We start from the raw sequence: 144,179 nt of genomic DNA, 5'->3' as shown, positions 1-144,179 counted from the left end.
GCATGAAAAGCTGGGCAGTGGAGGAAGGCACCTGCCCAACCTCCTCTTGGGCAGGGAGAGGATCTGCTGAGGACAGGAGCAGCTCCGGACAAACACAGTTTTCCCAGACAGATCAGAGCGACTGGGGAAGTGCCAGCAGACACAAAGGAGCAACAATGTGCAGACAGCATGGCACTGCTCTCCCCTGGTGAAAGGATGACTTTGGTAATCAGGAGATTGCTTGGCTTTATTTGCACCTTCAGTCAGGGCATGGGAGAAAAGCTGGGAGCTGGTGTGCAGTAGGAGAAGAGGCAATGGCTCCTCACTCCTGCACAGGGACTGGAATAGCCACAGTCACACAAGGAGGTAAAAGAAACCACCCACGCCAAGATCCTTTCTTTGTTCCCCTCTGAAGGAACATGAAATCCTGGAACACTAGTGCTTGAGAAGTCACCTAATACATCCCCAGCCCCTAAATCAGCATAAAATCTATTCCTAGCAGATGTTTCTCCATCTCAGCTTTTAGAAGTTCTGAGGGTGGAAGCATTTATAATCCTTCTTGGTTAGACTATACATAAAAGTTGTGAGATTTTAGGTAACAGCATGCAAGCTGCTACAGCAAGTTTTGCAAGCCTGTGCACAGGGCTATGATCATATTCCAGTAATATTGGCCTTCACTTTTGCTGTGTGTTGCTGAACTAATATGAAATTCTGATTGAATATTTGCTGCCAGTGGAAAAGCTGGAAATCAGTATATGTGCTAGGAGCAGGCTGTCTATGCAAGACCAGGCAAAGGATTGCCACAGGGAAAGAGAGAAAAGCTTGAAGAAAAGCATGAGAGTGAACAAGCTCTGCTGAGCCCTCTGGAACAGTCTGCCCTTCCTCACAGGGATCCCTGCAGTGGTTTAAATCCAGTGGGTAACATAGCATCTAATGGCTATTGCAATGAAAGCAGAAAGAAGAAAGGCAGAGAGAAAGAGATTATTTTGGAAGCTTTGCTCTCACCAACGAGTTTTCTTCATGGAAAATATTACATCATCCTGGGTTCCTTAGACAACTGGAGCTTTCTGCACAACCTCTGAGATTGTAGTTTGGGTTTATACCCATGCAGTTTCACTGACACCTCCTTGAGAGCTGTCATTCTGCAGCAGCCTGGTTTTGGGAATTGGTTTGGCTGAAGTTTGCCATCTGCAAAGCGTTGCTCAATTTCCTTCCACAAGCCTCCCTCAGACTGCGTGCTGGTTACCAAACACATGCAAGTTTTACAGTCCTCGCGGGGTTACCTTGTCCCCCCCCAAGGCTTTTCTCTTGCAATGAAACTCTCCTGAGAATGTTTTCCATGGTCAGAGTTGCAAAAGCACCGCTTCCAATGGGAAAAATGAGAGCTCACGGGCATGGAGCACACAGGCTCACTGTGCCAAGGGATCCAGCACTAGCCACGAGACAGCAGCACTGGCCCTGCTCTCATCCAGGGCAGTACCCCCCGACCTGTGTCCAGTTTACCCTGACAAGGAGCGCCTTTCAAAGCAGTGCTGCAGACAGGAGCTGTGCATCTCCTCCCAGTCCTTCACCAGTGCCTTCACATGGGTGTTTCACCCAAGCACAGCCGCATCCCTTAGGACTGGCTGATAAAAAACTCTAGTTTTTCTGAACCAGTGCAATAACAATCAGACAGAAGTAGCAGGGTGGAGAACAGCCCTGTACTTGTCTCACTGCAGCCACAGCACAGCAGGGCAGAATTCCATCCTTTAAAGACAATACAACCGTAATGTGGGCAGGAGTTCAGGATATACTGGAAAATAACCACACGGAGAAAACACGGTTCAAGGGCTACGTTTATAAACATTTGCTGGCATCTAGAACCCAGTCAAACCTCATCACAATTCATGCAGTCACGCCAGAAGCTAATCATCACCCTTACTATTATTTTTAGTGGTTCCCAAGTGATGACTGTGCATGAGCAACATAGAAATAAAGTTCTGAATTATTTATGGTGCTCAAAACACCTCAACCAGAATGCTGGCCCTTCCTGTGTTCATGCTGACTCCTGGATTAGGAGCAGAGAGTGGAAAGAATCAGGACAGAGGTTACGATCCAATTTTCTTTTTCAGCCACCTCCTTGATTTTGAATTATGTTTTACTTTTCACGTATCAAGATTCACACACCAGGCTTCAGGAGATCTGCACTCAGTTTCCAGTTCTTCTACAAATCTAATACAGCTGTGACCAGAACATTCTATTTCTCTATGACTCAGTTTGCCACATATGAAAAAGCAGCTGATTTTCAAAATATATCACTAAGAATAAATGAATAACATTTTAATTGCCAGGATATTATTGTGCTGGTCTATGTGAGCAGAAAAATAGCTCAAGACAATGTTCATGTAGAAAAGGTTGTACAACAAACCAGCTTTCTAGATCAAAACAGGGAAATCCAATTTCAAATCAGAAATGGTTTTTTATTTATTTAATTATCTTGCCATCAATGCTTTAACTACGTTTTTTTTTTGTTTTTTTTTTTCCCCAGAGGGAGGATGTTCAGTTTTCTGGAGTGATTCTGCAGATGCCTCTTTTAAGCCTTAATTTCTCTGAATGAACCAGCCAATTTCAGGACTAAATAATATGGTTACAATTGCCATTCATTCAGAAAAGCAATTTAATTTTGATCAGGACCTACCCCTCAGCTTTGAATTCAAATTAAGATAGGCCACAGATTCTGAATGTAGTTATTGTTAAAATGGAAGAGATCTTGCTGGACACAAGAGACATGTGGACTCTTACCATGCCAAAAATTTGTGTCAGATAGATAGCACTTGAAACAAAATCCTCATTAAAATGGATTGTAGCATTCATGTTCTGGAAACACGAAGAATAGAGACTAATGGATTAATCCATGGAGAGTGCCACAATGCTCCTTACCTTGTCCTTGGCAGAGCAGCCTTCCCACAGTCCTCCTTTCTTCATTCAACTTCTAACAAACAAGATGCTCTAGCTGAAAAGAATTCACTGAAATCCAAGCATCCAAAAGTCCTAAACATGTTTCCATCCAGCAGTATGATGTGGCACAGGTAATGATGCTTTTCACTTCGCTCCAGTAAATCCAAAATTGCCTTATCTTTTAATACCTCCCTGTAAGAAAATATGCATCTGAAAAATATGTTTCCAATATCTATATTAGGCATATTTTAATAAAAGTACACCATAAAAAAACCAAAAAGCCTGCACAAATGAAAAGACTCGGTTGCATAATATTAAACATCTGTGATTAGGTGGTATAAAATTTCATTCATTCCAACTGTAGTGGATTTTTAAAAAAATAATTTCAAGTGATAGCATTTATCATCATGTACCTTTCTGAAAGGAGAATACACTGACAGGTTGGCTGTATTTTAAATCTCCTGTGATAAAGACAGGAATTAGACATCTGCATGTGCAAAGTTCTGCAGAGGAATGCTCTTACTTATGCCAGTAATTCTGTGATTGTCAGCCCAGTGACCTCTGAATAGGTACTATGCACATCTCTACTACCTCAAAAATCATCTGTCTTAAATATATCCATCATAGACACTAACTTTATTTAGAGATCAACTCTATAAAGACCACAAAAGGGATTAAACAGCCCAGTGTTTCAATGGCAGGTGACTTGACACATTGATGTAAGGGATCACTTTTGGCCCAGTGCTCCATATTTCATTGCCCCTGACCTTGGAGGTAAAAATCAATATCTGAGCTGCTCTAAAACTGGTATTTCATCCACGTTTCTGCTTCACTGCTAGAACACAGTTATAGGACCATAAGGAACGTGGAGAGGTCACAGGGGTCGTGCAGATACAGCATCAATCACAGATGTCATCTGCAGTCTCATGTTAACTATTTCCAACAGAGAGAGCCTCCACAACTTCACTCAGCACTTCTCCTGGCAAACCTTCCATGCAGGGGATGCTTTTCCCCTGCCTAACTTGAACTTGCTCTAATCGCTTGTAATAGCTCCACATTTACACATTCCTTCCTCCTTAACAAAAAACTCTATGCAATTGGAGGTCTACTGGACCTGTATTGAAACAAAAACTTCAATTGCAGTTTTCAAACAAATATTCTGCTTTCTTTTTGCCCAGAAAATAGCGAGCTACAGCAGCTCATTTTCAAAATACTAAGGGCAGTGGAGAACTGTTCAAAGATTGCAGCACTACAAAGGAATGGGGCCTCCCAGTGCCTTGCCTGGCAGGAGGAATACAGAATTTATCTGAGCAAATGCAGCTTCAAAAGAAGAAATAAGCCCACAAAGTCCTGTTGATTTTTCTATAGAGGTGGAATTAATTAATTGCATCAAAAGGACTTGGGAGTTTTTACCCCTCTGTCCTTGCCAGTAGAGACTTTTAAGAGGCCAGGCAGGAGCAGTCAGCAGGGTGTAACCCTCCACAAACCCTTCCACCCTCTGCATCACTGAACCAGTGCTCTCTTGGGTAATGATACAGCCCTTGGATGTGAGGCTGTAGTTGTGGGAGAGGAGGGCTCTGCTCCACCATAGCATAAAGTCAAAAGGAATCTCAGTTCCTGAAGACTGAAGGTCCATCCAAATGGCCCAAGATTTTGCCAGGAGATTTTTTTATTACACTGCTCACACCTGCCCATACAGATGACAAGTAAGATTTTACTGTGTGAGGTACCTAGCATTACACCGTTGCTCAAAGGCAGGCCAGTTTTAAAAGATATATTCTAGCCCATCCTCTTATATTTATTTTTGAGAGAGTGAATTTTAGTTGAAGAAACGTCTGTGCGCAGCACAAGACAAGAAATCACAGCCACAAATACGAATTGCATAATTTAGAACTGTTCCACATGGCTGCCCATTCAATACACATAATTCTTAATCAAATCTCAACCCTGCTTGCTCACTGTCTTGTTCCTTGTATGGGTTGGATTTAATGTGAAATGGTTTTTAAATGTTCACTAACAACATTTAAATACGAACCTATAAAAGTTTGTTCATGCCAAGTTCAATTAATTGTCCACATGTCTGTGGAATCTGAAGACCTAATTCCATCCCAACACCTGTTTTGTATTTAACAGCAGGTCGCAGCTACAAAAGTTGATGTAATACCAGCATAAAACAGAATACTGTGTGGATATTCTCCCTCCATTGAACTACAAGCAGATGAGCTATTAATCCCATGATGAAATTAACGGGACATTTCTCTGATTTTACAAAAAACACCAAACAAACAAACAAAAAACCAACAAAACCAAATGGCCTTTTCTTTATGTTCATGGTTTGCTTTCTTCTACATTTCCTTTACATGCAGAATTATGATGTGCCTTGACTTGCTTTGATACTACTCAACCCCCAAACAACCTTTTTAACATCTGGACCATTTATTCCCTTAATAGTGAATTTTCTTGAATAGTTTCCACTAGAGTTTTATAGATCTCACAGAAATTGCTGCATAAACTTGGAGAGCCAAAGCCAGAGCAAGCTAAAGAACGGGTAAAATTAATTTGCTTTCTGGTTCCTTTCATCACTCGCTAACTCAAGGACAGGAGAATGGTTGAGCCTTGACTAACCCTCCCCAGGGAGGGTTGCTGGTGTGTGATGCAATGACTCTGCAGAGTTTTCTGTCCTGACAGGTTCTGGAGCCCAAAGGATCAGCCTAACCTTGAGATTTGGCACACCTTGCAGCCCTCACTGTTCTGATACTCTGAGGAATGCTGAACACGAGTGGTTGGAAATAATCACCCCCTCAGTGAAATTATAAATTCACAGAGAAAATGATGCCTTGTGTTTAGAAATTATCACTGTATTTGCCTGTATACACACAAATGAAATTATAATCCACCATGCCAGAGGAAGAGTATCTGAAACAAAAACCTGATGGCATTCCCCCAGCTTCTGTCCCTGTTAGTTACTGCTGCTTACACTGGAGCTGACGCTCTGAATGTTTGTCCACATTTACACATATACCAGCACTGTTATCTTAAAAAGAAAATGCAAAAAGTGGATTAAATTTAACCTCAACAAAGCACCTAATCAAAATAATTTCAATGTGAATTTCAATGTAAATTAAAATAGCTAATCCAGCTAAAACACACAAGAGGATTGAAGTATCCTGCAAGCACAATACCTGTAAAGGCTGGAGATATATAGACACACACACACAAACACACACACACACATATATATATATATATTATGGCAAAATCATAAAGAACAAAGCCAAGGTTCTTCTGAAATTAAAAATTGAGAGAACTGGTGTAAGTCTGAGGCAAGTTCTTGCCAATTTCTGTCCATCTGTGGAATTCACTGGGGACAAAAATGCCTGAGATATTTTATGTGTGATTGTGTGATGGGATGAGGAAAGTATTCTCGACCGGCAGCTCCTTAATGTGCTTGCATCACTGAAAAATAACGTGAAGGCAGTTTAGATTCAAGGGATCTTGCTTATTTTTGGGTATACCAGGAAACACAGAACACCTGGCAAAAGCCCCATATATTTCCACCTCTTGAAATAAAGTTCCAGCATCACACTTCCAAAATATCTGAAGAGCAGAGCAGGAAGTAGTGCTGTCTTCAGAGATGTAAAACATCAGAGTAACAGGAACTCAGGCTGACAATTAGCTGGATTGGTCAGTGTTCAGAACATTGTCGTGGAAACAAAGAGAATTAAGAGCCTGGAATTGCCTTTGATTGTTATTTTCCAAACAGAGCATGAAAAAATAGCACAATAGAGAAAACTCCTTTGGGAAAGATGCAACATTATCAGTTTTGAATCAAAGATGTTATATGGCTAAAACTAAATATATTATTTCAAACATGGACAATGAAAAGAGCTCAAACGCCCTTTTTGTTGTAGGTGCTCTTCTCAGTTTTTGGTTCAGTAAAATTGTACTGGTTCAGTGAGGATTTTCCAATAACCTCATTGAGAGGTTTTGCAAAAGTTACATCAAAGGGCTAACCTGACATCTAAATCAAAAAGATTTCGGATTATGGAAAAACAAAAGCTTTAACAGCTAGTGTTCTGACAGAAAAAAAGAAGTCAAATATCACATATCACACATGCCCTGCAGTCTGAAGTTTAAGTTTTAAGCTTCAGCCTTCAAGTGCCTTGCCTTCACAGCCAGGTGTGTACAAGCAGCTCAGCCTGAAGTTTTGGGGTTTAGTGTGGGCACAGCCTGTCCTGGCTCATCCCAGCACATGATCATAGCAGTCAGAACTGGAGTCTTTATAGCAAGTTTTGAATGGTTCAGTTTAATTCTATTTTTAATTATTTTAAACAATTCTTTCCACTGCAGATGGGAAGCAATTTGCACTTTTTGTCAGACATCCTGGATTACCAGCTGCTTTGGTGCTCATCCCACACCCCAGCCTCTCCTGTCCAGCCACACACTTGATCCCAGCACTCACTGGGGCAGCTGTGGGAAATTCACATGTTCAACCTTCTTTTCTCCACTAGAAACCTTATTTTCTGCTGCAGTGACACCAAAATGAATCTAGATTGGAGAAAAATACTTGGGAATACATTGGGAAAGTGGGTGCTGTAGGGCTGTTTAGACATTGCTCCTGCCTTCTTTCACTTTTCAAGTGGAAGCACTTCCTTTGCAGGGGTACTCAGCCCACTGCATAATTGTCTAAATCCCAAAGTCCCTGTACCATTCACAGCCAGGTAGCTCAGATGGGAATGCACAGTGCCCACAGTTCTCCTCAAGATCAAGAGAAAACCCCTCCTTTCCATCTCAAAAAATACCCCAAAACCAACCAACAAAAATAACAAAAAAAATCACTAAGAAAACGATACAGAGTCTCACACAGGAGTACGGGAGATAAACTTCTACTTACAGCCTGAGCTGGCAAAGAGAAATCACAGCTCTGGAGCAGAATGGGAGAAGTAGACAGCAGAGTAACTATCTCAACTACACAAGGTAATAAAAGGCAACTGGCCTTTCCATTCCCTCATAAAGAATATCAACAAATATTTAGTCTTCTTAAAAACTCAGTTGGTACCCAGCAGGAAAGCAAAAGGCAGCAGCAGCACACAGGTTAAAGTGCAGCTGATACAGCTGTGCCACATCAGTATCTACTGCAGCCCAGGTCATGAAAACTTCTCAGGCCACACTGGCCATCATCACACATGGATGGGAAGGTAAACTCTTTATTCCACTCAGCTAATTTAGATTTCAGACACCAAAAATGCAAGGCAAGGAAAGCATTGCCAAAGCAAAGGAAGGCATCAAGCATTTGAACTGAAGAACCATTGAGAAAGTTTAGGTTTTTTTAAGTGATAGAACAATATGACAACAGCAGAGCCGATCTGAATCTTTGCAGATCTGTAAGTAGGTAGCTATAAATTGCAATATATTCTGACATTCTTTACCAAATACAACATTAAGGTGACAAATTATACTAATACAGTATGATTTCAAGGTGTATCCACATTTGCAGCATGTGTAAATTTCTCAAATAGAATCCGATGTTTGCTAATATGGTACAATCTAAGTTAATAAGATCAAATTATGTCTGATCATACTACATTAGTAAATGTCACATCAAATTAGTCATTTTCAGAATTATAATGAAGCGCAGAAAGCAACCAAAAATAACTTTTCCAACACAAGTAAGCAGTGCTGAAATTGAAAACTGAGCTAAATACCAAGCCCTCAGAGAATGCTTTTTGAATGCAAGATTTGCCAGTTTTTCTTCTCAGTCTTATTCTAGAGAGCTCTCATACAACATGCAAATCATGCTCATAGTAGAGTCTTGTCCTAAGGTCACTAACAGGAACTGGAGGTCAGGTCATGAATTAAGAAAAGATGGCATTGCCACTGGAAGGCTTTCAGTTCAGGGGTAGTCAAATTTCAGTGATAGCAAGTAGGAAAATCCATGAAAATCCACTGAACAGATATCTTGAAAGAGAAAGCACCTTGAGCAGGAAGCTGCTTGAACAGTTATTAAACTTTCCTCTTTTGAAGTGTATCATCGGAACCACCGTAATTAGCCAGACCTTGTAAGATTTTATTTTTCTTCTCTCTTACTAAACCCCGTCAGGTGCACCTGTGGTACAACCCCATTTGTTTGCAAGTACACAGAGTTTGGTTTCTTTGAACACAGCCAGAAAAACAAACAAGTTCTTGGCTCAGGAATCCCAGAGCCTGCCCTCAGCACGTTCCTCAGCCCATGTTCCCTGGCCATATGTTGGATTTCAGAACCACAGCTATTTTTTATTTTTTTTTCATGTTCTTCCACTAACTTGGAAAGCTTCCTACAGATTTCCACCTTGTCCCTTCACCTAAAGGTAGGGGATATTTCTTGAAATGCCCACATTAAAGCTGAGATCTTGTGACAAAGGTTACCCAAGTAGAGTGCCCAGAGTCACAAAACCTACCCTAAAATTAGAAGTCTGAAGTCAGTCCTGTTGAGTCTCAGGGATGTCTCACACACAGCTTTTCCCAGAACTTCTAATAGGGATAAAAACCTGGCAAGTGGCAGAAGCAGAAAGAGCAGACATTTTAAGGAAAATCCAACAGTCCCATATTCACTGGGAACATGCAGAACATAATTTAAATGTGAGAGTACAAGGAAAAGATGGAGAAGAAAAAGAAAAAGAAAAGGAAAAGGAAAAGGAAAAAAGAAAAAAGAAAAAGAGAAAGAGAAAGAGAAAAAGAAAAAGAAAAAGAAAAAGAAAAAGAAAAAGAAAAAGAAAAAGAAAAAGAAAAAGAAAAAGAAAAAGAAAAAGAAAAAGAAAAAGAAAAAGAAAAAACCCACCCCAACTACAAAAACCCCAAACAAACAACCCCTCTAAAACCAAACAAAAAAACAAAACTATAAAGAAAGAGTTTTCTTCCTATGGCAACTGTTAAAGCAGAGTCTGAGATTTCCCCAAGTCATTGTGTCAACTCCAAGACACATTTTAATCCCTTTTGATGAATTAAAAGACACTGGAAGGGAAGAAATTATTGAAAAAAATTAATTTCTATCCTTACTGCATTAAAATATAACCCATGTAAACACAGCTATCCAAATCTTCTGAGTAAGCCACCTTTATGCCCAGCTGAATAAATCAGTGCCAGCTGCAAGCTCCAAGCCAGAACCATTATTCTGTACAGTGTTATGAAAAGTGAAGGCCAAAGCAGGGCTGAACACCTAAGTTATCAGTTCAGGGCTGGGTTTTTAAGACTAAAAATCACACTAAACCAGATGTCCACTGTTGGAAGGAGGATTTCTAGCTGCTTTCTCAGAAGGTGGAACATATGCTCAATATTGTGACCTGTAGTGTTTAATATTAATTTTCTTGATTTAGCATACACTGGCATGTGCTTCAAAGAGCACTTTTTCCCACAATGACTTTACCAGCCCCTGTTGCTCATGACTTTTGTTTATTTGCTTGATATTTTTTTCTTTTTAATCCAAGCTGTCTTCATGAATTTTAACAGAATTATGGGTGTTTACATAAGGCAGTCTGTTCAGGGACAAAGTTGCTGATCCCTAGAGAAAGCATTGTTCCTATCCTGTCTGTATTTCAGCAGATTAGGTTTAAACCAGACCTATCATCAAAATACACTCCCCAGCACACTTGCTTAACATGTGTTTTAGTTTGAATGGAATAGTCATAATAGAGCAGCCTTTTGTTATTAATAATTATGAATACTTCTGTTGGATTCTGGTATGCCAGTGGACTAGGAACCCTTTGTGTTTAAAGTAATGTCTACATTATTCTGCATTTTCTTCTAATCCTTTCTCTATCCTAAAGGATTTTAGCAACGTTTTACTGTCATTCTGTTATGAAACTTGTTTTCCCTTGAGCATGTGGCAATTTCATTAGGTACCTGAGGATTGTGTAAAAATCAAACAGCAACATAAGCTAAGCCAAAGTAAAAAAAAAAAAATCAAAAAACAAAAAACAAAACAGAACAAAAAAAAATTTGCACTTAGCTCAAGACAAAAATAAAAGCACATGGGAGGAGGAGGGGAAAGAAGGAGAAAATAAAGGAAGCATTATTTTTTTGTGTTTAACTCCTTGCTGGCTATTGTGTGGATCTCAGAGGGTGATGTGCAGTAGCAGCAGCCAGGCAGCTCAGTCCTGTGGTGGTTCCTGAGCCCTTCTGCAGCCCTGCAGCAGCCCCTGGCCATGACTCTGCTCTAGAACTGGCAAAAGGGAACATAACTTTCAGGGGGAAGCTGGTCTTTTCCTATGGAGACACAAACTGTATCCTGGAGTGATATCTTGAACCCAACCTGCTCTACCCTTCTTACCCCATCCCCCCCAAAATCTTCCTTTGGGCTCAACTGGGCTTTAAAGAAGAGTATTGCAGAAAGTCAAATGAAATTGCCCTGGACTGGAGCTCATGGCCCAGAAGACCCTCCAGATCTTCTCCCAGGGTCATCACCTCAGCTAATCCCAGTAGAAAACACATCAGAGTTGCATGTGACACACTGTCCAATAAACTTCTCTCCCTGACCAAACCAGGCCACCAGGACAGCATAGCCATTTTGATGGGACAGACTTTTTATCATTTTAGCAGGAAAAAAAACTCGCCCACTCATTATATCAAATCAAACAAGGGGTTCCTTCTCCTAGGACCTGTTAGCTACTAATGCTCAAGCATTTTATGAAAAATTATTTGGTCATTCATGGATGTGACTGCTGGGTGCTGTCCCACTGACCACTGAGCCACTCCTGTCACAAAGTGGTTTCCCTTCATTTGTCACTCAGACACCTGAGAGCTTGGGCATGCAGAGTTTGCATTTCCCAGAGAAGTGATCTGAATCCAGCTACCATCATCTAAAAAGGGTATAAATTCAGGAGCAGGTTTGAGCTGTTCTGTGCAGCACCACCGTGCAATCAGTTTGTAGGAGCTCAGCTAATTAAGCACAGCTCAGTGACACCAGCACAGTGAGCAGCACTGCAAAGCTGGCAGCAAGAAGGGCTTGGAAGAGGAGCCATGTGTGCTAACGCTGCACAAACAGCATTTTAATCAAAGCCAGGTTTCCACAAGTCACAAGCTCTGGTCTCTTGGCTTTGGCTGAACTCCTGGGTCATTTTCTCGTTACACCCAAACCCATCTCTTAGGATATAATGCTGCTCTGATTTTAAATACAAACACACACACACACCCTGGAGAAAAATAACATCAGTAAACAGCAACTTCAATAAAACAAGTTTCTCATGCATTAATTTATGCCTGTAATGCACAGATAGTACCACTCTGGCCTTTGCTGGGCACAGAAAGATGGGACATAAACTGGTCATGGAGTGTGTCAGTACAACAGCTGTGACTGATCAAAAAGGAGAATTTGAAGATGAAAATGGCTTAAATAAAATTGGCTTAGAATAAATTATTGCCAAATTAAACGTAATATTTTCTATTTTTTTAATAGGGTGAAAAGGTAGCAGTAACATTTTTCCTTTGTGTTTAAGGAATCAGATTTTCAAAGCAAAAGGGATTTAATTGGTCAATGCTCGTTATCCCTAACTGAGTACTGGGCAAGTCCTTGAATTGCCTTTGTTAATTGCATTTTAAAACTTGGGAGTAGAAATAAGTTTTCTCCTCTTGTTTGTAAAAATGAGTCATGTTCATGAGCAAGAAAATTAAAGCAGGTCTTTGTTCATGGCAGGAGGGTTCAGATATATTTGAAGGGGGAAACATGCCAAACCTTTTCTTTTAATTCCTCCAGGGTTATCCATCCCGAGTGCTTGCCCTGCCTAACCTTTCTGAAAAAAAAAACAAAAAACAAAAACCATCCCCTCTAAAGTTTTTTACACTCCTTGGACACGAGAGGTGTCTGCATGCAGGCAGGCACCTAGGAACAGAGCAGCACTCAGAGAGCAGCTGCACTCACTGAGGCTCCCAGGGAATTTACAGAGTTTTCTTCCCTGTGAGCACGGTTAAAGCTCTGCACTGGTCTGTACATCCTGGCCAGCCTGGGCAGACACTATGAAATCTCAGCTTTATTATCTTCAGCACTACTGAACAATCGATTCCAGTCTCATCTCCTGCCCATGAATTAAGGGATGTAACAGCACTTTCATCCTTGCTGCCTAACGAGCAGCCCTCAGTGACCTTCATGAACCGAGGCTGGCCGAGTGCATTATTCTTTGTCTGAGCACATTACCCAGCCCAAGAGGACAGAGCAGATCGGTTCCACTGCTGCCCTGACACCCCCAGGATCCCCAGCAGCACCCTAGGGCTTGCCTGATGGTAGGCTGCTGATTTTAAAACTCTGCAGCCACTAAAGTATCTTTCCATTTTAGCATTGGATGAAACACAAGGCAAGGGTGGTCTTGGAATTATAAGGCCATCCAAAGACCAATTATCCTCCTATTTCTTTGGCAAGGCTCATCCACAGCTGGCCTGTGCCTACCACACACCAGACAGAGAGACACGAGGCTCAGCTCATTCCTTGGGCATCTGCCCCAGGGTGTGATTAAACAGACACATCCAGCATCTGCTTCTCTCTGCAGAGCTGTTCTGCACAGGGCAAGGAATGTCCCTGTTTCCCTCTTACACGTGTGCATCAATAATTAATGAGCCCTACACAGTCAGTTGCTCCTTCCAAGAGTCAGAAAACCCAAGACCACTCAGTCTTCATTCACACTCTGCAGTGTTTTCAAGGCAGGAACTGTATCTGGCCAGAGGAGTTAAAATAAAGCCCTTCTCCCAGAAGTTCTGGGGATTTATCCATACCTCATAAAGCTCTGTGATTGCAGGATACTGTTGAAAATGTGCTCTCTGCTTGCAGAACCCAACAGCCGGGTGACATCAGCCTCCTTCCCTGCAGGGCAGATAAAGCACAGGAGGGTAGCAGTGACTCCCCACCACCAGAACTGAGTCTGCTCTTGGGAAAGCACCTCTGTGCTTAAAGGTTTAGATGCCAACAAGGACTTACTCAAATACAGAAATCTGGGGACATTTTTGTATAAATCTTTCTATTAAATATCTTAACTCATCTGAGATATATTTTGCTGTTTCATCAGTTTCTTTCCCTCCTATTCCCTTCTTTGGTTTAATCTCCTGAGATGTCTTATCCCCATTTAATATTTTTCTTTCATGGAAAAGGCACAGAGAGGGTAAGAGAACAGCTTCACAGAATCATCGTCCAATTAGTACCCCCTTAAAAGAAAAATTCCCATGTTTGAAGCACTGCAGAAAAGCCAACTTCTTGAAAAACTGCTATTTAACCAAACAACTCTCATATGAGAAAAAACAAATAGGAGAGGAAGAAAACACAGTTTCCACCCTACCCTAAACCTGCTCAGACTCCAACCTCCACACAGACTGGGTTCAGTCAAGCAGCGTTGCTGGAGCAAATGAATTAAATATGTGAGGGAATCCCTTCACCCAGGACAGCTGTCCCTGCCTGGCACCCCATGTACTCAGGGCACGCAGCTGAGGCCTCTTCTGCTGAAGAGCAGCGCTTGAACCCCTTCTCTGCCAGCCCCTAATGAGAGCTACAGGGCACACACAAGGGGACGAGACTGATGGCTCTTGGTGAAACCCTGTGCAGGCGATAACTGTCGACTTTACAGCTGAAACAAATCCATTTTCCAAACAGAAACCGTCTCCAGACTTTGCTCCTCCCCTGCACAGTGACCACACCGCATGCCATTCTGGTTTCTCCTTTTGATTTCTAATTTCTTCTTTTCTGGGATTTCATCACCTGGCAATGAAACCGTCTCCAGAGGTTCCCGAAGCCTCTGAGCTCAGTGGATCTGCACCACACAGAACAGAGACAGCAGATGGTGATTCTGCATTAGTGTGATAGTTCAAATTACAGAGACACTTCCAGGGCAATGTTCCAAAGGTTCCCAGATTTGGTTCACCCCACGGGGAGGGGCGTGTGAATTGTATTGCTTGGGTAACTTTAGAAGTATTACTCCATGTGCCAGAGGAAAATACCAACCTGGCAGCAAGAGTATTCACAAAACCCAGGAGGCAGAGGAAGAGGGAATAGGTGTGGATGTGGGATGGACCGTGCTCTTTGCTCAGATTAGCAGACAGGCTGGGAGATTTGAGAAAGGAGATTTGTCCATGAATGTGTGTTTTCCATCTTCTGTGAAAGCATTTTGGTCCCTCAGCCTCAATATTTCCCACAGACATGTTCACTTCTAAGCCTCCTGGCCTGAATCTCCTTTAAGAGCCATGTCTCATTCTGCACCACACCCCTGGACATGGGAGGAATTCTCTGGTTTACAGTGGTTTTACTGAAAGGACAAAGAGGCCCATGTGGAATTACAGAAAAAGGGTACTGTAAAAAAACCATTCTTGCAATAACTTGGGGCCCAGCTTTGGTGAATCAGGGGCAACTTAGCAAACTGGCAAAGTTCAATGGACAGTCAGAGCAGAGAAAAAATCAGACATTTTAGCCTCAAAACCCAGCATGAGCTAATGTACTTATCCACAGGCAGTAAGGAGGGGGTCTGGTGCCCCACCAGTGCCACCAGTGCCACTCACTCACTTCACGTGGCCTCAAGACACCTTCACCCTCCCACCACGACAGAGCTGCTCCTGCCATCAGCACATCCCAGATCTGAGTTTGGACTCCAGTTTGCCTTGCAAGCTCCTGCATGCCATTTGACAGGGGTTTATGCCATTATGTAAAATGAATCCTTAGCCTCCTTCCTTTGGACTGGGAAGAACATGCTACAACTCTGCTCAGCACACACCCTGCCCAGGCTGCAGCTTTTATCCTCCATCTGGATCTGCTCACTAAGGAAGCTGAGTGCTGTAAATATATTTTAAAAACACCAAGACTTGTAAACACTGCAAGAAATTATTACTGTCTCTCAGTAGGAAGAAATATGTCCTTTCATAAATGTGAACCATCTGACCCCCCAAAAAAAGAAGAAAAAAAAAAGAAAGAAAAAGAAGAAACGAAGGCAAGAAACCACTATTGCTTAGAGTTGGTTTGTTCCTGACTGTGCTACAGAGACCTGGCCCATCAGGGGGTCACAGCCTGCTGACCTCACTTAGAGATGTAAGATGTGGATGATCCCTTCAAATTTTCAACAGCTGGAATTGCCTGGGCTTGAATACAGTAGCCAGGTAGGTGACAATCCTAGAGACTCCCTGGTATGTGACTACATGAGAATGATTACTTTAATTAATTTCTGGGTCACTGTAGGGATCAATTCCAGTGTTGTGGCCCATTAAGCAATTTGGTTTGTCCCAATGCACTTGGTCATTATTAGCTCAGAACCAATAAGCCACATCACACAACCATAATCAATAGATGAAAAAGAATTTTGAAGGAAAAGAAAGAAAAAGCATGGATTTTGATCCTGCTTAAATCAATAATCTCCCAGAAATTGGTGGAATTCCCTGATGTAAAATCAATGTGAGCAAGTTCAAAATTGAGTTGTTTTGCTTTGTCAAGAAGATAAAATGGAGAGCTTGAGCTGTGCCTTTAAAGAGAGACATTTATAGATTAGATTTTATTTGCAATATCTTCCTCTCCAGAGATTTTCTCCCCATTTATAACCTTGAAATATCTGTGTTTGGAGCAGGGGGAGGGGGGCAGAGAATAGAGGGATTTTGCACATCTGCCTGAAAAGAACTCCAGGCCACTCATCATTCACAAACGTATTTACCCTCTGTCCTCACCTAAGACAGGGAAACTGATGGTCCATTTAAAACCAGTGTTTTCACTGGGAGACACCACTGAATGTGTCTGACCTTTATTCCCCATGGTTTTAGCATTAACCTCATGTGCAGCCTGGCCCAAAGGTCACCTCTGGGGATGTGAATATATCCAAGTGGGCAGCCCCATTGTCCCACTGCCCCTTTGGCCCATGCATTTTGTGCAATTGTCAGTGCAGGGGCACTTCTGAGTGCCATTAGCATCACACTATCCCTCTCTGGGATATTCTCTCCCTCGACAGAAAAGCTGTTTAAGGATATCTAGATGGATCAAATCCATAAAGCAGGCATTCCAAATCAGAGACTAACATATGTACATAGATAAAACAAGCTTTTGTGCTAGTGATCCTCTGAAAAAATTCCAAGATGATTTTCGATTACTTAGTGCCGAATATGGAAGCACACTTACCCCAGGACTTCAAAATGTAAAAATACACACAGCAGGTAAATGCATGATCTGCTCAGGCTGTGCACAAGCAGAAGAGGATTCCCTTACACCTGCAAGCTGGTGAGTTACAGAAACCTCTTCTTTCAAGTCCAAGCACAACAGGGGACTGGAGAAATCGGGTTTCACCCCCAGAGTTTGAACTTGCTTGTCCACTCATCCAAGGAAGGCATGAGTGAGTTATTTGGTCTCACACTCCTGAATGGACTAAAAGCCCTGAATGCTACAAAGTGGTGATGCACATGCTGATGTCACCATCTGCCTCTGCTTAAGATTTCAGAGGAAGATTTTGGTGAAAGAATAACTTGTGCTGACTGCAGGCTCTGGGAGCTCGGTGTACTGCTGAGCCCTGTGTCTGTGTCTGTGCAGCTGTCAGAGCCTGGGATCTTCAAAGGGTTTGGGCAGGGGTTACTGAGGGATTACCCTCAGCATGAACCTTTGGGCACTCCATTATTTGACAGTAATTGCCTGTTTCTAGCTGCTACAGCATTTCCTGCATACAAGAATCCTCACTTCTTAACTGAGGCTTTGCTCATTTGCTGGGGAACTGGGAAGGAGCAGCTCTTAGGGGTACTCAAAGAGCTGCAACTTCAACGCTTTGTTCCCCCTGCAGCAACTTGTTAAACTCCTCCTTGTTCTGTGAGGAAGTTACAGCTCCAACAGAATCTGTCATCACTGATAACTGGTAATGGTGCTCCTTCTAATCTCTCTGAAAACCCCAGCCAAAAAATGCCATCTCCTTTGGCTATCAACTGCTCGATGCATGTACAAAGTAAGCCCAGAGGATGGAAACACTAAAAAAAGGGGTCTGGGGGGGATTTCTTTGTTGTAAAATATTACGTCTGTCCCTGCAGCAGTTCACTTTGGAAGCCCTCAGAAGCCCCAAGAGTTCACTAACAGCACAAACCAAATGCTCAGCAAGGGAATTGACAGCGTGACTCTGAACCCACCTCTTCAGCTAAATCTTGGCTTAGAGGGGAAAAATGTGAAAAAATATGCGGATAGCATAGAAAAGATGCAGATAGCAACTTCACACCCACCCTGCCCACCTAACTGAATATGTGCCCCTGTCCCTGTTTCAACTCTTCTCCAGTTAATGGTTGCTTTTTAATGAATGCTGACTGTTAGGATGGGAAGCACTGTCAGCATGGAATAAAGGGCATGATTAAGAGCACAGATTTTTTTCCAAATTATCTATAAAAAACACTGGAGCATCATTGCAAACCTCCAAGGGCTTTGGGCAATTCAATCTCCAACATCATTTACAGGCTGTTTTGCTACAGCTACCCAAAGGATGACAGTGACAGCAGGATGTGATGGCAAATTCTGCTCTGTGGACACTCAGGGTTGGGTTCTTTGCCTCCACCTTCCCCCATCTGAGATGAGGAATATTGCTGCTGTGCATTTCATGCAGCCAAGGGTGCAACAGACAGGTGGAACATGTCTTGCTTTGAAGGAGGAGACAAAGTTTAGGTGTGGGCACACTGAGGACTTTTCATCAGATATTTCAAAGGGCCAAGCAGTGCATGAGCCCAAAGTCTGCCATGAAGCAGAGCAGCAGTTCTGTGGCCTTGCAGAGACCTCTGTGGCTGATGTAACACATACCTGTACTTCCCAATAGACCTGTGAATTGGCACTGTGTACGTTTAGATGTTTTGCTTGGTGTCCTTCTCTCCAAGAGAATAATTATGTCCTTACCTTCTCTCATTCATTGAATCAAACCTCGTTCTCCACAATGGAGAGCATTCCCCACTGGATACACTCCTGTGCTGAGACCTTGTCAGCTCAGTTACAGCCTAAAGCAAAATTTTCTGGCTGACTTTATGAGTTCTTCTATAAAAAGAGATTATAATAGAAATTGCAATTTTTCCACTACTCTGAGAACCTGCCTACCCTGTGATGGGACTCTCCGTACCCACCAGCTTCTCACACATGCCCTGGGGCAGTGTGAAGTGACCAGTTCCATGTCTGACAGCCAAACCTCATGACTCAGTACAACTGTGAGCTGTGTTGCTCCACTGATTTGTCTTTATAGAAGAATAATTAATTCACAGTGACTGACATTGTTTTATTTCCAGCCCATCCCTGACACCTTGCCTGAGTTACATCATATCCCTCAAATTGCCTATCTTTTTTGGCTTCTAGTTCTCTTTATTCCCTCTTCTTTAGTATGATACTCATTATAATCGACTCTCTTACACTAAGGCCAAGACTCCTGCTGTGTTTCCAGGTAATGTATTCTTTTACTGAGTGATTCATTGGGGAGGAGAGAGGAAAGAGAGAAGGAAAAGCCTTGAGATGAAGAATATCCAAGTTTCATGATTTCTGACTCTCTGAAACAGTTCCAGAATTCCTTGGTGTTCTGGAGGCCTTTCCCTGCATGATGAAACACTGAGCTTTCGTATTGTTTGCTTTATTTTTCAGTATTTTATGATTCTCGTATATTCTGAATTGTGTTGATTTGTGACTAGCTTTTCATCATTACCCCAGGAGGAAATTTGTCTGGAAACACAAGCAAGAAACAACGCCCTGAAGTGAGACACTGCAAATGAGCAGCTGCCATCAGACGATGGATTCCGTTATTTACCCCGTTCTTGCAGAATACTGCAGCATCTGATCACCTCCAAAAATGATGAAAGGAAAACAAAAACATCCTTCTCCCCCTCCTTCCCCTTCCCATTTACCTCCTGCAGGCTATTACACAGTGAGGAAGAGCCACACTCTTCTCCAGCCAGGGAAGTAGGTTCTGTGATTGAAGAGGTAACCATGAATGCAGAAGATGTCAGCTCAATTCCATCCTTCAACACGTATTTTCTGGAAAGAAACCTGCCTAGTACAGAGCATCTAATGTCCCTTGATTAGTAGTAGAAATCAATAGAAATTATACATTTAAATCTTGTTGGGGAACTGGTCTCCAGTCTCTCTCTGTCTCAGATGCAGTCTGTGCAATGAGGATATTAGCATTTCCCCAGCTCACAGGCAGTAATTGATCCACAGAGATATAGAAACACTCAGATTCTGAGGCCATGGGAGCTGCAGAAATATCTAAGAATGATGACTCCATCTCCTTGCTCTCCAGTTATTCTTGATTTACAGAAATATAAATGAGACCAATTTCTCACCATTCATATTTGAGAGCACCTTCACAAAAACAGTGATTTCGTTGAGCACTAGAATTCAGGGACCTAATTTCCTGTGGATTTGCATCTGTATGCTGGGAGTCCCTCTGGATCCTCTAATAAGTGCTGAATTCATGACACAGCCATTCTCTTAACTGGGCACTAATAGGATTTCTCTTCTTTGCCCAAATGCCTGCACTCACAAAATGTGTTGAGCTTATTCTCCCTACCTGTCTGTCTAAGCAGCCACCAAGACTCATTTCCACTAAGAAACTGCCTTCACTAATTTAAAACATCCCTATCCTCAACTGCTCTAGCAGAAAGGGTATAAAGCCTAATACAATTAGTTTCAAGCCAGCTTTACTTACATTGGGAAAAAAAAAATTACACTGCTTTTATTTCTGATCTCCCAAAGGGCTTTCTTTCATCATTTCAAATTCTGTTTGTATATCCCAGGAACTACACTGACATCAAGTCAGCATAAGTTAAGTGAGAATCAGTTAATGGAAATTTAATCTATAAAATTTAAATTTTGTTTATCAAAATCTTGGCTTCACTCCAGCATAAGGGGAAGATGCTGAGTGTTGTCCCTAAAGCTGGTAGAATTACTCCCCATGTGCTCCTGAGACTACAAGCAAATATGCAAATGCACCCATATCTAGGGAAAGTGGGCAAACGCCTGGTGTTAACACTTTGTTTGAATGCATAGGTAAAAATTTCCACCTTGACTTTTCTCTGGATCAAGAAATAATAATTCCACCAGCTCAGAGGGCTCTTTTCATGACCCACATTGTTCCACAAAGGAAAATTAAACTGGCAAGAGCTAATTTTCATGGAATTGCCTTGACTGGGCTTATAGAGGCTTTTCATAAAGAAGCACCAATTTCCAAACCCAGGTACAAGCCCACTCATGAGCAACAGGAGTCTGGTGCACTCTTCATTTTTTACCTGTTCTTTTGCTTCAAAAGCAAATGGTCCTTTTCTGGAGTATATACAGAGTAATGTCTTTTGGACAGCTTTCACATAAGGTGTCATTTTATGAAGCTGAGTTTCTTATTCTTGGCTACTCACACTGAAGCTGCAGTTCTTATGAGCACATTTTAAAGCTGCAATTTATATTCAGAACAAAGAACTTATGGTTATCCCATCATCAGAAATCCTTATGAGCTTGATTCTTTGCTGTTTCCATCGTGTGGCATTATGGCTTCCATAGAAAAATAAAACAAAGATTTCCTTTCTTCTATTTTCTTTGTATTTTTTTTTCTTATCTTTCCTCACACAATTTATTTCACAATAGCAAATCTTTATGTTTTGGGGTGTGGTTTTTTGTTGTTTTTTTTTTTTTAATAGACCAACAAGCATTAGTTGTGCATTATAAGTTGGAATGGAACGTGCCTTTTCCCACAAATGTGTTGACCTGCTGGCCACATGTGTACTTTGGCACACTGAGTGCTGGTTCTCTCATGTAAATACCCACAGAACAGACACTTTGGAGGTGGTAGCTGTTATCTAGTGGGGCAAGAATCTTGCAGTATCTAAAGGTACCAGATAAGGGTTCCTTACCACTACATTTTTTTTCAAATCATTGAGAAAACCCTTTAAACTCTAAATTATTTATGTGAAAGCATTGAAGTGCCTATTAAAGATGCTCAAGTAGGGAAATTTTCTCTATTGTGAGGTAGCTAAAGAAGAAGAATCTGATTCTTCTCTCCAATACTCAGAGATCTGCTACTTACTCACAAGGAAATGACACATCAGTGTTGTTCCATTTGCCAGAATATATTTGTGTTTATCAAGGCAACACCAGCCTGTAATTCCCAAGGCAATTTTATTTTCCCAATTAAAACTGCAAAAAGGCACCATCTCCCCTGCCTTCAGAAATTGTATTTTCTTAAGAAAAAGCATCTTGATGGAAAATTCCAACTCAGCTCTCCTTAGCTTATAGGAGCAGAAAGATCAGTGTGAATTCTGTCATGGTGGGTGATAACATCCCTCGAGGGCAGAACCTCTCCCTGCAGCATCTCTTGCACAGAGCCACTCCAACCCCTGGGGACTGCACACCAGCACACAGCTCCACGTGTGTCATCTCTTTGCAGAATCCAGGCCTCACCTGCTATTTCTGAGTATTCATTTGCATAAGCATCTGTGAAAGAACATGATCTAAATATTTTGATCCATTTAGGCCCATAACCTCTATGGAGGAAAGAGGAGCAGAGAGAATTTATGCCAAGACAGAAAGGAGGTGGTTTTACAACTGTCTCTGTCCATCAACTTCAATTGGTTTGTCTTTTTGTTGCCTTCTATACTATAATTCCTTTGCACAGAAAACTCCTTGGGCAATACTTTCAGATTTTAAGTATTTGGGTGTAGTGAGTACTCTGAATTTTTACAGGGTGTTCCACCTCTTTCCCGGGTCCTTGCCATGGCTTTGCAAGTTTAGAGATGAGAATAGACCTGGGATTCAATCCACATGCATATTTGACATCAGGTAATTCTGGAGAGATTTCACCCTGAGCCTCTACTCGTCACTGATTCTGCTCAGGAAAGAGAGTGTTTGCTGTATGTATGGGGAGAAAATGCATGTACACAAAGCTGCAGGGCAGAGAAAGATTCCTGAACCCCACTCATAACCCATTTTAAGAGAAATAGCACTCCAGCTCTTTAAAAAACAAAACAAAACAACAAAAAACAACAACAACAACAACAACAAAAAAAAAACTACTTAAAGGTATCAAAGATCCTCAGGTCTACTTTCCAAAGTTTGCTTTGGCTGCTTTGAAATCCCAGGGCTTGCTTTCCTTGCAGTGTCTCACTGTTAATCCTTTAGTCACTTAAACTGAGTCAGAGTTTGCAAGAAGCTTCTTGAATGATGCCACCTAGAAAAACCCACGTGCTGTCTTGAAGCAGTTCATTGGGAATTTATCCATCTCTGACAGCAGAAATAGACCCTCACAGCATTCAATCCAAGCATGTGACATTGCAGGAGAGAGCAATGGGCATTGAGTATTTATATTTATGAGGAAGTGAAAATGAGAAAAGCTGATCTTTTGGCTTCTGTCCACTACTTTCCTTCACTTTTAATGTCTGCCCAGGCTTTGCTGTACCTCTGCACGTTGTATTAGCCTGGACTTAACAGAGCTCTGTTTTCAGTATTAACCTACAGAGGAATTATTGGAAGGCCCTGGTGTGCTGTGTATCACATAAACCTTCACAGGGCTGCCATGGCAATAGGCTGGACACCAGAACTCTTTTTTAAATGCTCTGGGGAATGGACTGGTACTTTCAGGCAGACTAAATAAGTTGTCCCAAACAAAGTTACTTAGAGCTCAATATAATTACATTTTTCCCTGCAGAGGTGGCAGCAAGAGACTAACCTGTATTCTGAGCTTCATGATCAGTAGCATCTACTTTTCTGCAAAAAATAAAGTGAGCTTCATTGTTTATCCTCATTTGGGATTACAAAATACGTTCAGGGTCCCATGCAAGATGATTAATATCTTCAGCTGGCAGCGAGGCAAACGGGAGTTAGAGATGCTCAGGTTCTCACTTTAGTTAAATGGATTTTGCCTGGACACGTCCTCTGGGCTGTAATATCCATTCCTGTGGGGCACCAGGGGCTGAGGCTGCTGTGCAATTAAGGAAAAGCTCCTGAAAAGAGCCAGACTGCACCAGAACAGCTCAGGAGTAGCTGTTTCCAGCAAGGCTCATCAAAAGATGCTCAGTAAAAAAGCTAAAAATGAGCGACCCACTTACCCACCCTTCTCAGATACACATTTACTGCCATCCAGAGCTCGATTTCTGCTTCATGAAGGTGATGCTGTTCCCTCCAATTTCCAGCTGTGGGACAATGGCATCTCCCTGCAGACAAAGGAGAACACTGACCTTTGTTAGAGCTGTCTCTCTAACCTGCACTGCCATTTGGATCTGGTCCCACAAACTCTGGAACCTGTCCCTAGCACCAGCAGCACAGACAAACAGCATTTCCAGCCTTCCAAGGGAAAGGGAATGCAGGACAAAAATGTCCCTTAGTTTTTCTTTTGCATGCTGGGCCTTACTGCAGATTTATTAATGTCTGGGCGCAATCATTAGCATTCTTTAAAAAGTCTAACTCTCCAGCCAGAACTAAAATTAATTTGATAAATTCTCCTTGACTCTCAGTTATTAGGTGCAGAAAATGTTCATAAACATGAAAGACCTTGACATTGCATTCTGAAAATTGCCCTCATAATAAATTAAAGATTACTAATATAATTTCTCATTGCACATTTTGCCCTGCTCCTTCTACCAAAGAAGGTTCTTGTATATATTTCAAGCTCCCTTACTTTGTCACAGTTGCAAGAGCTTTTATATGACTGAGCTGTGTATTTTGAAATCTTATCTTTGCCAAATAGTTCTAACAGTAAATGTAAAATAACAACATGAGCAGTACTGCTCAGCATCACTTCAAGACTTCACAGTGTGCTACAGTTTGGTTCAGATGCTCACAAAGATATTCTAATTAAAAATCCCAGTGGATTTGCTTTCTAAGGAAACTACCATTTACATGATAATGTTTTATGTCTCAGCAAGAAACTGCAAATAGGTACTGAAAAGAGAAAGAAAAAATGCCAGTGGTGCAAGGACATTTATATATGAAAACTGGGTCAGAAATAATTTACAAATATTACAACTATTATAAACACTGTGTTTTCAGCTGGAAAATTTGGTTTATCAAACTGTTTTTTAATTCTGATGTTCTGATTGGAAATCTGACATTGTGACCTGAGATCGACATCCTTTAGTCCTTCCATTTCCATGCAAATGAGAAGAGAATTTAGCACCATGAGAGTGATGTGAGTTTGTCTTAATGCAAAATGGAAGTTGTTGTCCAACGTGAGACAAATCTGAGGGGGGAAAAGCAGTATCTTGCTGGGCACAGGTATGAGATGTTGTCACTAATGTCATCCTAGGAGATATTTTCCTGAATTTAACACTGCAGAGCTAAACTGCACAGTTTAGCCACATGCATTTTACTAGATTATGCCAAAATCCCTATAAGTGGCATTCTTTTTTTTGTTCATTTCTCTCTATATATATTATCCTTGGTGATAGCATCCATATGTCTCAATCGTAAGGTAATTTTACATACATTACCTCGTCTTTTTATAAATATTTACATTCTCCCATTGTGCTGTTTCTTTTGTATAAGTGACACAGTCTCTGTCTCACACTGTTGACCAGACTTTCACTGCTTGTAAATCTGCACAACATTTTCACACATCAGGTGAAAGTGATAAAATGCCTCTTCTGCTGGTGTAGAGCACATTAAGTCAAGATATTTTTTTTTTTTCAGATTTTAACGGCTAATAGATATCCATTTTTCTTTAGAGAAACTAAACATTTTGCTTCCTCTGACAATGCTGAGGCTCAATGCCACCCTTAATTACCACAAACCATCTGGGATCTACTGACTTAGGTGGAGGTACACCACTCTAACAACAGAAGACCTCTCCAATATGCTGTAAAAATCAAGATTTCCTAGAAATGCAGAGCAATGAACTTCAAAGGTAAACAGGGAAAATGTGATCTGTCACTGACTTTTTTACTGCACAAGCCATGCATAAGGACCCCAAATACTCATGGTGACCCACATTCTTCATGTGGCTGTCTTAGCAGCTGACAAAGACACTCCAGGAAAAAGGCTTAAACTTTCTACTTGGACACCTATGATATAGTTTCATTACACTTTCAACATTTTTTCCACAGGGAGGGCTCATATTACGATGCTTTTGTCTCAGGCTATTTTAGCACAACCACTCTAGAACAAAATTGAAAAATATTTATCAATAGAAGTTCAACATGTATACATATACTTTTATTTATTTTTTTTATGAAAAAAATATTTTTTTCCCCCAGGCTCTGCAGTCTTCAAAGGGCCTGAATTAGTTTAATTCAAGTAGCCAGGAATACTTTTTCAGGCTCACAGAGAGCCTGTTTAACAGTAGGTGAAGTTTTGAGTGATGGCAGCAGGGGATTGGGATAAAAGTTACTAAACAACCTCTGTGCTGATGCTCCCACAGGGATTTCCCAGCCAGCTGTATTGGAATGAGATCCCAAACCCCACATCTCCCTTGCTCCAGCAGTTCTTTGAAATCTGCAGAACTTAGAAAACAAATAGAAAAAAACTAGACTGGTGACATATTGTATGATTAATTGTTCTTTAATCATGGTTACAGGGCTTTCATCTCAGGTAACAGCGATTAGGAATTTCATTCTTCTGCACTAATTTGTGATACTGCAGTAAACTTACTGCAATAGCACTGGAGAGGCCACATGCAAAACCCCTCTCTATAATCACCAACCAGGACTTCAAATCTATAATCAAATACACAGTTTATTGCAATAAAGCACTGCCTCAGATTATGCAGTGCCTAAAGCCCAGGGGAGCTGCAGAGGAGCCCTAACAAGACTGGGATGGCTCTTTGCCTGCACATCCGCAGGTCTGGAGAGCACAGGGAGTTAAACTGGTTATCCCAGTCATGTGTAGCAGGCTATTAATGCAGGAAAACAAGAAAGGAGGAGGGTGAAGGAAAGCATGGGAAAGCACAGGGGATAAAATAAAAAATAAACCAGACTATAACTGCTTAGTAAACATATTTTTTTCTCATCCTGGGAAAACCATGTTTTCCTGAATGTATTCTAGATCGTAATGGCACATGGAACAAATTAACTTGCAGTCATGACCTACATTAGGATCAGAAAAAGATTGTTCTAAAACGAAGTTGTGAGTTGATGTTGTCAAAATACTGAGCTGTTGTTTTCTTACAGCCTTTAGGATGATTCCCTGCAGCTAAAGGCTTCAATGTATTCAACAGTAAAGCATGTCTCCTAATAGCTTTCAACCATTTAAGTCCTCAAATCCCTGGGAAGCATGGCCATCCCTCAGTCATTAGCCTCATTTGATCTAAGGACAAGCACAAACAAGAGCGAAAACCAGGAACTGCAGGAGTGGAAACAACATTTCCCAGAAACATTCAGTAGGTGTGAAATATTTGGAGTCCCCAGCACAACCACATCAAACCAGTGAGATGTATATGTACTTGGCACACCCTGACTAGCTTTGAAATTGCTTCGGCCCTTTTGGATCATATCCAAAGTGGGAGAAAGCAGCAGAGCCTACTCTTCTGCAGAAGAGGCAAAGCAATGTTTGCTTGTTCAAGCAGCCTGTGCTCATAATGAGCAAAGCACTCAGAATTTGCTGGCAGAAGGACCAGATCCTGCCTTTGAAGACATATTTTTGTGACCTAAATAAGGTAGAGATGGGTTTCAACTGGAATGCTGAATTCCAAGCCCACAAGCAACCCCAGAATCTTCCCCTTCCCTCTGGCTGGTTTTAGTCTCTCTGTTTTCAGCAGCCTGGCTCCTGCCTTCGCTCACATTCCTTGCGTCCCAAATTCAGGCTACACCCTGCATGTGGAAACGAGCTTCTTGTGCAAGGCTCTGCAGAGCTCTCCCCTGACAAAGGGCTCCGGTGTGCTCTCCCTGCCCCTCCACTCTCCGAGGCTTTGGAAGCACAGAATGACCCACAAGCAACCTTTGCCAATGAACTTAAATATCAAGTTGCAACTGGGAGGCTGCGGTTGATGACGCACGACACGGGGAAGTATGACAAGACTGACGAGGCTGAAGGAGTGCCACAAAATGTCACCAGGCATTATCAACCCCCGTGGGGAACGGAGCTTTCCTGGGGAAGGCTGCCAAGGAGGCAAGAGAGCACCACGGCTACAGCTCGGTGGCAAGTGGCCTCAGACAGTGTAAGAGACCCGGAGCTGTCATGTATAAATCTCTGAAGGGTGGTGGAAAACAGCTCATGAAAGCAAGGGAAGCAGCAGGGAGAGAACTCTGGAGGCAAATGTTGGAGCATCATTGAACCATATGCAACCCTACGAAGCTAATGGCCCTAAATTACCCCTCACTAGCCTTGGTTCATTAAGAATTTGATAGAGCTCTACTGGTGGCACTGGAAGCCTGCTCAGGGAGCCAAGCAAACTCTGGATCAGGCCCTAGGACTGGAAAATATATTAGGTCATAAAGAACTGTTACATATTTTATAAGGGAACAGCTATCAATGTCTGCTCCACCAGGAGAATATACAAAAACCAGCTGGAAGCACAAACAGCTGTGCATGTCCCAGCCTCTCTTCAGCTGCAGCTTCTTTCAGATGCTCCTAAACTCATGTTAGAAAGACATTTCCACATCTCCCTGTCTCTAAAAGGACTCTTAAAACACTGAGAAAACAACTATGTTTGGAGACATATGTGAGTAAAGATAATTATAGCATAAATAAGATATGTTTGACATTATTGTCGGTTATTTGAGCTAACCTCTGGGTATGCAAAGTGGGGATGATGAGAGATATGTTTGCAGGCAGCTTTAACAAGTGCTTCTGATATCACAACTTTCCAGTCAAGATTTTGGCATTTGTTTACCTGATTTAAAATGATTCTATGAATGCAGCCCAAATCAGAGCATCCATTGCTTGTGCATAAGATTCTTCCCTGAACGACAGGACACAAGGACATGCAGTGATTGGAGGCACTTCTAATGAGATTACTACTTATTCTTGAGGCAGGGATTTTTAAACCTGTTCTAAATTACCAGATTCTTTGGCAAAATTCTTCACTCTTGCTCACAAATTTGGTTTTGATTACACATTCTGTGCTGTGGATCCATTTGCAATGCTTACCACAGTGTCACTGGCACTTCCAAGAAGAAAGAATCTGCAGATGGATGGTTCCATGGTGAATCTGAACAATTTTGCATTCAATTTATTTCTTGGTTGGGCCCAAATGGTTCTTCTGGCATGATTTTCCTTCTCCTTTACCCATATAAACTAGAATATGTGTTTCATTGAACTGTCTTCTTGATTACTGAATCTAAACACCAAACAACGGATGAAAAGATTGGTTTACATTTCTGGCATTATACCTCTGGCTTCCTGAGAGTAACAGATGGGTATTTAATTGTTATAAGGACTTCTATTTATTTTCCTAGAGATAAATGATAAAAAAAGAATGCTGTACTTCACAGAGTGCCCTTAAAATATAATGTCTCTGAGAGGAAAGCTTGCCCAGAGTTTTCCATAACACACCAAATTAAATAGAAGCTCTGTTTGAAAGACTCAGAGTGCCTGAGGCTGTTTTTAGTGCAGCTCACATGGAAACGTCACAGCCCAAGTCTCCACTGCAGCCCACGCAAGGCCAATATTGCTCCCCAGGAACTCAGTCATGGCCTGTGCTGCTGGAGAAATGGATGGGAGTCTGTATGGATCGCTGGGAGATTCCTGGTGGCTGAGCTCTCTGGGGTAATGCTAGCCTCAGTATAGGACAGATTGGAGTGATTCACTGCCTGTGACCATGGCAGAACTGCAGAAATCTACACACGAGGGAAGACTTTTGGAGACTGGTGGCTGCTGAAGCTTGTATATCTCACGTATCAGTCCTGGAGTTTTCGGTGTAATGCTTCTACAGTCTCATTTTATCTACTCAATAAGAACTGAAACAATCACTCAGTAATGCCAGAAAAGCCCAAAAGTGATAACATCTGCCAATTTAACATGAAAGTTGCCATGATGTAGAGGAATTCCTGGGTGACTGTGTTGTGATGACAGTTCCCTCTCCCAACACTTATCAGGAAAGCTGTTGCCTCTGGAGAGGAAGGGCACAGAGAATAGAGTGACATTAAGTGTCTGAGCCACAAAGATGGAGCCTGCTGAAGTTAGTTTTAATAAATGTGCTAACATGGAGGAAATTCCTGAAAAGTGGACGACAGCTCATGTGGTGCCAAGAGTCAAATGGAGCTCAAGTGTGAGCCAGCTGGCCAGCATCAATGCCAGCCGAGGCATAGCTGATAAAAACACTGATTAATAAAGATAATTAATTAAAATAATCCAGTATAGAAATATAATTAACTCCAGCAATCATGGCTTTATGGCAAACAAGCCTCACCATATAAATCTGATGTCAGTCTCTGATGAGATTACAAATTTGCTTGATAAAGACAACCACAGAGATGCAACACACGGCATTTGGTGAGTCACAGGACTCAGCAGAACACAACATGCTGGTTATAAAACCATTATGAAACATCTGCAGAAGAAAGGTTGTTTGCAGCATGACATTGTTGAGAGGCAGCCACAGCCAGGGGTTGTAAAGCCCCAGCAATCTGACATGCAGCATCAACATCGGAAAATAAGGGGTTAATCATGGAGGTCAACTTGCATTATTTATCAGTTTTGGGCTCTGAAAATGAGGTATATTTAATTCAACCAAATCCAAAGTTTCTCAGCTATCAGTGAGGAATGTAGGTCGTCATACAGGCAGCAAGGAGGACTACACGAAGAAGAGTGTTGGGAGAGAATTAAGCAGCTGAATGTGAGCCCTCATTCTAGAAAAGGGAGAGAAAAAAAAAAAGGCAAATAAGCAAATTTGACCTTTGGATATTCTAAAAGAAGAGAATTGGGGGTGGATTCTTACCTCTGCACACAGCACCAGCAAAACTGTCCTGTTTTAGCACTTGTATTTTTTTAAGGCTGCTGAAAACTTGAACAAGGAATGAGTCTAAAGTAATTTAGTAAAATGTCATATACTTTTTATGGAGTTCAATCAATCTGGTTAAGCAGCAAAACAATGGAAAGGTGATTGCAGTGTGTTTATACACAAAAGGAGAAAAAAATGGAGGACCCTTTCATCTAAAACAGCAAAGTATGACAAAAAGCAAGGTCTGAAATGTGAAGACAATTTTAAAGGAGCAATGAAAGCACATTTTAATTGGGAAAGTTATAAATGACTTACAGAAAATATAGAGGAAATGATGGGTTCTGCAGTTCTCAGTGTATAGAAGTCAAAACTAGATGCTATTTGCATTTCTGGAAAAAAAGTTAATCAAATATAAGTTTTCAGGCTAAATATAGGGGTAACTGTCCTTCATTAAACAAAATGCCAGAGTAAATGATCTAAAGGTCCTTTCTGGCCTTAAGCCAAATGAATCTGAAGTAACAGAGCCTGCCTTTTCTTTAAAAAAAATTCACGTGATGACTCCTGGTTTGCAGCCAGTTGAAAACATGCTCTAAATTTTTCAGAGTTTTGACTGTTTTTTCCATTCTGCCTTTAGTATTTCAAGGAGAGCAGCATAAATATTGATAAAACATTTCCCACCAAAAAGGAGATTGTTCAGTCAATAATTTCCATTGGCATTCATATATTCTTATATGTTTATGACTGGCTCTACAAAATGCTGGATTCCTCTCAGCATTTCTTGGTGCAAAACAGAACATTTTGTCATTTAAGCATGCACACAGTTTTGGTTTGTACTATTTTTCTTACCTACTAGCTGTTATTCTTACAACTATTCTCTTTATCTTTCAAGCACTACAGTCACAAAGTAAAAAATAATGAATATTTTGTGAGAAATCAACGAAGTGAATGAACTTGACATATGAGGTTGATGTTTATTCCTATCTTTGCAGCAGAGTTACATCAGTGCCATCTGCTAAAGTTTTTTATTTCTGTAGCACATGATAGGATCATGTTAAAGTAGAGCAGTTTCTCTGCAATCCTGTGTGTGGTGGGGCATTATTTGCACACCTCCATTGCTGCACGATACATTGGATTAAGAGACAACTACATGAATTACTGCAAACTTCAGATCTAAAAATAACAGAAAATATAGAAATTTAATTGACCTAATGGGATGTGACCTCCAGGGCCAGTTTTTCCCAGCATTTCTCATGGTGTGTCCTTGTCTTTCCCAGTGTTTTCCCACCACCCTGGGGAGGTCCTCCTGTGCTACTGGACTTCATGGTGCCAATTCACTTGATCCAAAGGGCTCAGCATATCTCACACCCATGCAGCAAAAGGCTGAAGAAACAACATCCTTTTGTCACACCAGCAAGATCAAGGCTGGTCTGGTAATTTTTTTTTATTTTATTTCTATTTTTATTTTAAGTGATACGACCAAATATGAGTTGGTTTATCTCACTGGGGAATTCCACTTTAAGAAAACAAAAGGTGAAGTGGCATGTTCTAATGAAAAGCATACACTGCTGCAACCTACAGGCCACAGCCAGATTGCATCTGCCAAGAAACACCTTTTGGGTGGGAAGACATTTTTCACTCTGTTTTCCTCTCAGTGTTGTACTGACTGCCGTGGGGTTGTCCCTAAATTGTACAGTAGCAATGAAAGGAGAGTTTGAACTCTGTTCCCAAAAGTGTTCTCTAACACATACCAACGTGTCTTCTACCCATCTCCAGCCCATGCCAGGTGTTTGCAGCTATTCCCTTTATCTTTCCAGCACTATAGTCATGAATTTAAAAAAAAAAAAAAAAGAAATTAAATCCTGCTCCACACATTTGTTTAAGGTATATTTGAAGCAAGTACATGGCAGTCTCAGTCAGAGCAGTGAACTGCACACCAGCCTCCCTCCAAGTGAGATGAAGAACTCAGTTTGGGACTCAGTTTGGAGTAAACTTGGGCACCTTCCCTAAATCTTCCCCATCTACCAACTTCGAGACCACAGTTTGCCAAGCAGCGACATCTAATTCAACTCCTTCACTACAGACATGTGAAGAGGCAGTGAAAACATTTGGAAAGATCTCCTCCTCCACCCATGGGCAGCTCATGGCCCCTTGGTTCTGCTGATGATTGGCAAAACTCCTTCCATAATCCTGACCAAAGCATATTGTAATTATGGGGAACATCAGTCTGGGACCTCCAAGGATCAAGATGAAGGCTTTGCCTGGCTGCTGGTGGTCACACTTGCCATCTGCTCTTCCCTTCACATCATTTTCCTGCTGTAACCATCAAATTAAAAAGTCAAAACCAAGATGGCTGATTATACTCCACAAATGGTGAATAACCAAGTCCCCTAAAAAGCTGTACATATAGGACATTAAAGCTGAGCTTTTCCAGTATTTCAGCGCTTGTTTGTCACTCAGGTAGCACCTCTGTGCTTTAGAACATCTCCCTTTGTACAGGAATATTTCTTGTGTGTGTGCTGTCAATGATTTGCTCAAATTATACACATTTCCAAATAACTACACTGTCCAGAAACTAATGGTAAGCTCAGAAACCAGCAGCAGTTTGTAAATCATTCACAGATCAACCAGGAAATAGAGCCTTGAAAGTACTATTCAAACAGCTATAATGTACCTAATAATATTGCAATAAGATTTTGACACTTGGAAATCAATAGGGTCTGACAGGTTAAGTATAACCCTGTGGTCACAAACAGGAGTTTAACTAACTTCAGAAATATTGTCTAGGCTGGATGAAGATGAGAATTGGCCTTTCCCTTTACTGAGGGAAGAAAACGAGGCTTTTCTGCACTGCGGTCATGTAGAGATTTCAACTCCCTGCTGCCCTGCTGCTCTCCTGATAAGAAGCTGTTTAATCTCCCTGACCCGGGGAGCACCAATTGTGCTGATTCTCCAAAGGAAGTCAAGACATACAACATGCCTTCACCTCATCTCATCTCACCTCATCTCAGACGTGTCTGGGGCCCTGAGTGAGCAGCACGACAGGACATGCACCAGAGCTGCAGCGAGCCATGAGTCAGCCTCCTCCAGCCACAGACCCGAGTCACTGCCAAACTCCCTCCCATTTATTCCAGCTCATCCTCTCCCCTGATTAACTTTGCAACGGCGCAGTTTTAAAAGAACAGTTATTCTCCCTGAAGAAGGTACAGAGTCTCTGGGGAGTCTTGGAGCAGTTTTGCCAACTCACATGATTTTTATCTTGAGTCTTATGATTTCTGAGTGTTCTCCAGCCTTGGCTGCCAGAAGCATGTAATGACATGAGAAACTCTGCGGGTTCCTCTCTTAATTTTTATTAACAGTAATTTTCTTGACTTTATGGGTATACCCTAAAGACCCAGAAATCAGAACACAAAATGAAAAAAGGGACCAATTTAGCCATTTTAACCGTGATTTTTAAGATTACTGTGTAATTCATGAAAACCTGACTCAATATATTTTTCTATTGAAGTTGGCAGCACTGTTTGCTCTTCATCTTTGCTAAACTGCCCTTTAATATTATTCTAATTTGACTGTCTAGATTATTAAAGAAGTTGGGAATACAAACTCTGTATCTGGAGGCAGAACAGCAACCTGAGTAATTTTTTCAGGTAGAAAGGACTTACTGGCACTGGATGAGAAACACCCATGGGGGTCATGGGGAGAAGGGAAGGAGATAGGTCCTGACTGGAAAGGCAGAGAAGAGAAGAGAAAGAGGAGTTTTCTTCCTTTGAGGGAAGAAATGCCCCTCACTGGAGCCTCCCAGAGGAAGAACAACTTTTTTTTGGCTGAGTTGGGCTGGCAAGAAGCAAAGACATCTTTGTCTTTGTCCCCAAGTTCATCTGCTTCTCCTCTGGTTTCCACAGGACTGCAACCAGAGCCAGCTGCGAGGCAAGGAAATGCAGTTCTTGGGGCAAAGAGCAGTCTGTATTTAACCAGCCTTGAACCCAGAGGGGAAAATGATACACACACATGATGCAATTCTTGCAGTTACCCTGCTCCCAAGCCGGGTTTCTCCTTTGCCTGCCCTGGTGCCAGGGGCTGTGCATGCAGTGGGCGCCTCCATCCACGGTGTCACTGCTCTTCAGCACATCCAGGCTTGAAAATGTTCAGAGGGTTCCAATCCCCTCCTTGAGCATTCAGAAGGGATTTGCTGAAGTCTGCTGCGGCCAAGTGATGCTGCTGCCAGTGCCAAAACCTCTCTGTTGCTAAGAGAGCAGGCAAGCTCCCATAAAGGGGTTCTTTGTTGGGGACAACTGTTGTGATGCTGAGGAGGCACATGACCATCGGAGCTGCTGTGTCTCAGGGGGTAGGCAGGAGGTTGTGCACAAGTTGTCTTTGCCTCTCTAAGAAGAGCTGCTTTGACAGCAGTCAGAAAATGGCTCTCATTGCTCCTGGAGGAAGTGCCTCTGCCCAAAACCATCATGGCAGATACTCTGTGGGTGTGTGCTCCCTCGCTGAGCTGCGGAGTGGTCACTCACTGGTGGCCACAACACGACTCCTGTGATGCATGGCATCTTTATGAAAGTGTTACCTACTGGAAGTATTTAATTAACTGATAATTTTAACCATCAAAACAAACAAAACAGAACAGAAGTGTTTTGCTCTAATGACTTTGGAGAAAACCTCAAAAACATAACCTGGGCATTCCCTGTAGGCATCAGAGGCAAGTGGAAAGGTTGCCAGACTTTGTATTTTGCTTTCAGAGACTGTGGTTGTAAAGTCAGCCTCCTACTTTTAGAGAACCTGACATAATTTTTGCATGGGAGGAGGCAGTAACAGCTTCTCTGGGCATTATCTTAGAAAGAAAAATCATTTAGCAGATATTAACTATCTCTGGATAGTAATGGGCCAGTGAAGAAAAATGTGTTTTGCTTAAGTGTTCATTACCACTGCAAGTTTCACTTGCTTTGAAACAACTTGCATATTAAGTAGCAATAATGTAAGCCTCATTAGGGGCTTCCCATATGTCTGGCAATGAAAGGATACATAGCCCTGGTACCCTGATAAAAAATCAAAGCTATTCCCAGCCTCTGGCAATCCCACCCTGCCACACTACTGGGCTGACCTGCAGTCATTCCTCCTCCCCTTTAGGAATAGTTACTCGCACATCTTCCCATCTGTCAAGAACTGCATTACTCTGTGAGTGCAAAATAGGTGACTGGTATGTCCATTACTCGACTGGGCTGCTGGTAAAATAAAGGGATATTCAAGTGAGATGAGTAAATGTATCAAAATGCAGCACTAAGGAAGCATTCATCCCACCACAAATGGAGAATTATGCTCAGCTGCACTGTGCTTGGTCCCAGAGAGAGGAGGGAAGAGACCCAAAGCATTCAGCCTAATAATATATATGTTAATATAAATGGGAGAAGGGTTTTGATAAATTGAATATTTAAAGATGAAAATATGTATTTGTGTATTTGCAAATGTAAATCTGCACACTAAGACGTAGATTTCTAAGTGCATTGAATATTTTGGAAATGTGGGGTTTGGAATCTGAAATAATAAAAAAAAGGAAAATAATCAACATTTGTTGTATTAATAGCCAGACCCAACCAATAATGGAAGAATTTCACCCAAAACTCTAATATATCTTATATTTTTAATGTCTCTAAGCAATGTACTTCGGTATTTCCTGCAATCTGTAATATTAAACAGCTTCAATTTCTTTGAAACATGCATTTTTATGAAGTTAAAGGAAAAAAAATTCTGACCTTGAAACACAATTGTATTTATAGTGCCAAATGACAAAATACATACAATTCAGTTTATCATTAAGCCTTGGTTAGATGAGATTAGCTAATCAGGCAGTTTATTTTCTAAACACCTATATGCTGCCATTGTTTGTTTGTATTTCTGACAGACAAGCATTACAAGGGTGCAAAACATGATTAAGGATTTATTTACACTTCCTCTAACTATCAGCATCATTATATTATAAATGACACTTCTAATCACCAACCCAGTTCTGTGTTTATAATGTCCATAATTTCAGAGCACAGATTTGGTTTTTTTGACAAAACTTTGCTGCTTTTATGTACAGACCTCTGGAGCCTGATCTAACCCTCATTAAAGAATCAATGGCTCTCACAGACATCTGGGTATTCAACCAGGTCCCATCAGTACTGTTTCGATCACTGGCAATAGCACAAGAGCAACAAAAAACTTGCAGCTTCACCTCAAAATATAAAGTCTGTGGTTTTAAAGCCAGTCCTTGGAGAGGCAGAGGTGAATGCACTCACTTTTACAGAAAGCAAATCTCCTCTTGTGGGTGGCTTTTTAGCAGTAGCTCTGATATCCACGTACATTTTATCCCTCCGTTTCAGATAGGCAAACACAGTGTGAAGTTACTTGGTGGACCTGGGCAGATCCACTGGCTGCCATGGCTAAATGTAAGAACTTTGCTCCCTCCTCCCCTCAGCTCCATCTCCAATCTCCTCCCTGCACAGCCTGGCCCTTGTGAGACATGTCACTGAGCCAGTTCCACCCCCTGATAGAGCAGCAAACTGCCCGCATTTCCCACCTAGTTAGCAATTTTACCACAGTTACCTTAAACCCACACTTCTGCATTCCCAAATCCAATTTACTGCCAAGGACTGCCACCATATCACTACAGCATTATGCAAAACTATCAGTGTGAAATGCCTCCAGCCTGATTTTAACCCCACACAAATCAAAAGGAACCACGCTGGAGCACAAAAGAGCCATAAATCAGGGGAGATTCAAGGCTTCAGGATCCTTGGGTACCCCACATTGCTCCTGCCTTTGTGGGCTGCACCCAGGGTGTCCCCTCAGCACCTTGGATGCTGCCTCTGGGAGGGGAGGGAAAAGAATCAAAGGCTCACAACAAAGAAGGTCATTCACCAGCTGATTCAATCCTATATTTTGACCACAGCTGCCAAAAACTAAGAGCTGGAAAGACTGATTAGGTCACCCTAGTCAACACTCTGTAGTATTTTCTGGAAGGCTCTTATCCAGTTCATATTTAAATGATTCAAGTAATGGGGATTCCACAATCGACCAGAGTTTTCTGTTTGGAAAAAGCCACACTGCCAGCCAGCTTACATTTCCTTCTGCTCATTTCTCATGCCATTCCCACTCACTGTGCCTCCTTCTACCAACCAACACAATTTTTGCTGTGCTTGCCCTGTCCCTGCCATGCTACGCTCAGGATGGGATGAAGCAGAGGGAAAGGTTGGGTTGTGTATAATGCAGCTTGAAGCACAAATTTTTCCTCAAGATCTTGGGGATATTTGCTCCTTGTCAGCTGGCATAGAGCACAGCAGTCCTGGGGATATCCTGAGAGATTTAAAGCACAAACTAGTGACCTTAAAAACTAGATATCCTGCCCTGCTGGCTGTGTCCAGTGTCACTATTGATATCTGAATTATACCCCTCCCCTGAGCTTTGATTTCAGCATTCAGGGTTCTTTTGACCATCCTCTATGTAAAGCCCTCCCACACCACTGACATCCTTCCAATCTGTCCAAGGGAGCCTTTGTTCTCCCAACCCACTCCAGAGAAACAAGGCCCTGTACAATTTGCAGACCATCCCTTCAATTATATTTCTATAGTGATGCTGGCACATTAGTTCCACTTATCCTTGGTTAATAGTTCAGCTTATATTCAAAAATCCATTAACATAAAATCAACACAGCAATTTTGTATGAATTCTCATATCATTAATCCATTTAAAATGGATACACAGTTCACACTCCAAATTCACTTAATTATTGACTTAATAACATTTAAGGAGACCATGGTCTTTGGCTCCACTGGAATGCAATATAGTTTTACTCCTCTCTCCCTACTTTTATAGGTTTCCTGCGGAATTTAGTTCTGCAAGGTTTGGGTAATGCTTGGAGGTGTCTCACCTCACCTTACCTCACCTTTCCGAGACAACTCCCCCTGCAACCAGAGACAGCTTCAAACTCATGAGGAAGAGCCTGCTGGCTGGTTTGCTTGGGAAAAGAGGGAAAATGTCCATGATGGGCTGCACAAAATGGGCCCCATTTACCCAAACCCCTCTCAGATGGCAGCCTAGAGCATCCTGGGGAAATTCTCTTCAACCTTCTCCATTGGCATGGACTGCATTAAGCCCTCAGGTTTCCCTCCTCCAGTGGCAGCCACGAGTCCTGCTGAGGAAGGGAAGAGAATTCCTCCCTCCTCAGTATTTGATTTAAGAATCTCTAGCATGGGCAGTGAGTATACCACAATAATTTCTAAGAATACAAATGAAATTAATAGTTTTATCAAAATTGTCTATAAAGAAGCTGGTTTTCCTCCATAATTTAATACTTCTTTTTTTTCTCACTTCTTCCCTATTCCTCTTTTCTCCCCTTGTCATCATCCATGGCAATGATGTTGTTTGCACTTCAGCTGCTGCTACAGGCCAAAAGCAATCAGCGAACGGTAGGTCCTGCATTTCACTTTGAAAAATGTCAGGTTAGGACTTGTTTGAATCCTCACATAATTTGTGTCACTGTTGGAGGTCTTTCCCTGAGACCTGTTTTTCTCCAGTGCCTCCGGTGAGATTTTGGAGCATGAACAAAGGTCTGGGAAGGATCAGAAAAACATCTGAGAGCTGTGGGGAAGACATGCTCATGGCTGACACAGACCATTGTCCCTTCCAGCCTATCCATGTGGAACTTCCCTGGGTGTCTTTGGTGCAGAGGAAGGTCCCAGCACCACAGTGTGCCCCAGCTGAATTTCACTTTGCTGTCACACAAGGCAGGACTATCACGCTCAAGCCACAGGTAAGGTAGTCCATCCTGGACGTGTTGTTTGCAAAAAAGTCTTTGAAAACTACTCTGAGCCATCCCTGTGGGTACAGCAACTCATTTAATTACCTTTAAGCCACTTCTGCGTGCCCTGACCATGTGGGAACAGACCCATCCTGAACACCCTTTGTCCCCTCCAAGTCAGCAGGATGAGCCAGGCATCCTCACTGCTCATACTACATTCACACCACAATATTGGCAGGAAAAGTCCACTGTAATAGACTCAAGTAGAGCCTAATTGCATCAGGTTTTGTGCTGGAAATGGTCATTGGTGCCTACGAGGCCGCTCTGCTTCTCCCTGCCTTTCACAGAGAAGTGAATGCTTGGAAGACCATACCAGTGGAAAGGAGCCAAATTTCACTAATGTACTCTTGCCACAGATATCAGCAAGAGCAGAATCAGATGCACAGTGCCGCAGATCATAAACAAACATTTAAATCTGAATAGTGTAGTAAAAAAAGAGCAGAACCTCCCAGCACAGACAATAACTGTAGTGTGTGGTTTCTCCTTTTTAACTGGGCCGTAGGGTGTTTCCCACGTCTTCACCATACTTAACACTGTTTCCTCTTAATTCAGGCACATGAGGATTCCCAGGTAGCATTTGCTTGGGATTGCCTTTAGAAGCCTGCATTGGTGCTGGATAAATCTAAGTGCAACTTTGCACCCATCGTGCTTGCTTGTTTATGGCTCTGAGAATGGATATTGTTTCCTGTTTGAGATCTAAGACATATCTGCAGCAGAAAAACTGTTCCTTTCTTTGTTTAGTATCTACTGATGCATCTATTTATTTCATAAACTAACACTGTAACCCTGCTTTTACTATAAAATTCAATAAAAACATTGAAAGAAGTCATGAAACTGCCCCTGAAACTCCGTGACATTTCACAAACCCTGGCAGACATCTCCATGATGTCCTTCCTAAATTTGCCACAGATTTTCTGAACGCTGTGTTTAGCAAACACAGCCCTGGAAAACTCCTCTGAACAAGATCCAGAGCCTTGCCCTGGGTGCTGTGCAGATCAGTGCTCTCACTGCAGGCACCAACGTGTTCTTTGGGATCACGGCTGCCATGGGATTGCTGGGGAGATGAAACAACTCAGCCTTTGCCTGTCCCTGCCTGCACACCCAGCAGGGATCACCACTTCTGGCAGTCTGAAAGGTACGACAGGACAGGAAGAATCTACTCACAAACAGCTGGATTCAGGTTGGAATATCCATTATACCAGCCAGGTGGTGCACAGCAGTGTGTGACCGCTCAAGCTCAACTGACCCTGTGGCACATGGGACACCTGGGACAGCCATGAGTTTTAGAACCACGAGAACCCTATTTCCACACAGCCTTTCTAAGAGAAAAACACCCTGACAAACCCAGGGTGTTTGGGTACAGCACATGAATGGTGCAGAGGGCACCCAACCTGTACCTGGCCAACCCCTGTGCTGGCAGAAGGGTCACTGCATCCACTGCTGGCACAGGCAGCCCTGATGGCCTCCCTGTGTGTGCTCTCACTCCAGCACCCAGCCTGGGACGTGTCTGGACTAACAGGGCTGCTGAGCTCTCACTGTGAGCCAGCACAGGCTCAGCAAGGAGTGGGAAAATTCCTCTTTTCCCTGTGCACCCATCCATGCCTCCTGGCTACTGAACCCCTGTTCCACCCCATGTTATCTCAGCCACCTTGGAGGGCTGCCCTGCTCTGGAGATTCACGTCATGCTTCCTGTTGGGCACCTCGCCACCCTCATAAATATGTACGGAAACGATGGTCCTCGTTCCCACAATAGATCACATCGTAACCAAATCTGGAACGATGTGGTTAAACATTATCTCTGGCCTACCAGGTCCAGATACCTGCTGTGGAAAGTCACAACTGGAAGGGACCACTTAAGGTGAAGGAATCACAAATTTACCACACACACACCATGAAGAAACTTCAGAGAAAGGAACTGAGTCACTGCTGGGCTCCTCTGGGGCACGTGCCAGCAATCCTCAGCTGGAGGGATGTACCTGTGGATGTCTCAGTTGGAGCCAACTCCCAGACACAGCTTCCCTCTTCCAAGGAACCATGCTCAAAACCACTGGTTTCAGAAGCAAAGCAAATTTCCAGATGTCTACGTTTCCATTGACTTTGGGAGGATGAAAGCTCAGAGCCCAGCTGTAGGCATGGAAATCCTACACAGCTCTAAAACAGAGAATAAACACCAAGAACAGCCTTTACCTGTGGGAATGATGCAGACACATTCATACACCTGCCAAGAGCATTTGCACATGGCAGGCACTACACAGAAGATTTTACAGCAGGATCTGCTTTGTCTTACTTGCAGAAACAGGACAAAGAAGAGCAGGACTTTGTTTAATTTCCATACTTGTATGAAAACAACATAATCCTGGTTACCGTATGTTCTTGTTGAAGGGTAGGATGCATCTATGCTTACATCTTTACTCAATACAGATGAAAGAATAATAAGAAAACGTGTTCATACCAATCAACAAGGCAGATTAGGATTTTATTCAGTGTATGTTTTAGACAGATGGGCTTTTCTTAATGCCTTGCACTTTCCCTCTCCACAACATTTTCAGCTCAAATGCCCAGAAAACTATTGAACATTTTTCTATCTGTGCTGAGCCATGCCCACTCCACATGAAAAAATCCCACCCAAAATCCCACATCCAGCTGGACTTCCAGAGCAGAGAATTCACCCTACTTTTTGTAGAATTACGTTTCTTTGGTAACTCAGCTCTACCCGAAATCTTTAGATCCTCTCATGATTTTCACCTACAGCTCTATGATCTGGAGAGTCCTGATAATTTCTGCAAAGATAAGAGGGGCAGAAAGACTGAATTATTTAAATATAACAAAGTCTATGATAATGACAGGATTTAAGGCCACATCCACCAAATCCTTGATGATGCTTAGACCACTGGAATTTTATCACTAAGAGCATTTTATTGCAGCCCTTGCTCACAACTGGACATCTTGTTTCATGGAGAATATGTTCAGATGAATTTCTCTTCCACGTTAGAACAGACAAACATTTCAAAATTCCTGGCAAAATAATTTTTTTTAGGAAATAGTTGTTTTGCATTTATCAAAACATTTGGTTTCTGCATGAATTACTTTGTGGGGTTTTTTTGACAGTTTCTATGACAGTAGGAAAAATATAATTTGAAATTCCCCAAGGGGAAATTGAAGTTTCTTGTTTTACTAATGCAGACACGGACCATACCCATGTTGCTGTAATTTCCTTGTCTTCTTTTCTTTTCTTTTCTTTTCTTGTTTCTTTTACAGCAACAGCAACAACAGAATGACTAAACAACATGATTTCACAAACAGTTTTGGTTCTGGCAGAATTCAGTACCCAACAGAAAGAGACTCAATGAACATCCCTATGAACAGCTCATTTGTGGTGTCCAAAACCTGAACAAGCAGGTTTGGCTCTCCCTGTTTTGCTTGCAGATGTGCCTGCACTGTCCCAGCACTCTTTCTCACGCTTTTTCCCCCTCCTTCCTTTGCTCCATCAACACAACCTTTCTGCAGCAGAGTTTGAGTCGGCCAAGCTGCAGCTCACCACAGACTTCCACAAGTGCTGGGCTTCTCTGATCCTGAACAAGGATTTCAAATGAGAGATGTCTGCTGTCATGTGAGGCAGATACAGTTTAAATTGACATTTTGGAGATGAGAAGGAACTTCTGCACCTCTTCAGGAAAAAAAGCCCGTCTAAATTGTTACATCAGTTGTGCAAGGGGGGTTTCACAGAACTCATGAACTACCTTGGGGAGAGTGGGGTGATTATTTTTTTGCTCTGCATCAAGTACAAATTGCTGTTCATGTGGGGTTTTGCTTTAGGCTTCTACACATATTTTGCTATTGTCTCTTCCTTCCCCCAAAGACATTGAAAATTCCTCTGCCTCATGTTTTATTTACAAATTTTTGTGGTTTTGTGCTTTATCAGTTTGTGTGGGTGGGACAAGCTCAGTTTTATGGATTTTAAACAGAAAAGCAGAGAACAGCTCACCTCGGAATCTTACACTAATGGTTTGTAACATGTCAGGAACTATCCTACTTTCTGGAAGACAGAATATATATTTCTCTGGTTTGGGTTCTGAACTGAAATAAACTTTCCTCTGAGGAGGCTCAAGTCTGAACACCACACAAAACAAAAGAGCACTGCAGTTCTGGTCCCATAGTAATTTGAGGCTGACAGCTTTTTTTCCACTGTTGGCTTTGCTGTATTTACTGGATCAGGGTAAAGCTCCTCCTGTCTTACCCAGGCGCCAAAGACAGGAGGCAGATTCCTACCCTTAGAGGATCAGGATCCAAGGAAGCAATAACTATGCAAAAAAATATTGCACATGGAGGTCTTATTAAACACAAGAGTGCGCAGAACTCTTCCCTTTTTCTGGAGTAAAGGTTGTATACATGATGAATGTTTCCTTTCTTGGTCCAATCCTTTTTATCAGAGACCATGGCTCCACCTCAGCACGGAGCACACCAGGTGGGTCTCCGAGTGATTCTTCCAGGAGCCAGGCATGGAACAGCCCTCCCTTGTCATCACATGGAAACAAGCAGCCCTTTGACCCCTCAGGGGCTGGGAACAAGCAGCACTCAGGACAGAAACATTCACCTCTTGGAGCTGACAAGGGGAAGGGGTCTGCATTAAATACTCTGTTTGTGCAGGTGAGAAAGAAGTGCCTTACTGTAGCTGAGAAACCACCCATATTTTTTCAGCTGCATTCAATACAGTTTTATAATTGCATTTAAATCAGCACCCTTGGAGCAGGGTGGAGGCCAGGTTTGAAAGCCAACAATCATTTGAAAACATCTTCCTCTGTGAGCCAAAACCTTCTCTTTTTTGATACGGCCAGAAGGATGGGAAAAGCTTTCCAGGGACCCTGGAAAAGTGGTCGTTGTGAAGTGTCCTGTGAGCCAGAGCTCACACAAAGCTACCTCCCCCTGCTCAACACCCCCTGCCTCTCTGGGTGTCCTCAGCAGCACATGGGTCCCTGTCCCTGTGCAGCTTCTTGCCCCAAGCCTGGGACTGGCTTGCATTAGCAAGGATGTGCTGGTACAACTTGACTACACACATCCCTAAGGGAAATCCAGCTCACACCCATAAAAGAATTCATTTGTCAGGATAACTCAGGCTGGCTCTCTCAGCAAACCAGCTCTTACAGAAAAACGATGGTGTTGCTGTGTAAGCATGTCTCCATTAAGGCTTTTCTCCAAAATTAAAACAAAAAGATATGTAGAAAAATCATGTTTCTGTGAAGTGGTGAAATGAGGGTCAGCATTTGAAAAAAAATAAAAAAAAAAATTTAAAAAGACTGGTTTTGCAAAAGCAAGGGTCTATAAACCTGATCAATTTTCATTTCATTGAAAGAAATCATGGGTGGATACTCTTATGAAACAGGTTTAAAGAGAGGTCACAAAAAGGTGATGGAAATTGGCTATCTAGAATTAGAGAGAAAAACTCATGGCTTTAAGTACAGCATGATTTTAGTCAAACAATTAAGATGGGTGATAAATATTAACTAAAACATAATAACATTTTATTATTTATAAGGCTTACTGCAAACATGATGATCTGAAATAGAAAATTCAGTTGATTTTACAATTACTGGTGATAAAATGCTTTAACCTCTGCATTAGCTGCTACCCATACTGTACCTCTGATTCCACTAATCGACCTTAATTGATTAAATGAAAGCACTTCATCTTTGGATTTTATTGGCAGCATTCTGCCACTTTCTATTACAATCCATTTTGGAAGATACCTGATGACCCTAGTCTTCTCTTTTCTTTACACTTTCATCTTCTCATTAATTATCTGCTTCTAGCCCCAGCTTTGTTGCAGCAAGGGACTCCAGCACACAGACCTAAAATGCAGCACATCCAACACAACTAAGAGCAAATAATCTTTTCTACTCAAGTCTCTGCTTCAGTCAAGCATTGCCCAGCACACAAGACCCCTTTGGTTCATGTGTTCTTTTCCCTTGAAGGTTCTTTTGGCATTTTTTAACAAGGACTCAATGTAGAGCTGCTGAATAAAGAGTTTTGTATGTGCTCCAACGTTTTGTTTAAATCTGGTTAATATTAAGATGTTTTTCCTCTGAAATTGTGCCCTGGGTTTCAGGGTACAAGTCTCCTCTAGAGAACCTTCAGTGTACCTAAATGAAGGTGAGGGTATTGGAGAAAACCCCACAAACTTGGATAACATGAACATTGTAACTGTGTTTTTCAAGCTGAGGAATTTATGCACCTAGAAGGGAAATATTCCCTGAGCAAGCAGACTGTGGAACACCTAAATTATGTTTTGCATATCTTTAATCATGAAGGGATAGGTACTCAAGCACTCACATAATAAGCAGTGTACTACAGCCAAGTTACTAGGGGAATACAGGCCTGTATTTGGGTTATTTGTCCCTAGGTGCTTCAGTCAGAGCTCATCATGCAAACTCAGAATGCAATATATAATCTGACCCATATATGCTATTAGAGCACTGCACAGAGCCCTGGGAAAGCGCAGAGCGAGGGGAAATGTGTGAGCACAATCCCTGGAATCTTTATTTATGAGAGCCAGTGAGGTAGATAACGTGCTGCAGTGGTTTAACCCCAGACAGAAACTCATCCCCAAGCAGCTACTTGCTCACTCCTCACTCTCCCCTCATGGGATGGGGAGAGAGGCAGAAGGGTAAAATTAAAAAACAAACAAACAAACAAACAAACAAACAAACAAACAAAACCTCAGCCAACCTCAACCAGTTAATAGGGAAACAAAGACCACACCCACAAGAAAACCGAAAACAAGGAATTCATTTACCACTTCCCATGGGCAGTCAGGTTCAGCCATCCCAGGAAAGCAGAGCTCCATCACATGTAACAGTGATTTGGGAAGGCAAACACCATCATTGTGATTGTGACCCCCCCCTTTCTTTATTTCTTACCCCAGCCTATCCAGTCTGGGATATCCCTTGGGTCAGTGGGGCTCAGCTCTCCTGGCTGTGTCCTTTCCCACCTCCTTGTGCACCCCCATCCTCCTGGCCGGTTTGTGGGGTGAGGAGCAGGAATGGCATTGACTCTGTGTGAGCTCTGCTCTACAGCAACTAAAACATCCCTGACTTACCAACAAATCCAAAACACAGCCTCAGACCAGCTTCAGATACTGTGATGAATATTAACTCTACCCCAGCCAAACCCAGCACACAGGCAGAAACCAGTGGTGCAGATAATTAAGAGAAAATGGAAATAAATTCTTCAAGGGAAAAAAAAAAAACGGACAATTCCTCTTGCTCTGTCACTGCTTTGAAAAGGCAGTGTTCCCAGAAAAGAAAAAAAACCCTGCTTGGTTTTGAGCTCTCTTAATGACTGAGAGTGCTGCCACCACAGTGACTGGGTAAGGCTCAGGAAGGATAAACCTGTAAAAGGTCTTTTTCATCTCACTGTAAGAAGGACGTTGAAATGTGGATGCAAATACTCATCCATGTAAGACACAAGCCTTGCAGCCTGCAAAGGTCAGCAGTTTTTGCAAATGATTGCCACACATGTTAACATGGCATGAAGGCTGTGTCAGAGCAAACTGAACTTCCCCAGCTCCAGAAGCTCCAGAGGGGAGAATTTCAACCTGCAAATGATGCCTTGGTTACAACCCAGTCGCCGACAGAAAACACACCGAGCCAACAACAGGGCTTTGCTTTCACTAGAACCCAGTACAAATCCATGCCTGTTTTGTTTTTTATAAACTGATGCCTACTAAGCTTTTTTCCTCCTAGAAAATGGCCCTTCCAAGTTCTGGCTGCACTTAAGTTTTATCTCATATATAGATATTTATCTTATGTGCTGCATGAGTAAAGTAAGGGAGGAGGCTTTCTTATCTGTCTTAGCCAACAGGGAAGAGCTTAATGAAAAACCCCTGTTGTTCCCCAGTACCAATCTGTTCCCAGCTCCCAGCCAGCCACTGATACCTGATGGAGATGCACTGATACCCATCACACTGCTACAAACCTTCTTTTAGATCCAAATCACACATCTGAGTTATTCTACAAGGGCCCAGACAGCATTCCACCACATTTTCCCCCTCTTCTTCTGGACTTCTGAGCACGCAGGTGTTATTGGATTCCTCAGCTGGAAACCTGCTTTGTAAATATTAAAGATTTTTGTTGTGATAAGGTTCACCGTGTCCATAGGTGAAAGGTGATTTGGATTAAAACAGCAGTCTGCAATGGTTGTTTCTCCTGGTTGTAACTCCTTGTGCTGACAACTGTCATTCTAAAACATCATCTCCAAGGCAGACCTTTATTTGGGGCATGCATTAATTCAGAAGTTAAGATCTCTGCTGTTTTCAGGAGAACATGGAGACCATTTAATCTTTCTAAAGAATTGCATTAATGAGTGCAACACCTAAAGGATAACTAACAAAAGTCTCTTCTGCTGAAGCATCAGGAAGTATTTTGACTTTGCTAATTTATTCCTGCAAGGTAAGGTAAATAAACTAACCCAGAATATGGTAGTTTTTATGGTTTTAAAAGTTTCCTGCAGGCATTAATGCAGATATAAAATTCTCTTACCCTGAGTTAGGAACACCAGAGACTCAATTCATCAGGTGTACAAAGGGCCAAAGCCCTGACTGGTTTTGTTTTTCCTTACCAAAATGCAATTAAAATACAAATTTTATCTTCTCCTTGCATCAAATTTGAGAAAAGGAGCCATTTTCTTGCAATAAATTCCTAAAGATTTTGTTACATGGCCAGCAGAGCATAGTAGAAGTGCATAATAAATCAGTCCAAATTTTAGCTGTGTCTAAAAGGTTTATAGAAAGCTCTCTATCCCTTTTTCACACTCCAAAATCCGAATTATAATTAATTTCAGGAATCAATCAACCTACTCCTTACTTTAAAAATGTCAGGCTAAGGAGTGCATTATGTGAGATTACAATTAATCAGAAGTGGAGGCGCGCGCACACACACACACACACACACACACACACACACATCTTCCCACTTAAATTCTTTGGCCAAAAAAATATTACAGCAGCCTTGACAGATACTAAATGATCTTTTCAAATAAGACTCCCTGGTGATGAATGTTGCAGTTCCTCAGCCTTGTGCTAATACAGAGCTTTTTGGCAGTGAACAGGCATCATTTGACAACTCCTGCATTAACTCTAATGACATGCTGATGGCCCAGACACTCCTCACTCTCTGGGATGCACTACCCCATCTGGAAAGAACTCCAGGGATAGAAGAGCCCAGCATGCTAAATTATATAAAAAGAATTATCAACATTTGCAAAATATTAATGAAACATTAAACATGACTGTTTCGTGGGACAGTGTTGTTATTTACTCATTTTCTTGCACAGATGAAAGGAGTTGTTTATAGCTGCTGTCTTTGGCCCTAATATGCCTTCTAGTCTAATATTGCCCTGCTGAAAGGCAATGGGGCTTTCTCTGCCTAATCCTTTTTGAAATATTGGCTGGCCTGGGCTGCAGTCACAATGTCCTCAAGAAGCCCAAGCCCACACTTAGAGCAGAGCACCGGTATCTTTGTACATCCATGGCAGGAGCACACGCAAGGGAGGGGCTGTGTGGGTACCCCCCTCCCTGGGCAGGGTCCTGCCCATGCCCTGTCTCTGCTCTGCAGTGCTTGAGCAGCCCTCGTGTTGGGAGAGAGGACAACCAGGTCATGAACACCACCCAGAGTTAAAGCAAACCAAAATAGGAGCTTTCCCTCCCCTCCTCTGCAGCAGTACCTGACCTTCCCTCCTCTCCTGCCTGACAATTCCACCAAGGGAAGGCAGCTCCTTTCACTGCCTCAGCTCCTGAGGTGCTAATGAAAAGGCTGGACAGAGCCTGTACGAGGCAATATCCCAAAAATATCATTTTGCTTCACTGTCAGCTGCAAGGGGTGAGGAACAAAAATAACAGCTCCCTAATTTAATGTGGACTTTGAATAAAAGCCTTTCCCTTCCATTTATCTACCTGTGGAGCTATTCTTGTCCGGTTTACTGGGAGAATTGCTACATTCTGTTATGCCTAAAATATTTTGCTTCTTTAGTCACTGCACAGGGTTAGTTTCCACCTGCAGTAAGTGGACTGAGCAGACAAGAGAAATTTATTACAGCCACCAGCCAGAGATCAAATTCATCCCTCATCAATTATTTGGGACACTATTGTTTCCAGCAGTTTCTCCTCTTAATAAAACTGATCACAGCTGAATGTTTGGCTGCTTCTGTAGTAAATGCCAAGACTTGTTATTTCCTTATACACACATTCTTCTTACCTATATATTCTCTGGAATGATTTTATATATAAGTGATGAGCGTTGTCTGGTTGACAAAGAGTGACTGAAGTACAAGCCAAAGAGCTGGAAGATAAATTCATCCTTGCAGTGATGCAGCTGATTTTCTATGCAAAAATTAATAAAAAGTGCTCATCTATCAGAGGCAGAGCTGGAAGTTAGATTTTGGGGAGAGGACAAATAGTAATGCAGAAAAAATCTGGACAAAGCCATCCCCTAATCCAGCACTGAAAGGACAACACAACGTTTGTACAGCCCTGCAGGGAAGGGCTGACAGAGTACAGGATGGCCTTGTCCCTACACTGGGAACAAAACATACACTGGGAACAAAATGCAGGCATCAAGTAATGCAGACTTAGAGAGTACATTGCTTTTCTCTCTCTTGTAGGGCACAGGATACAGTCTCTTTCAAAAAAATATTCCCTTTGCAAATCCCAGCCTACCTCTACAACAGCTTCAGGGAATGGGAAAGCAGAGTCAGATATTGCAGAGCCAAGGAGCAAAGAGGAGAGACCAAGAGTGATACAAAACCAGCCTGGGAAGGACTGGAAGCATGGCAGGATCTTCTGCCAGCTCCAGAGGGGCAGCAAACCTCACCAGGAGCCCCAGCTCTGCAGGGACATGACCCACATGGGGTGGGGAGCAGCAAAGTGCAGGCAAAGCCTCCCCAGCCCTGCAGGGGCTCTGGCACAGGGAGAGGGGCTCTGCCACCCCTGGGAGCAGCCAGCCTGTTCCAGGATCTGCCAGCTGCTGGGAGGTGAGGATAGATGGCGGGATTTATCACTGGAAACACAGATGGTTCCCTTGGAGGAGCCGTCCTGACAGCTTCCCAGGAACAGGAGAGCACAGGGGCACCGGGGGCAGGAGCGAGGTCTCCCTGCTGCCGTGAGCTTGGCACTGGTGGGAAGGCAGCACAGGGAGCTGCTGGAAACCACCTATTTCCATTTCTGTCTTTGAGCATGGCACTGCCTCAGGAGGGATTAGAGTGAGAAGTCAGGGCTCCTCCCCAGGCTAACAGGAGCTCAGCATCTCATAAAAGAGACACTGGCATCTTTGGGGACCCTCAGCACGCAGGTCCAAAGCAAAACCACTTCTTGTCTTTGAATAAAGGGCTTTCAACTGCTGCTGGAGGACTAAAACCATGCTGTCGTTCCCAAGAATGAGAAAGCAAAGAGAGCTGAGAGCCCATAGAAGCACTGGAGAACAGAGGATGCTTCTGAGGATTTTAAGCCTTCGGGTAAGTGAAAGCAGCATGAGACATCTCTGCAAGGGATGGACACAGCATAAGTGAAATCAGGAGAGAGAGGCCTGGTCGAATCTCAAGGACTTTCCTCATCCAGCCTTTGAAGATGTATCCACTGAGTGTCACTAGGTCTGATTCAGAAGACCAGCTCCAAAACCATTGCAATGAGTGGAGCCTTGCCATTCACCATGAGGACTTTTGGATTACCTCTTTTATCTTGCACAAGTCCTTTCGCCTTCCTTTTCACTCACTTTATCACTTTGGAAAGCAAGAATAAATAAATTCTGCTACTTGACTGAATTACATTTGGGATGTCCTAGTGGACATCTCAAAGGCCTCAATACCTTTGAGTTCTCCCAGTGGGAATTGCCAGACTGTGTTATCACAGCCAGAGGAGTCTAAGAGCAGCACTGGCAAAGCACAACAGAAGACCTCAACCTTAGATTAGATTAGATTAGTCTAATCAGTCTAATTAGAGCTCCAGGTTCTAGTGGGAACATGGTACTTGCTCTAGAATATGAAGAAATTGTCTTGATTCTACTAAAAAAATTGGCTGAAGAGACAGATAAAAAATTAAATGGCAAAGGTTAACAAACTTGAGGGAATCATTAGACAAACTGTGAGATCATCAGTTTTTAAAAAGAGCAGAATCAAAGATAACTGAATTCAACTGTTTAACTCAGTTTTTCTCATTTTCCTCAGCTGAGAAAACATCATAAACCCATATCAAACACAAGTGTTGAATGGTAATTTCTACAGCATTTCTCCTTGAGCATTAGGTTCAAATGAGGCTTTATAAGGTAAAGGCTGGTGACTATTTAACCTGCTGTAGTGGAAAAGTATTTAAGGTATTAAACATGATTTAAAATTATTGTTATAACCCATCATTTTCTAATCCCTTAACTCTTTGGGAGGATTTAAAATAAATTATATAAGATTTAGTAAATAAATAAATATACCATATAGGAAACGAACACTGAAGAAAATTACCTGGGAAGGAGACTAACATGCTGCAAGTGTGGTTTAAGAGAGTTTTCCAAAGTATGTCGATGAATTAAGAACCTAATTCTTATTTATGGAAACTCTTAGGAGCTATGATAAAGGACAGATTTTCTTCAGCAAAATTTTTGACTATAAATACATGACAGAAGTACTTACTTTATGATTTTTATGACAGCAAAAATACACAGTGCCAAAAGGCTCCTGGCGCTCCTGATTGCTCTCATTTCATTTCTCACCACAAAAGTGAAACAGGAGAACGAAGGGGAGATTATATTGCCAGCTTTCTCATTATTAATGGTGAAGGAAATAGCTGCCTTAATGCATTTGATTACATCTTAATAATCACAGTCACCCAGCTCCTTTTTAAGCACGCCAGATTCCGTAACAGAAAAATATCTTTATGCCGACCACAAACCGTTCAGCCCCAACCACTGACAAGTTGTGACAACTGCACTGAGCCTGCTGGGAGAGTGTAAATAGAACTGGCTTTGCACCCACGTGAGTATCATCTGTCACCAGGGGAGCATTATCAGAGCTCGGGGAAGGCAGGCCAGGGTGCTGCACGAGTCTCCTGAGGTGTTTTGGGAATCCTAAAAAGAGCAGCACATGGGAGGAAGGGTGCTCTGTAAGCATGGTCAGTGCAAGAGCTGCCCTCTGAATTCCTGATGTTCACAGGCTGTCCTCAGGGATGTTCCTGGGGGGGAAAATAAAATGTTTAATACTGGTAGAGCAGTGTGAGGAAAAGATTCTGTGCCTAAAGTGTGCCCAAATGCTGAGATAGGGTTGTCAAGTGTGCCAAGCTGTTAAGAAAACCTGATCTTTTGCAGAGAAATAAAAATCAATCACTTGAATGTAACTGAAACTTCCCAAGCCTGAAATAGTCCTTCTTGGATTTGAGCTAAAGAAGTGCAGAAGGCTTTTAGGAGTTGTTTGACTTCTTTTTTTCCTGTTTCACAACTCCCCTCAAGGTCTCGGTCTCTTTCTAAAAGCTGAATGGCAAAAACTTGCAGAAATTGCAGTGTGGCTCATAAACTGCTCCAGCCTTGCCCTTTTGTGAGGTGCCCAACAGAACCAAATGTCAGAGCTGAGCCTCCTTTGTGAGGAGCAAGTCAGCAGTCACCCAGAAAGAGCAGGAATGCAAATCCAGCACCCAGGAAAAACACAGACCTGTCAGTGACAGCTGCCTCTGACCACAGCTTTGTGTTCTCCTTCACTTGCTGTGAAGCGAAAGAAATTAGACATTTGATAAGTACATGTTTCTCTAATTAAAAAAAAAAAAAAGCCTTCTAAAATCACATGCACCAGCTCCTATAGTGGGACTCTGCACTTGGATAGGCTGGTGAGATCCAGCAAGGCAGGAATGAACCATTTTTTCTACCCACCAGACTTCCCTGTTGCCGAAAACCCCAGGAGCACAGTCTCAGCTCCTTTCTTAGTCCCTCACAGGTGGTTGTCCAGAGCAAGATCCTAGAGGGATGGAAATGAGAGAAGTGAGAAAATGGAAAAAAAAAAGTCAAACAGTCAGGAAGAATCACAGGAGGAGCAGTAGTACAGCACTGCACTGAGACTGCTGTAAAAGGATGCTGCATATGGGAAGGGAATAATTTATTCTTCATGTGCATGGTAGGTAAGACAAGAAATAAGGAGATAAAATTACAGCTAGGGAAATTCAATTCAGACATCAGGAAATACTTTCTAATGGTAAAGACTGTTATGTCCTGAAATAGATAGCTTAGGGACACTGGGGAATAGATGGTGTTGGTAGTTTAAAGAGGCAGATGAACTAACTCCTCAGGTCTCTTCCAAGCCCATTTTTCTTTAATTTAGGGTAAATCAGCTCAAATTTCTCAATACAGTCTTGCACCTGTATGACCTCTAAATTTGCAGACGTGGTGGATGTGCTTAATTCTGAATTAACAGTGCCTAGGGATTTTTTTAAGGACAGCCTATAAACCTCATGATTATAATTATAGTATTTTATTATATACTTTTATCACAATTATACACAGACTATAGCTCTATTTAATCCAAGAATGTCATTAGACATCTGGCTATGTGGCCTTCACTCTGTCAAGAACATCAGCCATTTCAACTAATGGTTTTCAACTGCTCCCCAAAAACCATTCTCTGGTTACAAGGCATCAGGTTTAACTCTGGATTTAACTTCCAACACTTTAGTGCTGTTCACCAGAATGGCTCAGTTCAGCAGTACTCTGACTAGACAGTTTCTGATAGAGCGCATTGTAAAAATTCTGTGAGAAAAGCACTTTTGGGGGGTGATTTATTTAGTGTTGCCACTTATTTTTATCAAAATCACAAGCTAGACAGCCGACCTAAAGAGGCAATAAAGGAAACTTTACAGTTCTCCTGCATGCAAAAACCAAAGAAAGTCTGCGGTGGTGGTCACTAAAAATCTGATCTTTCCACCCACTGCACACGCTGGCATCAACCCAGCAAAGCACTTAAGTGCATGCTTAATTTTAAGCATACAGGTAGAGCCATTTAAACTAATGGAATCATTTAAGTGCTTTGCTGGATCAGGGCCAGCCTCCTCAGCATCTTGCAGTGTCAAGTACGCAGAGCAAGGGCTTCATCTAATTGCATCAGGCTTTAATTGACAAAAATCAAAGTAATGCAGCATTCAGACTGAGCCCATCTCTCTCAGGCTGCTATTCTAATCACAGTGAGTAGCACAGGGTTTGTTCATGCTGTACCAGTGCCTCAAGTGTCCTGTTGGATTTGATCCACCATGCCTCATCTCTGGCATAAACTCTTTCCCAGCAACTCTTGTCTAAGTTTTCCATCCAGCACGCTCTCATCAAAACACCCAATTTGTTCACCTGCCCCAGTGATCACACTACATAATTATGCAGTCTCTCATACCAAGCCAGTTCTATCACCTGCTATTTTCTCCTCTTGATATACATTCAAGAGTAGGCTGTGTACTCTTTTAGAAAGTGATTTTACTTACTTTTCACAATTTCTCATGCATCTGTAGAAGTACAAAAGAAATTAACGGGGAGAAATGTTTTGATGCTGCAGCAACTGAAGAGAGCAGATCACAAAATGGACAAGACTAAAACCTCCATAACCTGATCCATCCCCCTCCTTACATATATAACTTATTATTCAACTGCCAAGCAGAGGAATACTGTGCCCACAATGACACAATAGTCTCTATTTAACCTCTGTTTAAGCTCTTGCTTTGAAGTTCTGAAACAGAACATTTGAGGGTGAAAAAGAAGTGAACCAACACAACTAATTTAGCGTGGATGTAGAATTAACTTCTCACCACAGTGTGTTCCTTTAAACAGACTTATGAAAGGGAAAAAAATGACATGTCTGGGAATTTGTCAGGCTATTGCATTGAGTTAATGCAATTACTGAAAAGGGGTGATTGAAAGCTGTGAGAGGAGTGTGGGCAGGGTACAGTGGCAATGAACTGAGAGTGCTCTGCATCTGTACAGCCCCACTCACATGAGCAAGGCCTTTGCCTTAACTGCTTTTATTCAAGCATGAAACAAATACAAGGCTGAGCCACAAGCCAGAAACAGAAGATACAGAAAACAAAATAGCAACTAGAAAGGATGGGAAGAAGTTACAGAAATGCAACGGGAGTTTGTAACGTCTTTAGTCATTATATTTTTCCATAGTCACCATTAGAAAATAATTATCTTTAGTCTATAGCTTATGAGCAGACCTAGGTCTGAAAGGCAAATTTCCCTAGCAAATAGGGAAATAGTAATAAATAATGAAGAAATATTAAGAGGGAGGTGGGAAGGGTCACATAGTTGAACCTTGAGATGGCTTTAGTTCTGTAGTAGCCCTTTGAAATGTAACTGTGCCTTCAGAAATGCAACCACATTTTCCTGAGCCTTTGCAGGAAGCAAAATTCTGCAGTTAATTGCTCAGGAAACAGCTTTTCGCAACACCTAGAAACAAAATGCCACTGAACAGTGACCAACCTCCCAGCAGCTGAAGAAGGCAAAGTCCCCCAGGTCTGTTTGTCTCATCTCTTTGTGCTCTGGTAAAACCTGTGCTGAAACCATCCCATAACACAGGCAGGGAGGCAGGAATAATTCAAACACAGATAATATTTAACATATCAACAGATTTTAGCTTGAAAACAGGATTCATCATGCAGTCTGAAGAAACATAAGTATGGCAGAAATTGTGTTGAGTTTCTAAACTCTTGCTTTCAAAAGGAGGCAGGAGTGTGTAAGTCACATGCAGCAACTGGAGTGATGCAAAATTTCAAAACCAACCTGAAGTGGCTCTTTCTGAAGAAAGATTTTATCTGTCAGCAACTCTGTAAATCTTTGACTTCTCTCATGCCCTTTTAGAATTTGAGCCTTTGCACACACTTATAAAACAGGTAAAAAATAGTGAGCCTCAATGCAGACATTGAACTGAACACGAATTTGGATACAGCAGGAATTCTGAAACTCTAGATTGCAGGTACACCTTCACATCTCACTAATAACACCAAGTCATCAGCACACTTCTGGACTGGGTTTTTCCCAACTCTGGATGAAAACCTGAGGCTTCCATTTGCCCTTTGCAACTATCTCACATGTAAGGCTCACTTTCTAAAATGACAAATATGAAGGCATAAAAATCAATTCAAGGAAAAACTCATTTTAAAATGTCAACAAGACCATCTCTTAGCATTTCTTCAGATCTCATCAAGCCCTACAACTCCACAGTGGCTCTATCAGGGTGTTTCCCATAAAAGAGCCCACTTTATAGATGTAAAAGAAATACCTTTTTTTTTTTTGATGACTGTCCCACAGAAAAGAACTTCTAGTTATTAATTCCAAATTTTGCCTTTAATCATATCTGCTCAGAACAGGGCTGAAGCTGTGATGCAATGCACAGCTTTCCTGCACAGCATATGGTATTAGAAAAGTGAGTAGAAGGGAAAAACGACAGACAGGAAAAGGTTCAGACTTCTGTAGCCTTGGTTTTGCACTGCGTGGTAATTATACTGAAGAATTCATGACTCACTTTGGTGCACTACTGTGCACTGCTAAATTAGAAGTTTGGCAAGGGCACCAGACAAATGATGAAATATATAATATTGGTTTCTCTAGCATAGCTCATCACTATAGTCTCATGGTGTTTCAAAGGGCTTTTTTTAGCACTCTGGGAAAACAAGGTCTTTTTTAAACAAGAAAAACATATTGAATCAAAAATGTGCTGTACGGAAGTCAGCAGAAATAGGTAAAACTCCTCTTTTAAAAAAATCAGCTTTTCAGGTAGTTTGGCTAATTGCTCTCTAAGACTTATTTCTGAGTCTACGCAGAGCATCTGACATGGAGACTACTAAAAGCTGCTGTGCATTAAAGCATCAGTGTGATGTGGAGATGAAACTCTTCCACTATATAGCATTCATAAGAAAATGTTTTCTTTACACCAGCTTACAAATGTGCGTTATCAAAATGATTTACATAAAGGCTTCCCAGTCACTTGACAACTGCAATGAGGCCAAGCACACTGGAAGATGTACACACTGGGACAGCACTTAAGTTAACTCTTAAAGGCAAATCCTTTTCTCCCAAGGACTGCAGTCAGTCTGGAGTCATGCAGCATGTTGGAATTCACCCAGTTTTGCCAGGTGCAGCCAATCCCCCATGTAATGCTGCACTAGTAATTCTGATTTGTAATGAGAAAGAAGTGGCACCAGTCGTAAGAAAGAGGCACCAGCCTTAAAAATATTTTGCTGTGTGACCCAGAATTAACATCTCAGTTTCTCCAGATAAAAACCAAATAAAAATACCCAGCTCCCCAGTAGGGCAGGGATGGGAACCAAGTTATATTGGGCTTTCCATACCTTTTCACAAACTTACTGCAACATGCAAGTGGTCATAAAGAGTTTCACAGCAGCCAGAGTGTTTGACCATGGAGAGAGTTAAGATGTTAGCAGAAATCCTGTCTATGAAAGTTGTCATTAACTTCAAGACCTCCCTGCAAAAACCTGGCAAACTCTCAGAAATGTTGGATGTTAAAGCCTCCATATGCTAAACCACCACTGCTCTATACCATGCATTTTGTTTAAAGGCAAGCACAGAGATTGCAAACAGCTATTTTTAACTCTTTTCAGTGTACAGTACATCTGTTGTGTTTCTGATTTCCATTAAAAATGAGAGTCATTTACTGATCTGGCCATCATCCAGATTTCTACATGAACACATGGACTAAGCACAAAATAATGCTGTTTTATGTGCATGGGTGCATGTATTGTATTTATTATCTACCACAGTGATCAGAAGTACAGTTAAAAATGCTGTGGGGACTTTGAAGGAACAGACTATCACACTTATCTTACTTCCTCAAAGTCTCTGGACTCAAAACCATCAAGAATGAGGCTGTGAAACCTTTCTTAATGTTTACATGCTGCTGCTGAGAGAAAAAAATCCCACTGACTTTGCTCACAGGAGAAGAGGATCCTGAGGCTGGGGACACGGCTCGGGGTGTAGCAGATACCTTCAGCACAGCTGCAGAGAACACCCATGGAGAAAAGCCTCCAACAATAACGAGCTACTGAGGGATCTGCCAACATGGACCTCAGCCAGTAAGTCAAGCAAATTAAAAGCTGCAATCAGTTCTCTGACAATTCTCCAGCAAGACTTGTCCCAAGCTTTGCTTCCCTGGTGAAAAACAGAAGATGATCAGCATGCACCAGAGGTCAGTAGGTTCACACTATCTGAGAGCAGCAAAGGGAGGAAATTAAAACATTGTGAGGACATCACTGCCAGCAGCCTTTGACGAGCTCACTCCAAAGCCTGCTGAAGTCAACTGGACTTCCTTTGTGGATGCTGCCACTTGAGGTCACATCTCATTGCAGGGCCCCACTGTGCTTCTCTCTGCTGATTTCAAAGGCAGCAATGCAACATTAGAGAAAAGAGGGACACTTTCAAATAAGCACCGAGTTAGGGCTGGAGAGGTCACACACCACAGCACTGCTCTTATGGAATCTTTGTGTGGAGAAAATACAAAGATGGTCACCCGAATTTGAAATTTAATTCCAAGGCCACTGTCTGGGCAACCTTTCAGCTTTTGTTTTCCATGCTTGCATGCACAGAAAACATTTTTCTAATCGGGATCCCTATGAAATCAGCAGGCCCAAAACGTGAATAGCCAGATGTTCAGAAAAAGGTGAAATGCAAATTGTATATTTGATTTCTGATGCGATTACATAAGCTGTCCTGGAGGAGAGGAGCCCATACCCTGAGCTTACACAAGTGACCCAGATGGAGCTTTGCTCGTAGGGCAATTCCTGTTATTATTAGCAGAGGCACATCTGGCTGGCCAGGCCAGCCCAGGCACCGCCAGCCCCCAGCACTCACAGGTCCCAGACCATGACCATGATGGAGCTGTCAGCAACTGGGGGAGCTACAGGGCTCCTCTACCTTCTGTGGCAGACCACCACAGAGATGCCACTGGCTGCCCTCACCTCAAGCAAGGGCAGCACCCACCACGTGCCCACTCACCCCAAAGTACCGTCACTTCAGATGTTCATCCCAAAGTTCTCCTCTTTAGGGACAATGTGATCTCTCACTGTGATTTCTTCCCCTGGGCCTTGTGTGCTGGCTACACATGGTACTAATTTCACAGCCATTTTCAGATGATGCAATGAGATTAAATGACATGGCCATAGTCACAAAGGGATGGTAACATTAATGCAGACTCTGGGAAAAGCTCCTTGTTTTTAACTCTAAATAAGGGTGTACCATTTCTTTCATATTGTGTTGCTCCTCCATGGCTGCCAGACTTGCCAGACTGACAATAGCATCTCATGTTACAAAACCTACATTTAATTTAACTTCAGTGTCCTTCAGAGGTTAAATTTCCAAGGGAATTACTTCTAGAGAAATATGGCATGCATATGTTTGTGCCAAAAAGTCATTTATGCTGCTTTCCTTCACAACTGTGATCCGTGCATATTTTATTTTTTGAATCATGACTCAGACTAAATGAAAGTTCAGTTTGGGTTTCAAGAACGCAAATGTGAATATTCAGCATCCAGGGTAAATTTTCCCACTATTGGCATTAACCTGCCCAAGCTGAAAGAACAGCAACTCTGGAGGATCCAGCTGGTAGCAGTCAGAGTTGCCCCTGCCCTCTGAACACTGGGGCCTGGGGAGCAAAGAAAAGGAGAAAATGATTTTCTATTAAAAGACATCAGAAGTGACTGCCACTGCTGTGTCTCTCACCTCTTTAAGGCTCAGTCCTTTTTTCTCTCCTTGCTCTCCTTTATTGCAGTTTGTTCCTCAGCCCTTCTTGGCTGTCAGGTGCCAGCAAGTGAAGAACAAAATTACTTCAGATGGCACTTCCCGTGGGGTACAACCAGGAGCACATTTGCTGTCTTCCCCTTTTCTGCTGCCACGGCAGGAGCAGATGAGCTCCTGCACCAGAGCACGGCCTTGACAAATTTAATGGTGGAAAAGAGGCTCCAGGGCATACAAGCTGCCAACATTTCCCTCTGGGGTAGGGTTATATACTCATTTTGCATGGCAAGGTTTGGGTAGATGGGGTGGCTTCAGTAAGAAGGTGCCAGAAGCTTCCCCTGTGCCCAGAGGAGCCAATGCCAGCCAGCTCCAAGAGGGACCTGCCACTGAGCCCATCAGCAAGAGTGCATCTCTGGGATGCCTGTTTGGGAAGGGGAATAACCCCACAAAACCTCCCAACTGCAGCCAGGAGAGAAGAGGCTGCTCAAGAACAACAGCCCTGCAGACACACAGGTCAGTGAGGGAGGGGCAAGGGGTGCTCCAAATGTCACAGCAGAGATTTCTGTGGGGAAGGACACATTCCCTGTCCCCCTGTGCCATGCTGGGGGCAGCAGGTAGAGAAAACACAAATGAAGTTGAGCCTGGGAAGAAAGGAACCAAAAGAAGGCATTTTTTAAGGTTTGATTTCATTTCTCATTACCCTTCTCTGATTTGACTGGCAAAAAAATTAAACTTGTTTACCCAAGTTGAGACTATTTTGCCCGTAACAGTAATTGTTGATTAATCTCTCCCTGCTCTTATCTCTACCCTCAAGCCTTTTGTTGTATTTTCCCTCCCCTGCCCAGCTCCGGACGGGAGGGACAGAGCAGTTTTGGTGGGTACCTGATATCCATCTAGGGTCAGTTCACCACAGACTATTTGTATTTTAATGCAAATAGAACTGAACTCTGAACTGTTTTGCAGCAATGTCAATGTCTCCTTTCTGAGGATAAACCAAAATGCCAGATCAAGTGCAGAGGGGAAAGTTTACAAGGGAAATGCTTTGGGTCTAGCTGGACCCATGAGATAAAATGGCCAATTCACTCCCATTTTGCCAAAGGTTTATAATACCAAACAGGTGGAAAATAGAGTGATTAAGCTCTCTGACTTTTGTGCTGCTTCTGTAATGGCATCACCCTGGAGCGTACTTGGGCATACCAGTACCCCCAGAGCAGCCTCAGCCCTCACCCAGGGCTGCTGTACCCTGAGCACCAGTGCAGGGGGGAACATGGGGACCTTATGACCCTAATTTATATGCTGATCTCCACATTTAGTTCCCAGCTAACAGCTCCATGACAAGACTCTGGAAAGCGGCATCTTCCTTAGTGCATAAAGTACCCTGTGGACTGCAGAAGTACTTCATGTTCCTGTGCACCACTCCATAGGCAGCAGATGGGACCAGTCACACATTGTCAGACCTCCATCAAAGACTCCTCCCCATCCTCCACAAGCCTTCACCCAACTGTCAGGAACATCCCCAAGTCCAACCCAAACTCCAGCACTTTCCAGTGCTCTGCCCTTTGCCATCTGAAACCCCCACCCACTTCTGCCTGGGGTACACAGCAAAGCGTCCAAGCAGGTCTTGACTACCCACAGCTCTATTTCTGTGAGATCCCAGAGGCAGAAGGCACAGCCTACCTATAATTATTATTAGAAGGAAATTATAATTATCTTTTCCGGGCTGAGAAACAATAAAAGAAAATCAAAATTATAAAGGAAGTGTTCATATTGCACCGTAAATACCTGCACAAATGATACTCAAAGCTGCATCTCACCATTTGTTAGTCCCTTGTTTCATTATTTTCCTGCGTCCTTCATTTTCACCCCTCTATAAGACACTTTGCTCTTTTGCTTCATAATATTTTCTTTAATTTATTTGTCCCTATTTCCTTTTGTTCTTCTTTTGATTTTTATCCTTTTAACTTTTGGCTTTTTTCAAAAGCTTTTTTGTAAACTCTGCCAGTTTCCATGTGCTCTCTTTGATGCATTTTTGAATTTGCTGCTACTTTGCTCTTTATGCAACTTTTATTTTTCTTTCTGGCTTATTTATCTGTGGGGCACAAGCAATCAGATGCCAGGAGCCTTATTGCATCACTGCACACTGTAACTACAAAATTTAATTTTCACTTTATTACCCCTAGAACTTGACTTGCCCACCTCAACTCCATTTGTACACTGGAATTCTAAAATGGCCCCTATAAAAAACAAGCAAAACACATCTGTGGCCTTACATGAAGTGCTCCAGTATCATTGATTTGAGTCTTGTAGAACTTAGTCCAGCAAAGTAGTGATCATTAGTGAGTTGGGCAGGAACTCTGCTCCCAGTGATGGAATGATGTGCAAGGGCTTCACCAGCCTCTCCTTTCAATCTGTTCAGTCCTTGAATATCAAACCAATATTGATTTCTGTGAGAAAACAAGGAGGCCAGGCAGGTTTTGCTGGCTCATCTCAAGCTGACAGAATCAGATCCAACTGAGAAAGACTCTTCCCACCCCATCAAGGAGAAAAGCTTTGAGCCATGGCTCTACCCCTTCAGGGATCTCAAGCATGAGCCCTTTCTCAGAGCTACATCAGTGCTGAATGGAGTATCACCTATGCAAAATGCACAGAAAAGTCCCATCCCTGCACCCTGGCTAACCTGACAGACAGGCACGATCTATATTTGAAAAGAGCCAGTAAAGAGAAAGGTAACTGCATGCCTTTGCACCACAAAATATGAGCATAGCAGAGATTTGCAGTCACTGTCACTACATAGCCCCTGTGCTCTTGAAATGATTAGTTCCAGTACCAATAGCAGATATGCCTCCTGAAGGAGGATTCAGAAATACAAATCAACACATTAGCACTGGTATGTATGGAAGTCATGTCTGAAGGGTTCTGGATGAGATCTGAGCCATCCTAGCCCTGCTCTAGCTGTGCTAGGGGATCTTGTGAAATATTTCATAAAACAGCCATTGCATTGGCTTTTACCTCTTCTGCATGTTTTCCAAAGAGAAAGGACAGAAATCAGAGCAGACAGCCATGTACAGAGGGCTAATCCAAAAGATAATGGGAAGAAACTTTGCAAGCAGAGAATTCAATTCACTTTATAACAAGAAAATGCTCATTTCTCACACTGACATCCAGAATGAGCAATGCTGGGTTCCTGCCGGCTCAGCTCTTTGTGTAAAGGTTGTGATATTTTGTCAGTAAGGAAAACAAAGGTGCTGAGATGGGCTGGTCAATAATTGACTAAGCCTTGTTACTCACTGCAGTCACTATCTTGTCACCATGTCTCTGTCTCAAAGTTTCAGTTAGAACTAGTGAATCACCACGCTGGAAAAGACTTCTTATCTTGAAAAAAAAAAATAAAAAAGGAAATTACCATCACTGACAACAACAACAACAAAGACTTCCTATCTGGCTTTGTCAAAGGTCACTCAGCAGTTAAGTCCATTTACACTGTGACTTCTATCAGCTGTGAAGAACACAGAACAAAGCAAACACCAATATTCACTCCTCTGGCTTCAAAAATTTCCATGGAAACCTTTTTTTTCCCCCTTCTTTTTAAGTTACCTCAATCTTCAAAGAACCCGACAAGGACAAAGCCTGCACTCGAAACCACTTTCACTTTGCACGTTTGACATTCGTGTTTCCACTCACCTGAGAGTCATAACCTTGACATATTTCTTGGCAACTGCCTGGAGTTTTATCTGCCAGCAGGGAAGGTAGGTGAGCAGCTCCTTTCACCCCCGGATTTCAGGTGTGTATATGGATATTATCCCCTCCCTCCTTCCAGCCCGTTTTTCACCTGACACAGCTCACTTGCTGTAGGCTCTGTACAAACTCGGAACACCCTACCCCAAAGCACTCTCCCAGAAGAGACAGATCAGATAAATCAAATCTTATTATTCCAACCTATATGTGGAAAACCATGTCGGTCTCTCAACTGAATGACAAACCCAAATTAGGTCTGATTTACAAGGGAGTCTAGGGCAATTATGCCTCCAGCTCAGGCACCTAAATTGTTTCAAGTGTTTTTGAACCCATACTTTGGAGAAGCCCAAGAGCTGACAAGAAAAAATGGATGCAGAAAACAAACTTGCCCCCAGCACCCTGACACACTCCCAAACCCATAGATCATGCCTCCCCCGTAACAGCACAGCTGCTTTACCACAAGGCACATCCAGCCTTCAACAGAAAGCACAAAACAGCCACATCCAATCACTAAAATTTACTATTGATACTAGCATATCAAAAAGAACAATCCAGAAAGTGAGACAGTATTTTAAAAAGCCCTTAGGGAAACAAAACCAGAAATCACTGACAATAAAACAGCTCCAGGTAAGCCCATCCTGCTGATGGAAGGGAGGCAGAGAGACCCCAAGACATCATCCCCCTCCCTTGGCAAAATAACAGCAGACTCCCCACATCTTCATCGAGGCCAAGCCAGCCCTGGGCCCACCCTAATTCAGGCTAGAACGGGTTAATTCTGAGCTCAGGGCTGTATGGAGGAACTGCCCAGAGCTGCCTCAGCAGGGTTACAGCAGCAGTGGAGTGCCCTGGCACAAGGGGGCAAGGACCAAACCACAGGGCAAGGGGCAGTTCATCAGAAAGGAATCTCCCACTGGATACTGCCGAGGATACTGCCAGGTTTAAGGGGTTTCATGACTCAAGGACTCACTCCAAGTCCTTGTGTTTCAGACCTTCCTATAAAGAATATTTTTGGGATTCTGAATTTCTCGTGGGGTTAAAGTCAGGGCTCTTAATTATTCTCCAAAGAAGCAAGACCTAAAATGCCACCATTTCCCTCCTGTAGTGGCTTTTATTAATAGATCTCAAAAAGCTCCAAAGTATCCTTCCCATCAGACAACGAGACAGAACTGAAGCAACTTCTCAGAATCACATTGGCAAGGAGCATCCAAGTTGGGGAGAATCCTGGTGTCTCCCAGGGACAGAGTAATTCACAACCTATTAGGATACACTGCCTAGTTTTAAGACTCCCCTATGAGGGTTTCTATTAGTATTTTAATTTCTATTTCAGGCTGTCGCATGCTTAAAATGTCTTGTGGTTTGCTCTCAATTTCTCAGGTGGGTTTTTTTTAAATGATCTGATTGAAAAATCAGCTATTCAAGAGGAAAAAATGCTCAAGTTGAGATGTCAAAACATTCATACAAATCAAAATTAGACTAAGAAAAACAAAAAATTCCCAGAAGAGATTATTCAGTATACAATTAAGCTGTTCATAGTTTTGTATGTACTCAAATGGATCTGTGTGTTACTGCATACTAGAGTAGGAAGAAGATTTCTGTGTGCATGTGTAGCTGTACCTTGTTTCAGCATCAGGATGCATTTTTTTCCTGGTATAAACCAGGTAGCTTCCTCAATTTCACTGAAACTGCAAAGATTTTTTTTTATGTGTAATTTAGCAATCCGTGCTTTCTATGCTTTACGAAGATTCATGCACTACCTCAGAAAATCCACACGGAACACAGGCTATTTGATCATAATTATTTTTGGAGGAATTATTTGCTGTAAGAAGATGAAATTATGATAACTCAAGCAGTGCATGCTCTTATGTCATGCACATCCAGATAATGTGTTTTGACTTGGTCTCAGGGATAATTTTTACAAAAGAACACAACCTCCCAACAACTAATTTTCTTTATAACATCCTACCACTTAGGAAGGTAACTTCTCATCCCCTCTGTAATTTAGCTATATGCAAGATCACTACTCCACTTGAATGTCTCCAGCAAATGTGATCCCTCCACAGGCCCAACCCCATCACTCCAGCAACAATAAGAATTTTGTTCTTGCGTGGCCAAGCGGCTCTTTGTTCCAAACAGTGGAAGAATTAAGCATTGTGGCCCAGATCCTCAGCTGATAAAATGAGATGGCATTTCATTGAAACCAGGGCCAGCTGATACCAGCTGAGGAGCCAACCCTTGATCTGCAGCAGCAACAGCTGAGGAGTAACAAACAGGCAGGGAATAAACTGCTGTTCCACTGCCTTAATAGAATAACCAGCTCAGCTTTCAACAGGTTGATCAAGAAATCCTCGGGGGTTTAGATCATCCAGAATTATTATATCCCAAATTAGGTAATGGGGAACACTCCAAAGCAAAAGGCTGGGACTGGAAGCTTTGGGTTTCTGAAATCAGTTGAGGCTGGTGAAGTGTTTCCACAGAAAGCCCCCCTTTGCCCAGCCCTGGTGACCTGACAGGACCAGTCTCTCTTTTCAGTACTATTTAGCTCCAGCTTGCAGCTCAGTGCCCCTTCAGGCAACCTTAGCAAAGCCACCATGGGAAGGAGCAGGTGACCACACTGCCTCTATGATTTGGGAGTGGAAATTTGGTCATTCAAAAAGATACCAAATACCTAACAAAACCCTGGGCCAGAAGGCAGCCAGAAGAACATTAGTATGCATTATTGAAAAAAATATCAGAGCACCACTTGAAACGTGGGTTGATGATTATTCATACACAGAAAAAGCTGACAGAGAAATCAAGCTTATGGAATCACCTCCTGTTCAGCATCAAGTGTATTCCTCAGCAATAAAAGTGATTTTGGCAGTGTGGGAGGTTAATATGCAGTACCCATCAGAGTGCCAGTGTCATCTGTGTTTATAAGGCAAAGCACCAATAAATTAGGTCAGCACATGAATCTTCAGAGGGAGGAAGGAGAGGGAGAGCAGGAAGAGGACCCTGGGCAGCATGGCCACAGGGGCCAGGCAAGGCATGTGATGCCCTCAGGATATCCAGCATCATAGACAGAGGCTCTCAGAAAGGAAAATCCATTTTTCCATTAGAAGTAACAATAAAAATATTACACTGATTCAAAATGTGCAATCAGGCCTGACTTACAGCTTGCCCTGCTGCATTCGGGCTTTACATCAGAAGGCTGTAAACTGTTATAACAGAAAATAATAGCTGGGTATGTTTACTCACCCAAAACCATGCTTCATTTATTTACCTGAATACACTGTCACGAACACTGACCATTGCTGCTGCTCAGTGAGGCAGGCAGACAGAAATGGGGAAAATAAACATCTACACGGATTTCAGCAGCAGATAAGGTATTAATTCATGCACAAAACAATGAATAAATGTCAGGACATGTGACAATAACCCCTCCTGAATTCTTGATTGTATTATTAAATAAGAGCAAAGGTAGAACATGCAAAGAAATGCTGAGTGCCAATTTGTAATATCAAATTTAAAAAGCCTGTTAAATCCAAAGCAATACTGGCTTGTGATTGTAGTAATTCAATGTGAAATTCCCAATAACATTCAAGTACTTCAATAAAAGAGAGGAAAGGTTTTAATTCAATGACCAAAAATAAAATAGAGTTGATGTAAGGGACTTGATTTCATTTATATTATTGAAATGAGCTGTATGCAATGACTTACTGATGTCATAATATTCCATTTAGAACTTATTATTTTCTTGTTTACATAATGCCAGCAATTACAGGGGTAATGCTGGTCCAACACACAGCACAGCAGAAATGAAAAGCTCTTTGCCACATACTGGAATTCCATATGAAGCTGTAGAGTTTAGGTAGGGAGAAATATTTAAATATTCCTTACTAAGACCAAGTTAACTTGGAAAGTTAAATCATAGACAACTATCTTCTAACAACTGCCCAAAGCAGGCATGATTACAAGGACTCTGTGGCTCTATGCACACAAGTTTGGTTCTTAAAAGCCTGCTTGAACAATAATAAGGAGTTACCAAAAATTTTGGGGTTTTTTTATCAAGTCTTGAAGGCAGAAGTTTGAAGCCAGAGGAGATAACTTGCATGCAAAGATTGTACTTGCACTGCAAGGGACGGGACCAGGGCCTCACAGTACCTGGACAGGGATGTAAGGCTGAAATCCAGCTGACTGGACACAAATCCCATTTCTTCCCTTGCAGCAGAAAAAGGGAACCCTTCCCTAGCAGGGGTGGATCACACAACCCCCAGATCCCAGCACAAGCACAAAATCTCTTTCACCAAGCTCCCACTTGCCCAGGGCTAGCAATGACGTTGTCCTGGGAAGCTGCACTAACCTTGGAATACCTGAGACCTGGTCCCCAAGTCTGCCTGCCACCCAATTTCTAGGCTATCCTGACCTGCATTCCAGCTCCTGACTTCTCCCAGTGACTTCACACATCAACAATCCATGGCTTCCTGACCACAAGCCACCCCAGCCCTCCCAGCCCAGCAGATCCTTCAGTTCTCATCTCCCCGGCCAGAACGGCAGGCTCCCTGCCAGCCCCACAGGGTCAACAGCAGGAATAAAAACGTGAGATTGTCCCTAATTTTGTGTTCCCAAAGACATGATTAGAGAGGTGAGAGGGGCCCCTTCACTCACACCCAAGGCACAGCGGCTCCAGGACCAGAGCAGGGCTGTAGTCTTGCACCTGCCCATGGAAAAGGTCCGTAAGAAAACAGGTAGGCTGCTATCCTCCTTGTGTGATGGGCTACAGGGGGAGCCCACAGGGGTTTGGGAAGAGCCAGCTGAGCTCTGGCTTCATTCCCTTGGCTTCACCAATCAGCACAGCTTAGAGGTACAGAGGGGCTCTAACACACTGCTGGTGCTCATCATTACTAGCCTCCAGGGCAGAGGAAGAAAGGCTCAGGAAATAAGGAATTATGCATTTCCCATAGTCCAAACCAAAGGCACAAGCTCACTCTCTGCCAGAGTTCACCAACTGTCCAGTGCATCTTATTTCACAGATTACCAGTCAGTGGCTAAAGGCATTTGAGGATACTGAAGTTGAGAAAAAAATGCAGAGACAGCTCTCTTTTATTCACATCTCTGGGGCATTTTGGTCCAGGCAGAACTTGTCCACAAAGGTCAGTTACAGAAGAAATGCAGTACATCTACCAATCTCATATTCTTAGATAAAACAAATGTTTAAAAGGCTCGAGGAATAAATAGCTCGTGGAAGACAGGGAGATTCAGTTTGCAGACAGGCACAATTTAAATGAATCCATACCTAACTAAATAGCCAATATGCACTAAAGGTCACACTGATGAAAACAAAAACATATAATTTCAAGGAATTAGTTACTTGTTCCCAATATTGTCATTTTCACCTCTTGAAAGTCATGTAATTAACTACATCTAGTTGCTTGCATTGTATTTCAAAGCCAGTCTCCCTTTCATTATGTAACTCTCACACATGGAGTTACAACAGGTTTGACACAATGTTCTTTTACTGTAAAGTTCAAACAACTTAAAGAGCTCACTTAAGTAATTTGCAACTTTCTCTGCAGACCTGTTGAGTTTCACCCCCATCTAACCCCACAGTCCTCAGTTTTAGTAGGGCAAACACTAAGAAAAAAAACCCCACCTAGCTAAAATTCACAACCTACAAACTCTACTGCCCCTTGGATAATGTGTCATATTATCTATCCTCACTTGAAGTGCTACAAACAGCTCCCCTAGAACTCCTTAAAAAAACACAGCACACTGTAACATAAGTGATACACAGGGAACCATGCACACTGCTCTCACCCCTCACTGCCTTCTGCCGCCCTCCTCCATCAGCCATGGATGTCAGCTGTCCAGACAGCCTTTGTCCAAGCTGATCTTGGTGAAAAAAAAAACACAAAAAAAATGGGAATAGACAGAAAACCTTGCTTCTGGCTCTGTAGCAAGATGTTTTTCTGTGTCTAAGTACACCTGTACTTGAAGGATCCAGGTATACCTCTGACCCCTGGGACTGCAAGGTCACCCTAGGACAGCAAGTGTTTTCTCTCCACAAAGATACAGAGCAGTCAATAGGATCATGGTCCTGTTAGGTCTTTTTTTGTTGTTGTTCATCAATCTTTTCTTCCTGCTGGAAAATCAGTGATTTCCCTTGTGCAAAACATGCTGAGATCGTAACACTGCATGGATGTGCTTCAGAGGAGTGCAGGGCACGGGGCTCTGCAGAAGTGCCAGTGAGGGAGCAGGGCTGGATGGAGCCTGACGGATGAGGAAAGACTTTTCGAGGAAAAGGAGTACTTTAATGAAGTCCTTAATGCAGGAAAACACCGATTGCCAGGAAAACACGGATTGCCACACTCAGCACTTGAGGTGATTCTGTGGAAAGGTGGCGGTGGGTCAGAATAAGCGCTTTATCTTTCTCAGTCCTCCTACAGCCCAACTCAGCAACTGCTGGAGCCCTGCTGCGGACCACAGAATCCAGGGAAACCCTGGCCAAAGACAGAAATCCGAGTCCCTGCCTGACTCTGCCAGTTCTGAGCATCCGTGCCGATCACCTGAAGAGCCAGGAACAGCTCGTTCCTTCCTCCAGAGTGCCCTCGCTCTCAAACAGCTGCCACCAGCCCTCTCCGGGCTGCGCTGGCCCCAAGGCCACCACTTCCATTAATTAGCCCACCGGGCCAGCCAGACACGGAGCCAGCAGCGCGGGGAAGGCAGCAGGAGGGAGAGCAGCTCGCTCCCGGTTAGGGATCTGGTTTCGGGGCAGGAAGGCTGATCCCGGGGCAAGCGGAGCCCGCGGCTCCCGGGCTGACCCTGCCGGTCGGGGGCGAGGGCGGTGGGCGCTGCTCCTCTGCCAGCCCGGGCGGTCACGGAGCACAATCGCCGGTCCCAGCCCGGGCACGCAGAGCGCTGCTGCTTCGCAATGCTGTTAGTGCACATTCCGCTCTCCTCTACCGCTTTATATATATTTTTTTTTTTCCCCCCCAAACCTTTGTGGTACAGACGCCCTCTCCTTGCCCCAGTTGGAGCTGCAGTAGAATGAAAAGGGAGGGTGGGAAGGAGGGAGGAGGGGAGGGAAAAAAACCCTCTTTTGGTTGAGGTTTTCCTGTTACTATCACTGTAGCGTTTATTTAGCCAATCTCCTAACTATGACGTGAGGAAGGCAGGAATCATGGCTCGCTCATAATATTTAACACACCCACTGAAAGCTGGAGCTGCAGAGCTACTAGTCCAACCAGTCTCCAGAATTCAGTGTAGCTGAAAGAGGTTTTCACTCTGCACCTGCCAAAGATCTCTCCCTGCTTTTCCCTTCTCTCCCTCCTCCTCTCTTCCTTTCTATCTCTCTCTCTTTAAAAGAAAGATTTGTAAGACCCAGCAGAGATCAAAGACCTCTTCACTAGAAAGAACCTCTACTGATTTATATTACTTTCTTTCCTCTAATCCTTCCTTCTCTCCAGTCTTTTTTCTTTCTCTCTTTTTTTTTTTTTTCCTGTGCCATATTTAACCTTTATGTTGCAGTTGTGCCATCAGACAGTTTTGCAGCCAAAAAAAACCAACCCAAGCCAAAGCACAAACCCAGCTCGGATACAGCAGCCACCCAGACTCGATCTCAGTTGAACATACTAATCTCTCCCAAGCACTGGACACAATGGATGAAGAAACTGGAACCGCTCTAAGAAAATGATTTCCCAGCCAATGTTCTTAAAGAGTCTGAGAGAAGAGAAGGAGCAAGAACGAGCGGGGAACGCTTCTGCTGCATCACTGCTCAAATCCAAGGGAAAGGAGTCAGCGTTTCCAGCACAGCCAAATATTATGGATGATTTTTTTTCTTCTGTCGGCTTTCCACACAGGTTTTCTTAACATTTTTCTTTCCCCCCTCCTCTTCCCCATATATTTTTTTAAAATTTTATTTAATCAGCGCCTGTGTCTGATGTCGGTTTCTCTCCAAGAGCCAGTTTTCCTTGTTTGTTGTGATCTCTGTAATAAAAAGAGGGAGAAATCGTGAACAGATGGCTTTCTATATTACCATGCCGCTGGCATTGTTTTCCTGTTGATTTTAAAAGCTCGGTCCGGAGCTCCTTTTTTTTTTTTCCTTTTTCCTTTTTTTTTAAATTATTTTTTTTCCCTTTTATTTTTATTTTTTTTCCCTCCCCCTCCCAAGTTCTTGATGATACTGAGACATGAGGACCTATCGGGTTTAGCCTGTTTATTTCTCGGCGCCTATGGAGGTAACTTTATTGACTTGATCGCTCTCTTCCCGACCCGAGAGGAGCACGCCGGAGCCCCGGGGGGGGCCCGGCAGCCCCGCGCCCGCCCGGGCTCTGTCCGCCGCCTCCCCTCCCTCCCTCCCCCGGTAATTCATCAGCCGCCCCGGCCATGAAAATGCTCCTGGTCCGCAAGTTCCGGGTGCTGATCCTGATGGTGTTCCTCGTCGCCTGCACCATGCACATCATGATCGACCTGCTGCCGCGCCTGGAGCGCCGGGGCCCCGAGGGCCGCCCGGGCTGCTCCTGCCCGCCGCCCGCCGCCGCACCGCCCCGCGCCGCCGCGCCGCGCTGGCCCAGCAAGCACACGCTGCGGATCCTGCAGGACTTCAGCGCCGAGCCGGCCTCCAACCTCTCGTCGCAGTCGCGGGAAGCGGCGGAGCGGGCGGCGGGCGGCGGGGCGGGCGGCGGAGCGGGCGGCGGGGGCGCGGCGGCGGCGGCGGGGAGGGCGCGGCGCTTGATCGGCCCCGGGGCACCGCGCCCGCCGCCCCCCGCCGGCAACGCCGCCCCGCTGGCCGCGCTCTTCGAGCACCCGCTGTACCGCGCCGCCCTGCCCCCGCTGGCCGACGGCGACCTCCTCTTCAATGTCAACAGCGACATCAGGTTCAACCCGCGGGCGGCCGAGCAGCCCGAGTGGTGAGTGCCCGGGGAGGGGGGCAAGGATGCGGGGCCGGGCGGGCGGGGTGGGGACGTGGCGTGTCCCCCCGGCTCGCTGCCCTTGGGTGGGTGACGCGGGCCTCAGGGTGAAAGCGGGCAGAGGCTTGAGCGGAGAGTTTCGGGGTCACTGGGAAAAGGAGGAACCGTTCACGGGCTCGTCCGGTCGCGTTCCTTGGGAGAATAAATGCCCTGAAATATAGCGTAAACACAGGAGCACGGGAAGGCTGGAGCGCTGAGGCCAAGAGGTCGGTCTGCCCCATTTCCATGCGGATTCTGCCAGAAGAACGGTGCGAGGAAGAGGGTGAGCTCGCACCGAGCCTTCCCCACCAGCACCTTCCCAGTCTCCCACCCAGAGCTGAAGGGGCTGAGCAGTGAGGCCGGGCAGTAATACATTAACTTTTCTCAAATGCAAGGTCTAGTACCACGAAGGCATTCATCCTGGCAGGTATTTCCGCTTTCAGGATTTGATCTGTGCTACATTTTTCATCCTCAATTAATTCACAGTGCCCTGCACCTCTGCTGCGCTCCAGCTTTCAAAGCAGTCGGTTGCCTCTGTGAATCGTATGCCCTGTTGGCTCCTAAGAAATGCTGAGAAATTCAATGACTGAAAAATCAAAAGGGCTGTCTAATACAACAGCACCCTCTTCCAAACACACTGACATTGTAATGTTTAAACAGCTGCATTGTACCGTGCAAAGCTCTGTCAAGCTGCAGAACAGCCAGCATGATCTAAACCTTTAGAAAGAGAGGATAAATAATTCTGATTTCCGGCTCATGAGCATGTGAATTGTCCAGGCCCCTTGCATCTAATAATCCTAACTGACTGTGAAGGGAAATAACCTGGAAAGATTTGGGTTCTCTGAAAGAAAAAGAAAAGAAGGAGTCACAAACGCCTGAACATCTGGAGATGACTGTAAACACAGAGAACTCTGGATCAAAAATATGGGTTAGTCTGTTCAGTAGGTGAAGAGTGAAATCAATACCGATATCCACAATGCAGCTGCCTGCTGGACATATTTTCCTTAGTGGCTGCAGCCAAAGTTCACAGAACTAAAGTGAAATTCAGAAGGTAGTGATCATTTTAATTTATTCTTTACTTCTCGGATAGGGGCAAGACCAGTCAGTTCGTCTTTAGCAACCAGTTCAGAGTGATCCAGTTTCTCTCCATCTCCCTCTTTAGAAGGAGGGTGCAATGGGAGCACTGGGCACCACAGGTCAGGTTCTGCTGCACTCGTGGTTTCCTGCCCCACGTCCCTGTTAAAGAAAGGTTCAGGATGATGATGTTCAAGTCAGACCTGTAAAAGCTGTGTGCAGCATAATGCAACTTAAACACCGGGTAAAACTTGAGCTCTGTGCTTCTGCTGTAGAAGGGCCACTGCCAACGCTCAGTGATGCCACTCAGGAGTTTTGCTCCTGACTTTCATGGGTGTTAAATCAGGCAGGATGAGGGGAAGTGAGAATTTATCTCCCAGTTAGCCCCAGGTAGGAAAAGGCTCCTGGTGCAGGGAGGAACCCGGGACTTCGTTCCCTTCTGTAGCCTTGTCTTTCCAAGTTGTCACATTTTGAAGCCCTGTTTCTTGATGCCTGTTACAAACTGTAACATAATTTCTTTCTCCTCAACTTTGGGTTTTGTTGTACTGGTTTTTTTTTTTTTTTTTTTTTTTTTTTTTTTTTTTTTTTTTTTTTTTTTTTTTGGTGGTAGGCAAAATGAAGATCATCATGAAGAATTTTTGCCAACTGGAGAAACCTCCATAGACTCCTATCCAAACTGGTTAAAATTCCACATTGGCATTAATCGGTACGAGTTGTATTCCAGACATAACCCTGCAATTGAGGCTTTACTACAAGACCTTGTCTCCCAAAAGATAACCAGTGTTGGTATGTTTAGATATATGTTATTTTTTATCATTATTTGCTCTTTGTTCAGGATCTCACTGCTGTCTAAGTATTAATATTTTGCATGCCTTCTCTCCAGCATTCCTACAACTTTGTTTTCTGATTTCCCTGCTCATTTTCTCACTAAATATGAAGAGATATTGCCAGCTCTCTATTACCTGAATAATTGCCAAGTCTGCCAGCAAGGCAAACCTCATTCGTGTCAGAGATCCTTTAGTCACAGCCAGGCTGAAAGCACCCTATTGGGTTATTTAAAACAAATACACGGACAACAAAAAGGGATGGCAGAAAGCAGACGGCATCTTGCATGAGCTAGATTTGTATTACTGGCTGATTATTATTTAAAAGGCTGTGCCTGGCAGCACCTGCCGTGCCAAGGAAGGAGAGGCTGCCCTGCAGCCCTGCTGCGGTGGCTGCGGGAGCTGCAGCTTCCCCAGGCATGGCAGGGAGCTCCAGGCAAGCCATCCTCCTGCTGGGCAGAGCTCAGCTCTGCTTGCTCTGCCCCTAAATCCACAACAGGGATGTGCCCATGTCAGCCTTTGGCTCTGGTTAAACAAGGTGACACCGTGCGGGGCTTTTCTCCAGGGTTGTTTAATGGCAACATGTGTCTTCTTGAATTTAGCTGCGTAGCTGCACAGGGAAAGAAATGTCACAACCTTAGATGAAAGCCCTGGGATACTACACAAGTGCACACCCCGTGGTTTCCCGAGGTAGGGAGTTGCAGCACAGCAGTGGTTTCCATCCACCAGGCAGAAAATGGAGTTGCTTGTGCTGACCACAAAGTTGCCAAGTCCCTTTCGGAGGGATGAAATAGCAGGAGCTCTGTGAAAGTGCTGATGGTGTGTTGGCACCGTGGGATGAGGTCAGCAGGTCTTTAACCCTGCGAGGCAAAATTTCCCCTGGCTTCAGCAGGAAATGGCCGGGGCAAGAATAGCTCAAGCATCCCTAAGGCTTACATTTTCCATTGTGTGAATCACTGCGGCTGCTGAGCAGGAATAAAGGAGATCCTTGGTCATCAGGAGTGGGCTGATTTGGCTGGTTGGGATGGAGTAGGTGTAAAATGCAGATGCCACAGGAGACCTTCATCCCAGTGAATTTGCTGTGCGTTGGCTGTGCTCAGTGCACTGCTCTGCTGGAGCAGCACTTTGAACAAAGCAGTTTGTGGTACCCAGGTGCCATCACACATGCTGGATTCAAGGGTCCAGTGGAGTTGCTGCTCAGGAAAGATGACAAACAGGGGCTTGTTTATTAACCTGTGGTGGGTTCTCTGTCCCCAAAAATCTGGATCAGAGTGATTCATTAAGAGAGTCATGTTTGCCCATTAAGCCTTGTGTTTTCCCTTCCCCAGATCAGAGGTGACACTGCAGGTAGCAGCAGACTGCCCGTGCTCCTCTGGTCTGCACTGGAGGGTGACTGCATGGACACAGCCTGGGTGATTGATTTTCTCCCAGACACAGCCCCCACCTTTCCTGATCTCTCCCCTCAATACCCACCAATTTTTGGAGTGTCAGTGGCACATGCGAGTGGGGATTGAGCCAGCACTTTGTAACACGTGTGTGAACATTGCTCCTTGGGCACACGCACTGAGGAGGGACAGCTGCAGCCTGCGCCCATCCCTGTCCCCACAGAGAGCAGCAGTGCCCAGGCAGTGCCCAGGCTGTCCCCAGAGGGGCAGAGGTGATGCCCAGCTGAGCCACTCTTGAGGTTTGCACAAACTGCAGTGGCTGTAGCAGTTAATGCCACATGGCTGCTGAGTGCTGATCCTTACTCACCTCCCCAGCACTCCATTGTGCAGGAGGAGAGCAGTGTCTGCAGCAAACTCAGCAGAGCTTGAGCCATGCAGTCTGCCCCTTCTGCAGAGCAGGGGGAGGGCTGAGGTGGATTAGGGACACAGAAACTGCTGGGAGAAAAAGGGAGGTACAAGCAAGAAGTAGTAGTTTAGTGCTCACTCTTCACTTGATCTTCTGGGCTTGGTGTTCACTTGTGCTTCTGGGCATGTGGCTTCACCTCTCTCTGCTTCAGTTGGCCCAGCAACAAAAAATTATTATCATTAAAAAAAATGGGAGTGAAATCCTGAGCCTGGTGACATCAGTGGAAGTTTTTGCCACTTACTTCCCTGGGGACATTTCACCTAATGTGTCATACAGATGTATCACGGAGTTTCCATTAATTCTGATTTTGATGGAGCTTTCAGATCAATGGGGGGAAGGGCCCTGGGACCACAGAGGAAGATTTATGGTTGCTATTAGCCATTCCCTTTGGGATTGTCTCTGTTAATGTTTGAGCAAGGCTCTTAAGAGCATGGTAGGGCCTCTTATGCCTCTAACAAAAACACGGAGCCATGGTTTCTAGCAATGAATCAGGATAATTTCCATAAATTAAACCATGAGGTGTATTTGGTATTGTTGTTGGCCGCTATGGGAACTGACAGGGAATGATTCCTACACATAAACCCCAGCCTAAAATCAGGTATATGGAAATGGAAGAGAACATTTGCCACTATAGAGATGCCAGGATCTGAATTTTGGTGTTGGCATTCACTGTATGACCCTGTGGTGATTCAGGAGCTTTGTCAGCTTGCAGAAAAAGAAAGAGCATATTGCTAATATACTTTTTAAATTATTTTTTGCACAATGCATCTTCTCTTATTTTATGTTGCAAATTCTTTGGATGTTTAAAAATGCATGTTTTAAAGAAATTCCTGCCAGTTTTCAGCTTTGCTGCAGAGCAACAGAGGGATTCAAAAGCATGTAAGGTGATTAATAAAGAGTAATATATTTGACAAAAGGACATTTATAGGACTGTTACATTCTTTGGATATTCCTGTTTATCTTCTAATTAGCCTTGGTTTTTTTCCTTATGGTCAATTTTTGCTGCATTGGTATTTTTAGTTAGTTAGTTTGTTTTGGTTGTTTTTTTTTTCTTTTTAAGGCAGCTGGAAAGCTGTCAGGTTAGGAGTATAAAACAAATTGAGACCTTGATAATGCCTGGTCTTCAGGCTTCTTTTAGCAAGCAGGACAATTAAATATACAGGGTTACGTGCATTAGATGAAATGGGATATGGCTTTATCCAGTTCCTTCCCAGTGTTCAGATTTACTTTGGCTCTAATAGAATTAGATGGTTTGCCTGATACCTACAGTAATTTGATCCAAACTGCAGCAAAGCAGAGTTCTTGGCCACACTGTGATTTCTCTGCTCACCATGTATTATTTCTGGGCCAGGGTGGGGACCAGACTGATCCCCCACATCTGCTAGAACCACTCACACCACTCTGTAATGTGCAGTGGTATTTTAAAATGAAAACGGTGACAGAAGCAATTCCCAAGAGCCAGGGAGCACCAAGGTGACATTTTCTTGATGCTAAAGTTTAAATGGAACAAATCCATGGATGGGAAGGAGCATCCCATCCAGCTCCCACAGTGACACCTAGAGCTGGCCTGGAAAAGAACAGGGTTACCCAGGCTCGGGCTGAGGATGTTTCTGTGCCCTGCATCTATATATATACATATTTCCTATTCATTTTTGTTCAGCATAAAGGGATAGCTCTTAATTTGATTTAATTCACTGAAAATTTCCTCTTGCCATAAATAGGAGCCTAGAGAGAATTGTTTTTTCACTGAGCACTGAAGCCTGGTTTTCAGAAGCACATGCACAGGCAATTGCACATTTCCTTTGCCTTTCACAGCTGCTTATTGCATGCATAAATAACCACAGTTATCTATTTTCTTGCATATTTACAAGATGTCTGTGCATAATTGTGGCAGCACTATCAGCAGTTTAACACCAGCTCTGGCATGGTGCATTGGAGGGGCACTGTGGGCTTGGTCTTGCTGTCCAGAGGAGATTCCTTGTAAGCAGAATAGGCTTTGTGATTCCTCTGAGTAGCTGGAGCTTATTTTTTGATTCTTTAAGTTCTCTGGTTGTAAAGGTTTGGAAACATTACCTGACTGAGGTAATTTGTGAATCTGGGATGTCTTCAGTTTGTACAGGCAGTAATTAGAAAGCAAGTGTGTGAGATTATTCACGCTGGGAATAAAAGCTGCAATTATCTGAGGTGGACTCTGCTTCAAGGCAGGGAAGATAAATTTAGAGAAAAGGGAAAGACAAAACAGTAAATATTGAACAAAAATTCTGGCTCTAAAGAAAATCGTGAAAATTTCATCCGAAGGAAAGAAGTGCTTTTGAGAACTTGTGAAAAACAATGAAATGTAGCATCTTTGATTTACTGAGTAAGGAAACAATGAATCTGCCAAGAGTCAACAGATTGATTTAATGTACAATTGCAGATGAAAGGAAGGGACTTAAGATGTACAACATAGCCATATTTTGCAGATCTCTTCCCCTGCAGAAATCTTTTACTTGCTTGACTAAACCAAAAAATCCTTTAAAAGCAAGTTAGCAGAATTGGCCAAACAAGGACAAACTAAGAGATGAGGAGGGCTTGAATTTATTTATAAGTATGTTCTTTACAGCTTGTACAGGGCCATGTCTCCAGCCTGGGGCAGAGCATTACTTGTTAAAGCCAATCAACATGTTTTTGCTAGATTTAAGCTTGACCTATAAATAGTAATCCAAAATGTATCTGAGCATCCTCTGTTTCAGATGTTAACTGCATCCCAAGCTGTGACTGTATGTCACTTGTCAGGCATTAGCACTGCATAATTAAATACATCTTCAAATGTTTGTTGGATGCTGACCAAAAGAATCAGAAAAAGTTCAGAGATTGTGTTGGGAGTCTCTCTCCATCAGAAAACCATAAGGTTTAGACAGGCTGGTAGGATCAGGGCTATCATGGAGCAAAACAGAGGAGCTGGAAAGCCAGACCAGTTGGAATCCCAAATCCCTCTGGGCAGCATTGTCAGTACCAGACAGTAGCCAGGAGCCCTGTAGCATACATCTTGGAAAAATGACTGAGAGATGATAGCTGGGACATCTTTTGTATTGGATGGGGTCTGTGGCTCAGGGAGGGAATTCAGGGCTTGTGTTGGTGAGGTGACAAGGTAGGGAAGTAGCACACATGGCAGGTGGCCATGACAGCAGGCTCAGGGATGTAAATGGAGTGGGGATTTTTGCAGGCTTGAGCCAAAGTCTGTCCAAGAAAACAGAAGGAATCCCACCAATTTCACTAATCTTTGGACAAGACTCTAATCCCAAACATTCAATCAAAAATATATCTCAGGGAATTTTTTGCAAAGCCTCCTGAAGTTAGGAAGATTTCTGATCACACTCTAGAGCCTTTACACCAGGTTAACAGCAAAGGTTAATGCTGCTTTCCATTTCCTTCTACTTTGGAGGGAAAAGAGAGGCTTTGAATTGCCTGAAGATGAAAAGTAATGATGGCATTGGGATTTGTTTTTAGCAGTGTGTCAGTACATCCAGGAGCTGTGTGAGACTTGATTTGGAGTACCTGCTGTGAGCTAGCAGGTTTATAAAGCCTTTACAGAGCTGTTTGTGACCTGTGGTGTTACAGTATATTAAAATACTTGAAGAAAAATAAAAGGTGAATTTAGAGTGTGACTAGCGGTTCCTTTGGAGTCAGCAGAGCCTTGTGCTGCAAGGCTTTTGTAAAAATCTCTGAACCTGCTGATCAGAGATGTGACAGGTTGCAATGGTGCAGCATCCTCCACTCCTTGGAAAATCGGGTGTGCTGCCCCTGGGTGTTGTACATTCTTCAGGAATGGCCTGTGGGCAGCACATGAAGGCACGAGGATGTCTCCAGATGACCAAAACAATGTTTGTTTGGGACAAACCCCTGCAAGATGACAAGCCACAATGGCCAGAGGGACATGTTTAACTGAGGTTGAGCAGGAAAGGGACAAGCACAGCTCAGAAAATGAGAGGGGAGCCAGTGTGCAGATGTGATGCTGAGTTAGGACAGGGGAAGTGATCTGCCCTAGAGTGGATCATCTCCAGTGAGCTCTGCTCTTCTCTGGCATTGCCACCCCCAAAATTTTGGCACTCTGGACAGCTCCAAGGCTTATTAGTTTGCAGGTGCAGCAAGGGTCTCGTTGAGCTCAAAAGAACAGTCCAAGCTTAGGTGTTCCCATCTCTGCAGGGATTACAATGTTGGGCTCTAACCAGCCTGCATTTGGAGGGTGGCCTTGCATCACCCATAGTCTGGCCAGCATATCTGTGGCACTGGAAGAGCAGACAAAGCGAGAATAGCTGCATGTTAGTCTGGATAACGGGGGGAAGCCAGGGTGGAGCTTTGGCACGGGGTTGTTTTCCATGATCCATGTGGGTTCTGCCATACCCTGCCATAAAGCACAATGGGACACAATTCTCACCAGCGTCCCCCTCTGGATTTCAGAGTTCCAAAGTTTGATCCCAGCAGAAGTGGAGGAACAACTTGTGCCAGCAAAACTTGTGTTGGGGTGAGACTACTGGTGCAACCAATTAAGGCAATACAATAAGATGGACCTAAAAAGATGAGGGAGATGCTTTTGTCTTACTTCGGCTCAGTTCCCTCTGACAGGAAACCAGGCTTTTGTGTCTCATGGAAGAATTATTCTGAATTGTTAATCTTCTTCATACATTTCCCTGCTTGGTGATGACATCCTCGCTGTTGAGTTCGGCTGCTAACAAAATCATTATCTGTCGAGAGGCTGCAGTTAGCTGAGAAACCATTCCTTTCAGTGTCTGAAACTCAGTGCTTGGAGAAGGGTGTGCTGAAACTTCCTTCTTTTCTTCTTTGCATTGCTGTGATGGCAGGGGGGTTAGATTAGTGGATCTTTAGGCTAGGGTCCCTTCCAACCCAGACCATTCTGCTGATTCAATTAAATTCTGTTTCTTTGAAATTCCAGGCCTATGGCAGTGGCTGGAAGGTGGTGGGGACTGTCCTGTGCCTGGCCTTGTGTCCCTGTGGCCATGGGGCAAGCTCCTGCTGCCCAGACTAGCCAGGGCTGCTTCCAGAGTGCACAGATAGTCCCAGGGCATCACAGGCAGGGTTTGGACTGGGGGGTTTCTGCTTCTCATTGTCCTCAGGCTCTGAGCTGGGCATGAAAAAGCCTTGTGGTCCTCTTGCCCTCAGGAGCAGCTCAAATGACCTGTCTTGCACAGGGGAGAGAGTTTAATCCAGGAAAGCCCTCTGCTTCTGCTTTACCTGGTCAGTGCAAATTTCTTAATGCCCTTTAATTTCTAATTATTTATTTGTTCCTTTGGGATTAAGTGGAAAAGCAAGAGAAGGCTGGGATCAGCAAAACAGCAGGGCAGGAGGGATTTTTTTCTAGAAGAAGTGTAATTACACTGACCAGATTTGCATAGCATTTTGTTGCAAAAATATAGGTTACAAGTGTTGAAAGAGAGCTGATGACCTGTCAGTGATAAGGCACAGAGATGAGTAATTAAAAATATGTGCAGCTAATGACATCAGTTAGAGAAAAAACATGTACAAGCTGTACAGGTGGAAGAAGGGCAGCTCTCAGCCAGAATTTACAGAGCAAGATAACTTGACATTTATGTAGCTCTCCAGTTGACATGGCTTTTGTCAAACTGCAAAGAAAGGGATTGATTATCTGATGATTCCTAGAAAGCATCTTTAAAAGACTGACTCAGCCACACAGCCCTGCTGGCCATGGCCTGCCTTCCCAACACAGAGGTGCATTTAGGAGTCAGGCTATAGATCATTTCATTTGTTAGGACGCTTTTGATCGAGGTAGCAGCAAAGCAGATGTTTTCTGAAGTATATGTTTATCTTTTTTAAGTAGCCTTATCATCAAGTAAAATGTATTTTTGTGAATTCTTATATATATATTTTAAAAATCCTAATTTAAAAACACTATAATCTGGCTGTTACAATGACATTTTCCAAGTTTTTCAGAATGGTATAAATGCATATCAGTCTTAAATTCCCATTAGCTCCCAGCTGGGAGATGAGCAAAGCCACTGTCCTTGTCATCTTCATTGTCCCCTTCTGCCCTCCCAGCCAGGCCAGGCTGCTCTCCTGTATGATCCACCTTGGGATCCCTGGAAGTTAATGGCTGGGCTTGGATACATATCCCTTGTGCATAGAGGAGGTGAATTTACATATCTCTACTGCTCAGGAACAGTTATTAAAATCGAAGCAGAGATGAGAGATTGCTACAGTATCTGCTCACATTTTTAATTAAAGAGCTGTCTGCTGTGCACTGGGCTGTACATCCCAGCTGCAGCTGTCTTTGAAAGCACCCCCATCTCCTTTCCTCCGTTGTTAAAAAGGCAATAAGAGATGGAGAAAACAAGACTCAGTGGTCTGCTCCTATAGGTACTGTTCATCTGGGGTGCTTATGGAGCCCATGGTGGCCAGAAAAAGGCAAAAAAGTGTCAGGAAATCCAATCCATGTTTAGTCCTGGTCAGCAGCTCAAAGCCCTTCCCTGTACTCTGCTGAGTAATCTGTTGTCCAGTTGGGGTCACCCTGCTTGATGCTCTGATACCACAGTGCTGAACTGATACAGAGAAAAACGGATATGATTTGGTTTCAAGGAAACTGAGCGTACGTAGAGCCACGCGTCTCATTTTAAATCTGTTTTGTGGTTTTCCCCCACAGCAATGAAATCAGGAGGCACCCAGCTGAAGCTGATCATGACATTCCAGAACTACGGACAAGCACTGTTTAAACCAATGAAGTAAGTAAGAAAAGTTTGTGATTTAAGGTGGAACTGTGGTGGAGCAGCCATTTTCTAAGCTGTTAAAAGTTTGCTATAGGATCTCCCAAGGTTCATGTGTCTGGTTCCTGAGCCTTGCTGCTGAGCATGGAGCTTCAGGGTCTGTTGATCCCTTGTCCTACAGGACTGGTCATTGGAAGAGATGCTGAGGAGGCTTCAGAGACATTACAGTCTTCTTAGGAATGTTATTCACTCTGAACCCTGTGAAATCTCCTGTCATAAATACAGGATGTTTTCAGCATCTCTTATGTAAACTTATTCCACAGGTCTGAGCTTTATCTAGTGTCAGTGGTCCACTGGACCTTGGCCAGACAGGAGATGATTCAGAACAGCTTTGGGAAGAGCTAAAGTGTTATTTGTCTGATAAATTAGAATTTAATCAGTTGATTTATTGTTGTTTGTATTAAAGAGTTGTGTTAGTAATTTGGTTGGGTCTATGCTGAGTCTGTGAAAATTAGTTTATCCAAGAGTGGTACTGCAAGATAATGACTCTGGAGAGAAAGGGAAGGACTAGGATTATGCAGTCTTGATTTGTGCCTGCCTGGATCCCATTGAGATGAGAGAAGTTATTCAGATACAAAACAGACTCCTGAATCCTGACCTGTGTGTTTGTGTTGTAAGAAGGAAAACGACTCTGTGCTTGTTGTAGAGGGTTTATCAAAGACACTTGGGGCTGCAAAATGTTCAATGGAGCTATTCAGTACCTGTGTCAAGGGCACCACTGGAATCATAAATTCACTTCCTTATTTTGTTCCCACTGTAGGGAAGTTCAGTTAATTTCCTTTAAGATGGTCCATAGAAGACTGAAGTAGCTGAGAATGGGTGGTTTGGAGTAAGTGTTGGCACTGTGTTAGAGCTGTAGTGGGGAGCACAGCTCGGGTGGAAGCTGCTGGTTGGAGACTGAGAGATTCCCTGTTTCACTACAGATTTTGCTGTAGATTGACTTCAGACAGGTACACATTTGACTGTATTTGGTTTTATTTGACTGCCAGAAGGATCAAAAAATTTGTCTCACTTTTCTTCAGCCCATGTTTGAGCAGGAACCTTCCCTATGTGCCTCTATCTTGGGAATCACAAGAAAATCCAATGAACTTCCAGACAGCATAAGGCATTTGTGCAGAGGCCAAATGCCTGTGTCATTTCCCAAATTGGACACAAATTTGTCCACGTTTCTAGTGGATCACAGGCTTCCTGGGAGAGGTTGGAGGAAGCACAGACAATACTGGCAGCTCAGAGGGAAGGTGGTACCAGAGAGCATCTGCTCCAGCACCTGCCCTTTGTCTCCCTGCACTCTCCCTGAGGGTTTGAATCATCCCTGCATGAGCCCATCCCCTTTACCTGCAGGTTTGATGCATATAGGCACAACTTCTAATCATGTCTTGTCCCACATGAAAAACTGAGAGCCAGAGGGATTCAGGCTGCCTTTGAGTATTTGGCAGAGTCGTGGTTGCACTGTTGGCTTTTCATATAGTGTGTGATATGCTCCTTCTGCATTTGCTCAGATGCAGAAAATCTCAGCCTTTATCATTGGTATGACATTGTAATTCTGGGAATGCTAACGAGGTCAAATCAAAATAATGTACAATGCACCGCCTCAGCAAGATGATGGATTACAACAGAGGTGTAGCCACACTCCTGTGTAGAAGCAATTACTACCACCCAATAGAACAATAGGAGAAAATGATGATGTCTTAATCATTCCCTTGGCTTGATTTGAGGGGAGCAACACCCTGTTTTCTCACTGCTCTCTGCCCTGCATAAACCCCTGGAAGAAGCATTCAGCAGCTGCTTTTCCAGGCAGCACACCTTTCAGGAGCAGCAGTGCTGCTGTTGTGCTGAGTGTGGCTGAACACGTTAGTGATTTGGAGGAAGGGTGCTTGCAAGCATTTGTCTTTACTCTGATAACAGGGAACAGGGAGCCAGATGCTCAGCTAGCATAAATCTTCCTAGCTCCTTTGGCATCTGGTCCCACTGGCCTCTTTCTCTACCTTATGGACTGTGGTTGATGAAGTTCTTGGAGAGGTTTGCAGCATAATTTCTTTATATACAGAAATAAGCAGCCCAGAATGAAATAAAATAAAAATAAAAATAAAGGCTTTAAATCTATGAGACTTACACTTGTAGGATCTTCTTAAGCTTCCATGATGTTTCTTGTGCTTCCCCTTTTCTGTAGGGTATTCTTTTAATTCAGGCCTCACAAAACTGGATGTTCCTTCCTAGGACAGGAGTCTATAGTAGCTCAGAGACATTTCTGCTCATCAGGGCTGGCAGACAATTTTTTTCTAAGTAGTTTAATTTTGAGAGCCATAAAATGTCATCCTGGTGGCTACTTCTGAGCTGAGCTCATTGAAGGAAGCTGTTGGTGGGTAGCCAGGTTGTCTCCACCTGGTGCATCCTACGTGTTTCATTTGTTTCTATGTTATCAGCTCCCTGGCTTTTCAAAGCAGCAGAAATTACACTTTTTTTTATTCTCATGATTTGGTAAGCTGCATCAGACAAGCGACCTCCTTCATGAACCCCAAGTAACATGACTATTAGGGCTGAGTGTAGGATTTCAAGCCTGATCCCAAGGAATATGGATAATCCAGAGTTTCCCATCCTGTCTGAGATCTTGGATACTGAAAGCTGCATGGTGTAAGGTACATAGAGGGTATTATGCAGTCCCAGGCTCTACTTGGATTTGATTTGTTGGAGTTGCCTGGAAATCTGTTTTTGCCACGCATATCTGTACTCAGCCTCTTCCAAACTGAATTAATACCTGTTTGAGTGGGATTGCAGCAGATAGCAGAGACAATGCCAGCCCTTCCCTGACACAGATGGGCACCTGCTCATGGGAGGGGAGCTCTCCAGACCTTTGGCAGTGACTTCTAAAGGGCAGCCAGAGCAAAATGTGCTCCCTGGAAAAATGCTGAACACACTGCAGAACTCATCTGACTGTCTCTGCCCTTTCCCAGCCTCCCAATTCCACACTGAATTTATCCAGGGAGCAAGCCAGCTCCGGAAAAGCCCAGGCAGAATTTGGAAATGGGGAAATGAGAATGCCTTTGGCATCTTTTGCACTCTGTGCTTGACATTAACTGACAGCCCTTCATCTGGTCATTGATTGAGGCTAGTGGAGCAAATGGGAGAAGTGTAGCAGTCAGGGAAATGTGATAGCAGTAAATAAAGCCTGATCAGCTGCAATTATTTTATTTATCCATGGCTCTGCATCTTCATTTCTGAAATAATTGCCCATAAAGAATTGCAGAGGAAGCCAAGTCTATTTATAAATCCTATGGCCCCGTGTAGATTCCTTTACTAATTCCAAATGCATGATAGAAAAAGCACGTATTTGCTAAAACTCTGGGGAAGATTTAATGTATTTGCAATGTATCTTTCAGTTAATGTGTACTTTTATTTAGCACATAACAGTTCAATCATACAAAATTATTACCATATGGGACAGGAAAAAAATAGCAACCTCCCCTCCTCCCATGATTAGTGTAGCTAACTCTACTAGTATTGTACATACAACATAATAAAATTTATTTACGTGATTGCTGATATCTACAGTTGCAGCTTTCTGTATGACTTATCAGGTAGGGATGGGTAGAGCCATAAATGTCAAAAGAGTTTTGGCTCACTTGTCCAAAAGGAGCATTTGTAGCTTTGTAATTTTATTTGGTTTCCCTTTGTTTCTGCTGGCTCGTGGAGTTAAATAGCTGGCTCAGCCACAAAACCAACACACTATTTTTTTCCTCCTAAGGCTTTATTCTTGAAGAGGGAAATTCTGATCCAGCAGAGCCAGCATTAGGATTCCTATTGCACACACTGGTGCCAGGATTTTGAGAGAGGTTTTTACAGTTCTTATGGAAAAGGCAAATAGGATCAGATAGAAAATTACACCTTGTTATTGAAGTTGTGAGAAAAGTGTCCTGTGGTCTGTGTTGAGGACTGACATCTCTCATTCCCATTTTTATAGACTGCATTCTACAAATGTGTGCAAGGGATATTCATTATAAAATCTTCGAGGTTTATTTGTTCCATTCAAAGAAATACTACTGTATCTAGTCAACTCAGCTTTGACTGAACAGATAAAAGCCTGTTCTGTTCCAACTTTAGATTTTTCTTGATATTTTTAACATCTTTCTTTTCTTCTGATTTTACAAATCATGGTACAGGATTAGAAAGAGCCACATGATTTTTTCTGCCAGGAGATGAAGTTTGCAGTTAAAGTCTTTAATAAAGTAGAGCCAATTGGTATTGGGAGATACCAAGCCAGAAGAGGATTTTGGGCTTGTGAAATCCAGTCCCCTTGAACCATGGGCATTCATTCACTGATCAGACACTGCTGACCATATTATTTGTAACTTTGGCTCTCAGTGTCCCTCCTGAAACTTGCTGCTGTAGAAATAACGCAGCCCATGGGAGCATCTCCATGTTCCTACAGCCTCCAGAGCCCTGACCCATCCCAGTGCCAGCCATAAAAGTGGCTGGCAGTCACAGTCTGGGACAAACTGCTTCTCTACAGGACTGAAAGCAGCACACCCACCTTTCAGTTTCGGTAATGTTCCTGCAGCTGACTCATGGCTCAAAGACACAGGTGCTGTTAACTGGGCTGAGATCAAGCAGCCAAGGTCCTAGGAAAGCTAATACTGCCACTCAGGGATATAGATATGGCATCTGGGGATGTGGTTTAGTGGTCAACATGGTGTGCTGGGTGTTGTGTTGGGAGTTGGACTTAGCAGTGCTGTGTTAGGGGCTGGACTCAGTGGTCTTAGTGGTCTTTCCCAATTTAAGTGAGTATATGATTCTGTGATTTTTGTTCCAATTGGCAAAGCACAGCTTTTCACTGGCTTTTGGATGTCATACTTAGAGTGACAAAGGATTAGCAATGTTCTTCAAGTTTCTCTTTGATTTGCTTTTAGGACTGTTCAACAAATAAAGCATCTTTTGATGGGGATATCAAATAGTCCAAGCAATCCCTGTAATACAAACAACTGTTAATCGCTTTCATTTCCTGCAGTTATATTCCCTTTCTGAAGTTGTGGCTGTTGTACCTGGAAAGTGCAGCCTCCAGGCTTGATTATCATATCAATTAGGGTGGTGTAATCCTTCTGCACTGGTGGCACTGCTTCCAAGTCAGAGGAGTTGAAATGAACTCCAGAATGGAGGCTGCTGAAAGATTGCTTTCCTTATTACATTGCATCTCATGCTGTTTTGAGGAAATACGTTTTGCCAACCTGTTACATGTGAGCTGGCAGGCATCCAGTATAAACATACTGTTATAAGTCAACATGGCAATTAAATCAAATTGCAATGTTTTCTGTGAGCAGCTAGAGAAGTGAGATGTGCATCCAGTAGCTGCTCTGCTAGGAGCCTTCCAGGATTAGCACTTTGGCACTCCAAAATGTGCTGTGTGAAACCCAACTGAGCAGTTGCTGGTCAAAGTACAACCCTTAGAAGTGTTACTGTTCCAGTCACTGGTTCTGTGCAAGGTGGGTTACTGGAGACCTAAGGCTGAATAAAGTGGTTGGAAAGGTTGAAAGGTAGGAGTATTTTAAAATTGCGAGGAATGCTCTCGTTATATCACAAAGAAGAAGTGCTTTCATTGCTGCTGGAAGGAATAATCAGTAATCAGATATTCTATGGGCCTCATCTATGAGATTTGGGGCTTTTAAAGGGCATTCAAATCCTTGACAACCAAATCCCTGCTGAAATGTTTACCTGAATGAGACTGATAGGCACATTTGATTGTACTTATATCAGGAATAAATCTGGAGTTAACTGGATGAATTATATCCTTTGATATTTAAAGTGCATGAGATCTGAATGTGGTCCTCAATAAGGACAGTGGAGGATGCTGTGTAGTATTTTAGCTCTTTAACTTTTGGTATATTATGCATGAACTGTTTTTCTCTTTTATAACTAATCCTGCTCATCAGATCAGACTTCTTCAGTGTTTCAGTGCAAATTGTGTTTCAGGACACAGCAGCACCTCTGGTCCAAATCTCATTTATGCAGATTGGAAAATTTGTGGTGACTTCAAGGGGAGCTGGATTAGGATTGAGACTGACTGATGGCCCTAGACAGCAGTGAAATCCATTCTCTGTCCACCACTGTGTTCTGCATTTCCCCTTGCCACAGCTCAGAAGCTGCTGGTTGGAATATTGATCAATCCCATCCAGCTCAGGAGCAATTTGTTCTTGAATTCTGCAAACATGTTTATGGAATGACCCCAGAGTCAATGTCTGCAAGTCCAGGTAGCTCAAAAGTTGTCCATTCAGATTAGGATCTGCAGGGATGTGTGGCAGCAGATTTCACTGTCCCAGCAGCCAGGGAGGGAAGATAAACCCCCTTCCCTCTCTGGGCAGCAGCTCTGCTGTTCTGTCCCAAGACGAGCTGCCCTGGATTATCCCCACCTGGAGCAGGGCAGGATCTGCTCTAAACCAGGACTGGACAATGGGAGTCCTAGTGGTGAGGGACCAGATCTACCAACAAGCCAGGGCCAGCTGTTTTGCTGGATATCACCATCTCCATGGGTGCAGCTCCATCCCACTTCCCAGCACTGGGAAGCTGCCCTCCACCACTGCTGGTGAATTATCCCCAAATTCCCTCTCTTCTGACTTCCCCGTGGCATCTTTGGCTCCTGACAGAGAAGACTTTGTTCTGCAGCTCACAGAAATGCCAGCCCCACAATCTCTGTCGCCAGGGTTTTTTTTTTGCACAGCCTTCCAGACTTGCATTTTTCCTCAGCTCTTTTGTTGGGCTGTTTTTGGCAGATGATAACAGGATGCTCAAGATCTATTTTTGTTCTTGTCTTACACAGACACAAATGGGCACAGGTGCTGCCTGTATCTGCCCTTTGTCAGGGTTTGAAGGGACCTGAGTCTGCAGTCACATTTTACAGTACAGAATTGTCTCTGCTTGATTAGCTGCCTCCTAGGTACTTATAAAATCTTGCTAATTAGTCTTTGGGAACAAAGACATGCTGGTGTTTATTTTTTCTTTAAAAGCCAGTTATTGCAGCAGCTAACTTTTCTTTTTTTTATGTTGCCACAGTATATTAGGAAAGAACCATCTTCAGCATCTGATTTTAATCAAGCCACTTCTTCACTTTAATTTTCTGCATACCAAGAAGCGCAGTCCTGTGGCTTTGTCTTTTAATCAGAGAAGCACTTCAGCTCCTCAGTTCCTTATTTCACACAGTTTACCATGTATCAATGGTGCAGAAAAGCAAAGAGCTGGCATGAAATGCATAGTCTGTAATTTACTGCTGAGTAGCAGGGCTTGGCACACAGGGGACTGGCGGAGCACTGAGGTAAGATGTCCTAGTAAATCTAAGCATAAAAAAAAATGTGTCCACAATGTTTTCAGTGGGATATGCAGATACTGCTACCCTGAAACATTCCAAGGGAATTTGTCTCTGTTTCTCTACAATTTATAATCTTTAAACTAGTCTCCAGAGGCTGAGATTCAGGGAGGGGAAAATGATTTGTGCAAGACTTGTGGTGTAAACCACAGGCTGAGTCTGTTTTCTCTCTGGAGCAGCACACACGGCTTTGTCCTGAGGATGAGCTGTGCTGTACTCATCTCACCCCCTGGGAAGAGTTATTTTTGGATGTTTTATGGAGCTAAATTGCTCTTTCTCTGCCCCTGGTCTTTATCTCACACAGAGATAGCTCTGGGGATTGGCACCACTTTGGAGGAGGCATATTGGGACTTGCACAAAGATTTGTTTGAAGTTTGTCAGCTCATTTAAGCCCTCAACATTTCTACAAGTTTTTGAGTTAGGGCTGCTGGCCATCCAAAGGGGCAGGAGATAAGAAACAGTGAAATGGATCTGCTGAAACAGCAAGTGTAGGACTGAGGACCCATGTCCAGCTTCTCCAGAGGTCACCAGTACAGGCAGCACGGTTCCATGGTCAGTGACAATGCAAAAATGCTGTGGCATTTAGGACAGACCCACAGCCAAAGTAACAGTGCCTTGCAGGTCGAGACAGGAAGGTTTTGGCAAAACTTAGGAGAGAGGGCACAGCACAAATCCAAGTTACACCCTTGGCATGGTGCTGTGGGTGACTCACTGCTGTAAACCAACAAAAAGTGTATTTCAAACAGCCATAATAGCTGTTAATACCACAGATTTAGGGCATGCTGAACATTTCTGAGATTTTATTCTTTTCCTTTTCAGTATTTAGTTCAATAATCTTAGTAATTCTCTTCTTAATTATAATTTTTCACCCTGCTATAGTGTTCTGCATACGGGTAAATACAAGTGAGAAAGCCTGAAAGACTCATTTGCATGTTAAGAGGTAGCAGAAACACAGAGTAAGTAGCATCTGCAAATGTGTGGGAGCTGGAGAGTAGCGAGGGGACAGCAAAACTGTTGTAAATAGAAGCAGCTTAAAGTGCAGGATTATGTGCTATGGATAATAATACACCCCAAGCCAGCACATGAGCCAGATACTGTTCTCAGCAGCAGCATCCAACTGATCCTGTTAGCACTTCAAGGCCCTTTTGTAAACTTTGCTAATTGTAATCCAAATTCTTCATGCCAGGGTGTTCACCTGGCCAGAGGACACATATGGCTGGCCACGGAGACCTGTAATAGCAGAAATACTGCACACAGATCTCAGCTACACATAGGCTGTATATGGACTTTAAACTGCTTTGATGAGCTGGCAGCAAGCAGCAAAAGTAATGGAGATGTTAAATAAATCTGTAGGTTTAATGAGAAATCTGGCAATAATTGGTATTGTTTTCTTTGGTTTCCAGTATGACTGACATGTATTTAATTTGAGTCTATCTCATGATATACTAGAAGGGAATTTTGACCCAGGAGTATTTGCATTTCCCTGTGTTCTGTGCCTGTTTGAATCACCCCTGTAAGATAACCCAGCCAAAATTTTCAAACAGACCTCTTTTGCATCCCATTCTTTAGGGGGTTTATTAGGCAGAAAAATCTGATGCCCAGGGCATAAACCCCAGAGATTTTTCAGCCTTTCATGTTGCAAACCCAGGTTTTGTGTCAGGGCCCTGAGTGTGCCCCAGCCAAGAGGAGGGAGAGCAGTGTTGTAGCTCCAGAACCAGCTCTGCCTTCTTGGCTGATGATGGCAGACATCTCACAGCAAAATCCTGGTTTTCTCCATAGGATAGAAATGTGGGGCTAGGGGTTGTTGTCAGTAGAAGGATGGGGTGCAGCAAGAAGTGTTTGTGCCAGCCCTGGAAAAGGTGGGGACAGCAGCTGTCCCTTCAGCTTGACCCGGTGCCACCAGGAGGGCAGAGTCTGCTTTTCCCATTGCCTAATTTTCCTATACCCTGAGCCAGCTACAATTTTTTTGCAGCCTCTCAGGTGCAGAAGCTGGGTAACTGGGATTTTAGCCCAAAACATGCTCTTTTATGCTCTGCCTGACCTACTTGTCACTGCCCGTGGGGAACCGTGAGGGTTTCTGCTCTGCTTGTGCTCCGCTTCCAAGAGTCAGGCTTCCGTGCCCAGTGGTATCACGGTGCCTTGAAGTTATCTTGGCATACACTGTGTGTTTTGGTACAGAAGCTGTTTTTTCTGTGCTTCAGTAGCACTCAGGGCACTGCTGCTTTGCCTGAAGCGTGGCAAAGCTCTCATGGCAGTGCCAGTCCGGAGCCAGCCCCTGTGAGCACAGACAGGCCCTGCTCTGTTAGCGCTCCGTGAGACAAGATGGCTTTTGCAGCATATCCAGGCCACCTATTCAAGCGCAGGTTCTTTTGGCACCCATGAAATCGTCTGACAACTTGTGGGTGGGCAGTGTGCCATGTGAGCAGATGGGCTGGCTGTCCTGGCAGCCAAGAGCCTGGGATGCTCAGCTGGCAGAGGGGAATGGCAGCACAGCTCCTCGCTGCTCCTGTCCAAACGCCTGTCCCTCCTGAAGTTACCCTGGCAAGAGCAGGCACGGGGTGCCTGGCACGTGTTTCACAGCAGAGGTGGTACCCCACATTCTGCCCTGGGCTCCTGCTACTCCATCACCGGGGACAAGGCAGTTTCTGAGATGCTTTCAGCCCGAGCTCCCCACTGGGGACAGCTGACACCTGCCACCATCCTGTGTCCTCCAAAGACTCACCTTGAAGGCAACAGCACAGAAATTATTTTCTTAACTGCCTCTGCTAGGTGGTTTCCTGTGAGAAGTGAATCCTGAGATGAAGGGATTAAAACATCCTCTTTGAGGCTTCAGAAATTGTCACGAGGACTTTCTCCAGGGAAGGCCTTAATGCTCATCACCCTGAGGGCCAGCTTTCCTCACACAGGCATGCACTGCATGATGATTGACACATCATTAATTAACTGTTATTAATTAACCCCATAATCTGAAGGGATGGGGAAGGAATTCCTCACAGGGACGGATCCTGTAATTTCTTTGAGTCCCCTGTTCTGCTGCATTCCTACACCCATCTGGCTTTGGGACTGAAGAAGCTCATAAAGAAGGCAGGACTAATAAACAGCCTTTTTCAGGCCCCTGTCAACTGCCTTCATTTCCTGGCAGCCACAGTTCAAAGACGTTTTTCAGGAGAGCAACTATTTGTATCTATTACTCAGAGTTTAGGGGAAGAGGAAAAAAAAAAAAGAAAAAGAAAATAAAGAAAAAGAATTGGTTGATGGGTTGTTTGTTGCCTTTCAGACTCCCCTTGTTCCCTGCTGTGTAGGATGTAATGCTGTGAAGGATAAAGGATCTGTCCCTGATATAACATGGGTTCCACATGCCCCATCCCTCCTATTGGAATGACCACGCCACATAAGCCCAAAATTAGGGTAGGAAACCAGTCCTGCCTCTCCTTGTTTACTCCATCATGATTCCCTCCCTCCCCTTGGCTCTCAAACCCCAAACTGTGCTGAAGGGCTGAGCTGCACCCAGAACAGCAGCACAAGGGACAGTTCTGCTGCTGACTTGGGCTTTGCTGGTGTCCTTGAAGACTTTATTCTGCTCTCATCATCTTGAGCCAGCCCAAATCTTGTGCCAGTTCTGCCTAGTGACCACTAACAATCTCTGTGTCAGGCAGCAGCATGATTATAGCTTTATTTCACTAATTTTGTCTGCATTTGCCTTTCAAGAAGTGACAATGCAGCGATCCTCTAAGGACAGAAATTGCTGTTTGCCCACAACCACCAGATTCTTGGGGTGATGCCAGTCTCAGTAAGACATCAGTGGTGCTGATAAGCCAATAGTCATAATCACTGATCAGTGCTTCGCTGATGTTCTGACAAGGTTCTGTTTCCAGTATTGTTGAACTACACTTTTGCTGTTATGTGCTGCATCCTTTGGCAGGACAAAGATCTTCTCAGTGATCAGAATGGTACCTGGACTGCAGGAGGTGTCCAGACCCCTGTTATTTTTGGCATGGCTGGCTCCTTTTATTCGGGGTTGTAAATCAGTGCTCATCCCTCCCATGCAATGCCAGGCCCAGCAGTATTAATCCTGCCATTTTCTGTCTCAGCAGTTGGGAATGGCCTCCTGTCGCTGACATCTGAATTACATTTTTAACAACAATTTCCTTTGTTATGTAAAATTATGCCAAAGCAAACACTGGTGTTGGAGGCTCACTGTCTGGTTTTAAATAACACAGACCTTTAAATGCATGGGGACTATGAATAATTTTTATGTAGGGTTTATGTTGTTTACTTGCTTGTTTTTGAAGGATTTTTTTTACTTTATTTTCCCTGGCAATGTAAAGCTGTCACTCTTTCAGTAGGACAGTTTGGAAAAGCTCCCTGATCCCTCTTAGCTAATTATACTCATTTTATGTTATTGGATTCTCTCATCTTTCCCCTCTCTTAAAAAATGTATTGAATTGCCTGATATTGCACCAATTCTTTATTGCAATATCTTCTAGATTTAAAAGTGGCATGTATTGAAATTATTTTGGTGTTACCAAAGCTATTTAATATCTGTGAACTTAATTAATGTGTTTTCTGGCACTCAGTGGTGACTCCAAAGTCCCAAAGAATTACACTCAACAGCCCTGAATTTCAAAGCCTGACATCACTGTGAGCAAGGAATACAAATCCATCAACAGGAGCAGGATTTTAATTGCTTTTGAATGATTCTATAGAAATCTAAAATTGCTTTGTGGGATGAAAAAAGAAAAATTCCCACTTTTGTCTGTGAAAAGGTTTTAATTCTCGTGAATAAAATAAGTGGTTGTTGGAATGATACAAGATTTTTTCCCCTGTGACTGTGTAGCTGTTTTTACAGCCCCTTCTTGCTGGGATTTTATCCTTGAGCAGTGAGCCATCTGAGTTCATCAGATATTATACATGGCAATTGCCAAGCTAGGAGAGGCTGTTTGCTGGCTGGAAGATTTGTGCTTCTATTGCTTTCACTGTTAAAAAATGAGACCACCTGCATTCTTTTGCAATGTGACCTTCTCTAGCTGGTCATATGCTGTGTTTTCTTTATGATCTGATCTGATTTTAAGGGTAAGACCAACAGTGCTTTAAAACCCGATAATACCTTGACTCTTCTTTCACAGTTTTTCTTTCTTTTTTTTTTTTAATTCTCTCTTCTTTTTTTTTAATGAAAGGAATGAAAACCTTTGCAGACGTTTCTACATCTGGCTTAGCTTCTAGTTAAATGCATCCTCAGGGAGTGCTGGAAAATATTACTTCTGTTTAGAAGAGAAGTAAATGAGTCATATTTTCCAAAATAGTTTTCAAGGAAAGGGATATCAGAAGTTGTTTGTATTTTCCTGTTTAATAGATTTAGTGAATACTTAAAATCTGTTCTGCATCATGAGAGGAGCAACACCAGGGTGCCAGTGGTTCCTTTGCCTTGGCAAGTGGCAAAAGCCTGCCCAGCTGGCAGGTGTCAGGGCTGAGACCCCAGGGATGGGGCAGCCTGAGGGTCCCTTCCCTGTCCCACCCCTTTCTTATGTGTAAGGGCAAATGCCGTGGCCCTCCTGGACTGCAGAAGAAATAGAATCTGGTCTCTTGTCTCATCCCAGCATTTCTGTGTGTGAATCAGCTGGAGGAATCCCCTTCCTAAAATATTTAGGATGTCCAGAGATACCCAGGGTGCCCAGACTGGAGACCACAATGGGGGCTGGGAACCTGTCCCACCTTCTGCCTCTCCACGTGGCTCCTGGGCAGGGAAGGCTTTGCTGAGACCCTGAACAAACCTCAGCCCAGGCCAGGACACAAAAAAGTTGCCATATCCCCCACGTCCATCCCAAGCAAATCACTGACGAGCTAAACCTTCTCAAAGGTGCTCAAGGACATCAACAGACATCACTCAGCTGGGGCCATAGCAGCATCTAATACAGCAATAACATTTCCTTAACCAGGTATGGAAAATATTGCTGATCTTGATTCAGGGAAAACAAAACAAGACAAGACAATCCAGTATTTTATATTTGATTTAACGTTACATTTACAAAAAGGTGTTTGGCCGCAGCATCTGGCATTCCTCCCTGGTATTTTCCTGGCATTTGAAGCATGTTGATGCTGACATGTATTGGAGTATGGAAAACCTTCCTATTGAGGGCTTTTAAATATTTTTAATTATTTTCAGAAACAAAACTAGCCATTATTGTATATTTGAAACACTGTCATTTTGTCTTTTCTTGCCTAACTGCTACGTTTTGAACAATTATTTTTAAATTGTTTTTCCTTTAAATTGACCATAACAAACCAGAAAGATGTCTTCAGGATTAATTTTCCCCTAGCTGAAGAAAGTAGCTCATCCATTCTCCCTCCCACCTTGAAGCTGTGCTAGGATGGTTACCTGGATACCCTGCCTGTAAAGGATGTATGTGCCGAGGCAATTTAAATAGCCTGATTTGTCATCTAACTGCAGACATCATTAGCAAAGCATTATTTGGCTGGAACACTGTAGGCTGAATGTGGATAGCTCCTCTGTGTTGAGGAAAAATTTAATTTAACCACCTTGTGACCAAATATTGTCTGTTTTTAATGCAGAGCTGCAGCAAGGCTGGTGTGAGGAGTACAAGTGGTATCTGGGTGGGAAGTTATTTTCCTGTGGTGTATAACTATTGGGAATTCATTCTGCACCAGGAGGAGGACAGCTGCTTTTTAATTTGTTGGTTCAGAATCTACTGGTCGGTTTATTTTGAGGCAAGGAAATAATTTTTGTGTCAAGGAGAGGAAGAAGGGAAGAAAATATGAGCCTGACTTTTCCTTTTTGCTGTGTTACTTTTCTCCTTGTCACAGTCCCCATTTCAATTTATTTCTCTGGTTTTAAAACGGCAATTCCATCAGCATGGAAGGATCCTTATAAGCAGGTTTTTAAAAGCAAGCTGGTGAAGTTACAATGATGTTTTGAAATATGTGACAAAGTGTAAAGCAGAAAATAGTGGCCTCCTCTGATAAGCCCTGCACATCCAAAGGCAGAAATTGGCATTTCCTTGAAATCTGACTGTGGAGTGTGGTCAGGGATGTAGTCTGGGCATAACAAGAAGGAAAATGTAAAAACAAATCTGATTTTAGGAAAAGGGTTTTTTTTAGTTCTCGGATCAGTTTTTGGTTTAGGATTGAATGTAACATAACTGTTTTAAGGCTCTAACCAAAATCAGATTATTTATTTTTGAAGCCAATATGATTTGGACAACTCAGCTGGAGTCTGGTGATCTGTCAGGTTCCACAGACCTGCAGCCTCCCACCGAAGGCAATTCTGCAGCTACAGCTGAATTGAAGAAGCACCACAGTTTCAGAGCTGCCAATTATATATTCCTGAACATTCTTCTTGGCAAATCAACTCCCAAATCATGTTCAGAAATCATAGTCTTAAATGAAGCACGGCTGCAAAATATTCTGCTGATCTATGGTGCAAGTCCTTTTCCTTTAGTCATAATTGATGTTACAAAATATTTTATGGCTTCTGTCATTAGTATTCCCAGTTGGCTCAATCTACAATTTATCTCATGCTGTAAAAATGCTAAGAATTTTCTACTGATTAGCAGCAACAGTAGGGCTTGTTTCTACATTTATCAGCTTGGGGTATTTTTGGGTGGGTAAGGATTCTTTTGTCTATGAATTATAATGTGTCTAGACATTCTGTTTTTGTTACAAATCTAGCAAAATGAAGATGCTTTTCCAGTAGTAATTAAATTTTTTCAGTGACATAAAGTCCACTGTGCACGAGGCTTCAGAATAATGAATATATTTATTTCCAGGAAATCTACAGTATTTTCCTTGCCATTTGTAGGACTCAGCATATAAATAATGCAGGTCATGCTGTGCTGATTTTCAGTTCATCTCAGGAAAGTATGCCATTAAAAATGCCACAGTTCTTTCAGGCACACACAGACACAGCAGGTAAAGGGAATATTCATGTGATGAACAGTGACAGAACCAGCATTAGCTAATGCATAACCTTGCAAAGCACCCCTTAGACAATGAAATTGTTTGCAGTAATTATGGTGTGGAATGAGACTGTTGTTTAACTTAACATCATGGCAGCCAAACTGTGATCCATCAAAGTGGCTCTGAGTGTGTAACCCAGGGCTAGGACTTGGAAATGCAAAATAAGGTGAAGGGAAATGAAGATCCCTGGAGCCTCCCTCTGTCACCCCAAACACACACAGTTGATGAGTGTGGTGAAAATGGAACTTCTTTTAAGCAGTTCTGGAAATGCAAGGTCCCCATAAATTCCTCACAGCCCTGCATTTGTCTTTGAGTATATGTTGCTTATTGAAATCTGCAATTCTGGTGTTAAAATCTCCCCTCTACAAAACCAGCAGTGGCTCTTGCAGTGCTCAGACACAAAGATCGTGGTGTGTAAAAGCAGCATCGTGTCTCTGCTCAGTAAGGTGAGAGTGGTTCATGTGTTTAAGAAGGAAAATTCACCATACCCCATCCGCAGGCATTACTTATGCATAAGCAGAGCTTTAGTACGTGTTGCAAATGGAAATTAAGTACATGATGTGCCTGGAAGGAGTTTTTCCAACTATTTATGGGCTGATCACATTTGGAGCTAGAACTGGCTTGGTTATTTTTAGTTGAGTAACGTTACAGTAGTAGTTGCATTTATAAAGAAGCAAGAAAATTCACTTGCAGTTCACAGACCTTCTTTGTTGGATCTCGTTTCAATCCTCAGTGTCCCCACACTCTGTGCCCCAGAGGAGAAGCTGAATGCCACATGCCAGGGGCTACCTGTGTGATTGCAGGTCAAGGAGTCACAGCTCAGACAGATTTAAACTCCCACAAAGCAGCTTTGTGGGTCTTTGTGCCTTTCCTCCTTCCCTCCCAGCTCTGTGCAGTGTGCTTAGACGGGCTTTGCCACTTGAAGCTCTGCTCTGGAAGTGGAACCATGGCTGCTCTTTGGCAGCCCGGGACAGGCTTTCCCATCTCTCTGAGGTGGTAACTGCGTGCAGTGCGTGTGTTTGCCCGGTGGTGTTGGAGAAGATGAGTTTTCAGAGCTGGAGTTGGGTGGGACTGGCACAGGAGTTTTGTGCAGGAGGGAATTCGGCTGGGCACGAGGCTCCTGTGTGGGAAGTTTTGGCTGGATCTCTCAGAATAGTTCAGAAAGAAGAAAAATTTCACTGTCTTTGGCAAAAAGAAAACATGGCCTAAATCTTATTTCTCATCTTTATTTTCATGATAAAAATCAACGATTTCAAGTTAATGGTCTTTGATACGCCTGAAGAAAGAAATTCCAATATTTTAAATATGCAGATGTGATACATAGGTACTTCATTAGCATGAGTCATTGTTCCTTCTTTCCTACAAAGAAAAGGAATTGAAAGCCATTAAAAATCATGAAATAATAAGGCAGAAGCATATAATTTAATATGGTCATCTATTAAAAAATGCACATTGTGCATAAATAATTGGACATATCAGCAGGGAATCCACAGCCGTCTTACAGCTAAGTTGCTTTGCAATTGCCATCTGACCTGTAGATAAGTGGAAACAATGTCTTCATTAAGCTTACAGAAGTGAATATTAATCATTAGCAAAACCAGCACTGCAAGATGAAGGGGAAGTCCTGCTATGGCCCTGGGAGCTGTGTGCATGTACCTAATGGCAGGATTTAACTATTAAGGTCATATCAAAAATAGATCTGCTATTTGTCCACGGGGCTTACAGGTCTGCTACAAAGGCAATTGGATTTAGGATGTCATTTAAAGACTTATTGCATGTTCTGGAAGAAAAGGTGTAGCTGGAAATATTCCCTAAAAGATTTGACTTCACTTGGCTTGTCTTATTTTCTTCTTTGGGTGAACAGGATTAAGAGTAACGGAGATTTTAATTTTTTATAGGATTTAATGAAAACAGTGATTGTTTGTTTTTTTGGTTTATTTTGTTGTTGTTGTTGTTGTTTGTTCGTTTTCAATGTTCCCATTGTTCTGACCTCTGCCCCTTCCCGAGCTGCGTGATGGGAGCAGGAGGTGATTCCCTGGCATTCCTGGGACACCTCATTCCATGCTCAGACTGCACTGTAGGTATGCAGGTGAAATTCATGATTTGGAGGATGTGAAGGTGTGACATTGTAACACTAGTGTATGTGATGCTGGAAAGGGTAGAGCTAATATTTTTAAAGTGGTGACTAAAAAAGATCTGTATATGCATAAAAAAAATGGACTTTCAAATTTAATCTTTGCACCTTTGGGTCATTTTCCTCGTTTTTCTGGAGGTGAGTAAGGATCCCACTTTATTTTTTCTTTTGGTTTCCTATTCCACCTGTTTGAACCAATAAGATGGTTCAATCTGGAGGTGCTCTGGCTGTCTGTAACTAATCCTGTAATACTTTCCTAACATTCATAATGATGCTGGGCAGTTCTGTCAATACAATCACTTCCAGTGAGATGAATGGAAAACAGCATACAGGGAAAAAAAAAAAAAGGAAAGAGAAAAGCAGGTTTAATTCTTGCCAATATTTGTGATAAAATGAAGATCTTCACTCAACTTTATTGGAATTTACTCAGGCATTTGGTAATAGCAGCCTACTGGAGATTGCTTAAGGAGGGAACTCGAGGGACCTGTAATAAAAAACAGAAAGATAGCTTGTGTATTCTTTGCTCTCTGAGATCTCAGGTCCTGAAAGTGTCAGACACACAGAGTGCTCCAGACAGAGTTGAAATTCCAATATTAATTTAAGATTCTTCAGCTCCTGCTCTTGCTTAATCCTGCATTTTCTGCCTTGATATTGGCGAGAGCTGAGGAGGATATCATGGACATATTCAAACTAAATGCTAAAACCAGAGGTTGTGTCTTCTGTCCCCCTCATGCAGCCATGGATGAGAGTGGGGTGTTTGCTGTCACAGGTGGCTCATGGAGTTATTTACTGAGTTTGCATCTGTTCCAGAATCCTCTGGAGTCGATGGGGATCTTTTCCCATTAATTTACTGCCCTTTAAATGTGAGTACAGGCAGGTCAGGCCCCAGTTTATGAACTGGCTCTGTCTTTCCTGAGCTACTTCACCTTGGACTCATGGGAAACCTTTCCCTGAATAAAAGGAACGTTGGATCAAACCCAGAGGAAAAACAGTAAGTGCTGCAGGAATGGGACAGTGAAGTCCAGTGGTTAAAGCACACATTTGCTTTGCTCTGCTATGCACTTATCCTCACAGTAGGAAAACTGAAATACAAGTGTCCTTGGCTTTGGCAAAAACATCATTCTGTCTTTGAAGCCAAACTGCTGTGGGCTGTGCACACACACAGCTATCACACTGTACATACAGTAGATAAGCTTCCCATTTTGTAGACATTTAAACACAGTTAAAAATTCAAGGAGAGGTAACCAGACATTCACTGTTAGAGAAAAGCAGCTGCATGCCATAAATCAGCTCCAAAAAAAAAAATAAAATCTGGCAACAATATCGTTTCACTAAAGCTTTTACTGAACATCTTTTGCATAATTTTCCTCCCCTATCTTGTCCTCTACTCTCACCTCTTTTTTTCACATGCTGTTTTCTCTAAGCTCTGCCTTTTTATCAACCTTCTCACACTTTATTGAAATGTCCCCTTATCTTACCAAATAGCCTCAATGTAGGTAGACTTTAAATCAGCTGAAACAAACGTCTAAGAGTGGGACGGGGGAGCACCCCTGTTTCACATTGAGCACTGGCTCAGCACAGCCAGGGGGAAGTGTTCCCTGTGTCTGCCTGCACACACACAGATCCCTTTCTCTCTCTCCACTCCAGCTCTGAGTGGGTGCATTTTTGCAGCCCACCAAGCGTAAATATTCCTCTGCACCTCGAGCGTGGGAGTTCACCGAACGATTGCACTTGATGGGAGATGTTTCTATAAAACTGTGATTGCCCTTAGCAGCCAAGCCAGCCACAGCCTTCCTTCCCTTGCAATTCTTCCCCTAACATCCTTTTGCTCTTTATCTTTTCATATGGAATATTTTTCAGAGATTTCGATAGGTCTTTTTATTTTATATATATATATATATTATTTTTTTTATTTAAGAGGAGCAGTTTAGGCCAATACTGAACCCTTTTGAAATCCTGCACCCATTGTCATTTTACGTGATTCTCCTCCAAACTTGCACCCCCATTTTTTCCCTAAAATGCTGTGTCTAAATCTGGGATAAAAGGAGAAGAGGAATGATGCTCTGTGCCAAAGCAGGGACTGTTATTTGCAGCTTCCCAGCAGCAGGGCCCACGTGGAGGCCAGGAGGTTAAAATCCTCCTTCTCAGTGGAGGTGGAGAAGAGGGAAGAGATGCTAATATGGCTTGATCTTCCCCTGGGAATAACTCAGTGACTCCCTGAGGGCTGCAGAGCATGAACCCACCCTTCATGCAGCCCACCCTTGTAAGCTTAAAGGACCCTGATGTGTAATTTCCCCTGCAATTTGTGACTCATGTGGTGCCCTTAATAAAAAGTGTGGATTAGCAGGGAAGGCTTCCAGCCTGGGAAAGGAGAAGTTTAGAGAGACAGGAAAAGGGTTTTTTATAGGTTTGTAAAACAACGGGATTACTCTGTAAAGTGGCTGCTAAAAAAAAACTTCCAACCCAGTACCCTCTTCCTCATGAAATAAATAAACAACCAAGGCTGAGGAAGATAGAGGTAACTAACTCAAATTTAGCCAGGAAGTGAAACCTCTGGGTTAATACTAAGATGATCCAGGGCTGTGTAGTACTTGAGAAGTTAAGGCATCCTCTGACTGAGGCTGAGAAATGTTGTTCCCAAGTAGTTGAGAGGTTTAGGAGCACACAGGAGTATATGCACCTGTAAGTCACCTTGGCAGCTTCTAGGCAGTAAGTAACTCTCTGAGAAATGCTCCAAGTGGTGATATCAGCACATTCCCAAACACGTAACCCTCTGCAGGTGGAAATAATCCAGGTGGGAGATGTGTGAGCCGGGGGAGATCACCTCGGAGGTGTACTGATCACCTGCAGGGCTTTGCAGCAAGGTGGGCTCGGTGCCAGAGCTCGGCTGGGGAACGGCGAGCAGCAGAGTGCTGCTCCACATTCCTTGTTCAGGCAAAACTCTGGTTGGGGAAAAAAAACACGTGAGAAAATGAGGGGTTACCCACGAGCTGCAGAACCAGCTTAGGGCAAAGAGTAAGTTGGGCACTCTTCACAGAGCTTGTGTTTGCTGACAGGAGCACTAATGAGGCAGGCGTTAAAATAAAATAAACCAGAAAACAGAGGTTGCATAGTTTGCTTTATAAGAGCAATGAAATAAGCACACCATATCAAAGCACTTCCCTTTTCTTTTGCAACCATGAAGCAATCTGAGGCAGGCAATTACACCTCCTTTCCAGCTCACAGAGGCACATCACCCTTTGCCACAAGTTAAGGAATATTAACAGCAGCAGGAAGGCGAGTTCAGGGGTGGGTGTGCTTTACTGGGAAATCACACCTCCAGGAATTATCAACAATCAGTCCTGGGGAGCAATTATCTCACAGTAACCACATGCCTGCTGTCCTCAGTGGCATAATTATGGAAGATTCTCAGGATCTGGGATTGAAGCAAGCTTGAAAAGAAAACCTTGTGGTTCTCTGGGTGAAAGTCCCCTCTGATGGGCAGAAGGATGGGGCACCAGGACATCCTCTGGCCCTTCTGTGGGGCGTTCTCAGGGGAAATGATGTTTGGGGGCTGGGGCTGAGCTGTCTGCTGGCTCTCAGAAAATCTGGGGTTTGCAGGAGGAGGTTGCACAGGATGCTCTGATCCCCTATTTCTCTTTTGTTACTGAATCTTTGGTATGCATAGCTGGTAAAGCATCTCTACAAATAAGAATTTCATGCTCTTCTTAAAAAATATTGGTACACACACTGTGTAGGCTCTGTCCCATTAATGATGTTGATGATGGTTATTTGTCTGCAAAGTCTTGGGCACTTAACTCAGTGCAGTTAAGCATCCAGTAGCTCTTGAATGGTAAACTGGAAATATAAAGCCAAAAGAGTTTGAACTTCTGCATGGGCAGGCAGGAAGGGAGGAGGGAGTGTGCTCTTAGTGAGCATGGTTACTGCTTTTGGGTCCCTGGGAAAGCACAGCTCTCCTATACAATTGCAGATATATAGGTCAGCCACGACACTAAACATGGAAATCTCAAAGGATTTTCCACTTTTGTAGCTGGAGCCTGAGCATCCTTTTATTTATTCTTTATTTATTCCTGCTACATGATCTTTAGAACTGCAACACTTCACGAGTGAGAGAGAAGGAGGCACAGGGTGCAGAAATTCAAACTCTCAGCTAAAGTTAGAAGAGGGAGCCTGGGCCAAATGTGCTGAATAGAGGGTGCAAACACTGTGGTGCTTCTAGTGGTGTCAATACAAAGTTCAGACAAATTTTGGCCTGGAGAGGAGAATGTTGGGTCTGTACATTGAGCTCATACAAGTTGTTGTACTGCCCTGTGGCCCCTCAACACATTCCTCTACCTGGCACAGCTCAAAAGGCATTTCAGGAACACAAGAGCTCACACAAGTTGTCTGAGCCTTTCTATATCTCTTTTTGTTTGTCTTTGTGGGGCAGACAAAACACTGAAAGCCAGGATTTGAGTCTTGATCACACCAGGGAACTGCAGGTCTCAGGGTCAAAACGTGACATTTGGGACCTACCAAAGCCCGTGACCAAACTGACTGGTGCTTTTGGCAGAAAGCTTTTTAAGAATTTTTTTTTTTTCCCCCAAAGAAATTGTTGTCCTGGGTGGAAAGAAGAAGAAGAAGGAGGAGGAGAAAGAGCAGTTCTGAGTGTGGCAGTGGCCAGGGTGAGCAGCCAGAGGTGCTGCAGGTTCTGGTGCTGATCACTGGCTCCTTCCTACAAAGTGCTGAGCACAAAACAGCTCCAAGGAAAGATTCAGTCTGTGCCTGGCTCTCAAGGACACACATAGTTCACTGGCTATATGTGTGCCCAAAGTTAAGCATGTTCTTAATGAGCCTCGAGTGCTTTGCTCAGGGCAGAGCTGAATCCTTAATAGCTCCATGTTTTTGCAGCTTTTGCTGAAAAACTGAGCTAATATTTTCCTGCTTCTTGGGAATTTTTAAGGACAAACTTACTAGCATTCATGGTTCTCATAATGATAGCAAGGAAACTCATGAATAAAAAGGAAGACATTATGTATCAATACATCAGACTCACAGTAATAACTTTTTCCAACCTATAAACCTATTGTGAACCCAGGAATTTCAATGGGCACATACATCATGTACAGTGAGAAGAAAAAAATCCAAAAAGCTGAAAGAAATTTGAGCTTTGCTATGCTTCTAATATGTTTAATGTTATTGTTCCATTAAATCCCTACCCTTAATGACCCCAGACATATTAAATAACATTCTCAGGGCTGAAGAAATGCTTCAGACTTCTTATTTTACACGTATTTTTTCATCCTGTGCTCTCAGACCTCTAAAAGCGTTATATATTGAAAATCCTCTGTAGAAAATACTCTGCAGTCTTTTTCCTGAAGAGAGGCTGCAGGTAACTGGGCTCACATGGAGCTCTGTTTGCTCTTGACAGTTTTTCAAAAATAGTTTTTGCAGCTGTATCATTTTTCATGTTTGCAATTTGTGGCAAGCAGACAATGTACACTGGAGCCTCAGAGGGATAAAGGGAGGGGAAAGATGACAGATACCATGGGCTTGGCATGGCAAAAATGCTCACACCTCTTGCTTAAGAGCACAAAGGAATCTAGGCCATGCAGGGACAGAAAATATTCATGGTGATATCATTTCTTAATGAAGATGTCTTTAAAAAGACACAAAATATCACTGCAACACCTCATTAATGATACCTCCTGCTTTTTTAATTGCTGTGAGGCTTTTTTCTCCCTGCTGTGACCACAGCATTGGCCACATTAACATTAGCACTGGGAGCTCTTTTGTTGTGCTGTCGAGTACCTTTTAATCTTCCAATTCCTGTATGTCACGTCAGGTTTCTACCTCAAGGATGAACCAAACCTTATTTCTGGGTCAAGATTTTTTTTATCTGCAGAGCAAATTAGTGACAGGAGCTTCCCAAAGCTTGCCTTTCTTTTCATGTCGTGACTAATTTGTTTTTCTGTTCAAGCCCTGCTTGTTCTGGATGATGGAAAAGCATTACTATCCAACAAGCACTGCCACTTAGCCTCTGTGGCATCAGTGTTCATCTGTTCTCTACATTCCCTTTTCCCACCAGCATCTCAAGGAGGGAGACAAAGAGGAGTTTGCAGCCAGAGTCCCACCTTTGTACCCCTGTGATTTTGGGGGTATGTGCTGCCTCTTTGCAATCATCAGTGCTCCAGTATGGATTGTAACCCTCCTGCTGAGCTCCCTGGGCAGGGGGAGGCTTCTCTAAATCAGGGTATGAAAACCTGAGCTTCTGATTTTGGAAATACACACTACAGTCCCCACTGCTGGCCATAAAGCAGCCCTGTGTGTCACTGCTTACAGCAAGAGCAGCCCTGGACAGAGCTCATTGCAGCAGTTGAGAAAAGCATCTTTATTTTCCTTACCCCAGCATCCAGGAGGCTGCTTTTCCATAATAACTGAGATCAGCCCCATGATGTTGGAAAAAACCTCATCCTACCTCAAATGTTTTTTTAAACTTGTGTGCTTTCTAACTCTATGCCTACCTTTTAAATTTAAAGATTCCTTAATGAAACACAAAAAAATATTGCTGTAACACCTCACTAGTGTTCCCAGGGTACAGGGGAAATACAGGCAAATGTTATAAAGAATGATCCCACTTGTTTGGTCACATCATGTCCAAACCACAACAGTTAGATATTGCTGTATGTGCTGGATTATACATTAAATGCCTCTCTGTACATCCATCTGGAGCTGGGTAGCACTGCAGGTCATCTCTCTGGTTTTGTGACAGTTCTGTGACAGCATTTCATCTGGCTTTCTTTACACCTACTAAATAATAATAACAAGAACAAGAATAAAAGAATAAGAATAAGAATAGAATAAGAATAAGAATAAGAATAAGAATAAGAATAAGAATAAGAATAAGAATAAGAATAAGAATAAGAATAAGAATAAGAACAGCCTGTGAATCTGAGCTCTGACCAGGCTGAGCTCAGCACCCAGCACATGCCATCTCCTCAGCCACATTCCCAGGGGACAGGAAGGGGACCAGTGGCTGTCACACCAAAAAGCATGGGTGGGGAACACATCCTGACAAATGTGCTTGCACTAATAGATTTTTTTCCATTTGTGTTTCCTGTAGTGACAGTCAGCTACTTACTGGGCAGAGCTGGAAGTAATATTCTGAATTGCTGAAGGAAATTTTCCCAGTTGATCAAACTCGTATGTGTTTTGTGCTGATCAAAGATTCTCTTCATGTCTTATGCATTTGAAAGCACAAAAGAATGAATGAAAAAAGAGCTATTCTTCTGAGCTGGTAGACAATGAAATTATGATTGGTGAGATTATGCCTTGACTTTACTGTCAGCACAATGTCAGTAAAGGCAACAGTATAGAGAAGGTGCATTTTGAGATATTAATACCACTAAAAGAAAAAGAAAAGCCCCCAAAAGAGGAAAATGTCTGGGTGTATTATTATTTTTATAGTTTAGTGGAGAATAAAATGAATTTTTCATATTTTTGGATAATATTATTTTCCCTGATTATTCATCCCTTCATATCATATCTGCTTGCGTAGGCAGGCAGGAGTGGTAATTCAATGTTTTGTTCAGGTGAAAATCTGCTTATATATATATATATATATATGTATATGTATATGTGTGTGTATATATATATATGTAGACATCTAGTGTATGGCATGGCAGGAACCTTCCACTGGTGCTGCTCCTAGCAAGGGACTGACTTTTCACAACATTTTCAAAAATGACCCGTGTAGAGGAATTAGAGGCTGCTTCTTTGTCTTCTAGCAATGGTGTTGGTTTTAATGGCGTAGCCTAAAATGGGCTTTCAGGGCTCTGGGTTGGTTGGAATTTTAGTGAGTTAAAAATAAATTAATTGTGCTTAATAAAGAAGTGGCTTCTGAGCTGAGGAATCTGCAGTGTCAAGGCATTAAGGCTTCATTCCCAGGTCTGAGCTTGGGGATGCTCTTTTCAGGAGTGGTGTGCTTGTCACAGGTATCCTCCCTCAGAAAGGCACTCACATCAACTGCAGCAGGTGTCTCTGGGATGGTTTTGCCTTGAGCGTGGAATGAGGAGAAAGAGCAAGGCTGGAAAGCAGCAGGGGAGGAAGGCCAGCGCCCTAGGACGAGAGGGCTGCAGCTGTGGCATCACAAAAGGACATTTGGAAGATAACGTTAGAGCAACGTCTGTCAAGAGTGGTTTAATTCTAGCTGATCTCACCCTGGGGCCATGGAACTGGCTAGGTGACCTCCTGAACCTCCTTTTGCTTTTCCACTGGGAACAGAAAGGAAACCCACCTCAATACACTGCTTTCCTGTGGGTTTTCTCTCCCTCTTCCCCCACTGCCTTTCTGTGCCAGGTAACAAGATATTTCTATATAAAAATGTGCTTTCAGAAGCTTATTGTTATTCTGTGCATAAGTTTCTGATTTATATTAAGCTAACTGGTCCTTGAGCATGTGCTGTTGTCAAGCTCTCTCCGTCTGCTCAGGAGAAAAGCACTCCGGGGCTGGCACGCAAGAGCATGATCTGGGTATTTATCCTTTTGGCAGTTTGCTAATTATTCCTATTGCTATCACATCCCTCTGCAAATTTCTGTCTCTTTGCCACAGTAAATATTCTCTCATTTTTTCGAGCTGCAGAGCTGCTACTTGAACTGGAGAAGACTGAATATCCTGCAGGGGCTCATATTGTCATTTGGTTGATAACAGTGAAACGGGCCAAACATCCTTTCTGTGCCACTCAAATTGCATGTCTTTGCATTCCTGTGTTGGCCGCTCGTTTTCTGGCCCATATTTTGCTCTTGTAAACAGCTCCTATCATCCCTGGGAGTGCTCTTTGTAGCACAATGCTTTGATAAAGCCAGAGCCATCAGCTGCCAAGACTCCATAAGGAGTTAGAAATAGGCACCAGATAGCTCTGCTACTGTAGATGTAGCAGCTTTAGCAGTATCATTTCTCTTCCTAAGGACTTACTAAGCCATTAAAATGTATTATAAAATTAAATGGCATTTTTTCCACCTATTCTAAGCGGTGCCAAGTGCATTGAAAACCCTCCCAGATGATACAGCTCTGCATGCAAAATCTCAGTACCCTCCTAAGGACTGCAGCTGCCTCAGAGACTCCTTTCTTTTTAGTATGGGCTGCCTCTTTCACTTAGAATAATAAGGTTTAGATGATCACAGGGCACTCTGTATCCCCCTGGTGCAAAATCCAATTTGACGTGAGTGTTGCATGGAGGGGAGGAAGGGAGGGAGAAGATCTTGCAAGCAGACAGTGGACTTGGAGTCTGAGTTTTCCATTAGTACAAAGAAGAAGTTCATCAGTAAGGGCTTGGAAGATTCAATGCCTGTCTGTGTTGGAAGAAAGGCTCTCTGGAATTGATGGAGCTCTGTGTTTCAGTGGTGCACTGAATCAAGGGGCTGCTTGTGGAGCTTCCAAATGCAAAGAATTCCCAAGTCCATTCCAGGCCATAAAATCATTCAAACAGCAACAAACTGCTGAGTAGCCACCATTTAGTCTTTCATTAACTATCCCTTTAGTCTTGTATTAGCTATATTTTATCATATAGGTAACACTGTGTATGATCTGTTGAGCCTGCAACTGGGCTTCAGGACAGGCATCTAAACACCTTAAGTGCTCCACAGGAAGAGAGGAAAGCTGCTTTCCAAAGGAGAAGAATAGCCTCCTATAGCCGTGGGTAGACCCAGTTAATCTCCTGTTATCTGTTCCGATAGACAAATCATGCTCTTATCAGTGTTAGCCCTGTCCTGCCAATGCAAGTACAAAGCCTCGCTGGTTTATATTTCCTATGAGTTTGCTGCTGCCCAATTCCCCTGGCTGGGTCAGGCAGGGGCTCTGTTTGCAAAACGGCCTGACCCAAGCAAACATGCTCCATGCTGCAGCAAAGCTCCTTGTTGTGCTCCCTAATCATGTCTAATCCCAGTGAGGGAATCAGGCTGATTCTCCCGATTACGTGTCAGAACACGAGGGTAACCTATTTAACAGGAGCTGTTTTCCAAGCAGCAGCACATCCTCTCATTAGCTCAGGACGTGGGTCTGACACAAGAGGTGTCTCAGAGATGTCTCTGGATGCAGCATGGGAAGACAGCATGTGTCTGTCAGGATAACACTTAGCTCACACTGGGCTCTTTGCCCTATTTTCTGGCTTTCTGGCTGCTGTACAGATAACAGAACCCCTCCAGAGCAGAGGAAGTCTGGCACTGAGCAGGATTCTTTCGAGTAATGCACAGCCCTGGTGGGTATTAATCCTGGTAGTTTAGGCAGGTGTATTCTAGTGATCGTGGAAATCAAATACAGATTTCCATGGTAAAGGTTTAGTTTTTAGTTTTTATAATATTGTTTTCTGGAATATCAGAGAGCCTGCAGAGCCTGCAGTCATCCTGTGGTGATTTGGTTCATGAACAGCAAAAAAGAAAACTCCTGAGAAGATATTAATGTTGAGGTTGGAAGACCAAGTAATTGCAAAAAAAAAAAAAAAAGTTTGGAGAAACTTGAGACTTTACAATTATTTCTGAGCATAAATCACCATGTTGATTTATCCAAATACTACTGAACACCCAACCAGGTCCCAGCCATAGCTACCATAGCTAGAATGGAGCTGACTCGCCAGATTTATTCATGACTGTTCATTTATCAGAGCAGCTTTCTCTCTTCTGCTTGTAAGCATGACTCACTTTTATAGCCACCAGATCAGAACACAGTTACATCTTGTCTTGTGTCAACACAAACATGTCCCTGTCCTGTTTAAAATCATTCTGTGCTTCCTTTTTTTCTTTTTTCTGAGTTGTGCCATGGTGGGAAAATCGTCATGGGCTTTGATTTCCCCTCAGTTCTTATTTCTTCCCTACACGTGTTACGGTGCTGATTTGTCTTTTCCTCATGCTGTAATTGGGCTGGTGCCACGGTGTAATTTTTAACTGTGTGCAGTATCAACAGACCTCCATCTGTCTCTCCTCCAGAGCTTCCCAGCCTGCCATTATAAATATCTGCCAAATCCTTCTCCAAAGAGAGGATCACCAGATTCCAACTGTTTGCAAAATAAGAGCTGCTGCCAGAAATCCTCTCCCACCGTCTGCAACCTGTGCAGAACCTGTCCCTGCTCAGTGTGGGATGGCACTGCTGGCACTGAGGAGCTCAGCCTGGAATTCACTGTCCCTCAGAAGTGTGTGCTGCTGCAGAGGGCTCAGCACATTGGTCTCTTTGCTCATTATATGTGTCATTTTATTAGACAATAACCTTCAATAACCATCAGGTGATAAAACCAAACCATTTGTGGGTAGGGGTGGGTTGTTTTTTTTTCCCTTTTAAAATGCAATTCTGATTAAAACATGTTATGAGGTTGTTTTAAAATATGTTTTACTTCACCTGGAAGGGTCTGGGAGTTCATTCCCTTTTCCCAGCCTGTCACTTAGGGGCTGAAGACTAGTTACCATGATCTAAAGCTGGAATAACTGATTGGACTTGCTGAGAGCAGTTTGATCTTCCACCTCTCTATATTTTTACATCAGAATAGATCATGAAAAGAATTAACAACAAACAGGCTTGATTAGATTGTGCAGAGTTAAAAAATAAGGGGGGCGCAATTTTTAACATGGATAAAATGATGTATCAATGCAGTTGGATAAAGTAAAAATTCTAGATTATGATGTAGGTGCCTTTTGACGCTTAAAGCCATTCTCATATTAGTCTGTTAATGGCATTGGTTCAGAGCTCTGTTAGACTCATGTGGCTTTATTAATTCACTTGTGTATCTTGGGCTACAATCCACACACGTGTCAGTGTTTGCTGGTGGCATGGCAGTTTGCTCTGGCTGGGGAATTCCCAAGGAATCTCTTCAGGTCCTGCTGCAGACATCAAATTTAAAATGAATGTCTGCTTGAATAAAAATCTGTCTAGTTAATGTGAGATCCAAGGAACCCAGTTTCTGTTATATCCGTAGAAGTTAAGTCAGCACAAAGGATATTTCAAGGTTATTTCAGGAGAGGGTTTCATGTTCGGATCTGCTATGACTTAGTTCTGGAGAACTCTGCAGGGGAATATAAGGAATGTAAAGCATCTTGGGGGGTTGGTAAATCCTCCTTCTAGCCTACTTTCTGAATAACTCTGTATTTTCAAGAGGCAGAGAAGTGGGTACCACGTGCTGGACATGGGCATGGACCACATGAAAAGTGGCTGGAGAGTGGTTTTTGTAGAGGGAAGCACCTTAAGCACTAAAGACATTTGGGAGTTTGTTTTGTGCTGTGTCATCAGGTTCAAAAAGTGCTGGTATTTCCATTGTCTAGATTGCACTGTGGATTTGGTGACCATTTTGGAAGGTTTTAGGGCAATCAATTTTATTATTTTCTTAAGAGGGTGTGCTACCACTTAATAATACATTATGACAGCAGGAAAATATATGCAAACAAGCCTGAGCCTGCAGAACAGCTGCACTTACTTCCAAGTGAAAAATACCCAGAGCCATAGCCAGGGGTGGCAGGGAGCACAAGCTGGGCTGGGGCAGGGCTGTGCTTGCAAGGCTGAGATCCAGCCCTCAGTTAACTCTGATTTTCTGGAGCAAGGTTTTCTTATAATGAAGAAGCCCTGGTTTCTTTTGAAGTGTCCAGGAGATAAAAAGCAGATGGCATTGGTTAGCTAATTAGTAATATTTTCTGCCCCTTATCAGCTGTGCTTGACGTGTGTAAAGTTTGTGAAATCTTGGGGTGAGTATTTGTCAAAGAAATTATCTCTTTTAAAATCTGGAGAGGAGAGAAGGTTATATACAAATATGCAATTTTATGTCCAGCAGAAAGGGGTTTATGTATATTTCTGTGAATTCATATTCTGGGCTCATTCCTTCATTTTTAAGGAGAATATGCACAATGATCTTGCAGCTCTCCTAACTGTTGTCTTGACTGCTTAGTGTGTTGTGTGAGGTTCTGCTCTCTCTTGTTCCTCTTTGTGGGTATGCTCCTTCCCATTTTGCATTTCTTATGGAGACAAAGCAAAATGCTGTTTTGTATTTTATGCCAGTCTCACTTTTAGCTTGTGTCCTTGTGAACCCTTTGTGGTCACAGCAGCTCCCTAGCAGGACTTCTGCCAAGTGCTGGCCACCTCCATGACCACTGCTGTGACAGTGGGCAGTGCTGTTCTGCCAGATCATCACTGGAGTCTTTAAGGCCACCCTGACCTTGACTTCTACTGGACACAAGACAAATACCTTGATGTTGTTCATCATTTAGGGCAAGATAGAATACCTTGCCAAGATGTTAATATAAAAAGGAATGTCTGAAAAAGGATATTAGGCTTTCAAACCACTGGGTGCACAGCAAAGTCATCGTACAGCCAAAAACCACAAGACTTACCTGGTTTCTCCAGCAATTTGGAGAGCCCCGTGAGGGCTTGTGAGCAGACACCAGCTCTGGTAGTCACAGTGGTGGGTGGACACAGCTTCAGGTCCCCGACAAACCCAAAATTAGGACTTCAGTGGCGGGTTGAGCTCTGCACCAGCACCACCCCAAGGCCTCTCATGCCCCAAGGTCCCCGTGCAGCAGCTGTATTTAATTGCCAGCAGGCAGCACCAGTGATGCATGGAACTGTCAGCTGGGCCACCTGTGGCAGCAGGGAATGAGAAAGTGCTTTGTTTTCCTCTTCTGAAGAGCTGTCCTTCCCTACTGATGCTCTGCAGGCAGCTTTGCTGTGCTTACCTTCCTCTGAGGACTTTGAAACAGGTGGAGGTGAGACCCAGATGTTGCACTGGTCAGCTGCTGAGTTGTGCTCCATCCAAAAGGACTGGAAGCTGCCTCGAGTGAGACAGACATTGACTCCTCTCTTACACACAGATTTGTATTTTCCATGTACTATGGTGTGGAAGCTTTAGCCTTTCTGTTTCCAGCCTCCCTATCAGAATGACATGTATTATTGGTTCTTAAACTGAAGAAACAACAAATTCTGCATCCTCTCTCAAGCACAGTCTTTTTATTGTTCTTTGAAACATGACAAGTGTTGTGGCCATCAAACTGCAATGATCCTGTTCCTTCTGAAATGAGAAAAACATGTCACTTTTGGCTCTAAGTAATACAGAGGGACAGGCATATTCTATTCAGAAGCTGCATGGCTGCCAAAGATGAAAGAAAAATGTTATTACTTTTGGAATGTTCGTAATTACAGTTAATGATAATTTAATGAAATGACATTGTTTTCACAGCTATTGCTAATGAAATGTTCAAGAGTGATAAAACAGATCTTGTTAAATAGAGTGAGAGTTTTGAGTGGAACAGCTTTGTGACAGCACACTGCCTGCACAAGTCTTGAATTCCTATTTTTTGTTAGAGTAGTTTTAAAAAGAGGATAAAATTAAGGCTGCATGGCAAATAATGCACAAATGAGGTATTTAAAGGTCTTCCATTAAGCAAACAATACTGAACTCCTGAACAGCATGCTGATGACTGAGCACTGCTCCTTAGGAATTCTAACCCTTCATTAAAACACTTCCCTTGTTTTCCTTTGCAGGCAAACCAGAGAACAAGAAACCCCACCTGACTTTTTTTACTTCTCAGACTATGAGAGACATAATGCAGAAATAGCAGCATTTCATCTGGACAGGCAAGTAGAACAGAATGGCATTAAAAGAAAAGGGGAAATATTGTGATAAGTTGCTGCACTTGGCCATTCCTGTAACTGAATTACTTTTTAAAAGGGGAAAGTGGAGCAAATGCCATGAATAAATGAAATGGCGGATGATGAAAGAGTAAGTTAATAATTAGGAAATGAAACTTACTCTGGGAATGAGAAACCTGGCAATAAGTAATTCTCAAAAAGAAAGAGAAGTTATATTGAAGAGAGGCTGCAAAATTAATTTCCCTTGTGATCTTGAAGTACATATGGAGAGGGCCCATCTCCCAGGGAATGTGCCACATTAGTGTGATGGGAATCTGGCTCACCCCAATTAGCTCCAGGGCATGGAGACCCAAACCAGCCGTGGGGAATGGTGTGAGTATTCAGAGAGGAGTGATAGAGATGGAAGGGAGTTCTGGTTTCACAGCAAAAAGCTGGGACTGTCCCAGATCAGGAGCATATTTAGGCCAGAAGTTAGTGGGAAGGAGAGGGCAGTGGTGGTGATCTCATGCTCCTGTTGCTGAAATGAAAATGTCCCCCCTCCAGAGTTAGTGCAGGGGATGTTGGATACCCCAAGACTGCCCTGCCTGACCAGACTGGGGAGGGGGGGATTACTAATTAGTGATTAACAGTATGTCTGAAAAGAATGGCATTTCACTTTTCATGCTGGGAAAGGCCAAGAAACATCCTTCCAAAACTGCAAAGCTTTGGGGCCACAAATTATTTGGGGGTTTGTGTAGCACTGCTGCCTTCTGGGATGATGGCTGGGATATGGGAACGTGTTGGTGGGTGGCACGGGGTAGGTTTGCCAGTAAGAGCCAATCCTGATCAGATCCTTCAAGCATCCTCTCTATTTTATTGTTGTTGACCTTGGTGTTGATCCCTTCTGCTTTATATTTTATATTGCCTTTTAAAGCAGATGGTGCTGTAGAAAAAAACATCAGTGGGGTTCCTATGGGGGCTATGTTAAATATCCACACACTAAGCAGGAAAATCAGTTGCTACCAATGTAGACAATCTGAACAGCAGACAGTGGATATAAAAATCCTGCCTATGGGGAGACTTTGTAGGGGGTCTTTGCTCTCCTCCTGTATCTAATAGCAGTGCTTCATAGGGAGGTTTTTATGATCTATGAAGGCGGGGGAGTTTGGGGTAGGAAGAGGCTATTCTCCCACCCTTGGCCCGTGGGAAGATTTTTGGTCTCAGGGAGATTGTTTAGGTTGGTATAAGGGTATTAAAACAGAGAGGAGCAGGAGGAAATAAATCAACCACATACTAAAGCTGTCAGAAAAAGAATTACATGGTGTTTATAGAAGAAAGAGGCTGAAATCCCATTCCCCAAGTCACTTAAAAAACTAGTGAGCAAAATGCATGTCATAACAATCATGAAGCAGCACGAAGTAAAAAAATGAATTTTTGCTGTCTCTGGTTTTTGAAATTGTATGTATCTTCATTTTTATCATGGAACCATGCTTTTCTTCTATTTTACCCCATACTATATAGGCAAAGCAAAGCTCATTATATTCAGGACATATTTTGTAATACATTACATGAGGAATTATCCAGTTGAAAGTTGATGGGCTTTATACTCCTTAAATACCCCAGATAAATGTGCCTTCAGAGTGTAATGAAGCTTCCTAAAACCTATAACTATCATTACATTTTAATCCTTTACATAAACTATATGTCTTTTCTCCCTCCTGCAGGATCCTGGATTTCCGGCGCGTGCCCCCGGTTGCAGGTAGACTGGTGAACATGACGAGAGAAATTCGGGATGTTACTCGTGACAAGAAGCTGTGGAGAACATTTTTCATCTCACCAGGTAGTCCTGGCAATAACGCTCTCTTCTCTCTATCCTGCTGAACACATACTTAAGGAAACGATGTGTAGATTGCTTAATTGCTCAGATATTTCTAATAAAACTGTCTCCTAGACCTTTGAATAAAAATAAATGTGGAGACATAGCTTACAAAGAAGACTTTATTGTTTTGAGTTGAGTGCCTTTTCCCCTTGACAAATTATCCGCAGAGAGAGGCTTTTATGTTCTCCAAAGCAGTGTATTCAACAAATGTTTTATGTAGAACAATTTCTAAGGTTATTGTTTCTGGTGCTCTCAGTTTACCCAAAACTTTATTACCAAGCCCATTAGTTATTCAGGTTTTGTTTTTTTTTTTTCCCTACTGCAATGTGATCTGTCACTTCTGCTGGTCAGAGGCAATTATTTCTGGGTTTGACTGGAGGACCAAAACTTATTTCTCAGAGCCATTCAGGTTTTATTACAACAGGAGTTTGGATAAAAAATCAAGAAATAGATATATAATATTTCTTTCTTCCAGCTCAAATTCTCTGTTGGGCTACAAGTGACCTGAATTGTTTCCAGTCCTCTCTCTTGCTTTGAGGGCTGACCCAGAAGCTGATACCATTCTTTCTTAATCTTCAGTCTTTCATATTTTGTGGACCTAGTCAAGGATGGAGCTCCACAGGGTGGGAATTTTACAAGCATAGGACAAAATCCTATCCTGCCCACCAGAATATACAACTGGAATAGGGAAAAATGGATAAAAGGTGGGAAAAAGTGGCAGCATCTCTGTTTAACCTCTGGGATGCTGAGATGGAGAAATTAGGGCTCTGAGTTAAGGTACAGAAATATTGTTTAAGTTTGTTCTTCCATATAGAATGTATAGGTTATAGGTTCAAATTAAAGCACAGTGCCACATTCCAGTAGCTCAACTCATACTGGTTCAGCTGTGTGCAAGTGTGCTTTGCTGAATTGAGGCTGTGACTTGTGTAAGAGGCAATCTGGAGCAGAAACCTCTGGAGACCTCTCCCTTGTTCTGTGAGTGATTGGCCAGAAGCTGTTTATCCCAGATCCCTAAAGTCAAGATCCAAAGACTTAATTACAGTTTCTCCTAATGTAACTGTAATTTATTGCTGTTAGCTGGAAACCAGAGCCCTGTTGTTGCTGAGATTTTGTTCTTAAAATGTTTATCACACTTTTCTGATCCCAAATAAAATCATTATTACAGCTGTTATTTATAGCTTCATATTTATATTCAGCTCTGCAGGACACAGTTGAGCAGACAGTTATTTATTCCAGGAACACCACTTGTAAAATACATTACATAATTTCAGAAGGTTTAATTGTACTCAGTATTATGAGCACTCCAATTTTACATGCATAGTTATGGTGAAAATACATGTTTACCAAACCTGGTGGACATACATTTCTGCATCTGCCTTAGTCGCTTTCCCTCCATCTTTGTCCCTCTATACTTTTTTTTTTTTTTGGCATGATTTTTGTGGGTAAATATGCTCAAAAAATGGCAAAAAATCTTTGACAATGCACAAGGTGCTTTGGCTCACTTTAAACATAAATCAATTTATCCTATTTTAGCAAATAAGATGTGGATTAGAAGGTCTGCTTGATTTTTAGTCTTCTTAGGTTATATTTCAAGGCTTAGGAGTGAACTTGAATGATTTCTGAGAATTACAAAACTGTTCTCAAGTACTGAGCAGCTTACAGCAGCCAGAGCAGGGCAATACAGAGTTACAGCTGCCAGTTCAATGAGGATCTTTATCTTGCCATTACGAAATTCCAGACATACAAGCATAATCCTTTTTTCAAATTTATTTAGAGGTCTCAGATAAATTAAATTAAAATATTTGATTAACTATGAATCAGGCTTTTCTGGAGAATAAAATGCTTAAGCAATTAATTTTTCTTTCTATTTTACATTTCCTGAATCAATATACTTTGGTTAAATCATGTTGGTTACTTGTCAGAGTTCTTCCCTACAAGTCCCCAGTTTAATTAGTCAGATTCTCATTAACATATGCCCAACCTCTGTCTTGTATTTCATACTGACCTTAAAAGGCAGACATTAATTAACGTTTAATGAAAAAAATAACAAAGATCCCAAATTAAGCTTTTAGAAACAACCTCCACAGTCCCAGCAGGCAGCTCAGGCAGCAGATTGAGGGCAGAGAAGGAGAAGAGGGAGATGCTGTGGTGAGACTCGTGGTCTGGGGGGTGAGGATGAAGAAGGAACAGGGAGCCTGGGGAAGGCTCAGGGGCTGACTGGCCCCTCTGGCAGATGAAGGACAGCTGAACCAGTTGCTTTTGAGGGAGAGCTGCCTCCAAAGGTGAGAATTTGAAGTGTGACCTCTTGGCACATGCACAAACCAGGCTGTGCACCAGCACAAGCCTATAGAGGACCCTCTGGGACTCCCTTTCAGGTGGCTCTGTCACTGCATCTCCATCCCCAGACGTGCTCAGTGATGACAATCCATGGTCATGGGGACACTTGGTGCCTGCTGGCAAAATATCCCTCTCCGTGCACACATACACAGCTCTTCAAATTAAAGGAGCACTAAGTGAGACTGATTTTATAGGAAGATGTTCCCCCCAGGCTGGGAGCCCATGTTCTGCACCCTCAGAGGGTGATTAGTGATGATACTCATTAATCACAGGATCATGGAATGAGTTGCAAGGGGTCCATCAGGCTCATCAAGCCCAGCTCCTGGCCCTGCACAGGGCACCCCAAGGATCCCACCAGGAGCATTGTCCAAGCACATTATCTCCCAGACCAGTGGGAGGATGTGTTGAAAGAAACCTCACTGCATTTCCACTCCTGGGCCACCTCCCTTGTCCCATCAGGCATGGAAATCAGGGCCAGGGAGCCACAGGCAGCTTCAGAGCACAGTGCCAAGCAGCATCCCTGCTCCCATGGAAAGGTGACAATGGCTGTGAGCAGGCAGGTCAGTGGATGCATTAGGCTGCACTCAGAGAGAAAGCAGATTGCAGAAAAGTGCACTTTCAGGCAGTTTGGACTTAAACATGAGAAATGGAATTAGGTCAGTAATTATTTAAATTAATTTTATGTCCTTTGCAGCACTGCAGACTGCAGTAGCCCTGCTACTCTTACAAATGCATGGTAATTTGCTAGGAAAAAAGAGACATATTAATGATGTCAGCCTTCATTTTGGAAATAATTGAGGCAGCAGCTTAAAGAAATCAATGTTACACAGCTAGTAAGCACTGTGGTTTTGTTCATATTAACCAATTCCAAGGGATTATGGATTTTTTCTTTCTCAGCATACAATAGCAGTTCTGAATTACCTATTATTTTGAGCAAGTAAATGAAAGACCTTCTCATGCATTGCTGTAGTAAATATTCAGGATTCTTTCCAGTACTCCAATTGCACAGGCTTGCTAAATGTCCTCTATTAACAGTCATGCAAAGCTGAATAAAAGAATTGCTCTACCAAGCAATTTGCTTTAAGGTATCCCCCCTTGTTCCTTTTCTTCTGGAGAAGAACAATTGCTCAGCTATCAGGAGGATGCACAGAGAAGGTGCAGATGAATACACAGACACTCTGGTTCTTAATTGTTTTAATTGGGGTTTCAATCACCAGACCATGATTTTTGCCTGTATTTCATTACAAATCACATCTAGTCCTCCTCAGATAACAAAAATCAGACACTGAAACATGGGGTTCTCTTGCCCCTCTGGTGCTTTGGGGAAACAATTTTGGTTTCAAGTGTAGAAGGGTTTTGCATGCTGGAAATGCACAGGATTTGGACATTCCAGTGTGTATAAACATCCCTCCTGTCTGGGTTGCCATCACTGCTGCTGTTGCCATTCCTGCCTACCCAGCAGGAGCACAAATTCCTGGCTGTTGCTCCTTTTGCAGGTGTAGTTATGCAGAAACACCTTTATCTGGTGAGAGGAACATATGGTTTGGGCAATTTTAGTGAGAGGAGAAGGACTGTGCTCCAGCAGGGAGCTCATCTCCCCTTTCTCTCCTATTTCTGCTTTGGAAAGCCAAACCCTGCTCTCAGCATGGGATTGCCATGAAGCTCTGGGCTTGTGTCTCTAGCTGGAATATCACCCTCATCCTGCTGTGCAGAATGTGGGTCACCTACTTAGGTTTCAAAAAGCCTTGCTACAGCACCTTGAAGTCTTAAATGAGAGCTGTGGTTTTCTATATTTGGTGCCTCTTTTTTTTTTCCCCTACATTTTTTAAGAAACCTCAAAAAGGAATGTTTCCCCAGATAATTCAGGCCACTTCATCTTACTGCCAGTATGTAAGGACTAGGGCAGACATAATAAGATGTCTATTCTGTATCAATCAAGGCAGTTAATTCTTTAGCAGTAGCTTCAGATCCAGCATCCTTTCACCTCCTCTATCCCCAGAAACTGGACAGGAGCTGTGGGGAGTAGGTACCACAGGTCTGAGGCCATGAGGGGAATAACTGCTGGCAGAAAAGGATTTGCCACTGAAAGTAACTTCTCACTGAGAAATCTACGTGTGGTTTTAGTTCAAGTTCTCTGTCTTAATGACAGGACACATCTTGCCATTGTTCAGGGCACTGGATGCTGGAGCAGGGGATGGGGCTCCTGGAGGATCAATAGCTGGAAGATCCTGGCAGGGATGAGTGGGATGAGTGGCTGGCATGGTGCAGGCAGACACGTGCTCACTGCACAGCCCTGCAGCAGCAAACACCAGCCCTGCCAGAGCCCCCAGCTCTCCTCAGCACTTACCTGGATACCAGTGTGTGATTACTGTCAAGTGATTAGCCCCAGTTGCTTTCGTTGACAATACAGAGCAGGGTTTCATTGTTCCTGAAGCTGAATACAGAAGCAAACTATTAAACAGAGTATTTATCTTCCCACTGAGTAAAATGCTGTGTTTAATACAACTCCTTTTTCTTGAAAGGTCAGATTTACATAGTGAGAAGCAGAGGCTGTGATGGCGTGGGGGGTGTTTGCTGGGCCTTTTGCTCTTTACAAAACTGATTCAGCAGGGGATAAACGAGCACTGGCTTCCTGCTGCCAGGTGGAAGTCAGGTCATAGAAACCCTAGAAAGATAAGTTATCTCAGGCAGTCAAGATAAATCTGCATGGTTCCCTCCCTCCATGGATGAGGGCGTAATGCTGAGACAGCTGAATGGAATCCCAAGCCCCACTACAGCTTCAAATCAGCAGAAATACAATTTTTAAGAGAGGATATTCTGCTTGGTAAAACACTTAAATTGCAAACTCAGAAGTACAGATATATTGAGTGATTCCTTCCTTCCTTCCTTCCTTCCTTCCTTCCTTCCTTCCTTCCTTCCTTCCTTCCTTCCTTCCTTTCCTTCCTTCCTTTCCTTCCTTCCTTTCCTTCCTTCCTTTCCTTCCTTCCTTTCCTTCCTTCCTTTCCTTCCTTCCTTTCCTTCCTTCCTTCCTTCCTTCCTTCCTTCCTTTTGTAATTGCTGTTCTTCCTTTTCTCCTCCCTGAAGTACTTCTCTTTTCCTTGAGTAATTGTCAACAATCTTTTTTGGCCACAGAGTAAATATTTCTGGACTTTGCCAGGATATATTTAAGTGCTGTGATCCAACCCTGTGATTATAAATAAACAGTTTGGGTTAGTTGTTCTTGAGCATGGATGGATGGGTGGCCCTTGCGAGTCAGGCTGATGCAAAAATGCTGTCTTAGAGTAATCACAACTTCATGGACAGATCAGGTGGGCATCAACAGAGAAAGCTGGGACATCAGTGAGAAGCTGGGACAGATTGTCAGGTAGCAACACGTCAGCCTTATAGTGTGGTTATTGGGTATAATTCCATGGTTTAACAGCCAGCCCCAGATAATGCAGCTAGTTAATCAAAAGCATCAAGAGACCTCTTGGCCGTTCCACGCCCCCTGCTTCTCCTCCCTCAAATGCAGCTCCTTGCTCTGTCCCTCCCTCCCTCCTGTCATCCCCAGAGTTGTCCCCTGTGCTCCTGACTCACCATGTCCCCTGGCAGTGCCCCATCTCCACCAGGCACTGCTGGGTGCAGGTGAGTGCTGGGGATGTCACCGTGACGTGCAGGGCTCTGTGCTGCAGGGCATCACTGCCGTGCAAACCCTTCCTGTGGCAGCCAGAAAATCGCCTCCCACTACTCCCAGCCCTTCCTGCCTCATTTACACTGAGCCTGCCCAGAGGGAGAGGAGCTCAGAAACAATATTTAGATTTAGAGGCCTTATGGGGAATTAGGAAGCAATGTGACTTCTCAACTTCATGCATTACCGTGAGGAAAGGGCACAGTCTTCCTCTAATGACACTTTATGTGCATGAAGCAATGTCACAAGACTTGTAGCACACTGGCAAGAGCAGCAGTGTGCTCCTCTTCCTGCTCACAGTCCGGAGCTGGTGGCTTTGGGGATGAGCTGCTCTCTGTCACCTTCAGTGAATTCCCGTGGGCAGGGTGTTCTTGTAGAGAGGTGGGTGTTCCTGTTGGTACAGAAATACATGGTGGCAGGTTTGGGAAGGTTCTAAGGTAACACACGGTCCAAAACCTGCTGCAGATTCTTTTTCTGTGGTTGTTGGAGTAATGTGAGGTGTGGAGGAAGGGATTTGTGTCTGAGATGTGTGCTGACAGCGTTACGTCCGTGCTGTCTCCACCTTCCACACACACCCCCTCTTGATGGTAAATAATTCTCCTTGCAAAAACTGCCAGCTCTTCTGGTACCAGCAAGGAAATGAGTGAAATGTTTTCTGTTCTTAAAGAAACAAGCCAAGATTTTGAGAAGTGACTTAATTTTGGGCACATGCCACTTCATCAGCTGTGAGATTTGGGGTTCCAGCCTGGGGTAGCAAATAGCACACAAGGAATGTATCAGCCTGGGAAAATTAAAAGAAAGGACAGGATTTTAAAAAAAATAGGTTTGGGGAATATAAATAAACTGGAAATAGTCACAAAGAGCTTAGCACAGGGTGTGATCCCAGCCACTGAAATGGATGTCTTTCTAGTGGTTTTAGTGGAGGAAAACTATGTGTAGTAACAGAGGTTTGGATTTATTTCTGCTCCTACATAACATCAGTGCTTTTATGAATTCTCAATACTAATTTAAGGGTAGGCTTTAAAGCTCTTTTCCTTCTTTTGCCAGCCAACAACATCTGCTTCTATGGGGAATGCTCCTACTACTGCTCAACAGAGCATGCCCTGTGTGGGAAACCAGATCAGATCGAAGGGTCTCTGGCTGCTTTCCTGCCTGATTTGTCATTAGCAAAAAGGAAAACCTGGAGAAACCCTTGGAGGCGTTCCTACCACAAGCGCAAGAAAGCAGAGTGAGTAGTGGTGAGCAAAGCTGCACAGGGTGACAGGGAAATAAAGAATCCAGTCCCTGGCCTCAGGAGAGCAGCTGGCTTTTCCCAGCCCTGGGAAGGGACAGGGCACTTCACATGCCAGGAGCTCCAGCTTGTGGTTCCGAACCCAAAAGGAGCTTCAGTGGCACAATTCCCTCGTGGGACAGATACCTCCAGGGGCATTGACAGGATGCAATGGGACCTGTCTAAGGCCTGTCAGAGGGAGAAAGATTCACTGCTCTCAGCAGCCCTTAGCAAGTCTCATGGTGTTTGCACCATATGACTGATGGTGCAGCTAGTGTCCTAAATCCTGAAGCTACTGGCCAGATAGTTTTCAGTCTTGTGATTTTCTTCCTTCTTCATCAGTCACAATCTTCCTTCCTTGCTTGCATTTCTGGAATTTGCTGCCTCTACCTCACCCTGCCCTCAATCAAATATGATACAAGTAGATTGTTACAAAATAACATTTTTTTGGTCATTTTCAGTAAGCTTTGTATGCCACATAAAATATCAAAATATTGCCTTTTCCAGATGGGAAGTTGATCCAGATTATTGTGAAGAGGTTAAACAAACACCCCCATATGACAGTGGGACCAGAATTCTGGATATAATGGATATGACAGTTTTTGATTTCCTAATGGGTATGTTTCATCTCTTTCAAAATTAAATGCAACATTTAATTAGAATAAGAACCATTTCTTTCTGCAGTGCTCTGCATAGCTCAGCAGTTTGCTAAAGCATGGCTGAAGCTGCATTTACTGTATGTGCTGTTCTAGACGATTATGAGAAAATGCAGATTTACATGGTTATGTATTCCCATCAGCGCAGATTAAAGGAACAAAGATGTTCAGAAATGCAGAGTGGTGATGAATGCAGGTCAGGCCAGTCTCCTTCACAACAGTGAAGGGCTTCACAGTTTGCTTTAGTGAGTGCTTTACTGCTGTAATATATGGCTCCTGGATGCACATGCAAGGACTGCTCATTACCAGTGCTTTGTTTTCATCCTGCAGGAGTGCTCTCTGCTGCTTCTCCATAAAATGCCAGGGTGGGGGGGAAGAGTCCTTGCTTTGACACAAAGGCAGCTGTGGATTGTATCAGGAATTTTTCTGTTTATGTAATCTGATCTCAATACAATAATTACTTACAGCCAGGTAATAGTGACACATTCCAAGCTTAATTCTCATTCTCGTATGAAACCTTTCCTGCTGCAGTGAGTACACCTCTGAGTTGTCAACCTACATCCTTGATCCTTGGGCACTTGCCAGCATGAACACATCCTGTGCCATTGCCCCCACTTAGATCCTGCTATAGGCTGCAGCAGGAGAGGCCAGGTGACAGCTCAGGAGCCATGTGTGGGATCTATAAGTAACTCAAGACCCCTGCCATGGAGACAGAATTCATAGCTTGGCAGCAGGGCTCTGCACATTGTCCTTAAAAAGCAAATCACAGAGGGAGAGCTGGGCAGCTGTGCAGATCAGCACCATCCTGATCCATATCTTACAGCCACATACTGTTCTGGCTTCCCAAGCAGTCAGCAACTGGGGCAAAGTTCTTACCAGAGGAAAACCAGGATGTTTGCTTGTGGTTCAGAAAATTGAATGCAGTATTAATAAAGTGATCAGGATTACCACCCCTGCTCAAAGCAGGCATTTTCTCCTCCCTGAGCAAAGCCTTGCACATGTCACATGTACCAGGTCTGCTTCACATGCCCTACTGACCCCAGGCTGCAGCAGCAGGGCTCCTTGCCACCAGGGAGGGAAGCTTTGGTGCTTAGGGCACAGCTACCCTACAGGTGACCCAGCTCCCCAAACAGCTGAGATGCTGTTGTGCTGGAGAGGGATTTCCTTGGTGTACTCCAGGAGGGGTTGCTGGAGGGTGGGAAGGTTGGCTTTGTCTCCTGATGGGCCCTTTAGAGATTAAGTATAAAAGCCACAGAGAGCTTGAAAAGCTGCCAGAGGCTTAACAACCCTTCCAGTATCACACACTTTGGGGTATCCACAGTAGGAGCAAATGAACTCCAGGGCTTCTCTGCTTTCTCTGCTCTACCCAGCCATTGTTTTTGGGAAGCACTGGGCTTTTGCATTGCCCTCACCTGCAGGCTCAAGCCAGAGTGAGAATGGCCTTTCTTCCTTCTCTTTGTTCCATAGGTAACATGGATCGACATCACTATGAAACCTTTGAGAAGTTTGGAAATGAAACTTTTATTATCCACTTAGATAATGGAAGAGGGTAAATACCTTTAATAATCTTTCTGGGATCGAAGGAAAAAGAAATAAGTCAGTCTTTTAAAAACAGTCTTTGTTACATTCTTGCTCTTATCTTTAAATAGGTTTGGAAAATATTCCCATGATGAACTTTCCATATTGGTGCCTTTAAACCAGTGCTGCAGGTATGTTTTCCCTCTGGAGGTGTTTCCTGATTTGTACCATTGTTTTCACTAACAGGATTGAAAATGTTCAAGTGAATCTTTCACGGCACACTGTGGAGAGGAGGTGATGCTGTGATCCTGACCAGCTATCCCCGAGCATTGGCATTGCCACATTAAATGCTCTTTTGGGATCAGGACCTTGCAGGAACACGGCCATGAGCTGTTGGGAGAGAAGCTTTAAGACAAAATACACATCCCATGGAAATCAAGCGACAAAATCCCAGCTTGTTCACATGCCTCTCAACAGCTTTCCTTGGTGCCCACGGCCAGGGTTTTCAGAGGGGCCAGGGGACATTTAGAGTTGTAGCTTTGCAGGGTGAGCTCTGTGTCTGTGGGGGCTCTGGGCAGCCCTGCAGGGTGAGCCTGAGGAGCCTCTGCTGCTGTCACACATGTCCCTGCTCAGCACCCCGTGTGTCACACCTGGCATTGCCAAGATGGACACGGCCCTGGGAATGCTGCACCAGCCCCACTTGGTGCCTTTCCAGGTGAGGGGTGTGAGGGCTGCCTGCACTGCCCCACAGACCTGTGCTGCAAAACCTCTGCACTTCTAGGGGCTCCCCCCCGAATTATCAGTGACCAGGTGACAATGCCAGCTGCTCGTTAGGACTGTGACAGGCCTGGTTCTTGTCATTTCAGACCACAGAATAAGGCTCTTCCACCATTACTGTAATGCTGGCTGTAAGCCTTTTAGCACTGTCGAGATCAGCAGTGATGGAAATAACTGGGTTTGTGTTTTTGGTTTCTCCTTCTCTCAGAATCAGGAAGTCTACCTATCTGCGATTACAGCTGTTAGCCAAGGAGGAATACAAACTCAGTCTCCTGATGAAAGAATCTTTGCTAAAAGATAAAATAGCCCCAATCCTCTACCAGCCCCACTTGGAGGCCATGGACAGGCGGCTGCGGATTGTGCTCAAGGCTGTCAGTGACTGCATAGAGAAGGATGGTTATGACAATGTGGTTGAAAATGACTTTAACACGGATGCTAACACTGTTACAACCGAGAGGTAGTGAAATGGCAAGACTAAGTTTTTATCAGAAGAGTCAAGAAGATTCAAAGAAGAAAAAAAACCAACAAAACAAAGAAGTCTTGCAAAAGACTGTGTATGCTACTTTGTGAATTCAGTGAATTCAGAAATGAGATATAATTGTTCCCAAAGTAGGTAAAGTGTAGACTCTGCAAAGGATTAGTTCATTAAGAATAAGTCTAATGTGATGCTTTTCATTAGTTCCTGAAGAGAGATTATGAAAAGATTCAGAAAATACTCAATCACTGACAGACAACAGTCTGATAGCAAAACACCTCCTTGTCCTTTTTGTATAGAAAGGAGGCCTTTACTTAATATTTTGTATTTATATATGGTATATCTATGAAACCCCAGACCTACCTTCCAAATTTAACTAAGAGGGACAGCATAGTTTTGTGACTCACACTTTATTTGTGGTGACAGTCCACTTAGTATTTTGTGTTAACCCTTTAAGTGCTCTAATCCACTGTATCTTATTTAAATTGAATGCTTATTTTCCCCCAGCTACTCAGCATTTAAAGGGTTAAGGCATTATGAACTTTTAAAGGCAAAAAATTAATAATAATGATAATAATAATTATAATTAATACAGGGGTTACCAGAAGGGAATTTCACTAATTGTTCTTCGACAGGAATACTTGAATGTTGGTTTTACAAAGTGATGTAAAATGACAAGTTGTACTATTTGTCTATAAGGAGGTGGCAGCTCTTATCTTTCTAGACTATCATAGCTGAGCTGCTACTTTTCAATTTTGCTTTTGATAGTTTTGTGTAAATATATACATATATGGGTAAAAAGCTGCTTTCGGCAGCTCTAGGCTTACTTTTGCAGCATTTTTGTGGAATTGTTTGCAACGTGGTAAAAGTGCAATAAAGATATGCAAAATGTGTAGCCATCTTGTCTAAGTGGACTCATTCATCTTGTTCAGAGCAAAGCTCTGTGCACCAGCCAAGTGTCCCAGAAGTGGTTGTTTAAATTGTCATCCCCTTCTGTAGCAGCAGCAAATGGAGCCGGAGCAGGGAATTGGTGATTAATACACACTGCAATGCCAATAAAGGCCAGGGTGTTGAAAAAAGTTAATATTTCCTATAAAAAAAATTGTTTTCACTGTCATTTCAGCATCCCTTCCTTTTGCCATTACAGCTGTAGTAACAAGCTGTAGAGCAACACCTCTCAAAGATGATGCCTTGACACCCCAGAGGGTTTAGAAACACCAGTGCCTCTGACTTGGGCTGCAAAAGCCCTTGTAACCACCTAGAAAATCTCAGTCTAAATTAGCTGGAAACATGGTATTCTTATCCAAATAGCCTTGAATCATGTTCAGCTGCATTCATTTAAGATTTGTGGAGAATTTCAGCCCAAAAGCAAGCTATAAATTGAACAAGTGGCTGTATTTGACTTGTGAAAACATGGTGTGGTACACCAGGAGTCACTCATCACTCCTCTGGGTGAGGAGGGAATTTATTATGACAATGTTCATCACAACTATAATTCAAAGCTGCCATTTATTTCATTTGATGTCTTTTTTTCCCAGGGAATCATAACCATATACTTCAAAAGCTAGGTAGACTAAAATGTAGGCATTTCAGCATATTAAAATTATGAATGAGAGGAAAAGCTGCTATATGGGCTCATTCACTTTTTAGGTTGATTCATTATCACTAAAAAACACATGTTTTTTATATGTTATTGCCCATTCCCATGACTCTTACATACATGGCATACAAAGACAACAGAATATTTCAAATTTTACAACTATGCATGAACTTGTAAAATTTCTGTTTTATCCCATGGCTTTTTTTCACCTTTGAAGACCCACCTATGATGAAAAGGATTCCTCTGCAACACAGCACTGGAACTGCAGTGTTTTCTTCCCATTAGCCAGAAAAAAAAAAAAAAGCAAACAAACAAACAAACAAAAAGACCACATGGGATTATAAAAAGGTGAAATGGGTGGTATTATCCTTGGACTATCTTCAGTGCCTGGCTGTGGCTTTCCTGCAGGTGCAGCTTTTTCTCACCATGAAATTGTGCCAGGACAGCAGAGAAGCTATAGAATCACCTTCCCAGGGCAGCTCTGCTTTCTGCTTCTGGGATCAGCTCATCAAACCTGGTTTGCTTTTGGAAAGTAGCACTTGGCAGCCTCTTAGTTCAAAGGGGATTGGATCAGTGAAGGTCTTGGCTCCTTAGAAGCTGGGTGTAGGTCAGGAGCTCCTGGCAGGGTAGTTCAGGCTGAAGGTCTCTGCAGAGGGCTACCTGCTGTTTTCAGGGATATGAACCTACTGTTAAGGATCTGGTTCTGAATCTCTACAAGCAAAGTTAGTAGTGTTTTTATAGACTAAGTGCTGTTTAGTATGGAATAAGTAGTGTTTGTGCAGACTGCAAAGAACTAAATGTTGTTAATCCTTGCCACATTTTAAAGAGTTCTGGGGGCCCCTAGATTCCTTCTTTTCCTGAACTTTGATACTTCCCCTTGTAAGCTCTGTGCTACAGCTTTCTAGACTTATAAAAATTCTTCTCAGTTCTAGTCTAAATTAGGCATACAGAAAAGCTGAAGGGGAAGCTTTTCTTTGGCATGAGACGTGCATGTACCATGGAAGGATGGAGACACTGGCCCACCTGCTGGAGAGGTTTCCTTTCTTTGGTGCCTCTGGTGAGAAACCTGGGGGAACGAGCCCCATGTGGACAATGCAAGTGTAAACTCACTGCAGGGGCTCAGGAGATCAAGGGCAAGGGCTGAGTGCAGACCCCAGCTGTGGTCAGGGTACCTGAGGACACAGCTGATCTGCAGGATACTGCAGGGGTGGAAAGGATGATTAATTGAGCAGGCTCTGGAGTTACTTCTCAGTATCTACCAGGAAGATCTGGTGTGTTTGCATTCCCACCACCAGGCAGCTGGAGCTTTGATTCATGCAAAAGCAAATAAGGCAATAATTCTTTTCCTTTCCCAAAAACCTAGGGTTAAGGTAATGCCAAGGGTTAGTTAGAGAACCACAAAGCTCCAGAGCTCCAATGTCTCTGCAGCTACAAAAGGCATGTCCAGGGGAACCCAGGACTGCCACAACACGGCTCCCTCCACACCTTTCTTCTTGGCATCTGCTTCAACCCCATGCAGCTTAAAGTGCTCTGCCTAGGGTTAAGGTTACACCTAGGGTTAGGTGGGGTTCAGGAAACTAGAAAGCCCAGAGGTCCAAAGGCTCTGCAGCACAAAAAGAAGTGACAAGAGGACACAGGAGTGCCACAACACGTCTCCCTATACAACTTATTGCTTGGCACCACTGCTACCCCCATGTGGCTTTAAATTCTCTGCTAGGGTTAGGGTTACACCCTAGGGTTACCCCCAGGTCTACACAGAGAGTTAGGGTTAGGGTTCCTTGTCCTGCTATTCCCTTTTTACGTGGGCAGGGGTGAGTGGGCACGAGAGACAGGAAACTGGAGCTAGGGAGTGAACTTGCACCTCTGCCTTTCAGTTCTTGGGGTTACACAGCCCTGAGGATGGCTCTGTACAGCCCAGGGAGGGGCAAACCCCCACTTTTGGGGTGCATCTGCATTGCCCTGAGAAACAGCTGGAATGAATTCCTTCTGGAAATCTCAGGGGTTTGCCTTTAGGCAAAGGATGTTGCTATGTGAGTTCTGAAAGGCTGTCATTTTGTGTTTGGTCAGTAACCCAGGAACTGAGGATGATTAGTATGACACGGTGGAACATCTCCTTAGGAGCCCTACCTACTTGCCAGACAAAAATATTCATTCTAGGAAGATAAATAAATGTCAGAATTCAATTGGTTTGTCTCTGAATCTCAAAAGTGGGTGTAGCAGCAGGGCCCAGACAATTAACACACTGAGAAATCTGTGGTAGCCTGTCAGGGGCATAATGCATTCAGAACAATAAATACAGTATGCACAATAAATAACAGATAAAAATAGATAATGTATTTATAAAAGCACCTAATTACAACGGTTTGACAGTGCAGAATAACTTACCATATTCTCCTGAGTAATTCAGAGGAGAACCTCATTTGTTTTTGTGGTTTTTCTGTTATTTAAGCATCAAAGGGAAATTGCAGGCAAAAAGCTCTCATTGTTTGAAGTAGGTATCACTGTTGTGATCAGCAGAGCCCGCGATGTATACACAAGCTGGAAGCCTGAAGCAGATTGCAGTGTAAGCAGCAGCAAGATGTGTTGTGTAGGAGGAGGGAAACTGAGATTTCACCCTGACTGCTGCCCTTGGGCACTGAACTGAAAATGAACTTGTCTCAAGTGGGCGTTACAGGGAGGAGCATCCAAAGGGTGTTCTGGTTCCATCTAGTGGGCTTGTGCATGGTGTAGGTCCAAGGGGAGCACTCTGCTGTCCACTGCAGCAGTGGCATTGTCCCCTTTGTCACCTTGGCACGTCCAGGCCCCACCTAATGACTGCCAGCAAGGCTCTCGTGACCCCAGCCTGAAAGTGCTGAGTGTCCTGCTTGGAGCTGGACACTCACTAGAGCATTAATAATTTGCATTTTTGGTAATTTGATAATTTGAGGGAGCAAACTTTTCTTCTAGCATTGAGTGCATAACCACTAAGTTCATTTTCCAGAAATTTTTCCAGCTATCAGTTGTTTCTACGGAGTTTCTTGCCCATGGTTTTTTATTTGGGGCTCAATACAGAGAAATAATTGTGCACAAGGAAAATTCTTTTGAAACTAAATTGAGTGTTTGGATGAAATTTTGAGTGTTGTGGGATGAATTTTCACATGGAATTTCAAGTTATTACCCGTTGGAAGCTGCTGGATTTCTTGAAAATAATATTTTTATGCTAAAAGTCTTCATAGATAGCCTTCAGCCATAACTCTGTCTGACCAGATCAAACTCAATTATCTGCTCCCTTCTACATTTGCATGTAGAAGTAAAGTAAAGTACCACTTCAATGCTTTTGGGGGCTGGCTAGAAAAAAAAATTAAAAAGCAATTCAATTTGGCAGGTCAAAAGACTTGAGAATCGAGGTCAGACAAGTTCTGGCCATGGTTAGAAATGAAGCATCAGCAAAAAAGAGGCTGTTGATTTGGCAGTACCAATTCCTCTTCTTCCAAAGCAAGGGCAGAGCAAAGATTTGCGTCTAGAAAAGAGCTGCTGGAATACCTGCTGCTCCACCTTTTTAGACATATTAAACACTTTCCAAGGTTCTTCATTTATGTGACTCTGATATAATTATGATGACCAGCTAAAGGGGTTCTGAGCAGGATGGGAGGAATGCTCACATTTGTATCTAATCTTCTTTATGAGGATTTAGGCACTGGAAGATCAGCTCCTCTCTGGCAAATGACCTTACTAACTACACAATCAGCCCCAACCCTGTCACAACTCAAATTGTGCCTTGGGACTTGCTCAGGTATCAGCCCAAACCCAGGAACTTGCAGATGAAATTGGCAGCTGGAACCAAAGCAGAACATCTCAAAACTGGAGGTGTCAGATCAGAGCACTCTCCACTTCTGTGAATGTGGGAATCTGGGTCATGTTGTGCCTTGGCTACTGCAATGAATTGCATTAGGATCTCACCATGAATTCCTCTGACACTTCTGGAAAGGTGCTGACTGACAGGCACATGCACAAAGCCACCTACGGCACGTGCTAGTTGACCCTGACATAACTTTAAAACACATCCCAGGGTGTGTTTTAAGACAGAAAATTTACCATCCCCAGCTGCTGGGGCTGTGCTAGCACCAGCCATGTGTCACTGCAGAGTGGTGCTGGAGCCTGCTGGAACACAGTGATCCCTGCACACCCGCCCTGTTCCCTGCAGCACCTGGGTACCTGCGGAAGGTGCCATAAATCAAGGCAGGACAACAATTTCCCTGCATCCTTTGAATCTTCATGCACACATAAATGAGAAATGAGAGCTAAAGCTGTAAGCAAAATGTAAGGAATGCAGCCGAGGAAGCTGGGGGAAAGAAACAACCCAAAAATGACAGAGGCAAGCTGATGGTCAAATCCATTCTTGTAAACACCAACACCTAAGCCAGGAGCAGCACTTATTGCTCTGATCACAGGCTGAGCTTTGGGAATGGAAGACAAATCTGATTTGTAAACTAAGCAAATCAGGCTATCCAAAATTGCAAGTGCTTTCCTTGTAGCTTTTCCTGATAGTCCTTTACCATAATTATTTATGCACCAGGAATCTTTGCCACATGCAGCATTTATAAATACCAATGATAAAAGGCATTTCTGGTTTGTCCATTGAGTGAAGTTTTCATTCTTTCCTGGATCAAATCAGAACCCTTTATGCTGATTTTTAAGCAACTCCTTCCTAATCAGTGAAGTCAGTGAAAGCTTTACAGATGCAGAATTTAGATGCATTATCTTCTTTCACTGCCCCATTTACAGATGAATGGTATCTCTGATGTTCCCATGGCTTTCTTAGTTATAAGCTTTAATAATGCATTATCATTGTTTATCTTTTCTCTCTATTTCTAGATGTTTGCTTCACTGATTTGCACTGGATTTCCATTTTTAATGGTTGTGTTTTTTGCCTGAATAAACACCATTCATTATTTATAACTTGAGGCATCTATAGCCAACTCTTTGCATTGTAATTAGGCCTTTTTTTAAATGCTGGAAGTGAACTTTAGTCTTTAGGTTTGCGGCAAGTTTCCTTACGTTGGTTTTCTCTTCAGAGCCCTCACTCTGTGACATGCCTGGTAGACTGAAATAGGAGCTTGTGTGATAATCTCTGGAAGTGTTCTAGGCCAGGTTGGATGGGATTTAGGAACCTGGTCTAGGGGTAGGTGGTCCAGGGTTGTTGGAACAAGATTATGTTGGACGTCCCTTCCAACCCAAACAATTCCAGGATTCTGTAGTTCCTGTGAAATCATTTACTCCTCCTCAATTTTATCAGGAGGGATTGTAAATGTTGATGGCACAAGCAACACTCTTGTCTGGTGTAAGAAAAAACCCCATCTCATTGATTCAGTACCCACAGGGACTCCCCACTCGCACTGAACGTGGTGTTTTGTACTTCCAGCACTGCTCAAACACCAGTGTTTGTGTGGGGTGCTCCCCCTTGCTGTCCTGAAGGCTCCAGCAGCAGCTCAGAGCTGGGTGAGCAAAGGGAGCCTGCAGGTAGTCAGGTTTGATGCAGGAAGTGGAAGGAAACTCTTCTTTCAAAGAAGAGAAGCTCAGACAAGGTTAGAAAACGTGTGCCATGACTCATGTTTCAGTGATAGCCAAGCACTGGAACAGGCTGTCCAGGGCAGTGGCTGAGTCACCATCCCTGGAGGGATTTAATGATGTGGCTCTGAGGGACACGATTTAGTGGTGGACTTGACAGTGCTGGAATAATGGCTGGGCTCAGTGATCTTAAAGGTCTTTTCCAACCTAAACATTCCTGTGATTCTATAGCTCTAGTGGAAAAATTGCTTTTGTAGTGTTCAGGATGTGGGCTCCTCACAGTGAATTTTTCACCTCTTAAAGAGGCAGTGGCAGAGCCATCCCATGAAGCCTGAAATTAGGAGTATTTTCCTGTTACAGGACCCTGTCTAGTGAAGTTAATGGAAACGTTCTCAGCTGTTTCCATTTTCTTTGGATCCAGCCTACAGCAGTTGCAGAGATACACAGCTGCTCACCCTGGAAATAGGGATGTTAATAATTAGAAGTGTTTTATTTGACCTGGTGGTGGTGTATGTGGTTCCTGGTTAAAGAGTAACGCCTTAGCTGTTTACATGGGTTTCAGTTTTGCAATAGGAGAAAACAGATATTCTCTACCAAGGACGAAGGGTTAAAAAAAAAAAAACTACACCATCCTGGGCAGTCTCCAAACAAGTTGGCAGGCTGCTGCATATTTGACAACATCTCCCATATTCTCACCCTTCTTAGAGCCTCCTACCTCAAGCCTGTGATGGTTGATTAGCATTTTGAGAGGGTCAGACACGTTTTTTACCAGGTCTCCACACTTTGCACCCCGGACTGAATGATCCCAATGTGGAGTGCTGGCAATTTACAGGGATGTTGCCTGTCAGACAGCATCCCACAGCAGCCTGAGAGTGTTTTACAGATGCCTCTGGTGCTAGGAATGGTAGTGAGCTGACTGGTTAGACACTGCTTCAGCCAGACAACAAGCTTCTTACTTATTCATCGGCCTCCAAGCCCCTTTGCAGCGATTTTCAACTAAACCTGCACAACATGGAGCTGTGGGTCGTCTGTGCTACTTGGTTATGCAAGGCCAAGCAAAGAGCAAGGCTGTAGGGACAGTGGTCTCCCACTGCCACAAAAGCTATGGCAGCTGCCCAGGATAATTCAGAACCAAAAAAGTTTCGAAAGTTATGTAAAATGAGGAAACATGCTTAAATAGGAGCACCATTTAAATAGTCAGCAGTGCACCAATATCAGTGAGTTTTAAAGAGCAGCTCCTACTTCCACAGCTTCTGTGCTGCATCAGCATGCTTGGCACACCCTGCTCCCCTGTTCTCAGGCACACGTGGGTGTCCAGCTTCGGCTGGAAGTGAAGTCAATAGAAGGACCACAGCAATTATTCTGGTTATGAATCACACCTTCTTACGAACGTCACTTGGAGAAGAATATCGTCTCTGTCAACCTGTTAGCAAGACTGCTGGTACAAACACGTCAAAACCCAAGAGCTGGTGATATTTTTTCTGGAAACCTCTTAATGACAGCATTTGGAGGTGTAAGGGGCACATCCCGCAGCTGTGGAGCAAGTCTGTGGGAGTAACATGGGTCACCTATCACGGACCTAAGTCCTGCTGCACAAATATCCTGTAGGTGCTCTCCTGATGGATTTCTAGCATCTGAATTACTCTAGGAAATAATATATTTTTAGAACTATGCTCTGGGCCATTAAAGGGGGAAATAAAATCTCATTATTTGGTTCACTTGAGCAAGAAAAGTTGCTTTCCTTTGAGGGAAGGATCATGCCTGAGCTCCTGGTACATCCTGGAGTGCAGGCTGGTGCAGGTTGTCCATGTCTGCCATGGTGCTTTGGACTTTGCTCAGTCTATGAAACCATGACATGGCAAAACATATTTAGAAGTACAGCTAACAGCCCCTTCCCTTGCTGCAGCATGGATCGGGGGGTGACTGGATAAATTCCCTCTGCATTTCTCTCTCTCTCTCTCTCTCTCTCTCTCTCTCTTTCTTTCAGGGAATGTACTATGGGGAGCTGCCTTTTCTTCTTTTTCTGCAACATGTTCTAATTTATAGGATGAGATTTGTGATAATTGAGTTCAGAGCTGAATGCTGAGCCTTCTCTATAACCCCTGGGGTTTTCCTGGGAACAAGACGGATTGCCCAGTATGCTTCGTGCAAAAAAAAAAAATGAACGAATAAATAAATACATAAATAACAGCATGCCTCATTTTGCCTATATCTTAGCAAGAGGGAAAGTTAATTCTTTAAGTATCAGGAATGTGGTCATTATGCAAAAATGACAGAGCAGACGCACATATTCAAAATAAGTGTATTAAAAATCTTGTTTTAGCTCCTGGAGGACAAATGCAAGTGCAAAATTGGGTGCAATTATATTTCTCTTCCCACATATGGTGTGTTCTCATTTGAATATGTATTTGTTTGAGCTGGGTGCATCTAGAAGCATGGAGTTTCCTGTGATTGAAAAAGCAAATTACTGTCACTACCAGCTTGTGATACTTTACATCAGAGCCTGGCTCCAAGGTTGTCTGAAGTCACTACAAGGCTCTTTTTGAGGCCAGCTGGCTTTCCAGGCAGGCAAGGGCTGGTCTCTTGTGCAGCCAGTGCTAGGCGTGTGTTAATAGCCACACAAAAGAGCAGAGGACACCGTCCAAATGGGGCTGTTCATCATAACTACTGTTTAATCAAAATAAAATGACGAACTGATAATTGGATGTCCTTGTGATGACTGCACAGAGCCAGAGCCCTGGGTAGGGTCCCTTTCATACACACAAATAAATCAGACAAGGAGTCTGCTGTGGGCAAAGAGATTAATCTTGGGCATGAGCATGAACAATAGTGGAAATAAGTGTTGCTCATGAGACCATTGCTCTGTGTCTGACTGCAGAAATATGCTTGGTGCTTGCCAATGAAAGGAGCTGCTCTTTCCTACCCCTACAATAGCATTAGAGATTGTCGAGGTTCTGCATGCCCAGATTTATGAAAAGGCTCTGATGGGGAAAACCTGACTGGATCTAAGGCAGCTGCTTTAATAATGGACACTTCAGGAACAGGAAAGAGAGGAGGAGATACAAGACCAAACCCGAACAAGGACAGGGATTTTGGGAAGAGTCCTGGAGAATGGACCCTCCCTCCCAGCCAAGGACGATGGACAAAGTCTTCCATGGAAATTTAGCTGCAGGAGTTAGTTATCCTACAGTATTTTTTTTTCAATTGACAGTAAAAGGATTTATCTCCTTAAGTGTCAATCCCTACACTATCTGGAAGAGCCTAACCTTTTTTTTAAAAACTTAATGTAGCTTCGAGAAACAGGGCTTTGAAGACCAAAAGTCAGATGGATGGTAAGGAAAACAGCTTTTTTTTTTTTCCACGGGGGAAAAATTAATAAAATAAATAAGGTGATGCTGAAAATACTCATTGACAAAACTGGTTCCCAGCATGTGTCCTTACAAAATTTTAACAGAAAATTCTGTTCATTCCGGCCCAGCCTGCTCAGCTGCGGTGCCCTGGCAGTGATGCTGCAGCCACTGTTGGGGTGTTTGGGCTCCCTCTGGTACCACCCTGCCTGAGTGACTCCTGATCTCACATCCAGCCCTGCACTGTGCACTGAGCAAAGGGTGGATCTTGTCTGCGGGTTATCTTTGTTCCCCTTTTAATGACCCCGTTGCCCCAATCCTACTGGAGCAGGCAGAGCCTCGGATGCAGCCCTGCCCTGGGAGGATCAAAGCCACAAACAGCCTGGCTGCCCCTTCCTTCTGCAGGAGCCCAGCGTCACCTCGGAGGGCTCTGGCTCCTGCACAGATCAATTCTGCTCTTGCAGCCGTTTTACCAGACAAAGGGAGCTGCTGCCTGCCCCGTCAAGGTGCTGTGCAATTCATATCAGCTGAAAATCTGCTTTTCAAGCTTTGGTGAGCCAGGTTTAATTGCAGTTTGGCTTTGCAGGTTCCCACTTGGCTCCATTTTTTCCATCACATATTATGTGCAATCTGAAGCCAGTGATTTTTTTCTCCTATTTCTTTAGCTGTACCAACAATAATTCTCTAACCTTTTCTCTCTCTCTCTCCCTCAAGCAAACAAGTTAATAACTACATTTGTTGTTAATTATCCCTAAAATAAGTGCAGCTCCATAATTTGAGAGTTGGGATGTCTTTAATTTAATAAGTGCAAAGTTAAAAGAAAAAAGCAGACCAAACAAAATTTAGCATTTTGAATAGTACAGTATTCAGCATCTGTGTCTTTACTTTTATATCTGAAATGAGTGTGGAAACCACAGTGATGGGTACCAGTGAGACACTACAGCACGAATGCTGGTTAGTTATGAAGAACCTCTGTCAGATTGTTCTGGGGTTATTGTAAATATATCCAGAAATAACAGAAGACAAAATTAGCTGCAATTGATAACAGAGAAACCTGTGTGGAATAGGAAGAAAAAAAAAAAGAAAAGAAAAAAAAAAAGAAAAAAAAAAGCAGTGCTTCTAGGGCTATTTTTATTTCTATAAAGAAAACTTTTACAAGATCTTTCATCCTCACCATCATACAAGAGGAAGGTTGTCTGCTTTCCAAGGTTTAATGAGCAACACTTTTGAATACTGCTGTGGACTCAGAGACCTTCTAATGAGTATGGTGCCAGTGGAAAGCTGCCGTCGTCCAAACTGAAAGAAAATATGGCTTAAATAACAGAAAATCTAAAGTTCAAGACTGTGCCTGGGAAATACAAGAGCCCAGCCCTGTCACAGGACCATGAGGCTGACACAGACTGCAACTTCAAGGTATTTAACTGGGGCTAGTTCTGCCCCATAAGGCGCCTGATGATTTGGGACTGCTGGGCCAAATCCTGCTCTGTCTTCATGAGCACCTGGGCACAAATCCAGAGGGGATTTGCCAGAGGGGAGAGATCAAGGTGGCAGAAATCTGAAACGGTCTGCTCTCCTTCACAAGGGGTGAAAGGAGGAGACGAGTGCAGCTGAAAACAGTTTCCTAAAAGAAAATAAGCTAAGATAGGTGGGGATTTTTTGCAATCTATTCTTGATTTCCTTAATTAGTCAGGACCAAGAGCAGCAGCACAAACAGAGAGTGTGGCGTTTAGCTGGACACAAAGCAAGATGGATTAAACTTCTAATTGGACCTCCTGCACAATGACAAAACATATTTTCCAAAAATAGTTAAATATTGTACTTTGATACATAATTAGGGCAGGATCTTGCCCCAGAGGATCACGAAGGTAAGAAGACATAGACAGGGAGAGAGGTTTTTTTATAGCTGGGTTTTTTTTCAAGAGATCAGTAAAATTGTCAGTAGAAATTTACTGAAAAAGGCAAGTCTGTGGGCAGAAGAGCCACAGAATGAGCGAAAAAAATGCCACAGGAAGGAAGAAGAGTAATTCTAGGAGTAAACAGCTACTTTTAGAAAATACCATCTGTCGTGAATATGAATTTGCCATACACTATGACTCAAAAGATTTTACCATTGAATTCCCAGGCTGGCCTTTGCTCAAAGTTGAAATCTTAACCTGACTTAGATAAGGTCACATCCTATCATTAATGCATCCCTTCATCTGGAGCCAAGGGTTACTAGGGAGGAAAAATCTCCATTTCCAGAGTTCATCTCTACTGCTCCTGTGATCTCATGGTGTCACTGGGTTTTTTCACCTCCATTTGTCCACCTCTGGAAACTGGCAGGCCCTGCTTCCCTTGGGAAGGGTGTGGGTTAGCCTGGTCCCATTGCTGATGCACATGGAAGGGACAGCAGCACGTAAACAGCAGGAGCCGTCTCACAGCAGATGCTAAAAATATGATACTGCCTAAAGTCACAGCTGGCAGAACATGGACAACAGGCAGAGAGGGAGTGACCTTTGCCTTTTGCATGGAAAAGATCCTGGGATGTCCAAAATGCACAGAGAAATGGACTATTTTAGGTAATGGTTAGAAAAATATGTTAATAAGCAGCTTTGCAAGCCATTTATATTCAATCTTTTAATTATCCACAAACACTGGAGGTGGGAAGTCATCTTCTGAAATATGTTATTCTCCATCAAAGATTGTTTTCTTCAGGGTTTTCTGTAATATCAGTAGGAAATCAGAAAATGAGAGGGAAAACAATTAATAGATATAAACATCAATCAAGCTTAAAAACAGGCCTAATGGATTGGATCCTTTGAGGGAACAAGGCAGGCTTTCATCCCTAAGTCCTAGACAACTCTTAAAGGATGAAGAACAGAGCAGTGGAAAAAAAAAAAACAAATCCAGACCCTGTTGAGAGTTACATGGAAACACGCTTAGACAGAGACTGTCCCCAAATGGCCTTGTTTGGGACAGACTTTTCCCCTCGATTTTTCCCTGGAAAGACTTCCCTTTGAACAATAAAATTGAGTTAGGGAGAAAACCAAGCAGCAGCAGAGTTGTCTAGGGTCCAGTCAGTGGTAGTTCCCCAACCCTTCCAGAGGCAAGAAGGGGACTGTCCCTGTCCCACTGTCCACAGCTGGAGGCAGGAGTGCCCAAGGGGTGTGTGTCACATCTACAGTCTCTTGTAGTTAATCCTGACTTAATGTGGTTCGTAACAGTGCCCCTTCCATCGGAACGTGTTAGGGGACAGTGGATCCAGCAGCAGAAAATGAGAGTGAGGGTGAAAATGCTGAGTCTGGCTGGAAAATAAAGCAGCAGGTGCTGTTCCACAGTGTTTGAGGTAAAAGTGACCTTGTCTGGAGATTGCAGAGTGTGGTGTAGCACATCTGGGACATGGAGCCAGGCTGATTCCTTTTCCTCTATTTTCATTGTACTGGAACTTCAGTGTTTTCCATGAATTTCCCACCTAATTTATCCAGACAGACTTGTGATTACAGTTTTTTCTTCATTTCTTTGTGTTGACTCAGGAAGTCCTGCTCTGGAGCTCTGCTGCTGAGCAGCATTTTTCCCCACCAGTGGCTTTCTTATTTTAAGATTATTAGTGCAAAAAACATATCCTCCTTATGTGGATGCAGTGGGCTTTACAACACAGCTTCACTGAGTTTTCCAACACCAGCTGCAAACACTTTTCATGCTGGTGGCCACCTGTTTGGACATTCAAAGTCAGATGTCCATGGAAATTCTTCAGTTGTTCCTATCAACCACATCCTCTTCTCTCTTCCTGCAGAACTGGAACAGGGAGGCCCAGGACTCACTGTGTGGTGTGGCTGTGGACAGGGGCACCCAGCACACACATGAGCTGTATTTTATATAAACACTGTTCCTTCTCCAAACCCCTGCTCAGCAGAGGGGGTCCAACCACAACCTGCTCCTGAACAACAGCACAGAGAACAAATGATGTCTTTCAGCACTGAGAGAAAAAGGGAGGGAACTTCAGGGAGCCGCTGCTCTTAATTAGCAGTTATTTCCAGCAGCTTGTCTGATTAATGGCTGCACCTCACACTGTGCCTGTATAAAAGGTGCAGGGAAGGTGCTTGGAAGGTTCTTTGCTCCCCATAATTACTGTGGAGACTGGAACAGTGGGGATCTCTTGTCAGAGTAAGCATCTCAGTCCTTCCCCCAGCTCGGCTCTGTGCAAGCACCACAGATATCAACAGGTCCTGGGAGCTGGTTTGGGTGCTGGGACATGCTGGTGCAACTTCCAGGTGAGACCAATCTGTTGAACTGGTTTCAGCAATGTGGGGCTGGGGCACCTCAGGGAGATGTGACTTGAAAATTGTGTCCTCTCCAGCATGGATCTTTGGACATGAAGGTGCAGGTAATAATAGTCAGCAGCCACAAATTCGGAGATCTTGTCAAAAAAGTTGTTTCTCCAGCCACAAACGTGGCATTGCTATCAACAGGAACACAACAACATTTCCCAATCAAAGCTGAATTACATGAAAATTACAATCATTCCATGGCTATCGGGGCAACTCTATTCTAAACCTTGCTTCCCTCTCCTTTTCAGTAAGTTCACTTAATTGCACATTCACTGCAAAGTAAAGAAAGGTTTTAAAGTACATTTACCTTGTAAAAATATCAAATCTTCTTTAGAAACGAGCACTGGTGAATTATGAATGAAGGCATGCAGTGCTGAAAGTCCCTGCTTATACATTTTTAAATGTAGCCTTTCACTTCTGATAATACTTTTAAAAACCCGCTGGACTGGAGCTTACATTTTATTGCAAAAAACAGCCACGTTTTTTGCCACCACATTCCCTGATCTGAAGGAGTCACAGCTGCTCCAGTCCTGCTGTCCCCCTTGTAACCTGGAGAAGAGGCCAGCAGGTCTGAGCAAAGGTCACTCCAAAGGGCAGGAGAGGGAGAATTCCTTGGAAACAGCAATTGCAAACTGAGAATAAAAAATAAAGATGTCAAAATCAAAAATTAAATACCCACAAAAATTAATTCAGACAATTTTTCAGCTTTCTGTTTTGACTCATTGTTGGGCAGGATGGCTGCTGGTCTGGACGTGAACAACCCTTACCAAGCCTGAGATAAGAAGCAAGTTAAATTCAAGTTACATGAACAAGGGCCAGAAGAAAACTTCCAGCTTTTCCTTTCCTCTCCTGTACTGTCTCTATCAATCTTTCTTCAGAGTGGTTTTAATCACTCCAGAATTAAAGGCCAGGAGGGCACCTCAGACCAGATCTAAACCTGATCTTCCTTCTGTCAACATTTCACCCAGTGTCCCCAGACTGACCCCATAATTATACCACCAAAGCAGTTACCTGAAGGGCAATTACAGTTGGTTTGAAACCACAAGGAAGTGACAAAGTGATTTGCTCCTCTTGGTCATTCTCTGAATGCTCTCCATTGAACACCAGTGCCTCCTCTCCAGCCTGAACGTGTCACTCTTTTGCTGTGTCCCCTCTCACCATGTTATATATATATATATATATATATATATATATCCTGCAGTCACGTCCCCTTGCAACTTTCCATTCAGCTCAGCTTTTTCAATTTGGCACTGCCAGTCTCTGCTGAGCTCCTGTCAGCCCTCCCAAACCCCTCCATGCATGAACAGTCCCATCTCATA

The 144,179-nt window shown here is 43.2% G+C and overlaps 1 protein-coding gene across 1 annotated transcript; it reads left to right on the top strand.

The window, feature by feature from the left end:
• The first annotated feature begins 71,612 nt into the window (after positions 1-71,612).
• FAM20C (FAM20C golgi associated secretory pathway kinase) lies at positions 71,613-128,045 on the top strand. The gene is given in 10 exon segments (XM_062503475.1): positions 71,613-72,933; positions 74,633-74,785; positions 83,330-83,408; positions 115,394-115,486; positions 117,205-117,320; positions 124,411-124,591; positions 125,141-125,250; positions 126,757-126,838; positions 126,939-126,998; positions 127,793-128,045. Coding segments are annotated over 10 exon segments (1,698 nt in total). The 5' UTR covers positions 71,613-72,362.
• Positions 128,046-144,179: the final 16,134 nt, after the last annotated feature.

This window comes from Cinclus cinclus, chromosome 16 (genome assembly GCF_963662255.1).
Source record: "Cinclus cinclus chromosome 16, bCinCin1.1, whole genome shotgun sequence".
NCBI classification, from domain to species: Eukaryota; Metazoa; Chordata; class Aves; order Passeriformes; family Cinclidae; genus Cinclus; species Cinclus cinclus.
Note: the sequence above shows the minus strand (reverse complement) of the source record. Positions and strands in the feature narration are given on the sequence as shown.